Genomic DNA, 144179 nt, shown 5'->3' on the forward strand with positions numbered 1-144179 from the left:
AGAATGGTTCTGAAGAACCTAGGGGCAGGACAGGAATAAAGACACAGACGTAGAGAATGGACTTGAGGACACGGGGAGGGGGAAGGGTAAGCTGGGATGAAGTGAGAGAGTGCCATGGACATATATACACTACCAAATGTAAAATAGATAGCTAGTGGGAAGCAGCCACATAGCACAGGGAAATCAGCTTGGTGCTTTGTGAGCACCTAGAGGGGTGGGATAGGGAGGGTGGGAGGGAGACACAAGAGGGAGGAGATATGGGGATATATGTATACGTATAGCTGATTCACTTTGTTATAAAGCAGAAACTAACACAACATTATAAAGCAATTATACTCCAAAAAAGATGTTAAAAAAAAGAAAAAAAGTTATGGAACGAGGCAGGAGAGTGGGGGAGGGGGGAGTTGGATGAAGGTGATCAAAAGGTACAAACTTCCAGTTATAAGATAAATAAGTACTAGGGATGTAATGTACAGCACGACTAATATACTTAACACTGCTGTATGTTATATACAAAAGTTAAGAGAGTAAATCCTGAGTTCTCATCACAAGAAAAAATTTTTTTTAAATTTTGTATATATATGAAATGATGGATGTTCACTAAACTTATTGTGGTAACCATTTCATGATGTATGTCAGTCAAATCATTATGCTGTATACCTTAAACTAATACAGTGTTGTATGTTAATTATTATCTCAATAAAACTGGAAGATAAATAAATAAATAAATAAATGCATGCTTTGAGCCCAACATCTAGAAATCTTCTAACTACCTTCTGGACTCAAAACCTGAGGTTACAGTTTGTTCTAACCATTAGCCCTTTTCCCCCTTCATTTTCTATAGAAATATCCCTCATTAAGTGCCTGATTGCTCACACTATATAGAGGCTTAACTTAAGTGGGCACCCTGCTCCCACCTGCAGTACCATTTCCTGAAATGAAACACAACTGTTTCACCAGAGTGACTTACTCCCACGTCTAAGAGACTGATTCAGTAAGATATGGGGCAATATACTTAGATTTGCTCTTTTCCCCTTGTTCCATCTATGGTGCTTCCGCCTTTGTAGATCTCTTATTTCAATACTTCGAACCCAAATCTCTCTGCACAGCTGCCAATTCAACTTTTAATATATGAAACTTATTTATGTTTCAAATGGGAGAATGAGGGATTCAGAGTATCCCACCCCAAAATATGCAAGCCTGGTGTAAGGATCATTTTGAGCTGAAGGCAATTAAGAAGAAACGGACACAAGAAAAATTCTCTGTCCTCTCCCTCTCTACCGGGAAGGACAGTTTGATTCTTTAATCACCAGAGACAACTCTAGACTCTTAGCCCAGAGATGACAGCAGAGAAATCTATACAACACACCTTGCGAAAACCCGTATTTTCCATTAACTCCCCCCGTTTATTTACCTTTTCACAATTTGCCACTCACTCCTAGAAGCTCAAAGTACTTTTCCTTTGTCTTGTCACTTCTCTACAAATTTAATGCTCTTATGATGCAATATATGCATCCCCTTAAATCTGAGGCTCTGAGACTGACACACCCATAGGCTAGAATGGATGTGACACTGTGCCAGCTTCCAGGCCCAGGCCTTGAGGGACTAGCAGCTCTGACATCCTGATGCTGGGAACACTCGCCCTGGGAAGCGAGCCTCTGTGTTGTGAAGAAGCCCAGAAAGCCCTGTGGAGTGAGTGGTCCACGTGATGAGGAATCAATGCTCCCAGCTGGCAGCCAGCAATAACTTGCCAGCTGTGTGATGCACCATTTTGAAAGTGGATTCTAGTTGAGCTGCTCCAGAAAGGCCACACGGAGCAGAGATAAGCCATCCCTGCTGATCCCTGCTCAACGTGGGTTTGTGGCAAAATATGTGATTGTTCTTAAGTCACTAAGGTCTGCTGTGGTTACACAGCAGCGCCCGGTCTCCTCCGTGTACTTGGGTCTCCCCTCCAAGTGCATGGCAGGTGGTGGGGACCTGCTTGGAGCTTCCCTCTCCCACTGCCTTTCTGGTGGCTGGTGACCTGCACTGGGTGTAGAGCAGTCAGTGGCAAGGGTGGCCTCTGTGGGGGTCAGGTATTGGGAGGGTCACACAGAGGGGGCTCAGGTTGCCTCAACAAGAACAGAACAAACTCTGGCCTCTCAGTCACTCATCGGCAGCCCGGAGTCCAGCTTGCTGGACCATAAACACATAGAGAAGATGGAATCTGCTGAGCCCATGTTGAACCTGGGAAATGAGGGCCTCAGCTGAACCAGGGGACAGGTCGCCAAAGCATTTAAACAACCTGATGCCTTTTTTTCTGTATATTTGTTTATTTAAAAAAGTGTAGGAAATGAATAAAATGCTGCCTCAAAAGTATATACAACAAATAAATTATTTTGAGTTAAGCATTGCAGATCCACACAAATCAGTCCCAACCTTGACCCAGGTTATGTTCCACGGACTTATGCTTTTCCCCCTTGACTCTTCCTTGAGACATCGACCTCCCGTGCAAAATGACTGCAGCATTAACCAGTCCTGTCTGAGTCGGGCTTTGTCACAGGTACAGAGGATGGGCGTGAGGGCAGCCCGGCATCAGCAGACCCAGCGTGGAGGATACTGTGCTGGCACAAGCTAGGCTTCAACAAATGTGTTTGGTTTTCAGTGACCCTGAAATATTTTACAGAAGTGGGGCCTGGGCTTTAAAGGAAAGAGCCAGGGGTATGTCGGGCTGGCCCCTTCAAGGAGGCATGTCTTTGGAAAACATTAAATCCACCTGAGGTCTCAGGAAGACAGCAACTTGGCCTGGAGTTTTGAGCTCTCGGTTAAAAGAAAATGGCCACGTGGTGCCCTTGTGAGTAAAGGTGGCGTGTGATGACAGCCATGCTTTAAGGGTGGGATTCAGAGCACTGACTGAGTGACTGTCAGAAGCAGCCAGGAGGTCAGAGAAGGCAGAGAATGGAGGGCCAGGGCCCCAACGATGATTTTAAATATTGATACAATTTCAGCAGAGGGAAGGAAGGCAGAGCCCTCCTCTGGCCCTTCCTGGAGGGTGTTTGCCAGCATCTCAGGTCGACGCTGAGGGTCCCGGGGCAGAGCCAGCTTTTCAGAAGTAAAGGTGTCACTGTCAGCACTGAAGGCATAATTTAAAAAACCCCAACATACTCTTCCTCCTGGAAAGAGTTAAAAAAAACCCTGGAACACACCATTTAGGAGATTGCAAAACTCCTTTTCATGGAGGCAAAGTAGCAAGTGGACAAGCCTGGGCAGTGTATTTCCAAGGTGAAGTCACTGAACACGACGACCTGCATCTACTTTTCTTTTTTTTTTTAAAGTTAATTCATTTTATTTTTTTAAAATTTATTTATTTTTGGCTGCATTGGGTCTTTGTTGCTGCGCGCGGGCTTTCTCTAGTTACGGCGAGCGGGGGCTACTCTTTGTTATGGTGAGCGGGCGTCTCATTGCAGTGGCTTCTCTTGTTGCGGAGCACGGGCTCTAGGGCGCGTAGGCTTCAGTAGTTGTGGCATGTGGGTTCAGTAGTTGTGGCTCGTGGGCTCTAGAGTGCAGGCTCAGTAGTTGTGGCGCTCGGTCTTAGTTGCTCTGTGGCATGTGGGATCCTCCTGGACCAGGGTTTGAACCCATGTACCCTGCATTGGCAGGCAGATTCTTTAACCACTGCGCCACCAGGGAAGCCCTACATCTACTTTTTAAAGGAGGTTTTGCCACAGAAGTATCGACCTGGGACTGTACTGACAAGCCATAACACAATCCTTCTCCTCCCAGATGAGAACAGGGGCCACAAAGGCAAATGCCCACAGGAGCTGGGCTGGTAATTAGTATAAATGAAGGATGTGGGCTGTGTGTAAAAGAAACTTTCCTGAAGCACCCATCAGCCTTAAGAATTGTCTTCTTATTTCATATGAGATATGAGTCTTGAACTTTCCATTTCATTATGAGAAGCAACTCTGCAGGGTGTTGACCAATAGCAGCAGACCCTCAGCCTCAGTGTGTGAGGTGACAGGGTTGGTGGGCCCTGTGGTGAACTGGTGAACCAGATGCCACATCTAAAGATGAGCTGCGTTTCAACTCCAGCTGGTTGTTTCTCGGTGAGAATGTGAGCCGCAGCATGGCCAGACCTTCTGATCCAGAATTTTATGTAAACATTTTATAATTTTAAATGTTGGTGACTAACTCTTTAAAAAGATGCGCAGGCTAAACAAAACACACCTGTAGGCTGGATCATTCTCCAGTCTCTCCTGCAGGGGCAGGAAAGGTGTGGTAGGCAGAATAATGGTCCATGTCCTAATCCCCAGCACCTGTGGATATGTTACCTTACAGGGCAGAAGGGACTTTTCAGTGTAATTAAAGATCTTGAGATGGGGAGATAATTCTGGATTATCCGGCCGGGCTTTATAAGTGAAAGGTCCTTGTCAGTAAAAGAGGGAAGCAAGAGTGTCACACTGCCACCATCTGAGGCAAGGAATGTGAGCAGCCTCTACAAACTGGAAAAGGCAAGGAGATGGATTCTCCCCTAGAGACTCCAGAAGGAGCACAGCTCTGCTGACACATGGATTTTAGCTCAGTGAAACCCATTTTGTGCTTCTGATCTCCAGAGCCCTGAGATAGGAAATTTGCGTTCTTTTAAGCCACCATGCTTGTGGTAATTTGTTGCAGTAGCATTAGGAAACTAATACAGGTGGCCACCCTTTGGTGTATCCTTCAATGTTTTTAGAGGATGAAAATACTCTCTAAATTTCTATTTAGATGCTAAAGTATTGCTGCAGCTGGGAGAGCCACACATGGCAATTCCATGAAATTTCTCTTACTTCTAGGTCAAAGGACAATGGGACTCAAGATGGATTTCTGTGGTAGGATAACCACACGCAGAGCAAGAGAACCAGCAAGTCTCTTATCAAAGCAGATGTGCGTCAGTACCCTCAAACACGCACACCCTTTTCTGGCTGGACAGACTGCAAATTATTCCCACCTCCCAGGGGACAAGCACATGTTTATCTAGTGGTCAGCAGAAGTCAAAACCCAGCCATCTAACCAGTTAGCGTGAGCTGTCACTACGTCAGGTGAAAAGAGCTGCATGGCTATACATTTGACTTCTTAAATACACAGGACCACCAAATAAATATAATAAAGCATACTGACATTTCCACCCAGGGGACCCCAGTGAGAGCACGGGTCTCCGTGGGCTCCTAGGGGTTGGCACTCTCAACCTGAAGAAGTCTAAATCCAAATCCAAATCCAAATCCAAATCCAGGGCTCACTGCATCCCTGTCCTGCGTGATTCAGCCTCTCCCCTCTCATTATGGACTGGTTACAACCCAACCTGAGTTTAGAAGGACTTTCACTGTGATGATTGTATCCAGATCACAATTCATCATTTTCAATGTCTCAGCACTGGAATGAGTCCACTTGGAAATCAGAAGTTGGTGGCATCCAGAAAAACCTCCTGCTGTCCTTCCACAGAATTCCTCTTCTTCAGGATTTCTGGGTGGGAACCCTAAAGGGCATCTCAGTGCCCTGCTTTATGTCAAGTCTTAGGGGTGGGTCCAAGTTATTCCCCAGGCTCCATGGTCTCATAGGTTTCTAGCAAGGGAGGGTCTGTGTTCCCATTGCTTATATTCCTGTCGTTGGGGTAGGAGAAGGTGTACGGTTCGCTCTCAGACTCAGAAAGGAAGCCAGAGGATGGCTCATCTTTGGTCAACTTCGCAGTTGGAGCCCTGGAGCATATGCGGGGTGGGGAGGGAGGGCAGTCCCCTGTGGGGCCCTGGAAGGGCCGGTAGGTGTCCACCTTTGGCTGGAGGAAGGACCCTTTGGGATCCTGCAGCAGATGCCCATACACCATGGTGTCATCGATTTCGGCATACACGTGGGATTCGTTGTCCTTCCGTCTTTTCTGAAACGTTTTTGGCTGCATCGGCATCTGGGTATTGACGTTACCATTGTAGATACCTACAGCTGGGCCCTTGTTGATCTTCTTTTTCCTACTGAGGAAGGGAACAAGACAGGAGTCAGGAAGAAAACGATCTTAGAGGCTCACCAACTGTACATCCCTACTGGAATGAAGATCATTCAGGGTTCTGACTGGGTCTCCCCCAAGTCCCTCAAATAGCTTAGCGTTTGAAACTGAAACTGCTGTCCTCAGCGAACAGTTAGAAAGGGACCAGCTTCTGTCTCCAGTTTTTAAGGTGGAAACAGGAGCAGAGAGTGGTTTAGAGAGGGCACTGTTAACACCCTCTGTGCCTGAGTTTGCTTTGATACCTGCGTGGTATCCAAAGGTAGAGACATCTGACAACCTCTCTTTCCTAGCAGAGACAGGTGGTGTCCCAAACCAACCACATCAAGCACGGGTGTACCTAGGCCAACCTTCTATGACTCTCTGAGTTCTTTCCTGTAGCTAATGCTTCATCTCAGTTTTGCATGAGCACAAACTATGACCATCTAGTTTCTAAATGATAGCATACGACACTCAGGAAGGTTGTATCTTAGTTTTTAGCTGGAGTTGGGGACAGTAGGACTCAGCATCAGTAGAGGGATCCAGTCCCTTCAGCAGTAACCTCCAAAAGAGGAAAGAGCTACAAAGAAGACAGAAGTCAGGCTGGGGTGCCCGGGTTCCTCCCTAACACCATTAATGCTTGGTTTGTAATGTTCTTTGGTATTGGACATGGATGGGCATTTGCACTCCCTGCCTCGGAAAACAAAGCCTGGCCCTCCATCTCCACCAGTGAAAAGCAGGGGATGCTGACTTTTTAGCTGACCAGAGATTCAAATGGAGGACAGTAGCTCAATTAGCATAATGGACCACATAATGCATGGCTGGCGGTTCACTAATTGTGAACCTGTACTTTTCTGAGATAAAAATAAATCTAGTACATGTAGCTTGTAACACTGGGTTCCCTGGCCAGGATGACAGGCTGCAAGGCCTCCAGCCTGAAGTCTTGTAGCAATGCTCCGCCCATGTGCTCCTACAGCACCTTGCTTGTCCCCACCAAGCTCTTCTCACACTGTCCTGACACCGCCTCCTTATTTGCCTGCTTCTTTAGTCCCTCTGCCCCCATAGACGGCAGGAGAAAAGACTGTGTCTTGTGTATCCCCAGCACCTCTCCTGGTTCCTAGGGCCCAGGAGACCCTCAGGAAATACATGCTTAATGACCAAGTTCAACGGCACTGTCTGCCCTCCTTCTCATGGCAGGAACCCGTCCTCCCTCCCAACCCAACTTGGGGACAGACAAGCCTTATGCAAACCTGCCAGCCAGTGGCCTCCCCCACAGCAAGGCAGGGGCTGGTAATTCCCAGGCCGGGACTGGGGCACTTTAGGGATGGAGGCAAGTGCTGGCCCCTCCCCTCGTCCAATTCCCTCCTGATGAGGAACCTGGGGCCCAGTGTTAATGCCATGCTTTCCCATCTGGGTGGAACATACTGTGCACCCCAGACAGGAAAGTTTCCTGAGAGGAGTGATACAATGATGTTTCTTTAAAAGAAGTCCTTTTCCCTCATGCCAGATGTGTGCAGTGACATTTCACAGAGAAGACGCCTCCCCCTGAACCTGCCAACCCACCCTCATCAGTAGAGACATTTCTGATCAGCAATTTCAATTGTTTGCTCATGGCCCCAGTTAATAAAAAAAATTTTTTTTTGGTTTTTTGCTAAGGGAAATAGCTTCCCCCCGTCCCCATGGCTTTAGTTAGAAATAGGAGCAGAACTGATGAAATCTGGCAGCAGCACGTACTCTGTCTAAAAAGGTCAGCACTTTCCTCTCATAAAACAGAAGCTGTTATCCTGAGGGGGTGGAAGGTGAGACTGAGTCAGTTAACTGGGTCTTCCTTCCTCTTGCCCACAGGGCTGGCTTTTTGATGCTTGTCTGGAGGCCAATAAACAAGCATAAAACAGACAGTTTGTTTAGGAAACTGGAGGAGAACAAGCTGGGCAGCGTGAGTGTGTTTTCCTCAAGGTGACAGGGGGAGCGGGTTCACAGGCCTGGTCTGGCAGGGTCTACGGGAGCGTTTTCCTGCCAAGATCACCCCTGTGAGGACCACAGTCTAATGAGCAGACAGTAAATGATTCACAGGGGACTTATGCTGAGGCAGCTGCGTAAAACTGCAGGCTAAAATGTCACCGCATGTGTATTTTTTTTCCTACTAGGTAGGGGATTTTTTCCCCCTCCAAGCATAATTCACATCCAGCAATATTATTTATTTTCCACTTCTCCTTTTTTTGGCCACGCCAGGTGGCTTGCAGGATCTTAGTTCTCCAAACAGGGATCCAACCCGCACCCTCGGCAGTGAAAGGTTGGAGTCCTAATTGCTGGACTGCCAGGGAATTCACCCCCTGCAATATTTATTTTTTTGGCCGCACTGCATAGCACGTGGGACCTTAGTTCCCCGACCAGGGATTGAACCGGCGCCCCCTGCACTGGAAGCACGGAGTCTTAACCACTGGACCGCTAGGGAAGTACCCGCCCTGGCAATATTATTTAACATTGATCTTTGTGGGGGAAAATGGAAAGCAAGGAAAAAAGTCAATGATTAATGACAGCTCTGGTCTGTGTGATGTAAGGAGGTGTCAGCTCAGGTGAAGACAGTTCGAGAAATTCCACCTACTTCTTTTTCACAAAGCAAATGATGAGTCCGAGGGCAAACAGCAGTAAGGTGCCACCTCCCACCACCGCGAGGATGATGACAGTCAGGTCTGTGAACAGAGACACAAGGGAGGAGAATGGGGAGACACTTGGTGTCAGGCTGGTGATGAGCTCCAGTAGACAGTCTTCAAAGATGGCTACCATCCATTCCTTCCCTCCTCGTACGCACATGCTGCTCCTCACTTTAAGGGGAATCTGTTTCCTTTCCTCTTGAATATGGGCTGTGCTGGTGTGGACCTAACCTTTTAGAAACCTGGCAGCTTCCTGCGCTTCCTGAGGAAAAGCCAGCCACCATGTAAGAAGTCTGACTATGCTGAGACCATGCTGTGAGGAAGCCCAAGTAGCCATGTGGAGACTCCATGAGGAAGACAAACCAAGGCTCCCAGCCTTGAAAGTGAGCAAAGGTGAACCATCCCAGCCCCCCTCTAGCTATTCAAGGCATCTGGCTGAGGCCCCTCATATCTTAGAGCAGAGATGAGCCACCTGCTGTGCTTCATCCAAATTCCTGACCCATGGAATTGTGAGCAAAAAAAAAATGGTTATTGTCTAAGCCACTAAATCTTGGAATAGTTTGTTATGCAGTGAAAGATAACTAAAACAAACTGGGGGACCTACCAGATCTATTCCAAAGGCTACTCCTGGCCTATCCCAGCTGTGCTCCCCTGATCGCCACAGCCCATGTTGGAGGAGAGAAGAGCAGGGGGTGTAGAAGAAAGCAGGGAGTCAAAAGTCAGAGGTGAAGGAGTTAAGGAGAGGGTTGTTTCATGTGTGCTGTCCTTCTACAGTTGTACAAAGGAAAAAGAAAATATATCAGAGAGAGAGCCCTGCACCAAACCAGGATTTAGGATTTCTGGCTTGTTCAATAAGAAAACAAAAGGTGAGACTGTGAGAAAATAGGACTAGAAATAAATGACAGAAAATGAATGTAAGAGAGGAAGAAAACTCAGGAGCTAATCTGAGAGCGTGGGCGAGCTTTTCACTTGTGGCTTCTGGTCCCTGTCGGTTCTCTTGCTGCTAACCACCTGTGTGGCCTTGGGTGGACACACAGTCTATCTGACCACCCAGAAGGGAAGGGGCTGGGGAAAAAAACCTCCGTGGTTCCAACATTCTGTGGTGCTCTGTGACTATCTTGGAATCAAGGGCTAACACGGCCCCACCACAGGTTGCCTGAAACTCTTCAGTGGATACTACCACTTTGGGCATAAAGGCAAAATCCTCATCATGGCTCTGAGGCCCACGACTGAGGGCATTCAAGGATTCTAATGTTTCACTGGACTAAATAAAAAATGCCAGCATCATGTATCTGTGTCACACTTTCCAGGTCCTCACAGTTTAATCACCAACACTGAATCCCCAGTGATAATTTTATGGGGTAGTTACAATCATCTATCCTCTGCAGAGGACGATCAGAGGAGTAAAGAGACTTCCCCTATGTCAGAAAGAGGTTAATAGTAGATTGACTACCAAAATGCCCTAATTCTTCCCCTGCCCTGACCCATGTCCTTTATTTACTGTGTGATCCTGCAGCTCCTCCCATCAAGAGATGGAGTCTACCTGTCCACCCCTTGAATCTGGGCTGACCAAACCAATGCTGTCAAAGGGACAGGGTATGAATTCCTAACCTAAGCGTCAGGACACCTTGCATGCTTCCCGCAGCCTCTCTTGGATCTCTCTGCCTCTGCCATGAGAACAGGCCCCAGTTTGGAGGATAAGAGACCATGCTGAGGAGAGCCAAGGAATCCCAGTTATCACGGCTGATCTTGGCTGGGCCCCAGACATGTGAGAGTGCCCGGCCAAGACTGACAAAGTCCTCTAACCAACCTGCAGCTGCCCACAGTTGCTTGAGTGAATGAACCCTGACAAGCCCAGCTCAGAACTGCCCAGCCAACATGTGAGCAATAACAAATGGCTGTTTTTAAGCCACTGAGTTCTGGGGTGGTTTGTTATACAGTATTATTGACACAATAGCTGACTGATACATGGACAGCCAGGACTCAAATCCATGCTTTCTGACTTGCCTTCCAGTCTTGCTCCTGATCCCTCAGCTACCAACTGCTATCCACCACCACCCCCAAAAGACCTTACCCATGGTCCTTGGGGTAAGCGAGACCCAGAAAAGCAGGTCCAGCTGCTTCTTGCTCATGGGGCTGCAGTTGGAGATGTTGACCCAGAAGCTGTGAGAGCGGAAGCTTGGCTTGGGCAGCACCTCCTCCTCCAGGCTGAAGATCTCCTCGGTGTGGGCCCGCTGCTCCTGGATGATCATGAACGCACGCCCTGTCTGGCAGACCACGCCCGTCCGCTCTTTGAGGAAGGTCAGGCAGGCCACCTGGTCTTGGGGCACGCTGATGTTCCAGGACACGGAGGTGAGGGATGGTAGGCCCTTGTCCCAGTTAGGGGTCCTCAGGTAGACCTTGCTTTTCGTGTCCAGGGTCACTGTGAAAATACCTTCCTCTGCAGGAAAAGGAAGAGAATCCACTCAGATGTTGTTTCACTCAATCAGGATGGAGAGAATAGGAGGGTGGAGGAGATGATGCTATACTGTCCAGACTACAGAGCTTCCTGCCATGATGGAGAGGCTCTGGATCTGCACTGGCTAAGAGTAGCCACAGCAGCATGTGTCTGTTGAAGACTTGGAACGTGCTTGATGTGACTGAAGACCTGAATTTTTAATTTTGTTTACTATTAATTTAAATTTAAATTGCCACGTGTGGCCAGTGGCTACAATATTGGTCAGCAAAGGAATAGAGTCTCAGATTAGGTTCTCGGGCCTTTTGAAAAAACCAACCAAACAACCAACCAAACAAACAAACACAAAACAGGCCAGTTTGCCAAACTGGTGGTTGTCTCAGCTTCCTTTCAGAAATGCCCTCAATGGAGCTAACATCTGTCCAATGCCCTGCTCCATGGTGGGACTGGTGTACACTGATTTCTATTTTGGAGATTTAGAGAACTTCAGGTTCTGGGAAGAATTCTTTCTGGTTGCAAAGTTGAAAGGGTCTCTGACATGTCAACTAATCCACTCCTTATCTTCAGGTGAGATAAAACCCCAACACTCCACACTGAGGATGGTGTGTCTTATTTTCAAAGACTCCCCAGAAGGAGTTTCTCTGGTAACCTTGGAGATACCAGGAAACTTGGAATGACCTTAATCTTACGGCCAGATTCATTTCCCTCCCACTCATGCCTCTGAGAACAAAATTACAGGGTAAACCTTGAATTAAGGTCTTGGTCAATTTAAAAATGAACTTAGCAACTTGTAGTGGTGACTGTGAATGTTAATATCAACAATGTAGAGTTCACCGTTGTGACCAATTTAAACCTCACTTGCTGCCTGAGAAGATGATACATTAGCCTCCCGGGAGGGGTCTGCTCCCCCATGCAGGAGAACGCTCTAGAGATTCATCTCTCTCCCAGTATTCCTTCCTCTGTGCCCTCCGAACTGCGTTCTGAATTGTCAAAGCAGAATCATAAAAATACCTGCATAAGGATTTGTATGTTACCACTTCAAGAATCCAGGACTTGGGAATATTTGGTTAGTTCTCATTTATGCCCTGCCTGCTTCCAAAAAAGCCTCGAACCCGATTATTTGTTCTGCTGCCTACCAACCATCACCTCCCACTGTCAGACAGTCTTATTTCTAACTCCTGGAATTTTCCACACTAGGTTAATGGTAAAGTCGGGATTAGGACTCATCATCTTGTATAAGGAACAGCCCACTCAGCTATCCCTTCTCTTCAAATTGACAATTGAGACGATCAGAAAACCAAAATAAGATAAGTGTCCCCATAAGAAAGGCTAAGAGGGCATCGAGATGGGGAGAGAGTGAAAGACCACCTTACCTTTAAAGTGGGGGACAAAGGACACGGTCAGGCTCTGCCTGGAGGCCTCTTGCTGGAAGCTGGGGGCAAAGGTACGGAGGGTCACCGAGACGTTCTGCTTCACCTGAATCTGCTCGATGGAGCCTCCAGAGCAGAAGGAGCCGAAGTAAAGGTCCTGGCCGGGAACGGCACTGGCCACGAGGTAGCTGAAGCTGGTGTTGCAAACCCTCTCGTGAGTGTGCTGCTGCAGCTTCTGGGCAGGCACCAGTGCCAGGCTGATGCTGTCTTTGGGCACCAGCAGCTTCCAGGAGAAGTCGTGCAGCTGCACAGGCAGCTGGAGGATGTACCACGGCACCTGGAGCGAGTAGGACTTCCTGTGGCAGTACCGGTGGTCCAGGCAGCCTACGAAAGAGGGGTTCGTGGTACCCAGGCTGGGAGGAAACCGGAAGTGCATCCTCTCCAGCTCTCAAGTCAGCCCGAGGCTTTCTTGCTTTTCCCTTTGGTCTCTCCTCTCCTGCTCTGTCCTGCGCTCCTGCCTCCTTGACGCTCCTTTCCTAGCTTCCCTCCTGCTCTTGCATTCTTACTCTCCACTAAACTGGCAGAACAACTTCTGGGGAGTATTCAGGGTTGAAATTTTCTCTTCTTGTTTGCTCAAGTTCTCAACTAAGACAACCTGTGTCTTAGATGCTAAGTGCCACGTGGGCAGGGTACAGGTTTTTCCCTTCACCCAGCCCTGCTGCCCAGTGTCCCTGCCTGTGGGGAGGCAGTTCGCCTAATGGTTAGAGCTGGGAGCAGAGTTGGGGAGATCTCAGCTGGCGTTTCAGCTCTGCCGCTTCCTAATGGGGTGGCCTCGGGCTGGTTGCTTTGCCTCTTGCGGCTTTAGCTACTGCCTCAGTGGAGACCCTAAGAGCATCCACATCAGAGATGATGGTGGCCCAGCAAGGAGGTGACTATTGGTTTTGCTGCCCTCCACTGATTAAACATTTCTATGTGACTAGCCCATGTCGGGCATGGCTAGTAGCTAAAGGGATAAAAAATGGAAGAAGCCAAAGTTTTTGAGCTCAAGACTTGGTCTCATGCAACAGAAGACAAGTGAGCAGGGAGCGTGGAAGCAGGGGGCATGCGCATGGGGGAGGTTGGGGAAGGCTACGAGGATTTCACAGGAGGGAGACTGGAGGCTGGACAGAGGAGACGTGAGCATGGACACGGGGGATGCCACTTGCTTCTGAAAGATGCATGTTCCCACGGAGGCTGCTGGTCTCAAAGTGGGTGTGTCTCCACCTTGCTCTGTGCTTCTTGGTTGCCCTTGCTCACCCTCACTGCCAGGGGCATTTCTGATCATACTATTTACAAACCACCCAGTGGACCCCACTAAGACAGGGTGAGGGGGGAGAACTCCCACGGCGAGGGGGGAGAACTCCCACAGCCCGGGAGGAGCACACTGAAGGGGCAGGGGCGTACTTATGGTTTTCTCGGCGTTGATCCACAGGCGTGTCAGATCATCACAAAGGAAGGAGATCTTGTGTTTGGAGCCAGCTGTCAGGGTGAGGTTGGTGCTGCAGGTCCGAGAGTCCAGACACACGAAGCAGCCGGGGACAAATTTGCGGCTCAGTTTGCTGGGCCGTTGCTCGATGGTCAGCGACATGGCTTGCTCGTTACTCAAGTCAACCACGTAGGTTTTATCTGGAACCACAAGTAGAAAACAGGCATGAAGAATGGATCAGGATGAGCCCCGTGAGATGGCAAAAATGAGCACAAAATCTCTCATGGCTGGGGGACATTGGGAAATTTTTTTCTTATTAAGAAAACATTACGATAGCTTGAAACAAAATTTAAAAATAAAGTCAGTGGACTGCATTTTGTCCATCCTTATGTAACTGCTTTCATTTCTTCAAACTCATTTTAGTCCTTGTGCGTATGCATGCATATTTTCACCTATTTAACAGTATGGTGTATATAAAATTTTATACTCAGATTTTACTTCATTATTTTATGCAGATACACTTATTTTACCATATAGTTTTCATATTCACTAAGCTTTTAAAATATTCATTAATCTTAGTCATCTAAGGGAGATTTAGCATCACCTATTTAAATATTCTCCCTCTATGAAGAGTAATTAACAACAGCTGGTATTAGTGCAGGGATACAAGATTCACAGACAGGATGGAACCATAGCTATTATAATTTAATCTCTAATAAATGCTACATTTCAAATAAATGACAAAAAGATGAAGTATTCCATAGGCTGGGCCAGGAGAATGGTCTCTCCCATTAGTAAAAGAATAAAATTACACTAGTACTTCAAAACAGTCACCAAAATAAAAACAAAGAGAATATCTTTATAAATGTGGAATAAACACAAATTATAAAAGCAAAAAAAATAAATAAATAAAGATTAAAATATCTTTCTGACTTAGGTACCATAAATAATGTTTAAAGGACAAGGGACACACTGGGAGAAAATATTTTCTACAGAGAATGATGGAGAAGTTCACAGTAAAGGAAATATAAATGTCCAAGTAGCCAAAATATGAAGTGTTGTTAATTTCACTTGTAATACTACTTATAATCAGAGAAAAGCAAATTAAAAGAAAGTGTATGGTATAAAAATAAAAACCCTACACCCCTATAACCCAGCAGTGTGACATGCGTATATATGCCCTCATGTGTATGTCAGTGCTGTGACAGTGACCAGAGTAATACTGGAATAGTTAAACAGACCATGAAACTTTCACCAATGGAATATTACGCAGCAGTTAAAAAGAATGAGGGAGATCTAAATATACTGATATAAGAACCTCCAAGATATAGTATTAGGTAAAACAGCAAGTTGTAGAACCATATTTAGACTATGACACCATTTGATTATAAAGTCTCTATGTAAAATGAAATAGCGATTTCTACATGTACATACTTATGTATGTATGTACTTAATATTTAAGTGAAGAGAAAAAAGATTTGGAGAGAAATATAACAAACCCATAATTGTGGTTACCCTAGGAGGGGGGCCTGGAAGTAGGGACAATACAGATGGTCAGGGGGGATTTTAGCTTTGTCTGTGACGTTTGAATTTTTAGTTAGAAAGTATGTATGTATTTCTTATATAATTTGGAAAAACTGCCCAATTATTGTTTTTTTAGGTCACTTCTATGATTGTGCCACTAGAAGTAAAAGATTCTAATAAGCACACGTGCATGTTTAGTTTTTATCTGTTTCCTCAGGATAAAATCCCAGAACTGATTGTTAGGTGAGAGAATAGGAATATTTTTTCAACTATTTAGAATGGATTATCAGACTACTTTATAAAAGAGTCATTTCACTTTATAATGTCATCCCCAGAAGGCTCTACACTATGAACCCCTGGAAATCACTTTTTACTGAGTTGCTTTTTAATTTCATTCGTTCTGCTTTTACAGAAGCCATCAAGTTAGGAAGATGCCTATGCAAGGTGGTGCTGGCTTTGCAAGTCATGGGTGTTGCCGATGTGTCTATCAGGTATCTTAGCCTCTCTGCCTGCAGCTCCAGTGAATAAATAAGTCCCGTGCCAGTTGGGAAAGCTCTGTTTCCCAAGAGAGTCTGCTAGGCTTCCTCCTTCCTGGTAACAGAAACCATATACTTAATAGAATTGTTCCTTTTGAACTGGCTGCCAGGGATCTCAGTGTCAAATTAGGAGCAAAATTAGGGAAATGTCTTATGGTTGTCGTATCTGCTGACTCCTTTCTTTAGCTCTTATTGCTTATGTCTAGGTAAATTTTACTGTAAGTTCTAATAGTGCTTTAATCAGAGAGATGACATACCCAGAGCTGGAGTATATATGCTAATGTTGTTAACTTAAATATGATTTGATTTAGAAAATGGTTAGCTTTTCAATCTCCTAGCCCCACATTCAGCTCATATCTTACTGTCCTTTAAAATTTATCTTCGTTGGGCTTCCCTGGTGGCGCAGTGGTTGAGAGTCCGCCTGCCGATGCAGGGGACACGGGTTCGTGCCCTGGTCCGGGAAGATCCCACATGCCGCGGAGCGGCTGGGCCCATGAGCCGTGGCCGTTGAGCCTGCGCGTCTGGAGCCTGTGCTCCGCAACGGGAGAGGCCACAACAGTGAGAGGACCACATACCGCCAAAAAAAAAAAAAAAAATTATCTTCGTTGTTACCTCTGGGAAACCCTCCCTACCCCTACCCTGGCTGTGTTACGAGCCCTTTTGCTTCTGAAACCCCACTCACCCTTATCGAGGTCCAATCACAGGTTGCAGGAGGCTCCCTACCCCCTCCCTCTTTCCTAATTTGTACGGTATCAAAGTAGTGCACGCACAGAATTTAAAGCAGGGTTTCTCTGGCTTGGCACTATTGACATTTGGGGCAGGGTAATTCTTCGTTGTGGGGCTGTCCTGTGCACTGTAAGATGTTTAGCAGCATCCCTGGCCTCCACCCACTAGATGCCAGTAGCACCCCTATGGCCCTCCATTATAACAACCAGAAATGTCTTCAGACATTGTTCCATGTCCCTTGGGGGGCAAATTGCTCCTGGCTGAGAACCACTGGTTTAACAAGTCAAATAGTTTTCTAAGGTTTGTTATGAAAACAAAACTCCCTCCCCACTGTGACCACTCCCCAGAATAACAACTTTCAACTCTTTTAGCAGGTTCTCTTTACAATTACATCCACAGCACCCAACAACATGCTTCTATTGCTGCTTCTAGATATTTCTGTTTCAGGGTTTTTTTTAAAATTAATTAATTAATTTATTTATTTTTGGCTGCGTTGTGTCATCATTGCTGCGCACGGGCTTTCTCTAGTTGTGGTGAGCGGGGGCTACTCTTCGTTGCGGTGCGCAGGCTTCCCACCGCAGTGGCTTCTCTTGTTGTGGAGCTCGGGCTCTAGGCACGCAGGCTCAGTAGTTGTGGCTCGTGGGCTCTAGAGTGCAGGCTCAGTGGTTGTGGCGCACGGGCTCAGTTGCTCCACAGCATGTGGGATCTTCCTGCACCAGGGCTCGAACCTGTGTCCCCTGCATTGGCTTGATTTCTTAACCACTGCGCCACCAGGGGAGCCTGTTTCAGGTATTATTTGTTGGTTTCCCACAAAAGAAGATGAGGATTTCCTCTCCTTCACCCACACTCATGTCCCCCTGCCCACACCCCACACCTCATATACAACATACACACACCCACGGTACACATGCCCAGCAAACATCCAAACCATACACTTGCTATCCACCCATCTTCCCAATCTTTACCATCATATTTTTAATGTTAGATCATTATTCTGTGTTGACATTATCATGCCTATGTAAACAATAGTAACACAGTGTTTACACAGTTATGTTATTTCCATCTATTGATTCTCTTTCTTGCACAAGATTTTATTTCCCTAGAATTAGTTATTGCCATTTAAATCATTTCCTTAGTTTCTATGTACTTATCAGTAATTTGACACCCAAACTCTCCCCCGCTTGTATAAATCTCCTTTCAATACCTATGAGAACATTAGGTATATCATCAAGTTATCTTTCTGAAAAGTCTCTCCAGAGCCTTCTCAACTGCTCTCATCTAAAGGGGCCCAGGTATGGTCTTGGGTCCCCTTGTACCATCATCCTAAGTTTCCCTTTGCCTCTCTCTTGAAAGAAAAAAATTTTTGGCCGCACCTCAAGTCTTGCAGGATCTTACGTCCCCGACCAGGGACTGAACCCAGGCCAAGGGAGTGAACGCCAAATCCTAACCACTAGGGCACCAGGGAACTCCTGAGATTTCTTACTTATCCATGGGGATAAGTCAGAGGCCACAATGTGTCAACTCTTCCAGGACAAATTAAAGACTCACAGAGGGGCTTCCCTGGTGGCACAGTGGTTAAGAATCCTCCTGCCAATGCAGGGGACATGGGTTTGATCCCTGGTCTGGGAAAATCCCACATGCCGCAGAGCAACTACGCCCACGAGCCACAACTACTGAGCTCACGCACCACAACTACTGAAGCCCGCGCGCCCTAGGGCCCACGCTCCGCAACAGGAAAAGCCACTGCAGTGAGAAGCCCGTGCACTGCAATGAAGAGTAGCGCCCCTTGCCGCAACTAGAGAAAGCCTGCATGCAGCAATGAAGACCCAACACAGTCAAAAATAAGTAAATAAAGACTCACAGAGCAGGAGTTACCCAAGAAAAAACAAAAACAACGCCAACATTTAGTTAAGGGCTCCAGGTTGCTTCTGGGGGGTTATAAAAGCTGAAAAAGAAGCAATGCAACTATTTCCACAACCAGCATTTACCCAGATCAGTTACTGGAAGTATCTGCTATAACATTCTGGAAACATATCCATCTACCTTATTTGAATCATGTTAACCCAGAAACCTACAGGGATTGAAGATACAATCAGTCTGCTGATATTTTCAGAGCAAGTAAACGTGTCTTCAAGAAGCTAGAAGAGGATGCAAAAGGTAGTAGGCTAGCAGTCTGCTCCCACTACAGGGAGTAACATAGACAGGTAGACTACTATTAACTCATATGATCGTTATCAGCAGGGCCATTTGAACCTTTTAGAAATAATATCAGGAAATGAGAGACAGGCTGTGTGGGACAACAGAGAAGTTCTCTCTCTACGGTGACTATTAGATGAAACTCCAAGAGGACCAAAATTATTTTTTATATCTCCAGGTAATGGAGTGGTAATAATGCCAGGTATGGCATGGTAGTATTGTGCCATCAAAAAAGATAAGAGGGGCTTCCCTGGTGGCGCAGTGGTTGAGAGTCTGCCTGCCGATGCAGGGGACACGGGTTCGTGCCCCGGTCTGGGAGGATCCCACATGCCGTGGAGCGGCTGGGCCCGTGAGCCATGGCCGCTGAGCCTGCGCGTCCAGAGCCTGTGCTCCGCAACGGGAGAGGCCACAACAGTGAGAGGCCCGCGTACCGCAAAAAAAAAAAAAAAAAAAAAAAAAAGATGAGAGTGTGTTATGGAGCACTGAAAAACAAGATGTGTTGGGTGGAGACAAATGTAAATCAAGTTCTCTGACATTGCTGAACTGCATGTTTTGGGCAACGTAAGCCATCCATGCTCACACATCTGGTCACAGCTGGCCAGATCAGCCAGGGCAGCTTGTACATTACTCATCTTAAGACACAGGACACTTGTGCTCAAGCCATGGAAAGATATTCTCTGCAGGAGTCCTCTGGGTCTAGTTTTAGCTAAATTGATATTGTCATCAAAGTAGAGAGAGAGAGTAGAGACTAGGGTGGGGGGAGAGACAATCAGGTACAAGGTGACATCTGCCTGCTGCCCACATACAGAATTTGTTTTTTTTCAGTCTGGGCCCACTGTAGTCAGGTCCTACTGTGCATGCTGAGGGGTCAGGGTGCCTCTGACAGCTGCTTCCACCCTTGCTGAGGCTCTGACTTTGCATGGTTGCTGTGACAGCCACCCTCTTTGGCTTGAGGAACCCTCCCAGCTCTGCCTCCACTCTGTTTTTGATGTTCTTGTCCTTGTCTGCTTCCCCCAGCAGCCAGGCTCCTGGTGCTCCCACTGTGTCCCATCTACCTTGCCCCTTCTGAGGGGCTGTGCCTTTGCGCAGTACATCTGGCTCTCAAGCCACTTTGGACAAGAGGCTGCCTCCTGAGATTAGTGCGACAGTGTTTATGGAGGGCCTGGAATGCGCTGGAAACTGTGCTGAGTGCAGGAAAATAGAGGAATAAGACAAGATGCCTGATTGGGAGTTTAGTGGGACACAGACATTCAGATGGATAAACGAGACATGGTAGTGATGGGGAGGGAGACAACAGAATGAACCACTGAATGGGGGTGGCCGTGGGAAATTGTTTGGAGGAATCCCCTTTTCCCTGCCACGTGCACCACAGGGACTGAACGTGGGGAGACGAGGAGGGGTGGCAGGTCGGTTTGGGACACGTCTTTAGAGGGTGTTGAGGAAACACTCCCTTTCTCCAGCCACCATCTTGAGGCCTCCCAGCATGCCCCACCCTGGAAGTGTCAAGAATGGCACCTTCTCTAGTCTAAGCCTACCCTTAGACACCACTGGCTGGGGATAGTGTTTGCTGACCTAGCAAAACTGAAGGGTGTGGAGCCTCACTGTCCAGGGGTCATTGACATAGAAGAAGGGCAGTCTCCCTGGGTAGGCAATGGGAGGCTCTGCTATGACCAAGGGGACCTGCACACACATGTACAACGACTCACTCCCAGCACCAAAGAAAGGAATGAAAGAAGAGCCCCTGCCAACCCAAGTTCAGAGACAGTGGCAATGTCAGAATGCCTTCTTCATGCTCCGCTTTTTCCTAAAGACTCCCCCGCTAAGCCTCTGAACTTGTCCTTGCTGGGTACAAATCCCCTTCTCAATGCACACCCCTTCTCATGAAGCCCCCGTTCCCACTCAGTCACCATCCTCCTCCCCCAAACCAAAGCCACTCTGGGCTCACCCTGTTGCCTTTCCAGGTGCAAAAGAAAGCCATGAAGGTAAAAAGACCCTTTCAAGGGGGTTTGAGAAAACCTGAGAGTAAGACTCCAACAATATTAGTCTCTTGCCACAGTCTGAATAAGAAAATGAATCAAAATCAGCCAGAGCAGGACCAAGAGACCCAAGAAAAATCCACCACTCCAAGTAATGACTGGTACAGACAGTGACTGCAGAGCAAAGCCAGGGACTCCAGAACTATCTGCTGGTCTCCAATGGCCCAGCTAGCCAACCACAGAGACGGAATCTTTAACAGGGAGGGTTAAAACAAAAGTGACAGTTTGTGAAAGGCTCCTTCATCCAGGGGATGAGTGTGTGTCTCTGCAAGTTCTCTGCTGATGGGGAGGAAAGAAAGGAAGAGGCAGGTGTGTGACAAGGAATGGAGGTGGGGTCCTTCGAGGTGGAGGACCAGACTGGGTCCTTCAATGTCCAAAGTCAGCCAGACATAGGGAATAAGGACTGGGTGAGCAGTGAGCACCTGAGACAAATTCCCCCTTAACACTTTATCTCCTGTGCAAGGAGGAAAAAGGGCTCAGCACTACTGCTGGGGCTGGGGAGAGGGGGCCCAGAGGAGAGGCATGATGTGTATAGGGTGGCAGGGCACCCACCAAAAAGGCACACAAATGATTTGCTTCCAGCCATCTACCTCTTAGTGGTGTGTGTTGTAACCTACCTTATGATGTAAACAACTAAAGACCCTCCGAAGGGACAAAAACTCGCCGTACAGAAAAATCACCAACCCCAGCCTCCATAACAGTGTCTGGAGGCCACAAATCCCACATAGATTAGGACACCTTCTTGCTAAGTGACTTGGAGTCATGCAGTGGCCTATCCAGGTCAGGGCAGTGGGGATATTTCATTCCCTGTGAGGGAATAAAGGGGAACAGAGAATTTTAAAACAATAATAAATCTGAGTAAATCCAGGCTTGTTTTTATTGTCACTATGCTCCAGGATTTCTAAACAATGTCAGTAATAAACTACTCTCCCTCACCAAAAATTGTTCTTTTCTTTCCGACATTGTTTGTTTTCTTACAGAGAACATAATTTTTAAGCAGCTCTACTGAGCAATAATTGAATTACAGTAATCTGTACATATCTAAGGTGTATATTTGCCTAGTTTTGAACCTATATACACACCTGTATACACATCAACATAATCAAGATAGTGAATATATTCATCACCCACAGAAATTTCCTTGTGCATCCCCCTCCCTCCTCTCACCACACCCCAGGGTGTTAGGAGGGGTGTTTTGTGATGACTAAGCCATCCCAGGGCTACCATTGGCTGGAGCAGTGACCTGATGACCAAACAAAGCTGAAGAGTGTGGCTCCTCACTGCCTAGGAGAAGGTATATGTAGGGAGATCAGGAACCCTGGCGCAGACCACTGGGAGGCTTCGGCGTGGCTGAAGTTGCTGGCAAACCATAGGAGTTTAACACAGCTATGGACCAACCAACCATAAGTACAAAACAAACACAAGCGTGGAACCACCACCCCTAGCACAGAACAACCAACCACAGTTGGGGAACAACCAACTACAAGCACAGAACAACCAAGCACAAGCAGGGAATAGCCGACCACAAGCACTGAGGAAAGGACGGAGGGGACGACCCCTGCCAATACAAGTGCAGAGACAGTGCCAAGGTGTGGAAGAGAGCCAAGTGGGTAGAGATGCCCGCCAAAATTTCCTCTGAAACATCCATCATCTGTGCAAGAAAGTACAAGAGAGAAACCAGACCAACAGCATTTGTTACCACCAGCTGATGAAGACAGTGAATGAAAATGACAGAATCGGCCGACGCAGAACCGAGACCCCACCCTGGAGAACTCCGTCCATCCCAGTGATGCACAGCGTATAGAGTCCTGGGCACCTACCACTATCCGCTGCATCCCCAGAGGAGCCCGTGGAGAAATGGCCACCCACGCAGACACCAAATGTTACACCAGCAGGGTACCCAGATTGCAATTATTAAAATAAAATCAACAAGATATGAAAAGAAAATAAAAAGAAGAAACTCCTTCTGGGAAGTGACCTCCTGCATCCTATAAGTCTCATCTGTCTTCTGGATTACAGGCTAACGTCTAAGGACCAGTGCTGTGTCTTTTTCAACTTTGTATCCCTTCCTTGACCTAGAGCCTTGCAGGATAACATTTAAAGAGTGCTTACTGTCTGCCAGGCACTGCCACCTCATTGCTCCTCACAACACCCCTACGAGGACAGTCCTATTATCTCTACTTGAAGATAAACTGAGTCACACAGGAGTTAAGTGACTTGCCCAGGCTCACACAGTAAGTAGGGGAATCAGGATTTCGAATCCATGCAGGCCAATTCCAGAGTAAGTGCCTTTAACCACTGGGCCATGCTGCCTGCAAAACAAGCTGTCCACACATATTTACAGAACCAGACAAACGTGTGAGTGCACAGGGTTGGCAGCCTTGGGCAATCTCTTGAAACTTAGGGTCCACGTTGGGATTCAGAGGATCAAGATGGAGATGTCCAGAAATCAGAGCTCTCAGGGACTCCAGCATCGCCCAAGTAAAGATACTTCTGCTGGCCAAGTTAACTCACTTGCCTAGAAAAATGCAAACCATGCTTGATGTAAAGCCTTGACAGTGCTAAACACATCTAAAGTGCAGTTAACCACTATTTACCTCAAAACTGAAGCCATATCCTTCTTGATGCTGGTAATAGCATGCTTAACAATTTGATTATATTTAGAAATCAACCCAGCTGATGTTACAGGAAACAGAATTAATCAGTAGCACTTCACCGTGACTGAGATGATAAACAAATCCCTGCGTCTTCTAAAACTCAAAGCCACTCCATTTCTGAATCCCTTCATGGCTGTTTTCAACATTCTGATAAAATTGTGACATAGAGTCATCAAAATGTGTCAGTGGACACACATGCGCATACACACATGTATATATAAAGTTATGCCTTGTACACGGTTATTGTGAATTAGAAGGAATCTTGGGTCAAGATATGAAGGAACTGAGGCTTCCTGAGGAGCCGGGCTCCAGGTGGGTACCGAGTGGGCACTCCCAAGATGGTGTCAGATGGGCAACCCTGGGAGTGGATCCCTCATGGTCACTTTTCAGGTATTTATCAGCCATGCCATTTCACATTCTCAATTTCTCTGCCTGGTTCTATTTCCCGGAAGTAAATAATATTAAAAACAAGGATGAGAATCAACCCTGTGGGCAGAACCCATCGTCAGCACACATCACAGATGTCCTGGTTCAAGACCACCTGTCACAACTCACAGACTCCAGCTCATAGATGAGCCCCAGGAATAGCCACTCTGAACTCATCCTGTACCTTTTTCTCAGGATCCCTGCCACTCCTCTCTGTGAGGCAAGGGCACCCAGAGAGTAAGTTTTAAGGAGGTGCTCACTCTCGGGGACTGACCTTGAACTGACACAACCCTGAGGGTGAGAGCCTCTGTGAGAGGGAGCTCCTCAGAGCGGGTGCCTCCTTCAGTGTTGTGCCCTGGGCATATAGCCTCGCTGTAGTCACGGCATCTCAGTAAATGTGTGTGGAATGATACCCCTCATTTTCACAGAACCTGGGGTTCTGCGTGGTCCAGAAGCACAGGCTCTGGGTTCTGAGATTGCTCTGCTCCTGGCAAGCTGTGTGATACCGGGCTAGTTCCATAACCTTTCTGAAACTTCTGGTTTCTCATCAATAAATGAAGGTAATTCCTGTCTCCCCTGCAAGGCTGTAATAAGGATTAGCTGAGACCATGTGAGTGGTGTGCTTAGGGCAGGGCTTGGCACTCAGACAATAAAAGTGTTATCATCACTGCTCACGGTGCTGGCGACATCCTGATCCACACTGTAGGGTCAGGCAAGACATGAGCTCCAGAAGGTAACCTTCCAATGTCTTCATTAAAAACAACTTATCACCCTGAATGCAAGATCATCTTAGCTTCTTACTGTGCTGAAGTGGAACAGTATGCCCGGCATTCACCAGTGACCTGGTCTCACTGCCTAGCAACGCACTTCCTGAAAGTCTTACAGGGTCCAGAGTCCAAGTGTGCCAGAGCCACAGACAAGAAGTAGGAAGGGAACCTCAGCCCAAGCAGACTACCCAGGAAGGAAAGAAGGCACTGGAGGAGGGGGAGGGGAAGGAAAGTGGGGCTTACTTACTGCTTTCATTTTGTGGATGTTGGACCAATACTTGAAACTGCAGCCGGAGGATGCCTGGATTTTGGGCATCTTGGTCACAGCCCTGCAGAGAGAGGTTGAAGTTCCCGGCTATGTTCCCAGGCTGCTTGTCCTTCAGCTTGAACACCTCGGGGTTGGTGGTGGAGCCTGGGATGCAGTACTCGACCCGCTCCTCCTTCTTCACGCAGTTGGAGACACTGAAGTGGAGGAAGGAGACGCTCGCCCGCAGGTGCGCGGGGATGATGAACTGCCATGTCATGAGCTCGTCCTCGGGGAAGCCGTCCGGGTAGTTGGCAGACATCAGGGTGGAGGAGCCTTCACCTTCAAACACAGATTCGATGATGCACAGGCCTGTTGGGGGTGGAACCCAAACGAGAGAATAGGAGGTGATTAGACCCTGCCCTGGTCATCCATGGGTGGGGGGACAGGGGTTAGAGAAGAGGTGAAAGTGGGTCTTAGGTCCTGAGCACTGGGTCTGGATATGGCATGTTTATACTCAATTCAAGGTAGACAGTGAGAATGAGGATACATCAGTGGTGTGTGAGTATATGTTTAATAATCAACCCAGCAGGGGAAAAAAAATAAAGCCTTAATTTGTAGTGTCTGCCCACTTCCTTGGTGTAAAGACTCCCACCATAGCTGATTTCAGGCTACCAACAGGAGATGGATGAACGTGGAGTTGGAAGGAGATGGACAGCCCTCTCACCATCACATAGGATTTTCACCATACAGATCCAATGGGCATACCTAACTTCAAAGCATAAATAGTAAAATGCAGTGTATTAACTAGGAAGTAATGAGTTTTGAGTACTTATTACCTTTGTTCCTAAACTAATTTATTTAATTGTAAGTTTATATAATTTTATTTTTAGTAATGGCTCTGTTTAATACCAGCTCACAAAATTCCAGGACACTTAACAATTGGCACTCATGAGCTGCTGTGGGCCAGCTCTGGCATACAGATACAATTGTATCTGGCATACCGATACAATTCTAGAAACTGTGAAAGAGACAGAAGACGGGAAAAAGACATGAGAAACAGAGTCATTAAGGTCTGTAGAGCCAGTCCCATTTCATTTCTTGAAAACAAGCCTCACATACAAAGGACAAAAGAAAGAGTCACCACCTGGTTTGTTTAACAGAGGAGGGTGGGTTCACACCAGGACTGGCCCACATGCTTACAGAAGAGTGGGACTTCCTTTAAGGTATGCAGATGGAATCACACAATTGCCAACATCTGACCATTTCTGATGGAGAGCAAGCGTGATTTTGTAGGTTTCAACCTCAGCAAACAGAGGGGAGGGCATGGCGAGCTCACGTTTTATAGACAACTGGTTTGTGATGCTGAAGCCGGAGACTTTTCTGTTGTGGAACCACGGGAGGGCCAAGGCCATTTTCACTCCCTCTTGCATTTTGATCCGGGACACAGTGCCGTTGCTGCAGAAGGTTCCGATCCCGACCATCTTGGTGTCAACGCGGCTGCTGATGCTGTGAGTGACTCCGTCAGGGCAGCTCTCCCCCCGCCCGATCTGCCTCAGGCGAGGGAGGGAGAACTGCAGTTCTAGGCCGATGTTCTTGTTAGCTTTGACATCCCAGATGAAGGTTCTGTTGAGGGTGGGCAACACTGACATTGAGGGCTGAAGATGAACCTCTCCAAAAGGACATGGACCTGACATGCAGTCTGAAACACAGTCACAAAACAATCTGGTCACAAACGCTACTGGGCCACTCACTGCCCCTCCTCAGCCCCTGTAGTGAACTCTTTGGAGGGGGGGTTTTCTGGGGGGCCCACCCATCTCCTGGCTACATGAAAGTTGGCTGCCAATGGCTCACGGATGCATCCCTCTCTGGGGAAGTGCCTTGGCTGGAGGGAGCTGCCTTGGGGCAGAAAAGCCTGAGAGGTTTCCCTGCCCCTGACTCCCATCCCAGCAGGGAGTGTCAACCCACAGCCAATCACTGCCAACCCAGGAGTGAAAAGCCTGACATCCTTGATTCACATGACACAGCCTGGCAATTGTCACTCAAGCTCCAGATCAGCCTGCAGCTAAAACCACATCTTTGCTTGCTGTCCTCATTCTACCCTGCTTTCCTCACTTCTTCACAGGTTTCTCAGGGCACTCTCTTGATTCATGACTTAAAGACAAGAATCCTCATGTCAGGCTCTGCTTCTAGGGAACCAGACCCAAGTCACCTCCTAACTACAAGTTTCCCGTTTTTTTTTTTTTTTTTGCGGTACGCGGGCCTCTCACTGTTGTGGCCTCTCCCGTTGCGGAGCACAGGCTCCGGACACGCAGGCTCAGCGGCCATGGCTCAGGGGCCCAGCCGCTCCGCGTCATGTGGGATCCTCCAGACCGGGGCACGAACCCGCGTCCCCTGCATCAGCAGGTGGATTCTCAACCACTGCGCCACCAGGGAAGTCCTCCCCTGCTTTTTGAACGTTCGCTTTATTCCACTTTGCTTTTATGAAAGACTTGCATTGGTACTTGTTTCCGCTAACCAAAATAAATCCAAAAAGAATTTTTGCATTTATGAAAAAGGTGGAAAGCGAAAAGAGCATTCAGTGTTTGTTTTGCAGGGAGCCATTACAGAGGCAGCGGGTACCCCGCAAGTGGCACCGCCAAGCTCCTTCCCCAGGAACAACACAGCATCTCAGCATCACGCTGCTACAGCTCTGAACTCTGTACGTGAGCATTTGTGCTTTATTTCAAATTACTTTACACATCCGTTAGCAAGATGTGTCCTAAGGTAATTGCTTCTTTGACTTAACGCCATTTTGGCTTGTGAAAAATGTCATAGGAACACTCTATTTTTGGGATAGCACGGGTCGGGGAGGGGGGACCCGCACTGTTTTCCAGATTAAGCTAGTCCAGTTGGTGGATCTCTGCCCAGGCCCTACTGGAAGCCAGAGGGAGGCCCTTTGCAGTGGAGCCTGTGCTTTGGGATACATATCCTACTTCCTCTATACCGAAAGAGTCATGATTTCTCAATTTTTAGGGTGCTGCGACAAGCTCTACCTTTTAAAACTGGTTTTTCCATCAACACACTCATCAACAGACTGAGTACGCTCTGAACGTACAGCCCCTGAATGGCTGGAACCTGGAGGCGAGGTCATCTTCTTGCCTCCTGGCTTTCATGCTGGTGTTTCATTACCACTGCAGTAGAATTTTTTTTTCCCAAAGGCTAACACTTAATGACATCCTTTGACGTACTTTGTTTCCTAAGCCTTTTTAAAACAAAGGGAGAAACGTTGCTATCAGGGAGGCACTAAGAGAAAGCAGGCAGCCTAATAGTGAGGATTTTGTTGTCTCCAGCAGGGAATCTGAAAAGTGCAATGGACTTTGGCCACTGTAATAATAATCTGCAAGTCTTTACTGCTGCTCCAGTGGAGTATTTGAAACTACTGCCAACTCGAAATAGAATTATGGGAGAATTTCAGAGCTGTCTAGGACCTCTGAGGTCATCACGTCAAAACTCTAATTTTTGCAAAGCAGCCCTGGAGTCTGGGTGAGTCGTGTGGCGCTCGCAGTGCACACGCTCCTAGGACAAAAGCCCAGGCTGTGTTTGGTCGACTTCCGTTCTTGCCAATGCACTGCGTTGCTTAACCAATAAAACAAGGTTAGATAACAAGGTGACAAATGCAGCTAAAATTATATTTTGTGTGTAGGTAAGGATAGTGCCTATTTTTTGGAGCTCGTGGAAACTTCATTGTTTCTATCAAGCCATCTCTTTCATAACTTTTCAACTACACTTCCCATGTTCCCTACTGGGTTCTGTGTTCTTGTGGGATCACTTACCCCTACTAAGGCAGTGGTTCACAGCCCTGGTTCCACACTAGACTCACTTGGAGGATGTTTAAAAAATACACATGCCTGGGCCACCCAAGCGACTCTGATCTAATTCCGTACCAAGTACCGGGAGTCAAAAAGGCCCGTCTCTCAGCCATGGCTCTGCCACCAGCCATGAGACCCTGGCGGTGTCAGGTTGTGCAAGCACTTTTTAATTTGTTGCTAAGAGCTTTGTGTTCAGAATGGATACACAAGTAAGAGTAGTCAAAATGATGGGCATGCCTCCAAGTTTTCTGCTCCCCGTCCAGTGCAAAAATGTTAAATAACTAAAATGATTCCTACCCAGAGGACGGAGAAGTGTAATTTCTGAAGCGATTCACACCTCATTTTCCCCAGCACAGACTTCTACTTTCATTAGCTTTAACGGGGCCATTCAAGAAGGGATGACATTGTAAATCAGTTATACTCTAATATAAAATAAAATTTTAAAAAATAATAATTAAAAAAAAAGAAGGGATGACTGCAGAGGGGCTAAACTTTGACACTTTCAGAATGTTTATTCAGGAAAGGTTTTTAAAAACAAGAGGCAAGCAGAACACTGAACTTGATTCCAGTGTCTAGATTTATAATCTAAAATTTTTATTTTCAAAACATTTTCAAAAATTGTGAGCATGGGTTTTTATTATATGGTAAACTGTGTGTGGTCTGTGTGTGAGACTGGTCTTGTGAGGTAAGATTGTGGTACCCTTTTCCTTTTTTTAAAAAATAATGTTTATTTATTTATTTGGCTGCGCTGGGTCTTAGTTGCGGCACGTGGGATCTTTGTTGCGGCATGCGGGATCTTTTAGTTGCGGCATGCAAACTCTTAGTTGTGGCATGTGGGATCTAGTTCCCTGACCAGGGGTCAAATCCGGGCACCCTGCATTGGGAGGGTCGAGTCTTAACCACTGGACCACCAGGGAAGTCCCATTACCCTTCTCCTTTTTCAAGATGGCAGTCACTTTCTTGGCTTAATTGGTTGTAAAAGTAATGCATGCTTGTAAAAAAAATGACACTACAGAAGAACAGAAAAAAGACAATGAATGTCACCTGTTCCCCTCCCCTACTCACTATAGAAATAATATAAGGTTAGCATTTTGGTGTTTAACCCCCCAGACTTTGGGCTCCATATGATTATGTGTATTCAATAAAGTGGGATTAAACTATACAAACTATTCTACTAAAAGCTGCATTGTTTTCAATGGAACAAAATGACCTGGGGCATCTTTCCATGTCAAATACATAGATTTACTTCATTCTTTTAATAGCAACACAGTATTCCTTTGAATTCTTAAGTATATCAATAGTCTTCTCAACTCTGTAAAAGCTTCATTGAGATTTTAATTGTAATTGACTTAAACTCATAAATTAATCTGGGGGAGAAATGACACTTAAAAAATACTGAGATTTTCATCAAGTAACATGGTATATCTCTCCATTTATTTACATCTTCTCTTTGGTCTTTCAGTAAGATTGTACATTTTGCTTCATATATATTCTATGTATTTATTAAGATTAAATACTTAACTAGAACTTTTGAATAATGGTGACCAAAAGCATGCATGGTGAGAATCCTTATGTTGTTCCTTGATTTATTGGTAACACTTCTATGTCTGGCTGTTAAATATATTTGCTATCAGTTTTTTTTTCCTGGCCGCACCGCAAGGCATGCAGAACTTTCCCCACCAGGGATCGAACCCATGCCCCCTGCAGTGGAAGCATGGAGTCTTTTTTTTTTTTTTTAAATTTATTTAATTTATTTATTTTTGGCTGCGCTGGGTCTTCGTTGTGTGCGGGCTTTCTCTGGTTGTGGCGAGCAGGGGCTACTCTTTGTCGCGGTATGCAGGCTTCTCATTGCAGTGGCTTCTCTTGTTGCGGAGCATGGGCTCTAGGTGCACGGGCTTCAGTAGTTGCGGCTCACGGGCTTTAGAGCGCAGGCTCAGTAGCTCTGTGGCATATGGGATCTTCCCAGACCAGGGCTCGAACCCGTGTCCCTGCATTGGCAGGCGGATTCTTAACCACTGTGCCACCAGGGAAGTCCCTGTTATCAGTTTTTGATAGATACAATTTATTGGATTAAGAAAACATCCCTCTATTTCTGGTTTACTAAGAGCATTTTATTAAAAACATTTAAGACCATCTATTAAGATGATCAAATGCAGTTTCTTCCCTTTCACCTAATCACACAGAGCAGTACGTTAAACTTCCATCTTCCAATAAGCTCTCCTGCTCTTGTGTTCGTCTTTTAATGCAAGTTTTGGGGTTTGATGTATTTATATTTTACTTAGGATTTTTTTGGCATGTATGTATATTCATAAGAGATTGGTCTGTGGTCTTCTTTTTTATGTGGTGGAAGATTTTGACATCAGGGTGGTAAGAGCCTTATAAAATGAACTGTGAACCTTTACCTCTTTCAGTGCTCTAGACTAGGGTTTGGCAAATAGCCAAATCAAGCCAAACACCTGTTCTTGTAAATGAATGTGGGATATTCATTGCCCATTTGTTTACCTATTGTCTACGGTTGATTTTGTGCTGTAATGGCAGAGCTGAGGAGTTGTGACAGAGACCATCTGGCACATAATGCCTAAGATATTTACTCTCTGGTCTTTTACAGAAAAGGTTTGTCAACCTACCTCTCAAATGGTTTAAATATCATAGAAATTATCTGCTACTTGGAGTTTTATAGGACTACTCTATGAAACCATCTCTAACTAACCCAAACCCTGTTCTCCTTCACACTGGACAATTTTTCCAATCTCCTCCTTGGTTATTTACTTATTCAGGTTTCCTCCCTTTCTTTGAGTCAATCTGGCTCATTAAATTTTCCCTGGAAATCATCCTGTCATTCAGATTTTCACATTTATTATCATAGTCTCTTACAATTTTAGCAATCTGCTTTGTATATGTCATTAAACCCACATTTATACATTCAATGCTGTATATCTGTAATTTCTCTTTATTTTTTCCAGGAGACTAGTCAGAGTTTGTTTATTTAATTGGTCTTTACACAGAACCAGGTCTTGGTTTTAGTTATCAAACACAGTTTTTAAAACTGTTTTTGTTTTGTTTTGTTTTGTTTTGTTTTGTTTTTTGCGGTATATGCGGGCCTCTCACTGTTGTAGCCTCTCCCATTGTAGAGCACAGGCTCCGGAGGCGCAGGCTCAGCGGCCATGGCTCACGGGCCCAGCCGCTCCGCGGCATGTGGGATCTTCCCAGACCAGGGCACGAACCTGTGTCCCCTGCATCGGCAGGTGGACTCTCAACCACTGCGCCACCAGGGAAGCCCTAAAACTGGTTTTAAGTACTTTAATTTCTCCTTTTATTTTTATGAATTCCTTCTTCTTAAGGTTTATTTTATCCTTTTTCTTCTCCCATGATCTATTGCCAATTCATTTATTTTCAGTTAAAGGTGAAGAAGTTTTCTGAGCATGGCTTTGATTAGATCAAAATAGTGTCCTCACTGTTACTGATATATCTGTTAGTTCCTAGGTGGCATGCCACCTTAAAATGATTGGGAAAGTATACCTTTAATTCTTTCTGCCTGATTATTGTGTCTTATGTCAATCTTCTATCTCAAATTATGATTAACAATACCAGCTATCTGTAGTTTGTTGAATTCTGGTGTGTCATGCACTCTCAATCCATAATTTTATTTCTTCCTCAAAACACCCCTATCGGTTGGTACAATGATTCTTATATTACAGACCAGAAAACTAAATCACAGAGCAGTTAAGTAACTCATATGAAGCCATGCAATCAGGCCACATGATCAGTAGCCCTGGCACTTGAAGTCAAACCCAGCTCCCTCAGCCTGCAAAGCTGCTGTTTTTTCCCATTGTGCCTTGTGGACCCATTTCCCCACTCTTATCTTCTCAACCTTCCAATTCTTCTGTCCTCCAACTCCCTTGACTTTTGCTCCTGCTCAGCCAGATGTTTTTAGCACATCAGGCAGAGCATCACCTGAGAATCCGTAGCTCTGTTACAAAACAGTGTGGCATAGTGGTTACAGGCAAAGACTCTGGATCCAGAATACTTGGGCTCCCATCTTGCTGCTACACACCAGCTGTGCCATCTTAGGCAAGTTACTTTCTTTGAGAACTTCTCCTAGGGCTGCTCTGAGGATTAAAAAACTGAAACCATGTAAAGCACTTAGAACTGTGAATGGCCACATAAAAGCTAAAGAGAGTGCGGAGTTTCAGAACAGATCTCACCTCCCTAGCAGTAGAGGCTGGCTTAGCGTGTAAAAGAGAGGCAGGGAGGCCAAACAGTCCATGAGTGCATACTTACCAATATTCTTCTGGATCTCGATAACAAAGTGATTCTCTGGATCCTGGCAGCTAAAGGAAAAGACTGCTGTCTCTCCGGCTTTGATGGACAATGGGGTTACCTGTGTTTTAGAAATGATCTGACATAGGTTCGCTGGCAGAGTTGGGGCCCCAGGCTTTATGAGGACTGTAATGTTGCTTCCATGTGGCAGAGCAATCTTGTAAGTTTCTGAAGGAAGGAAGAAAAATGGAGTGAACAGGATGATTTAGGGTTGCCAACCTGCTGCCGTCCCCTCAGTTGGTCCAGGAGGATGACCTCCTTGACCCCTTTGTTCCTTCCCCCAGGTCTGAGAAGTGGGATGATGCAAAATGAAAGTATTATCCTCACCTGTGGGCAAGAACCCAGCCACTGAGGGCTGGGCATTGACACACATCTCTTATTTGGCTGATTAATTTTTCTAAAAATTAAAAACACTACACCACATCCTAGGTGTCTGGAGAGGTATGTTTTCAGATACCCATCTGTGCAATATTAAATAGAGAGAAACTGCCACATCTCTTCACAATATGACTGTAGGTGAAAGTCCACACACAGAAACCATCTTTCTGTAGAGAGACATGCTTATCTGTAAAGAGCTGCTGTCCCCTGCCCAGGCCACTTCATATGCCCTGTTCACACATACATGCAGTAGTGGAGGCCGGGAAAACTTGCAGAAATTAGATACAAACATATTGTGTCAATGAACGTGGAAAGTTAAAGCCAAACAATGCTAATACCTCAGACTGGGGCTCAGCAAAATTATTTGAACAAACATTATCAAGCAAGAGAGATGGAGGTTGGTTACTAAACAGAGGGGTGGGTGCACACCAGTCGGGATGGGGCCCTGATTCACAAACAAGCCCAATCTCCTTCCCATTCCTTTTGCTTTATGGATTTTTAGATCCTCTCAGACCAAAAGGAAGAGCTACTTTTCCTCTAAGTAGCCACTGTCCCTTCCCTGACTTGGGTTCTGATTGTGGTCTCTGGGTGGCTGATGGGCTGGGAGCAGAGGATGGGAGGCCAGTTGTCTGGCGGAGGGAACCATGGGGCTCACAGAGAGGGGCTGGCGTCGGTGCCTCTGTCCCACCGTGTTCTGCACCAACAGCTGGTCGGCACCTGTTATGGCGCCTTGTACATGGAGGTGCTTGGTAATTGTTTAGCCCGTAAATAGCAATTTAACCAAAAGCTTTACTTTTTCCCTTCCTTTAAAAAATTTTTAGAATCAAGTTTATTGATATAATTTACATACATTATAAAAGGACCTACTTAAGAGTTTTGACAAATGTGTGTGCACATGTACACCACCACAATCAAGATATAAAGATATCCATTACCCCCAAAAGTTCCCTCAGCGCCCTTTGCAGTCGAGCTCCACTCCTGGCCCCAGAAAACTATAAATTAGCTTTGCCTGACTTAGACCTTCCTGCAAAACGGTGTGCTTACTTACTCCCTCTCATACCTGGCTGCTTCTGCTCAGCGTGTTTGAGAGTCAACTGCATGGATCAGCAGTTTGCTCCCTTTTATTGCTGAGTAGTATTCCATTGTCTGGAAAGACTGCAATTTATTTATCCAGGCACCTGTTCAGTGACATTTGAGTTCTTTCCAGTTTTTGACCAACCTCGTGCTTTCATTTTACCAGAACTACTAGCCTGCTCGAGAGCTGTACTCACTTCTCCTCCCACTCAGTGCATGGGCGTGCCTGTGTTCCCACAGCCTAGCTGCTGTGTGCGATCAAACGTTTGGATTTTTGTCAACCTCCTCTTGTACCCCTCTTCCCCACCATTCACTCTGCACCAGAGCGGCCAGCCAGCAGCTCTTTATATAGGGTGGAAATTGATCTCTCAACCTGTGATAATGAAATGCAAAAATTTCCTCCGGGTCATGAGGGAAGAACTTTACCCTCTTTGGGCCTCTGTTCCCTCATTTGTAAAATGAGGGGATTGGGCTAGAAAAGCTCTACCTTCCCTGCCAACTCATCTATCATCAGTATCCGAGGAAATAAGAAGCGATTTTGCAAATGTAAGCATTCTCAACTACGGCCCAGCAGTGACACATCTCTCAGAGCACAGGGGCACCAGCACAGCTGGCTTCGTGACTTTGTTTTCAAGAGGGCTCAGGTTTGCATTTTTGGAGCAAGACTTCTTATTTCTCTAACCTCAGCTTGTACCCCTCTCCACCTTGGTCACTGTGCTCGGGCCATCTTTGCCTTCTTTCTTGAACATACCAACCTCAGGGCCTTTGCATGTACTGGTCCTGATTTCTAAAATGCTCTTTCTCTAGCAATAGCTGGCTCCTTTTTGTTATTTGGGTCTCAGCTCAAAGATCACCTCCTCAGAGCAGTCTTCCCCGACCAGCTACCCAAAATGCTCACCCCACCCCTACCCCAGCCATCCTGTACCTGCTTTCCCTTCATCCCTGCTCTCTTCTCTGAGAGGACCCGTGTTATTTGTTCCCACCTCCCAGTATCAGAATGCGAGTTGCTGCCTACAGGAAGGCAGCAGGAATTTGCCTGTCTTTTTCAGTGGTAGTCTCAGGACCCAAACAGTGCCTGGTGCCCACATGGAAGCAGAACTGATGACCCTCCCAAGAGCACCATACAAAATCTCCACATTCTTGTTTTTGCCGCATTAGTTTCTCATAGACTTACTACCATTCCTGTGTTTCAGTTTGGGCTATAAATCTTGGTGGGAACCAGGGACTCTGAGCTTTTTAATTAATAGCCTCAGAGAAAGAAAACATCCTCTGAGGCAGAAGTTTCTTTACTTGAATGCTTCATCTTCAAGCAGCATGGTCACTAAGAATCTTCTGAGAAAGATCGGAAGGCCCAGGGGTTCTTTTAAGATACCAGATTAAAAATGAGTCCAGATGCATGTTCAGAAACCCAGTTGTCAGATGTATATCTGAGCTGATTATGTCAACCCTTGCGTTCTCTTTCTGTAATCATAAAAAAGGTCTTACCATGTTATCTGTAAAAAATTATTGGGGTACCGGGTCTTTGAAGGCTCGGCACGCTCTCCCGTGGCCTCCAACCCTGGGTCTCCAGGGGGGCTAATTCACTGTCAAGTGAAGCTGTAATCCATCTTGGGGTTGCAGCCTGGCTGGCTAGGTTACCAATTTATTTGTCATTTCTCCTCTTTGGCAAAAATATTTTAAAGTTCCTGATTCTACAATTATGATTACTGTTACTTTATTTTTGGCTGCACCTCATGGCTTGCAGGATCTTCGTTCCCTGACCAGGGATTGAACCCGGGCCCCCTGCAGTGGAAGCGCAGGGTCCTAACCACTGGACCACCAGGGAAGTCCGGATTACTGTTATTTTTTTTTAACATCTTTATTGGAGTATAATTGCTTTACAATGGTATGTTAGTTTCTGCTTTATAACAAAATGAATCAGTTATACATATACATATGTTCCCATATCTCTTCCCTCTTGCGTCTCCCTCCCTCCCACCCTCCTTATCCCACCCCTCTAGGTGGTCACAAAGCACCGAGCTTATCTCCCTGTGCTATGCGGCTGCTTCCCACTAGCTATCTATTTTACGTTTGGTAGTGTTTATATTACTGTTATTTTAATTGAGCGTTAGACCCTAAACAGATCAGCGGTTCCCTAAGGATGGAGGTGGGGGGAGGGGATGGAATACAAAGGGGCAGAGGAGACTTTGTAGGATGAGAAAACCATTCTGTATCTTGACCATGGTGGTGATTATAGGTTGTACACAAATGCCACAATTCAGCAAAACTGCGCACTTAAAATTGGTGAAGTTTATTATGTTTAAGTTACACCTTAATAAATAAAAAAGAAGGGAAAAAAACTTGTGCTAGAAAGATTGTATTTCTACACAACGTGGCACTTAATAAATGAAAAAAGGAATAATCATGACCACAGTTAAAATATGGTTTAATAATATTTTGAGGTGGGCCTAGTTCCCAAGGTATGTGTAATAATTTCAAATAGCTGTAAATTAGATTTTGAGAAGAAAAGGCTGATCTTACTAAAATTTCTCCATTCAGTTCTTCTCTCCTGTTATCAGCCAGGTCAGTATCCCAAATAATTCTGCATATATGACAATCTATTCCATTATCAATGACAGCCAAAGAAAAATGTACAATCTTTTTTAAAAATTCATTTTTTTTCTTTTAGAATCTGAAATCTTCTATTCATTCAAACATTTTCCGGGTTCATATTATGTTCCAGGGATCATCCAGGGTGCAAAAGATTTAATGTCAAAAAAAGCCCTGGAGTTCCTGACCCCTGGGAGTTAGTAGTCCAGACTAGTGGTTTCTAAGTGGTCTGTGGAGGGCTTTAAAAATGATGAAGTTCTAAGTTACAGTAGGCCCAACATGGGACCTGGGAATCTGTATCGGAACCACTTTTTTTTTCCCCTCTATGGTGGGAGGTAGGGATTCCTTTTGTCTATTTTTTTCCAGATGGAAAACCAATCGTCCCAACTCTAATGATTGAATATGCCAATTCTTCCTTCATGAATTGTTAATGCTACTTCTGTTGTTTATATTTTTTATTTGGGGTCTAAATAACCCAGATTTTCATCCAAACTCCTTTTGGAAACAAAGCAGATGAAGCCTTGTAGGGTTAAATGACTCACGTGGGGGTGGACTTTTAACATTTTACCATGTTTCTTTGCTCTGACTTTGAGATGACCAACCCAGTATGTTCTACGATCAGGCCACAGTTCATATCTCTCCTTCAGTGCCTCATACCAGAGAATGCCCACCTGGTTCAGAGCCCAGGGAACACTAAAGGGCTTATCCACCTTTGCAGCAGGAGACCATTTATATTACATGCTGTTTCCTAGGGTCACAGCCAAGGCTACATCATCCATTGGACTTTCATTTTCAACTATCCCTCCTCATTCTCAATGATAAATACACCAGCTGGAGGGGGACAGCCAGAATGAGAAGATAATGATTCAACCACGTATACACTTGAAATCTGGACCCTCCTTACCGAGCCCCCACTAGAGGCACTTATTCTACTGTAATGAAAGTAGCAGAGAGACCCCCCCCACTGCTTGAGTAAAATCACTTATAACTTATTTATCACAAATGCTTAGAGTTTGAGAACGACATCTTGGTTGCACATTTTTCCCCTCTTCCCCACTCACCACCATTAATCATCCCTTGAAACTGAAAATTCCAACACTGTAGAATAAATCTTAGCCTCCTGCCACCCCACCCCTACCCCCCAGTCGGGCTGGCACATCTGAGTGCTTGATAAATGTACTGTAGTTTAAAGAAAATGGATGGGCGTTTTCTTCTTCAGCATCTCTTTCTTTTGTTTCCTTAGGAACTTGGTATTTCATTGGTCTGGTGTTTTGGAAGACCTATTACCCAAGTTCCCAGAAACCCAAAGCTCCAGATTCTGGCGTGATTTTGAGATCTCACAGGCTGAAAGAAATCCAAGGTGACCCTCACATTAGCAGCACATGGGCTGTCGGGCTGGAGGGCTTACAGGCACCACACGTGGGCACATGAGTCACAGCTCTCATCTTCAGCTCTCCTGCCTTCCGACCTCTCTTTATTAGGACGCCTCGGTTAGTTTCTGCTGGTGTTTCTGCCTCACCAGCGGCTTCTCGGGCGGGAATTTCCAATTGTTTTGATCACCATTCATTATTCGCATATCACAGGATATTGTACAAACGCCCTGTTATTCCTTTTCCCCACCATCCTATGTCTTTGTAAGGGAAGTAAATGCAAGGAAGGGGATTCACCAGGAAGTTATCTGTTCCCAGATGTGTCCAATACAGGTTAAAAGACTGACAAATGTAATTTACGGTTTCTTAGACGGGTCAGAACCTGCTGCCTCAAAGCTGGGTGTGGTTTCCTGGGACACTCTGCCCTCATCCACTCTCTCTGCCCAACGAAGATGAGCAGAATAGCTCCCAGCCAGGGACTGGACACAGCCTGGGCACCAGGAAATACATATGAAGACCCATGGGACGAATTCCCAGGATGTCGAGGACTCAGACTCAGCAACAAAGCAGTACGATTGTGAATCAGCGTGGCTGATCAGTCACAGTCTGCGTGGGAGTCAGATTCCAAAGCAAGCCCATAAGGAGATAATCACTTTCAGGGAAATAGCCCTGTCCTCTCTCAGGAAGACGTCACACTGCAGACCCACATCGCTCTCTCAAGGAGTCCATGGGGCTGTGGCTGGTGTCTGCTCCCCCACGGAGCAGATCCTTGCTTCTCAGACTGAGCACCAGATAAAGCACTGATTTGATTTTAGGGACCAGGTTTGCAAAATCCAATTTGTTAAATTGTGGATGCACATATCATGAGAGCTGGAGGAAGGGACACCAGCAGAAGGGCCGGCGATTCACCCTTCCACCCTGCATCCACCCCGTGGGGACACTCACACCATTTGCATGATTTCTCCCGCCTACTCCCTGCAGGAGGCAATTGCGGAATTCACAGAAGTTGAATGTACGTTTGCCTGTCTGTCTACTCCGTCAGACCCCATCAGTTAGTCAGCAATTTGAGGGCACCAAGAAAGGTCAAGGTACTCTGAAGATGCTGAGGTCAGCCATTAACTGTCTGGGGGTGGTCAAGGAAGATTTCACGGAGGAAACTTAAGATGGGTCTAGAAAAATGAATAAGGAGTTTGCCTATAGAGAAACAGGTGTCGGAAGGATAGGTAGAGAGAACGGCAGCGGCAAAGTCACAGGTGTGAAGACGACAGCTTCCTTATAGCCACTCCAGGGAGTTTGGTTTGGCCAGAGGGCAAGGAAATGTGGATAGAGGAGGCTGGAGACAGGGGAAGGGGCCAGGCCAGGAAGGGGCTTGGTTGCTGCCATGGAGTTTGGGCTTCACCCAGTGGGACCAGCATACCTTAGCAGCTTTGTGTAGTGGTGAAGAGCTTAGAGTCTAGAATCTGGCTGCCTGGGATCAATTCCTGGCTTGGTACCACTTACCAGCTGTGTCCTGTTGGGCATATTCCTTAGCTTCTCTGTGCCTTACTTTCCTTACCTGCAAACGGGGGTAATAATGGAATTCTCGTAAGGACTAAGTGAGTTAGTACCTATGAAGTGCTTAGAACGCTGCCAGGTAGTCAATCGATGTTAGCTGTTATTGTTGATATTAGTAATGATAGAGAGCACATTACAACTACTGCTACTGGGGCAGTACTGCTGGGGCGCTGTTGAAGGGTGTTAAGTCGGGAAACAACTGTAGCAGCAGCTAGGCTCTCAATCTAAAGCCCAGAGTCCTGGCTGGCTGGGCTGGACTCAGCGCGAGGCAGGTAAGGTGCCTAGGGGCAAACTTCATCACACTCAGGATTATGCAAGTGTGAGTGCTTCCTTAAATTTTCCACACCTCCCCTGCCCTGGCCTGGCCCTGCCCACCGACTGTTAAGGTCCTTCTACATGTGCTGACTCATGTGACTCCAGCATGCCTTTGAGGCTCAGAGAAGTGACCTCAAGTCCCTATTTGCTGAGCTCAGGAGGCAGCTGGGAGATTCTGGTTTGACCTCAGCACACTTGCCCTCCCCACCCCCCAGGGTACCACACTGAGCTGCCCTCCCGTAAGTTGCCAAAGCTGGTGGAATCAACCAGCAGAAGGGGAGGAAGTGCTGCCATTGTTATGAAGTACTTGGAGCTGTTGGCTGACACGGAGGGCCTGAGCATCAGCACCAACATAACCCATCTGAATGGGGCCTGCTGTGACGAGGGGGTGCCGGACTCTCACACTACCAAAGTCATAGTGTCATTAATCCAGTGGACCTGGGGCAGCAAGGCCTGCAGGCTGTGGAGGAATAAATGTGTAGACACGCTAAATCTCTTTGATCAGGTCTGTTTACAGACTGGTAAACTGAGGGGAAAGTCTCACCAATGGCAGGAAGACCAGCCTTCTGCCTGCCTGGAAATAGTTAATTTCCCACATTCACATTGAAAAGAACCACAAGGCAAGTTGCTGTTTCAGAAACCAATCTCCCTTTCTTGGATGAGAAGCCTTTGGAGTCTAGATACCAGGCCAGTCTTAATAATAACACTGAGTACTTAGTATGTGCAGGGTCCGTGCTTGCACTTGATAAGAATTTATAAATGCCCACAGCCACCCCACAGAGCAGGTTCTAATGTTAATCCACATTTTAAAGATGACGAAACCGAGGCTCAGAGAGGTCAAGTAACTTGCTCAGGCATGTATGATTAGTAAGAGGCAGGGCCAGATTTGTGCCCGAGCAGTCTGACACTGGAGACCAGCACATGAAAAATGGCTCGTCAGCAGAGCCGGCCCTGCCCAGGGAAGTCCACACATGGCCAGGAGCCTTGTGATGAGACTGGCCTATTATCATCAACAGTCACTCGAAAAGGAATAAAACATTTCCCAGCTGCTGGCTCTCTAGGGAATCTCCAGGATATCAAAAGGGAAAGGTATTTGTTTAAAATGCACTTTGTTTAAATAGGTGCTTCGTTTAAAAATAATTTGAAAATGTGGTTTGAATTTAAACTGAAGATTTAAAGTTCCCCGGAATTCAAAATGTTTGGGGCCTGGTTTTTCTTTTGTGTGATTTTTTTTGGCAGCATCTCTAGGCAAGGACCTGAGAAAGGGAACCTGGCGTGTTTGGCCGTCGATGGCTCTGTAGCTTTGTGAGCCTTGCCTGGGGACTGTGGGCATGGGAGGCAAGTGGCCAAGTTGGTGGCAGAAGGAAAGCAGCCATAATTCTGGAACAAAGCACTGGGTATAAAGGGCTAGTGCCAGGTCTTGGAAGGAAAGCATCCCCCAGAAGCCCCTGCCCGAGGGGCTCACTTCTCAAGGCCACTGTCAGTGAGATTCATGGGCGAAATCACACCTATGTTTAGGAGAATTCCCCAAACCCCATCTCCTGAATTTTCTTCCCCTTTACTTGGGCTGCAAGAATCCCAACCCAGACCTCTGGTTGGCTTGGCAGGAAATACCTCCTCCTGGAAAGAGACTCCCACCTGTCCTTCCAGGTATCTGAGCTGTAAAGCTGCTCGTTCATTGGTTTGGAGATCAGGCAGGACCTGATTGAGAAGGCACACCAATGCTCCCCCATAACCCTGTCCCCCTCCCCACTCCACCCACCTTACTCCCCTGGCTGGCTTGGGAAAAGCAGCCTCTTGTGGTAGCAGGGCAAATCTTTTTTCATTCTCTTTCTCAGAAGTAAAGGGAAGTGGGCTGATGGCTGCCCACACAGCATCCCCACAGAGAAGTTGAGTGTGGGGGCTAGGCCAAGCTGGGGGAATTCTTCAGGCTATTGCTGGAAGTATGGAGGAACAGGAGGTGACAGGACGGCGGATCATCCCATGCCCCAGCCCCAAACAGCATGTGCACCTCCCAAGTGAAGAACTAGCCTGCCATTCCAACACAAGAGCTTCATAGGCTCTTTAAAGGACAGGGCCACATTTTAAGCCCATACACTAAAAACACTGCAACAGTCAGTTAACACACCAGAAAGGATTGAACATCGACTACAGTTATAAATAAAGTGCCTGGGGGTGACCAAGTGCAACCTTGCATCAGGGTGAACTGGGACCCAGGCCTGCACTGGTGGGGCAGGGGTCAGGGCAGGGAAGAAGGCGCAGGAGGAGGACCAGGGCACGCACAACGGAAGCGGAAGGCCCGAAGACAACTTGGTGCTGCGATTGCAATGAAGGCTGACTTGGGCCACATGACTCAAGGTAATGGTGAGCTGCTCTCCAGGCCGGGTGCCAGCATACAGAGATGCACAAGGCTGGGCCCAGCTTCGGGGAGTCACACCCACGGACTTCAGAAGTCAAAGGACATCATGTTCTCACCCCTTCAGTGAGAGACCCATGGTTCCCTTTAAAATAGCTTACTATTTCCATAGCTCTGAGAACAATCATAGAGGACAATAAAGTTCAAAGAGCAATTTTAAATAAAAGGAACCATGGGCATTCTTAGTCAATCTGACTTGTTGGAATAGTTTATCAAAACAGGGACCGTTGTGTCCATCCATTCACTCCCTACTCTTAATTCCCAAACTCCCTAGGAAAGAAATTTATATGCAATGATGCAAGTTAATTTTCTAAAGTAACTGAATGATTCTCCAAAGTGGACACTAGCGATCAACTGTCTGCAGGGCTTGTGTTTTGAATTACTTTTTAAAGTGGTGATGGGTTTGCAGGGAGCCATCCAAACCTTCTGTTGTATCTTTCCCTTTTATGATCAAAGACACATGCCATATTGGAGATGTATGTTAGAGATGCATAACGAGGTCATGGGCCCTGTCTGGGCCACAATCTGGAGCAAATGAACACATCTATGTATAAACCCCTCTGGGACTGTGGCCATTTTAAGGCTTCTTGCCACGATAAGACCCGGACTTTAACATTTCACTCCACATGGAATGGAATTGTACTGGGTGGAGGGATGATTTCAAAGAGGCTCACAGAAGTAGAGAAATCTGCATAATAAGAGACTTTGCATGTGGGAATTGCAGAATTAAACAACAAATATAACTGAGTTTATGACCACTGCAAATAAGTCAGGATGATATGCTAAATTGCCACAGGGCCAGTGTAAATCACATTAACATTTTATGAAATGTTAAAAAGATTCATTTTGCCAGACCTTGAAGTGTGAGTCATGATGAACTTGAAAGTCACTGAGGATCACAAGGACAGATGGGGAAGAACCAAAGGAGCAAAGTTAAAAAACCCATCTGTATGTGTGCTCAGGGACACGAACAGAATGAGGGCTCTTCCCCTTCTCCGTCTGCCAGAAGTTCAGAAGTTACTGAAGTTCCCATTTCTTTAGTGTTCCCTGAGTCCTTTGCCAATGGTCTCTCCTTGCCATCAGAGATTAGCTGTTCAAGTTTCTCTGATAAAAAGCTAGCAGGGAGATGGTTAAATAAGAATCTATACTCATCCGGCCTAACTGCTTCTTCTTTTTTTTTTTTTTTATAGATTTATTTAATTTATTTATTTATTTTTGGCTGCGTTGGGTCTTCCGTTGCTGTGCGTGGGCTTTCTCTAGTTGCACGAGCAGGGGCTGCTCTTTGTTGCGGTGCGGAGGGCTTCTCATTGCGGTGGCTTCTTTTGTTGTGGAGCACAAGCTCTAGGCACACAGGCTTCAGTAGTTGTGGCACACGGGCTTCAGTAGTTGGGGCACACAGGCTTAGTTGCTCCGTGGCATGTGGGATCCTCCCGGACCAGGGCTCGAACCCATGTCCCCTGCATTGGCAGGTGGATTCTTAACCACTGCGCCACCAGGGAAGCCCTAGGTCTAACTGCTTCTTGACTGCAGAGACCCAACCTCCTGATCACTTAGGGGGACAGGACTGGGGAGTGTGGGCCAGCCCTATCCCAGGGGCCAGGGCTGCAGTCAACTGGGAATACATCCTTCTGTTTAAACCTCTTGTTTTAGGGAGTAGGGGTTAGTACCTTTTGTTGTTGTTATCTCCAGCAATCTTTTAATATTTTTATTTAAATTTTTTTCTTCCAGTTTTATTGAGATATAATTGACATACAGCATTGTAAGTTTAAGGTGTACAATGTAATGATTTGACTTACATGCGTCATGAAATGATCACCATGATAAGTCTAGTTACCATTGTTTCCAGCAACCTTAAAGACAGGGGTGGGGGTGGGGGTGATCCATCCACATAGCCTGACTTGGAGAGTAAGTCTTTGAATGAAGCTCTCTCAAACGACCATGGGCCAGTCAGTACAGTGATTCCTCCAGCAAACCACATAACCCCATGGTAAAACAGGTCAGCAAAGGAAGCCTGCACACTCTAGGAGATATCTGGGGCCAGAAAGACACATGCTTTCTTCATCCAGAGAGGTCAGGACAGCCCCCAGGAGGTGTCATGTCAATGAGGAGGGCCATTATGGAAGGTACTATGTCAACAAGGACAGTCGTTATGGAAGGTGTATGTCCACGAGGATTGCTGTTACAGCAGGTATTAACATGGGAGGCGTTAAATCAGTAAGAATGGACATTATAGGTGTTCAGCCATCACGGACGAAATTATATCAACAAGGATGATCATTATGGAGGGTGTTACATCAACTAAGATGGCCGCTATTGGCACCTGGACAGTGCCAGTGGTGGCACTAGCTAATGATCTTAAGATAATTATGCCATAAATTCAGGGAGGTTGAAAAACTGAGTTGAAGGACCGAGAATGCTGAGCTAGGGGTTTTGAGGAGGCACATTGTGTCTGCAGGTGGAAGAAAAAGTAGATGGTTACTCCTGAAAGGGAGAGAGGCTGTGGTTCAGAGCACTTTCCCTTTCATGACCCGTATTCCTTCCTCACAGCAGGAGTTGGTCCTGCTGCTAAGTGCTATTGCCAAGGAAGGAAGAGGAGGATGGGAACAAAGCTCAGTTAGAAAATCCCAGAGTAATGAGGCATTTAATCATCATTCAAACTACATTCTGCTTCGCGCCTATGGCTGGTCTCCAGTCATGAATCATAAATTGAAGGATTGCTCTTCATCACATTTTTCCAGATAGAGGATCACTTTGCAAGCTGTCTTTTCAGAGATGGTGGGAGAACACTTTTATTTTATTTATTTATTTATTTTACTGGGGTATAGTTGTTTCACAGTGTTGTGTTAGATTCTACTGTACAGCGAAGTGGAGTTCCCCGTGCTATACAGCAGGTTCTTATTAGTTATTTATTTTATACATATTAGTGTATATATGTCAGTCCCAATCCCCCAATTCATCCCAGCCCTTGGTGTCCGTACATTTGTTCTCTACATCTGTGTCTCTATTTCTGCATTGCAAACCAGTTCATTTCTATCATTTTTCTAGATTCTACATACATGCGTTAATATACAATATTTGCTTTTCTCTTTCTGGATTACTTCACTCTGTATGACAGTCTCTAGGTCCATCCACATCTCTACAAATGACCCAACACTTTTAAAATATCAAAACAACACCATGGGATTACTGGTGATGAATGACACAGCCGTACTTCTGTTCCAGGGCCTATCTTAGGGTTTTGCTATGATGTTCCACAGACCTCAGACACCAGAACACCTGTCCTCCTCCTTCTCTTTTCCTGCCTGTGGAAGGTATTCTCCATCCTCAACCTTTATTGCAGTTCTCATACATACATCTTTTGCTGTACTTACCACACTGCATATTGTCTCAAACTCAAATGCTTTCAGGGCCTAGGCAGGTAATATAAATGAGAAAAGCCAACATAGTGAGGAGGGTCTTTATTGAATCAGAGGGTACATGCTCTACTAAATATATTGTAATTCAGCTTTTTTCAAAACACATCAAACAGAACTGGGCCAAGGCCCTCAGGCCACCCATTTGTAGCTCCTGGTTTACATGTTTGAATCCCTTCTGGGTGGTGAGCCCCCACAGAGCAAGGGACTAGGGTTTTCTACCTCTCAATGTCCAGCATCCAGCACAAGGGGCCTCCAACATCTGGGGAATGAATGGAATCTGTTACCAAATAACCCAAGACTAGGCTAGATCTTTTCAAGACAGTCTAGGCAAAAATCAGATTCTCTAGGCCTGCTCAGTGCTAGGCCCTAACAGTGGATAGCGGGGGGTGGGAAATGCAGCAAATTGTTTTTCAAGAAAAGCTGCTCCAGGTGGAGAAGGCAGTTTTGGTCATTAGTTCCTTGATTCCCAGTGACTTAATATTTCTACTCCATCCCTTCTATACACCAAATTCTTGCAGGAAGCATCTGTAGACTTTTTTGAAGACAGAATCATTGCTATACCCATAGCTGGCTTTAAATTTTGTTTTTAAATTTAAAACTATTTTTAAGACAAAACTGTGGTGATAGAAGGCAATTCAATGGTTTCCAGGGGCCAAAGGGCAGGGCCTCTGCCTGCAAAGGGGTCTGGAGGAACTTTGCAGGGTGATTGAAACGTTGTACCACCTGACAGCACTCATCAAACAGTGCAGTTGAGTGGTGAATTTTATGGTATGTACATTATATTTCAATAAAGTTGAAAAATATATTTTACTTTTAGATAAAAAATACATGAAGCACAAAGTAAAATATGCAAGCATATCTCTATAAGGCACCCCTATGTTATTTCATTTCACTTTGCCAAAGGGTGGCATACCATCCTCACTGTTCTGAATCTTGTGTTTTCCCCTCAAGAATATATTTGGGGGGGTTATGCCATGTCTGTACACCGAGAGCCACCCCATTCTTTTAAATGGCTGTGTAGCATTCCACTGTTTGGATGTACCATCGTTAATTTAACCAGTCTTCTAATCATGGACATTTGGCTTGTTTCCAGTCTCCAGTTACCAGGGAAAGGAGAAGAAGATGCTTATCTGGAGTTTCAAGGTGCCAGTGGGACATACCTTCCTTGGTGTCCCACGGTTCCTGGCTGGAACTGGAATTGTATTCCCACAGAAGCAGAGACCAGGGAGGCTGGAAGATGTTATTTCAAGGGTTTGGCTGCATTGTGTTGGGATGGGCTTCTGCAAAATGACCCAAGCACTGTCTACAATTTGGAAAAAACGTCTTCTTTGTTGTGATAAGTTGAGAACTTGCTCCTGACAGCCCACGGCTGAAGTGCCTGATAAGACTGTCAGCAACTTCAGGGCAGTTGGGCAATCCTCTACCTCTCAGCAGGGATGAAAGCAGAGGCCCTGCCAGACTCCACAGAATATCCAGCTCTGGTTTCATGGCCTGGCACACTCCAACCCAGTCTCGGTTTATGACACCTGCTCACGGACAGCTGTAATCTTCGGAAGCCCACTAGGAAGTTCTTTTCACTTCTCATGTGTAATTGGGCCTGATGTTTAAGTTACATAAAACCGGTCTGGTCAGTTCCTTGGCTAAAAGGAAATGTGTGTGTTTGTGCGTGTGCGTGCATGCATGCACGCACGCACTGGCGCGCGCTGGTGCTCACCTGCAAACAATTTTTAAAAACATGTTCTAGTGTCATTGAGAACAATTTCTTGCAGTTTTTAATCCAGCAGTTTCGATTCTAGGAGCTTCCCCTTCCTCATAAGGGCCCAAAGCTGACCGCACTGGGATAGTGGCTGAAGCATAGTATGTAGTAGCAGAGGCTGAAACAACCAAAATGTCTCCCAAAAGCAACCTGGTTACACAGACAATGGCCTGGCAGTTTGGTCCATGTTGTCTGCTGTTGAAAATTTCAATGTTCTTCTTGGGCTCAACTCAAATGATCAAAGTAATAACAATTATTAAGTGAGGGATCTGTTTGAGGCTGGACACTGTGCTGAGTGATTTACAGACGTTATTTTCATTGGGTCTATGCCTCGAAGATACTCCAGGGCCCCACTCCAGTAAGACTTGTCAGCAGGGCGGTTGGTGGTAAAGACAGCCCATCACCACAGGCTAAGTCCTCCCGAGACAGTGTCCCCAGCTGCCTGGGGCCTCCAGCATAGCGTAGACTTCTAGCAGGAGGAGCAGCATTTGATAACTTCACCCTCTGTGCTGCTGGCTCTTGAACTCTCCTCCGTGGCTGGTGTGCCACTGTGCACCAGAGTTAGGCGTCTGTCTGGGTCCAGGAGATGCCCTTCACACTCAGGGGCTTCATCTCACCATCTCTGCATCCTCCACGATGTCCTGGGACCTCTCACCAAATGTTTGTGAGTTGTTCTCAGGTTAAAAAATGTTTCAGCCAAACATCCTTGTTTGAAATAGCTTGATGTCCCCACCACCAGCCCAATGATGGAAGATAAAGCATCTGCTTGAAGGAATTTGGCACGTGCCTGGACATACACCATCCTAGCCCAGCTCTCAGCTGGACCAAAAATTGTCAAGTGTTGAGAAGTCTCCTCATGGCTCCAAGCATTGTGTGACATTACTTGGAGATGGCCAAGTGGGCAGACCCCAAAACAAAAGCAACAGCCTGACTTGAACTCTGTGTAATTTTTGGATGCAGAAAGTTGATGAACTCAATTCTGGAGACTGTCTTATTGTCCCAGCCAAAGGCAGCACGTAGGCACCCATAAGTTTTTACAGAAGTGGCACATTTCCCCCAGAATGCTTTGGTTGTCTGCCATTGAGGGTAGGGAATATTTGCACTTCACTTAAAACAAAGAAAGTTATACCATTTGTGCTCATGGAACAGTTATAATTTGTTTTTTCAAAATATTTCCGAATTTAGTATTTAAAGATGTTCACAGTCTAGGGTGAGGTGGTTAATGGCCTCATAGTATACTGTTGAGCTGCATTTCCATCTGGCAGAATGGACGGCCCGTCCAAGAGCACAGCCTCTCCCCGGCAAAGTCAGACTAACAAGGCTCTCAGGGGTGCCCTTGGCTTGGGCTGTACTCAGGAGAGAATTGAAAAGTGCAGATTATTTTTTAAGTACAGTAACTGAAGAAAGAACTTTATATTTTATAAAAGTTTGTGAAGTATATGTCTGTAAAACAAATTCTGATTTTCTACTGTATTCTATCACAAATTCAGTATTACTGTTTAGAGAAATCCAAACCAAATGAACCAAGCTGGGATATTGTGAAGCAACGTGGTTCACATGGGAGAATGTGCAGGACAATACAAAGTCCTTGTCATGATCATCACGGCTACCAGCAAACCATCCTTCACACAGGAGGGCTCTGCTGGCTACATTGTAGGCCAGATACTTCTGGTGTAACTTCTTCCTTCCAGTCTTTTTTCCTATGACTGGAGTCACACTGTACATACACACACTACTTTACACCTTGCTTCTTTTGCTGTATCGCCATAATTTTCTAGTTTTTCCCTTGCAAGTATCCAGGAGTGGGGTTGCATTCCCGAAAACCCACCCACACCCCCATCCACTTCCTCCTGGAAGTGGACCAGCAGAGACTTATAAGCATGTTCTACAGAATGAAGATCCTGGGCCCTGGGGTGAGTAAGAGAACCCAGACCACCAAGGAGGTGTCTTCCACACCCTGAAGGGACACAGAAAGCTGTGGCTCCATCTGTCAATCCACACTTTCTTTTTTCTACTTTCTAGTTTTGCCAGTCCACACCCGCAGTCACTGGGACTGTGCGTCCCTCCTCCTCTTCTGTCTGATTTGCATCAGATTTGGAGCCAGAAGATCTGGGCTTTAGACCTTCTTGCTCTTGCCACCTTCTCACAGTGACTTGAAGGAGTCATCTAACGTCTATAAGCTCGTACCCCCTCCTAGAAGGAACTGGCCTTGACCTGGATTATCCATTTGTTTATTCCACAGATATTTATTAAGTGCCTGCTATGTGCCAAGCACCATTCCAGCCACTTTCCTAATGGGGATTGGATATGACCCTGCCTGAGCTCTTCCAATAGCTTGGGGGTCTCCAGAAGATCCACAAATCAGCTCTGATGTAAATCAGCTCGTAAGACATTAGGGCTGGTGGTTCCTCCGCACGGTCCAAGCCCCTACATGAAAGACTGGAAAACTGAGGCCTAAGGAGACAGGGCAACTTTTCCTAAGTCATAAGGCTAACTGTTGACAAGACCTGAAGTTAGAACCAGGTGTCCTGACCCTTAAGTCTGGTACTCCTACCACTCTGCCCGCGACAACGATGACTTCTTCCTGGGTTCCCATCTATACTACATTTCAGTCTCCCTTTCAGTTGGATAGAGCCATGCCACTGAGTTCTAGTCAACAGAGTGGCAGCAGAATTGATATGAAACAAATTCCATTCCTGGACCATAAAACCCTCCATGTAAGACCCCTCCTGCTCTTTTATCTTCTATCAGTTTGATATGGATGAACACAGAAGCCACACTTCTTGAAGATGGTGGAGTCAGAAAGTGGAAGGAGCCTGGGTCCCCATATCACTGCTTGGAGGAGATCCCCTGTTTAGGACCTTCTGTGAGTAAGAAATAAACATCTATTGCGTTTGAGCCATTAGACACGTCTGGGTCTGTGTTATAGCAGCTCAAAGGGTGTTACACCTTAACTATTAGACTTATCAACGTAAAAAGTCACAAAGAATTAATCAGTCCTCAATACAAACATGAGGAGCTATCAGAGTGCAAGCCCGTCTTCAGCCTTCTCAATACACAGTGCTCATGGCATTCTGATCACGGAACTGAAAGTAAATATTTGAAAAGAAATTCAAAATATTTCCCTTGCCTAAAGTTTATGATTAGTTTCAACTGGAAAGAATAAAGAAAGGAGTAAATTGCAGCCTGGGGTGGTTAAGAGCCTGTACTCTGAAACGAGACTGCCAGATTTACAGATGGCACTACCACCTATTAGCTGGGCTCTTGGGCAAGCTGCTTCCCCTATTACTCACTTTCTTCTATTTGACATTTTCTGTACAAATGCTTTGACCCAGTAACTCCTCATCCAGGAATTTCACTTACAGATAAACTTGTCCATATACCCAAAAAAGTCAGCTGTAAAGATGGTCAGTGAGGCTCTGTTCATAGCAACAGAAGATTGGAAACAATCCATTAACAAGTGGCTGGTTAAATATAACATGATGCTCCCACAACAAGGAATATTATGCAGCCGTCAAAAAGCATGGCAGCTCCGTATGTTCTGGTATGGAGTTAGAACCAAGATGGATTGCTACATGAAAAAAATCAAGATGCATATGGGACACATCCTATACTATATACTATATTTGTGCTCCTTTTTGTGTAAAGAAGGGAGGTATGTATATTTGTAAACTTGTACATGCTCAGGAACAATGCACAAGAAACCACAGCTGCCTCTGGGAGGAGGCCTGGGGTCAGAGGTAGAAGGGGACATACTCCCCTCTCCCCACCACAGATCATTTTGTACTATTTGAAACTTTGTTACCATGTACAGGTAATTCTTTTTCTAAGTACAGTTTTTATATTGTTTACATATTAAAAACATATACACATTACCATATGATCCAGCTATCCCACTTCTGGGTATTTATCCAAAGATACAAACACACTAATTCTAAAAGACACATGTACCCAGATATTCATAGCAGCATTATTTATAATAGTTAACATATGGAAACAACCTAAATGCCCACTGATGGAAGAATGGATAAAGAAGATGTGATATATATGTATAGATAGATAGATAGGTACACACACACAGACACAAACAATGAAATATTAGTCAGTCATAAAAAGATGAAATCTTGCCATTTGCGATAACATGGATGAACCTTGAGGGTATTATGCTATCAGATGGAGAAAGTCAAATACTGTATGATTTCACATATATGTGGAACATAAAAAACAAACAAACAAAAAACAAAATAAATGAACAAACCAAACAAAAAAAACCATGTACATTCAAAGAACAGAGTAGTGGTTACCAGAGGGGAAGGGACGGGGTCGGGGGTTGGGGGGCGCAAATGTGGAAAATGGGATCAACTGCACGGTGACAGACGGAAAATAAATTTTTGGTGATGAGCACGCCGTAGGGTATACATAAGTTGAAATACAATGCTGTACACATGAAACTTATACAATGTTATAAACCAATGTGAACTCAAAAAAAAACATTTTAAAAACAAAAAACACACATTCCTAGAACAAATATGAACACAGCCCTCAGTAACTGTTGGCTGATTTTTCAAAAAATGAAAGAAAATGTCTGGAGTGCAGACACTGTCTCTAAGATGACCAGCAAATGCTGTCTTTAGGAGTCCCACTGTGCACAGGGGGCATGGCACACTGGTGACAGAAGCTGAGTTCCGAAGTCAGGCTACCTGGGCTACCATCTCAGCATCACTACATACTTGCTGGGTAGCCCTGGGCAAGTTACTTCACCTTTCTGTGCCCCTCTATTAAGGGCTTATAGGAGTACTTGCTTGAGGCTGGAGAGCTAAATGACTAGCAGGTCTACTCAAGAATGCCTCCTGGATTTACATTTTCACAAGAGGAAACAGCTGAGTTTTTACTACTCAAACATTGTGTCATCTATCACAGTTATTTTTGGCCAATGTCTATTTAGGAAATATGTATATTTACATCTCCAAACACAATACAACATTTGAAAAAAAATGTATGTTGCAAACAAAATAGGCAGAATGCGAGGATCTGGTGGAGACGCCACGACTGCCAACAAAAGGGGTGCAGGAAGTTATTACACACAAAGCAACTGTCTGTGAAGAGCCACATACAGTAAACGGTCTGGCAATCCAGAAGGGATGTCATGCATTTTACATTTAATAGAATTGGTTGTTAATTATATATGGGTATCTTCTGGTGTTTCATTATGCTTTTGGAAACTGTTGGGCGTTGGGGTTTTGTGCAGTGGGTTTTTATAGTTTGTCCCACATGAAATAATGAGATGTAGGGCATCAGTTAGTGTTTTCATGCAGTATGTCTGGTTTTTAGGGATGAATTACTGATGTTAAGTGGGAGATGCTTACACGTAAAATACTCAGAAGAGTGGCTGGCACAGAGCAGAAGCTCAATATGTGTTAGGTATTACAAGTAGTAGTTAGTAATTAATAAAAAAAACAACAACAAAGAAACAAAAAACTTGTGTACTGAATACAAACCCAAGGCTACAAAGAGGTGAGGAAGGGGACTTGGCTCTCCTTGCTGGTTTCTCTAAAATGTTGCCAGCTGCCCAGGAGAAGGTGATGGGCTAATTACAAGGTTGTAGGAAGTGGTTTGAAATAATTTGATTGTGGAATAATTTTTATAATTTAGAATGATAATTAAGGGGTGTGAACTTTTCTTAATCACCCAGGTGGAGAGCCTTAGCTATGGCTCCCCCATATCACACCCCATTGTCCCACCCATCTTGACCTCAATCATGGATCCTTCTGACTGGCAAACTCCCCTTCTCCTCCATCCAAAGTCAGCACCACTGAGCAAAATCGAAGGTGAGGCTTGTGTTATAAGCCAAGGGACTCAGTTCTGGGTTTTTGTTTTTAGCAAAAAAAAAGTGCTGCTGTACTATTAGTACCACCTAGCTGGGGCACTCCTAAGATTCTTGAATACCCACCAACACCGTTCAGACCCTGCTTGCTGAGCTAGAGGGAGGAATGCTTCTCCCATAGTTGCTAGTGAAACAACAATGATGACAGCCCAGGGAGTGTGGGAAAAGGGCATTCATACTCTGTTGGCAGGAAGGTACACCAGAACAACAGGACAAGCTACCCACAGGGCAACATGGACATGTGTATCCAAAACCTTAACCTCTTCTCCACTCTTCATCCCAGCAATTCTATTTCCAGAATTTTAGTTGGAGCAAATAGTCAAGAATGTGCAGAATAGAGCCACAGGAACACATTCTCAGATATATCAAAATGGGATAATCCAGTTGACACTATTTTATAACCTTAGCAATGCAAAGATAATATCACTTCATGTCATTATAGAATCTGTGCTATATAATTTTTAACGTCTTTTCACTGAACAGACCCCTATTGTTGGACATGTTCTATTTTTTTAAAGCTTTTAAAAATATATATATATTTATTTTATTTATTTTTGGCTGCATTGGGTCTTCGTTGTTGCACGTGGGCTTCCTCTAGTTGCAGTGAGTGGGGACTACTCTTCATTGCGGTGCGTGGACTTCTCATTGCAGTGGTTTCTCTTGTTGTGGAGCAGGGGCTCTAGGCGCACGGGCTTCAGTAGTTGCAGCACGCAGGCTCAGTAGTTGTGGCTCACGGGCTCTAGAGCACAAGCTCGGTAGTTGTGGCACACGGGCTTAGTTGCTCCGCAGCAATGTGGGATTTTCCCGGACCAGGGATCGAACCCGTGTCCCCTGCATTGGCAGGCGGATTCTCAACCACTGCACCACAAGGGAAACTCTGGATATGTTCTATTTTTAGTAGGAAAAATTGAAAGCAATCTAAATGTCCACCAATAGGGGACTAGTTAAAGCTATACAAAGGGATGGTCCCATTTTTGGTTTTACACACACACACACACACACACACACACACTCAAATTGTGCACCAAAATGACCAAGGTGGTTTGCTCACAGATATTTTGTTATATTTGTTGCCAATTTTTCTACAATAATTATATATATATTACTTAAAACATTTAAATAATTTCAGCTTCCTTTTGCCGCATTGATAGCCTGGGAGAACCCCTAGAAGAATGTGAGGGGGCAGGGTACAGTCATCGCAGACAAAACGGTAACATATGAAGTGACCTCTGAGGCTGATGGGTCAGCACCCGGGCACATGTCTACAGCCAGCAGAGAAACAGTCTGTGTGGGTGTGGGGGTTAGAGTGGGGGGAGGACTCATCAGTTCTGCCAGTTACACATTTGCATCTGAAGAATGATGAACACACACACTCACCCAGGGTGAGTGAACATGTCATTTGATGCCTACTCATATTTTTGGCAAGAAACAATGGCGGCAAGAATGGGGTCACTGATCCAGACTCTGGTACCTGAGTGGTTCTTGGAAAGCCACTAAGTTGAGGTTTTTTTTCTTTCTTTCTTTTTCTTTTTTTTTAAATGCTATCCTACTTGAATCTCTTAGACTAAACTTTTTTTAAAAATAAATAAATTTATTTATTTTTGACTGTGTTGGGTCTTCGTTGCTGCGCACAGGCTTTCTCTAGTTGTGGTGAGCGGCAGCTGCTCTTCGTTGCAGTGGGTGGGCTTCTCATTGCAGTGGCTTCTCTTGTTGCAGAGCACGGGCCCTAGGCTCGTGGGCTTCAGTAGTTGTGGCACGTGGGCTGAGTAGTTGTGGAGCACGGGCTTAGTTGCTCCGTGGCATGTGGGATCTTCCAGAACCAGGGCTCAAATCTGTGTCGCCTGCATTGGCAGGCAGATTCTTAACCACTGCACCACCGGGGAAGTCCCTAAGTTGAGGTTTTTTTTTTTTTTTTTTTTTTTTTTTTAACAAGGCTATTTTAACTTAGCCAGTCTTTCATTCTTAGAAGTGGGAGAGCTGGTGGGAATACCAAACTCAAACAAACACACCCCACCAAGATGCAAACTTTCCTTTACTCTTCATCTCTGCAGTGACACCAACATCATTTTCACTCTGCAGAGTCTTAAGAGAGTTCAGGGATTTATAAAATAAATCCACTGTGCTAGGCTCTCTGGTTCTCTCCATCTTTTCAGGACAGACTCTACTAACTTCTCGAAGGCCTCCACCAGTTAGATCAACCCCAAGACTTTGGGCAAAGCAAATGTACTCTGTGACTGCTCCAACCACAAAGGGATAACCTTTAGTTCAGCCCAGAGATGTGGCCTCACAGGTCCATTTCCTAAGACCACAGGAAAGATTTAAGAAGGTAAAATGGGAAAGTTCCTGGGCTTCCCTGTATCTATACAATGAACCAAGAGACACGGCTCCAACAGTCAAGAACTTTCTGGAAAGAACAGACTCCACTGGACTCACTGGAGACCAAAATGGCAGCCTCTCCAGGCCACAGGGAGGAATCAGACATGTAACACAAACCAGTTCAGGATAAGCTGTCATAGCTGTCAGTAATGCACTGATGCCTTGATTTACACCATACTCTTACTAGAGGAGTTCTTAACTGTTATCACAGACAACCGGAAACATCTCAGACAATTCCCAGAGTTTCAAGACAGCTCTCAAGTGTGATGGGCACACTATTTTTCCTCACACATACATGTACACCTACTTTCATTGGCTAAATTACTCTTTATTCTTTTTTTTTTTTTTTTTTTTTGCGGTATGCGGGCCTCTCACTGTTGAGGCCTCTCCCGTTGCAGAGCGCAGGCTCAGCGGCCATGGCTCACGGGCCCAGCCGCTCCGCGGCATGTGGGATCCTCCCGGACCGGGGCACGAACCCATGTCCCCTGCATTGGCAGGCGGACTCTCAACCACTGCGCCACCAGGGAAGCCCCTACTCTTTATTATTAAACTGACTTTTTCTTCAAGGGAATCTTGAAAACTCAGTCCAAATTACAATAAACACAGTAAATATTTTCAACGTCCCATCTTCTGTGCAGCAATATGTCACCTCACTGCTGTTGGAGAAAAGAACCAGGAAGCTTTCCAGTCTCGGATTTGTCATGATGGCAATTGCCGGAACGCCCAAGTTCAACTTATCTGCTTAGATTGATTCTTTAACTTAATTTCCTCTAATATACCTGCCTGCCAAACACAAACGTCCCCTTAGATGCAGCAAAGGGTAATCAAAAACCCAAATCGCTTCCTGGATAGCTCTTTTAAAAACACAAAAGTTGTACTAGTCTCAGGAAAGGCCTCAAATCAAGTTCTTACATGAAGAGACCAGTACGGTTTTAATGCTTCCAGGGCCCACAGGGCACCTCCTCGTAGGCCCAGGTAGCTGGGATGTGGCGGTCCCTGCCCCCCACCGGAACTCGGAATTCCCACACAACTGTGGACCGCCCCCTCTGCCGACCCCCTTCCGCTGTCCAAGTCCACTACCCACAGGTGCGAGGGGCGGGGGCGTGTAGAGCCTCCGCGGCACAGAAGTGCTTTCATTTTTGGATTAATGTTCCTAAACTTCGGGAGAGCGAGAGAGGAGCGGACGGACAGGGGAAAAGGTGAGAAAAAAGGTGGGATGTTGTGGCGCCAAACCACCGTTTTCTCGCCCCGTCTCTCTGGCCCAGGCGCTGAGGTAGAGGGTGCGCCAGTGAGTGAAGTTCCCTCCTCACGCCCAGCCCGGCGCCATCAATAATCCAGGTAGAGCCCCCGAGCGCGCGGCGCGCCACCTCAGCGAGGTTTCCCAGGCCCGGCGTCCGCGCGCCCTTCTCTCCTTCTCTGACGGCGCCCGGCTTGTGGCCCCGACCACCGCGGTGCTCCCCGCTCCGGGACACCTCCACTTGCCGTGGTCTGAGCCCTGGGCGAGGTCGCGCGGAATGCAGGAGGGTACGGCCACCACTCCCGACGCGGCACGCCCCGGAGCCGGGCTTCCGTGGGGCCCCAGCCGTCTGTGCCCCCCGCCCGCGCCGCCCCCGCCCCACCGTGGCGGGCGGTGTAGACCCTCAAAGCCCAGTACCCCCTCAGCGCTCCGCGCACTGGCAGCGCCGCACTCACCCCATCCGCGGGCCAGGCGCGCAGCGCCCAAAAGCAGGACCCCCAGCAGTCCGACCGTGACCCTGCAGTTCAGGCCGGCCATGGTTCCGTGGCGCCTCGGTCTCGGCGGGGAAAGCGAATGTAGCCCGTGACTCGGAGCGGCGGGCGCGGGCCCGACCCTGGCACGGGCTTCTGTTAGTTCCGTCCCGTCTCGCTCACCTGAGCGCGGGCCGGACTGGCCCTGGCTCCGCCTAGCGCCGCGGGAGCCCTAGCTGGCTGGGTCAGTCCCCTCCTCCCTTTCCTCCTCCCCTTCCTGCCTCTACACCCGCCTCTCTCGTCCAGAGCAGTGGGACTTGTAGCCACCTTCTGAGGCCTAGCTGGCGCCTCTCTCAAGACTTTGTCTACAGGCGCGAAGGTCGCCCTTGGGGAACCCAGTCAGGCCTCCTTTTACTTTCCGGGCGACAAAGGAGGCCACTGTGCCGCGCAATTTTCCGGGGGATCATGTCTGTGGATCATCAAGTCCTGGCTTCTGCCTCTGCTTCCTCATTTGGGGTGGAGGCTTGCTGGACTTTAACGCCGGTGCTACAGCTATTCTTTGCAAAACTGTGAGCCTGAAGCCAGCTCCAGGCACTTCACAGACAGTATTTCTAGTGCTCACAGCAACCCTTCCATGTAACAGTTGAAACATTTACTGAGTCACTCAACCTGCCCAAGGTCACCAGGCCAGTTAGTAATTTATGGAGGCAGGATTTGATAGCCCCTGAAGGGGTTTCCACAAACGGGGTTGCTTTGTTACATTTTTGAAGAGTGAATGAATGAGTGAATAAATGCATGAGGCTGCAGAGGGCCAAGAGAAGAAACCTGAACAGGTCCACAGAGGCCCCTTCCTTGAGTTGTGAATAGTATGTATGGTACTAGCGTGAGGCATTTACTCCAGTCGTTGGGCTGTAAATCAATGGCGCTGGGTATCTTTTCCTCCTCCCAGCTGCTGGTGTGCCATATTTCTCTGGTTTCCGAGGTCCTATAGATTCTCCTTACACCCTGCAGACCACACACCATGTCCAGGGTCACAGGGCCACAAGGAGAGGCAGTGGATGGTTCAGGGACTCTCAGCTAGCAGACCAAGGTTCTGCCAAAATGACTCCAAGGGCCCCCCTGGGTCTGTCTGTGCCAGTGGGCAGCCAGAGGCTGGGCCAGGGTCACCCAGAACAACCTGGAAGAAGAACACATGAAAAAGCATTGGTCTACGTTCAGCTCCCACTTTTGTTTGATTCTTGGGGGAACTGAGCTTCTCCAGGCTGTCCCTACACTCATTGGGAGCAGGGCTGAGAAACCATCTCTTAGGAGCTTCATCCCCTCCTTATGTGTATCTTCAATGATGAGAATAAAGCAAACTCTGCCCACAGTCCACGAGGGAGGCAGGGATGTCCAGGCTGCGGACATGACTGCCCCCACCCTTCCATCTATGGCAGGGCCTGGACTGTGAGCTGGGGGGAACATCAGAGTTTACCTTCCAGTTCACTTTCTGCCTCAGGCAGACAGATGGGAAAACTGAGGCCTAGAGGGAAGGAAGAGGATGAGAAAAGTAGGAAAGCTTTTGGTGCTCCCTAAGGAATTGAGGGCAGCTTCATCAAGAGAAAGAAATTTTCAGAAAATCTAAACATCTTTCAAATATGTTTATGGTAACAGGAGAGTAAAGCAGATTTTGTCTGTTTTCCTAATTCTAAGCAGGCATATATACCCCAGCATCTTTTCCTAGCATCCATAACACCATTGTTTTCCACATGTGATGATGATGATGATGATAATGGCAACGTGTTGAATTGAAAATACTGGAAATATTCTGTGACAACTTTAAGCCTAAGGAACAAGTCATTTCTTTACTGTATAATTTTCTGAAGTTTGCTTAACTGGTCTCCCTGGGAGGGTGAAACTAACTTTCTGTAAATGACATGAGTCAATAATTCTCAGATGTGAAGGATTAGTGATGCTTCCAGATAATGGCAGCAAAGAGAAAGAGATGAGGAAAGTGGGGAGGCACTTCAGCATCCTTTGCATGACAACCCAGCTACATAGTTGAATTCAAGATGTCTTGAGGTAATAGCTTGGTTCTTGGAGTAGAGTGTAATCAAAGCATTGCCAAATTTTGGAAATGTCTTGTCTTTACAAACTTGGCTGAATGGAAGGAGTCAATTTTAAAAGGTTATCTCTGAACTGGCAGAAATCCAGGCAGCTGCGGTCTGTTGCCAGAGAAAAATGACATTGAAAGATGAGTTTTAAAACAGACTATTCTATCTAATTTTGACCCCTCTGGAAACCCTACAAAAACTACAAAACAGGAATTAAAAAAAAAAAAGACAGCGAGAACAGACAGAAGACAACAGCAGGATCCTCTTGGAAGCTGGAAAGCAGATGGACAAGTGGTAACTGTAAGCCAGTAATGGGGAAAATTAAGAAGTAGCATGATTTATATGATAGAATTCTCAAAAAGAAACAAAAACAAAACAAAACAAAGCAATAAACCAACCCTAAGGAACTGGCAGCACAAGGTATTCTGGAATGGGAGGGTGAAGGAGAGGCTAAAACAATGAAGCCCGGGAGAAAGCTGTTTGAAAAACACTATAGTTAGATCTCTGGAAACTGTACTCCATTCCTTCTGGCTGGGCAACTGTCCCTCAGCAGAAGTCTGAAGCATTGTTTTCTGAAGAGGTTAAAACTGAGGGAACTGGGCTGAGGAGTGCCAGGCATAGCTGAAGGCCTAGGAAACATTCTGAAAAATAGGTAGATAAAAGGAACATATGCATTCTCTATGCTGAGCTCCCTAGCCGCCAGACCCCAACTTGCCTCCCAGATTGCAGTAGTCTCAGTCCATTCTGGAGATAGAAAGAGTCTTCTTCTGGAGAATCTGACCAGCTCAAGGGGAAAGACCTAAAGATACAGATGTTTATCCCCATCAATAGGCTGACCATATTGCTACAATGATGTTTCCAGTTGGTAAGCCCCACCAATTCAGCTTTTTGATCTCTCACATTTAAATATGACCAGGCGGTAGGATTTCAAGACATCTGAGGAAAGCATCTAACATGATAGAGTCAAAATCAACCAACTAACTAAACAGAAAAAAGCAACTTGGAGAAGAGAGACTATATAAGGAGAATAAAACAAAACAAATCAAAGCAAAACAATTACTAACTTCTTTAGAAAGGTAGCAGATAACATTGTATCTATGCAGTAGGAACAGGATTTTATAAAAAATGAATATTCAGGGACTCACAGAAGAGTTCTTAGAAAAATTTTAAAACTATAGTAGACATTAAAAAATAAATAGAAAAGTTGGAAGATTTCCCAGAAAGTAAAGCAAAAAGATAAAGATAAAAAATAGGAGAGAAAAATTAAGGTAATTAGAGGTCCAGTTCTGGAGATCCAACATCTGAATAATGGGTTTCCTAGAAAGAGAGAGCAGATGAAATAGAGACGACATCATCAATAATATAATTCAAGAAATTTCCCAGGCCCGAATGACATGAGTTTTCAGATTTAAAGGCTCATGGAGCATCCAGCACAATGGATAAAATAGGCTCACATCAAGGTACATCACAGTGAAATTTCAGGAACCTATGAATGAAGAGAACATTTTATGATTTCCAGATAATTTCCAGGGTCTCATGAGAAGAAATGAAAATCAAAATGGCTTTGCATTTCCCAACAGCAACACTAGAAGCTGGAAGACAATGAAGCAATACCTTCAAAATTCTGAAGGTATAATAACTTCCAACTAAGAATTCTATACCCAGCCAAATTACCAGTTAAGTGGTAAGGTTCTGATGTAGACATTCAAAATCTAAAACAAAAACAAAACCAACAAAACCTCCAAACAACAAACTTCCACACACCTTTCTCAGGAAAATACTGGAGGATGTGTTCTATTAAAACAAGAAATGCATGAGACACAGAGAGGAGTGAATGCAGGTGTGTGGGGCTGAACTTAATGACCTTAAGAAAAAGAATACAGAATTACAAATAGAAAATCAAGTGGGGAAAATGATTATTTATTTAGAATAAGTAAAGAAATGACAACAAATCACAAACTTGAAAAAATTGAAAAATACCCCAAATGTCACACACACACAAAAAAAGTGATGTCTTCACAATTAACTCACTGGTACAGCTCTATTTCATTCATTCATTCATTTCTTCAGTTCATTTTGCTTCACTGATGTGTGTACTATCTGTTCTGGAACTTCCAGATTTCATCAAGATGCATCAGATAAGGTAAGATGCAATCTTTATTTGTTGGCACACCTTAGACATGTGAATTCACACAGAAATACTCAGTGTTTATAGAAACATTACAGTGTTGTGCCCTACAAATACAGGAATTCTTACAAATTGTATATGTGTGATTCTTATTAAAGACCAAAATAGTGTGGGACATTTATAATTTTATATGCTGCATTATCCATTTATTTCTGACAGAAAATAGAAACCTTCATTTTTGATAAGACATGATGAGAACTGCATGTTCTGCTTCAAATTTTAGTTTTGATAATTGGAAGAATTTTCCAGACTAGCTTCTTTGATTCCTCCTCCTCCACTATCCACATACTTCTGGTTGGGCACTGTAGGACACATTCATAATATAATACCATCTCTGACCTTGCTCCTTTTGGTCACCTCACCTGATGAGTCAGCCCAGTGGATGGGAGGAGTATTCCTGGAAGCCGCTACTACAGCATGAGGGCAAGCAACGACACGAAAGTGACCGTGCATTATGTAAAGATATCCTAGCAACCCCCAATTAAATGTATCTCCAATTCAACTTCTCCTTAGCCAGATCCCAAAATGCCCATAGCCACTCAATCCTGCATTGCATCAGGGGAGGTGGGATAGAGGGGAGGTGGGGGAAAACTCTTTTTGCAGTTGAAATACATGCCTTTGCAAATTTTACAAGAAACATGACCAGATGAGCACATGCCTTTGGAAGGGCTGCACAGTGATATTTGAGCTTTCTTATCTTTATGATGTATTTGCCTCTGGACACAAGAAGCACAAGATCCAGCTCAAGGGAGAGGTAAGGAATTTCCAGGTTGATGTGCACTAGGCTTAGAGAAACTGGAGACCAGATTGAGTCAAGTTGTAAAATGTATGGCCAAGGATTGTGGAAGTCCCTCCCGAGCGAACCATTGCACAGAATAAAATCAAATGGAGTCCTTACATTTGTTGATGAGATCCTCAAATAATAACAGTGTTTGGCCAAGATGTGCCTACTCCACACCTCAGCATACCCATGCTCTTCAGATGCACTCGGGCCACACGCGGCTGAGCAACCAGAGACAAGGAGCTGGCACCGTGGAGTGACACAGCGGCCCTGAGGAATAAACTTTTTTTTAAGCTTCTGTGATTTGGGGCTTCCAGTCCCCTGTAATGGAACCTCATCCTTAGGCAAGCACAGGATATTTTTCCGGTGCCGTGGAATGTTAAGGGAAAGCAGACCCAAGTGATTCACTGCAAAAAGGAATTTGACCTAAATGAGAGAGGTGGAATGGCTCAATGACTAACAATGCGATTCTGCAGTCAGATGTCCTGGATTCAAATACAGGCTCTGCAACCTACCAGCTTGTGCAACTCTATATATGCCTCAGTTTCCTCATCTGCAAATTGGGGCTATGAGAGGACGTCCTTCAGAAAGTGCTGTAGAGATTAATGAGATAATATATGTAACAGGTTTAGCACAGTGCTTGGCACACAGTAAATGCATAATAAAGGTGGCTGAGATTGCCTTTGCTATGGGGGTTGGTATGACAGGAGAGGGTATCAGCTTGGTGGGGGCGGAGGGGAGGACTCTGGAAAGAGAGGTCTGGAGACCAACTTCTTCATGATCTCATTCAAGCACGAAAGTGTCAGTTCCCCAGGACAGGAAGTTGTCTCGTCTTTACTCATCTGGATGTTCCCAGTGCTGAAAACAGTGCTTGGTATGTAGTCACTGCTCAGCAGATAGTTGGGGAATGAATGGATTCATCAAGCCAATGAATGCGTGGATGGCCCTGCTAACCCGGCCAGCTGAGCCTGGGGAGCTCCTTGTAACTTGGGACCCTGAAAAGATGAATGCCAAGTGTTCATTTTAAAAAGGGGTGGGCCCCTGGCTTCCAGAAAGAGGCCATTGTGGCCCATGCCAGGTGTCTGGCAGAGACCCTGGCCTTGTGGGACTGGCCAGTGTCTGGTGGGCCAGGACTTCATCTGGTTTGAACAGAGGGGTGGAAAGAACATCAGTCTGCATCAGGCAGCTTCTCTGAGACTTTGCTTTCCAGGGGATTAAGCAAGATAACAACGGGGAGATTCTTTCAGTGCACAAACAGCCCTTACTGTCACTGTAATGCCAACCACTGTTTCAAGGAGAAAACCTCCCAGTCACAGTTTGGGCAGAGGCCCCTTTGTGAGCCTTGAAACAGAGGAGTTGGCTGTGGTCTGGGGATGAGATAGGTGTTCCTAGTTTGCCAAGTAATTTTTTAAAATTAATTTATTTAATTTATTTATTTTTGGCTGCGGTGGATCTTTGTTGCTGTGCTCAGGCTTTCTCTAGTTGCGGCGAGTGGGGGCTACTCTTCGTTGCGGTGCGCACACTTCTCATTGCGGTGGCTTCTCATTGCAGAGCACAGGCTCCAGGCACGCGGGCTTCAGTAGTTGTGGCTCGCGGACTCTAGAGTGTAGGCTCAGTAGTTGTGGCGCATGGGCTTCATTGCTCCATGGCATGTGGGATCTTCCTAGACCAGGGCTCGAACCCGTGTCCCCTGCATTGGCAGGCGGATTCTTATCCACTGCACCACCAGGGAAGCCCAGTTTGCCAAGTAATTTGCCCAAGAGGGAACCATGTGGTACAATTTCAGTCCTGGGATGAGTAAGACAAGGAAAATCCTCAAGGAGCAACTAGTCATGCTGCGGACCAGGGCTGTGTGAACGTGCATCTGCGTGACTCAGGAACTCGCCAGCAGGCCGCCAAGCACCTTCTGTGCTCACCCCAAAGTTACCTGAAGCCAAGGAATCCGCACTTCATCACCTCCCCAAATCATGGCACCTAGGAGGTCACGGTAAAATGACAGGGGAGGAAAGAGGAAACGTGAAGCAGGAGACAGAGCTCTCCTCTCCTCCCTTTTTAAGCCTGTGCAGCCAGCTCCCTGTAAGTCTCTTGCCCGCAGGGTGAAGAAAGCCAGACCCTGCCCTCCCTGGAGAGCACCGCCCTCGGATATGACCCATACCCATGTCAGGCCTGTGCTTGCCAGCCTTGTTTCTTTCTTTCCTATATTTTCACTTGGACTGTGGGAGGAAAACGGTCTTTAGAATGCCTTCAGAGATGTTCTTCCCCTGGGAGAGGGAACTGAGTCATAACCACTGAGATGGAGCCTTGGAGCTCATCTGGTTGCCACCTCCTGTTGGATGGAGTCACAGAGACGGGATGTGACACCGTCAAGGCACACAGCAAGTGACCTTCAGAGCGGAAGCCAGGTGTCCAGCCAGGAGTCTGTGAGCTCTCCTTCCTAAGAAAACTGGTCCAGGGCTTCCCTGGTGGCGCAGTGGTTGAGAGTCCGCCTGCCAATGCAGGGTACACGGGTTCATGCCCCGGTCTGGGAAGATCCCGCATGCCTGCATGCCATGGAGCGGCTGGGCCCGTGAGCCATGGCCACTGAGCCTGCACATCTGGAGCCTGTGCTCCACAATGGGAGAGGCCACAACAGTGGGAGGCCCACGTACCGCAAAAAAAAAAAAAAAAAAAAACCTGGTCCAACTCTGCCGGCATCCTCATGCCCACCACCCACTCACCACACTACCACCCGCCTCTGACCTTGGCAGCTTGGCTTCCACGCCCACTGCTCTGCTGAAATGTTTCTCCTCAGGATGGCCAATGCCCCTCCCCATGGTCACACCAGGCCTGGTGACAGGAAGATGGTTTCAGAAGGAGAAGAGGATGGGGAAGGGGTGTGGGCTGAGGTTCTGAGACTTCCCTAGTCCAGAACTGGCTTGGGAGCTGGACGGGCAAAGACAGGGCTAACCCAACAACACCAAAGCCATTGGTCACTGCCTTTGCCTGCAGTGCCCTCCCACCCCACTTAATGGGGCTGAGAATCCAATCCATATCCTCAGGTGGCTCAGGTTGTACTTGTTGTGTAACCATCACCATCCACCTCCGGAACTTCCTGATCTTCCCAAACTGAAACTCTGTATTCATTAAACAACCTCTCTCCATTCTCCCTTCACCACCACCACACCCCGTCCCCTGAGAAACCATTATTCTACTTTCTGTCTCTATGACTTTATTATTTTAGGTATCTCATATAAATGAAAACATACAATATTTGTCTTTTTGTGTCTGGCTTATTTCACTTAGCATAATGTCTCCAAGGTTTATCCATTTTGTAGCATGTGTCAGAATTTCCTTCCTTTTTAAGGCTGAATAATATTCCATTGTATGGATATACCACATTTTGTTTATCTGTTCATCCATCAATGGACATTTGGATTGTTTTCACCTTTTAGTTATAGTGAATAATGCTGCTATGAACATGGGTGTACAAGCATCTATCTGAATCCCTCCTTTCAGTCCTTTTATTTATGTACCCAGAGCAAAATTGCTTGATCATATGGTAACAACAAAACCATCACCACACCTACAAGTAAATGGATGATGATGCCATAATAGCATCAAATATCTAGTCAGTGTTCAAATTTACAGTTGTCTCATTAAAATCATTTTTAATAGTTTAGTTGTTTGAATCAAAATCAAAACATCCTTCCTGTATTGCAATTGATTGGTATGCCTTTTTTTTTTTCTTTTTTTTTGCGGTACGCGGGCCTCTCACTGTTGTGGCCTCTCCCATTGCGGAGCACAGGCTCTGGAAGCACAGGCTCAGCAGCTATGGCTCACGGGCCCAGCCGCTCTGTGACATGTGGGATCCTCCCGGACCGGGGCACGAACCCGTGTCCCCTGCATCGGCAGGCAGACTCTCAACCACTGCGCCACCAAGGAAGCCCTGGTATGCCTTTTTTTAAAATAAAATAACCTGTTTAGTTTGGAATAATTTTATATTTAAGTGGCAAAGTCAGGACAGAGACATCCCATGTACTCTTCACCCAGGTACCTCTAATGTTAATATCTTCCATAACATGAGAGATTGGTCAAAACTAAGAAATTGACACTGGTACTTTACTATTAACTAAACTCTAGACTTTACTTGGATTTCACCAGTTTCCGCACTAATATCCTTTTTCTGTTACAAGATTCCATCTTGGATACCACATTGCATTTAGTCATCATGTCTTCTTAGACTCCTCTGCTCTGTGACGTTTTCTCAGTTTTTCATTTTTCATGACCTTGACAGTCTTCAGGAGTGCTGGCCGGGTATCCTCTAGAGGGTTCCCCAGTCTGGGTTTGTCTGATGTTTGTCTCATGATTAGACTGGGGATATGGATTTTGGTAAGGACAGCACAGAGGCAGAGCACTTCATCGCATCCCATCAGGGGTGGGTGACATCCACAGGACACCACTGGTGATGCTCACCTTCATTTCTGGGATAAGTGGTGTCTCTTGGCTTCTCCGTCCTAAAGTTACTATCTCCCCCTTTCCCTGCTCTGTTCCTTGGAAGTGAACCATTAAGTTCATGGTATGTCTTTCAAATTCATTTTAATCAGTAGATTCCCCCGTCTCTTAATTTTTTCTCAAGATTTATTTGTTGAAGAAACTGGGCCATTTATCCTATTCCTTTGCCCTCTGCGGTTCCTTTAAACTGGATCTCGAGGCCTGATCTGCCTCATGCTTGATTTTTTCAGCAGGGCCACTGCACGGGTGGGGCTATGGGCTTCTGTCAGGAGGCACCAATTGTCTCCTTTTTGTAACATTAGCAACTACTGATGCCCACTGTGTTACCTCAGTTCTGATACCTTTAGATTCCTCAGGACTAACCTTATCATGCAGGTAACCTTTCCTACATGAAGACAGTTCCTTTTCTTCCTTCAATACAGATAATAGATTTCAGCAAATCAAAGATAGCACCCATGGTAAGAAACATTATTGTTTCTGTGCAACCAAGAAAGAAAAAATTCTGAGAATTCACCTATGGCACATTGCCAGCCATAGAATACCAAGGTAGTGTTTTCCTTTTCCACTAACCTCATAGTTTTATTCTTTCCTCGGCTGAATTGTAGAAGTTCAGTCAAAGTCAGCGGTTGCTGGCGGATGGATGTTTGGGCAGCCCTTGTTGCAGGGGCATCGCTCACACCGGCTTTTGTGGTTCAGGTGTCACATTGCCTTCATCAATCCCTGGGACTCAGTTTCCTCTACACTCCCTTGCGTTGTTGCTTGCTGTGTGGTCTGCCATCCTTTTGCACACTTCTCAGTGACAAAACAGCTTAATGGAATTCTGTTTCTTCTACGTCCTTTCTTAAGTCCTGTAAGCACTTGGTTATAGCTTTGCAAGAAAATACGGAATTGTAGTCATTCCTCTAAAGGCAGATAATTGCTACTGGGCTGTTACATTTGTGTCCCACTGCCCTGTTTCCATGCCTTCCTGTGCCCATGCCAACTGTTTGTTTCCACAGTGAATTATATTGTCATCTTTTTGACGATATTTTAAATGATAGTTAGACCCCGTATGCGTAGAACCAACCATGCATATAATGCAATGGAAGGTGATGCATTATGAACAGTGATGGTCAAGTGTGAGTGTGTCCAGTCATGATGGCCGCGCTGCCACTGGTGGGCAACGACTATGAGACGTGCCCCAGTTACAGAGATGTTAAAAGTTTTTAAGACATGTGCCTTGCAGTTGATGAAACACAGAGTTTCTGGTTAAGTGGCTGGCAAGAACCCCATTTTATTTATCTGGGTGATCTCCCCAGACCTTAGCTCAGTGTTTACAACTATTTCAAAAATATTTGTGGAGGAATGAAACCAACAGTAAGCAATATATATTTATTGAGCATTTACCAGGAACAAGGTCTAGTTGGGTTAAATACTTGAGAACCCAAACCAATTCCCTTTCTTAAATGTTAATTTGCTTTTCCCCATTCTCATCACATTTCTGCAGCTGTTCTCGGCCAGGTTGAAGTCTTCCACTACTATATTGGTAGGCTTTCTGTTTCTTTTCCACTTGAGTAATAAATACACCCAACTGTCTATCTTAGATTTTCTACAAGAGTCCTGATTCCCATCTTCAGGTCACCTGAATGGATTTGGGGATCAGAAAACATGGTCATGTTCATGACCACCCTCTAGTTCATTTTCCTCCATGGACTCCCGACAAATCAGCTGGAAGATTTGCCTGAACCACAAAATGTCCGTGTCAGGATGGGTGATTTCCAGTTAAATTCAAGCAACATTACCTTTTCTTTTTTTCCCCACAGGACAGATAATTGTCTCTTTGGATTCTTTCCTTCTTTCTTTTCTTTTATTAATAGGCTTTATTTTTTAGAACAGTTTTAGATTCGCAGAAAAATTGAGCAGATAGTACGGCGAATTCCCATGTACCCCCCCCACGACAGTTTCCCCTATTAATATCTTATATTAGTGTGGTACGTGTGTTACAATTAATGGAGCAATACCAACACATTATTATTAACTAAAGTCCATATTCAGACATCCCTAGTTTTTACTAAGGATCCAGGATCCCGCATTACAATTAGTTATCATGTCTCTTAGGCTCCTCTTGGCTGATACAGTCTCTCTCCCTTTCCTTGTTTTTGATGATCTTGACAGTGTTGAGGAGTCTAGTCAGGTATATAGTAAGATGCCCCTCTATTGGGATTTGTCTGATGTTTTTCTCGTGATTAGACTGGGATTATGAGTTTGGGGGAGGAAGACCACAAGGTAATGACATTTTCACCACATCTCATCAAGAGTGCAAACTATCAACATGACTTATCACTGTTGATATTAATCTTGATCACGTGGCTGGGGTGGTGCTCATCAGGTTTCTCTCCCTGCCCCCACTTTTCCATACAGGACTCTCTGGAAGGGGGTCACTAGGCTCAGTCCCACATTAGGTGATGGAAAGTTACAATTCCTCTCATTTAGGGTGGAGCTTGGATTTCTTTTTCAGAGTCAACCTCCTATGTTTCTCTTATCTCTTCTTCCCTTGCCCTCACCTCAGTTCCCTCCCGAAGTCTTCTTCCGAGGTTTTTCTTCCAATGTCTGTTTGATGTTTTTCTCTTCAGATTTAAATACTCCTGGGTTTGGGCCTCAGTTCCCACATGCTCCTCTCTTCCTTAAAGTAGGTTTTTCTGAGTTGGTGCTACAGATCGCCCTTTCTCTGGGACACTCTGGTAGAAAAGGTTCTTTGGACCAATGCATGCGGAAAACGCTCATTCCTTACCCCTTCTTAGAGACTCAGAGCTCACATGAGCATAATAAAAGGTCTGACAAGAGTGGCAATAAAGAGGCCTGATTAACTCAAAGGTTTCTCAAGCCTATTTCACCTTGAAACTTTTACCTTATTTCATTGACTCAGAGACACTCATTTTTTTTTCTCACATATTAACATTTTTGAAGTTGGGTTGCATCTTATAGATCATTAGATAAGAAAATAGTATGTTTCTTCTTAGAGGTACCTGCAATAATGGTGTCAGATACACTGATGGTATTTGAGATTTGAGGACATACAGTATTCATGGCACATCTATAGATATTCTTCAGAACCAGTGAAAAGTGGAAACTGAATTAAGAAACTCAGCCTGCCAGGTCCTCAAACCCCACCTCTTCCTACTTGGATGACCTGCCTCCTTGATTTTAGGTATTCTTCAGTTTGGGGTACAGATTTCCTCTGTGAGATGTGCCCCAGGGCCCACTCCCCACCTGCTTCTGGCACAGCCAGCCATGACTGATTGGCTAGGCCAGTTTAACTTAAGAGTGAGGTATTAAGGAGTCCCTTGGCCACAGATCTAAGCTGTGTACTCTGATCAGCTTTATCATTAATGAGGTGCACTATTGTCCTTAAGGAAACACATTCCTAGACTGCCTGGCTTGAAATCTAGCCTGCTGTGTGACTTGGGCAAGTCAGTTAACCTCTCTGTGTCCATTTCCTCACCAGTAAACTGGGGATAAATAATTGCATCTACTTGATAGGGTTGTTGTGAGGACCAGATGGGATATTACACGTAAAGCACTGAACCCAGGGCCTGGCACCTGGTAAGCTACTCTAAAACATCGGCTATTACTAGAAAGACAACATTTTTATCTTTGGTTCCTGGGTCATTTTTCAGGAATAAAAAAGGCTTGGAGACACTGACTAGCTTGGGTACTAATGGTGGCAGGAGGCAGTTGGTAGGAGGGCAGAAGAGAAATTTTCTGTAATAAATCACGGCCTGTGGTCAAGCTGGCCTTGGCCTGCTGCTCGGAGTTACTGACCCCAGCCAGAAGGTGGAGAGGAGAGAGCAAGAAAGTGATTCTCTTCCAACCAGCCCAGCCTCTAAACAGAGGAACCTGGCAAAATAACAGCCTGAAGATTCAAAAGCAGTGAGTGGCATTCAGGCCCCAGGCGACTGGTTGTCTTCCAGGGTCCCCGCTGCCTGCTGCCATGTGCGTCACCTTGGGCAGGACTCTGTCCACTCTATGCAATCTCCGCAGTTTCCTCCTCCTCCCCTTATTATTCAGGACGTCTTGCTTCATATTCATTCCCCCACGGGTTCCATCCAATTTAATTGCTCTGTCACCAAAGATTAATCCCGACAGATAAGAAAAAAGACATCTGGAAATATTGACTCTGCTCCTTCTTATCGTCCCTCCCAGGGCCTTCACACTTTCAGCGGCTTCGCTTCAATGCCTTGTCAGGTTGTTGGAGTGGCTCATTTCAGGGGGTGAGCTCTCGGGGGTTCTGGTGCCCAGCGCTCCTGGAGGCTGGTGGCTGTCAGGGTCTGGCCACCTGTTGCTGTGCTGGAAGGACAGAGCTGGGACTGGAGGCAGGGCCATCTGGGACCTCAGGTCCCATCCCAGGCAGGACAGTCCTTTGCCTTTCTGAGTTGCTAAGAGACAGAAAGACATCCGAGAGGCAGGCTACTTTAAAGAATATCATTTTTTAAAGGCTCATTCTAAATGGAACATCATCAGAACTTTGCCAAGATCTTCCTGGTTGTTCAGAAGATGGCCACTCTTTCTTTTTCTCACTCCCTTCCCTCTGTATCCCTGTCCCTTCACTCTCCTTCCATCTCTCTTTTTAGCTTCTGAGGGCTCTGTCCTTGCTGGTCTGTTGATGGGGCTGACCAGGGGTCAGGGGTGATGGGGTGGCGGGTGAGGTCTCAGCCACAGGTCAGCCTGGGGGCCCAGGAAGTGTTTGGGGAAACTGGCTTCACTTCATCCAACCATGTCTGTGTCATTCACCAGGTGGCCTCTTCAGTGAGCAAACTCTTACCCATGTGTAAAATAAAGTGATTATCTGGGGAACAAGCATCCACACTTTTCGTGATTGCCACTGGTCATTGTGTAGCCCTTTGCTGCTCTCTGGGTCCCGAGCTCCATATATACTTTTCATATGTGTATCTGGCCCTATATTTTATTTTTATACAAATAATAGCATATTATCACCTTGTTCTAGCCCTTGGGATTTTTTTTCTTTCATCCTAACAAGAGTCTTGATTATCTTAGTGTGTCTGTACATAGGAAGCAACATCAATCGTTTCGTTTTGTTTTAAACCACTTCACTAGATTATTCTTTTCAAAAAAAATTTTTTTAAATATTTATTTATGTATTTGGCTGTGCCGGGTCTTAGTTGCAGCATGCAGGATCTTTTAGTTGTGGCACGTGGGATCTTTAGTCGCATCATGCGGGATCTAGTTCCCTGACCAGGGATTGAACCCGGGAGCATCTGGAGCGCAGAGTCTTAACCACTGGACCACCGGGGAAGTCCCCAGTCATTTTCAATGCTTAATCAAACACTTCTGCTCTAGGGCACTGCTGCCAGCCCACCCTGAGGCCTGCAGACTATACAATGCATGTCCCCAGGCTGCTCTGTTACTCAGGGGGCAGGAAACAGGTGGCAACTCAAACCTGGTGAGCAAGGAAGGCGCTGTTTACAAAGGTGTGGGTGCAGGACAGAGAACCAGCCCGGGTTGAGGGCACCAGGGCCAGCACCATCTAGTTTGCTCATTTTATCCAGTCCCGAGGGGCTGTGTGACTTGCCCAAGGTCACACAGCAAGAGGCAAAGCCATCAGAAAACCAGGTGTCCGGACTCCCAATCACTGTTCTTTCCTCTGGGTTTGCTTTGATTGTCAAAAATGAAACAAAACAAAAACACCCCTGGTTATTTAAATTCCAGTCATGAGTCTAGGAAAGTTTTTTTTTTTTTAACATCTTTATTGGAGTATAATTGCTTTACAATGGTGTGTTAGTTTCTGCTTTATAACAAAGTAAATCAGTTACACATATACATATATCCCCATATGTCCTCCCTCTTGCGTCTCCCTCCCACCCTCCCTATCCCACCCACCCCTCTAGGTGGTGACAAATCACCAAGCTGATCTCCCTGTGCTATGCACTTGCTTCCCACTAGCTATCTATTTTACATTTGGTAGTATATATAAGTCCATGCCACTCTTTCAGTTCATCCCAGCTTACCCTTCCCACTTCCTGTGTCCTCAAGTCCATTTTCTACGTCTGTGTCTTTATTCCTGTCCTGCCCCTAGGTTCTTCAGAACCATTTTTTTTTTTTTAGATAGGAAAGTTTTTAAATTAATCTTTTCCACAATCAAGACCAATTAGTCAACTCTTCTGTCATGAGTTTCCATAATTTTTTGATATCCCTAACTTACAAATTGCTTTTTAAATCATAATTTGCAAATTTATTCATGACAAATGTTTTTAAAAGCCAAAATTTGGTATCAGCTTAAGTGTCCCCAAATAGGATAATGGGCAAGTAAATGAGGATACATCTATCCAGTGGGAAATTATGTATTTCTTAAACTTGATATTTATGAAGAGTGTGCAATAAACTGGAAAATGCTTAGCTGTAATGCTCAAGTAAAATTGTAATCTCCAGTTTATTTCGAGTATCATCAGAATTATGTTAATTCACACATGCCAAAAAAACCCTAAAGTTACATAAAGAAAAACAAATATAGTAAAGGAATATACCAATATGTTACTGATAATGATTATCTTTAGCTGGGTGAAATATGGGTGATTTTGATTTGCTTCTTTCAACATTTCCAGATTTTCTACATTGATCTACTAATATGTTCATAATAACAACAACATCAACTATAATAATCACAATTCAAGATTTTTAAAAGTCACTGTGATAATTTGACGAGGGATGCATATCCAAAACCATACAATTCCACACCTCTGACCCAGTCATTTCTCTTCCAGGAATCTGTCCTGGAAACTAATTCTGCTTTGGGGCAAATCTCTAGGCAGGAAGAAGTTTACTGCAGGGAAAAGCTGGAAACCACCTAAATGCCAAACAGTGGAGTAATGTGGTTCAGCTGCTCAATGCTGCTACGTGTTCATTAGGAAAGAAACTTATGACAAAATTATGTGCTACAACATTAAATGGAAAACTCAGGATTCATAATTAAATGTAAAATATGACTCTAACAGGTTTAAAAAAAAAGGTGTAGGTTTGGGGGGAAAATACACAAAGATGAGCTTGATGAGCTGGCAGGGCGGGGTGGTGGAATCATGAATAATTTTTCTTCTTGATTTTCTAACATTTTCTGCAACGTAGTTACCTTGCCTTTGTAACTTAAAAAACACGATAAATAGCTGTTCATCTGGGAAGTTGGTTCTCAAGTTGTACCTGCTAAGCCACAATCTCACAGGGAAGGCAGGTGGAGACCCAGCCCCGATGTTGGCAGGAGGACAAGAGGAAAGTGTTCATCAATGAGGGCCTGATGAAGTCTGAGTTATTTACTCCAGGGCTGATGAAGCACTGAGTAGGTAATAGAAATTGCTGGGCCCTGCAGGGGTCAAGGTGGGGAATGAGATAAGTATAAGAGATAAGGGGGCTTCCCCGGTGGCACAGTGGTTGGGAGTCCACCTGCCGATGCAGGGGACATGGTTCGTGCTCCGGTCTGGGAAGCTCCCACATGCCACGGAGCAGCTGGACCTGTGAGCCTGCGCATCCGGAGCCTGTGCTCCACAGCAGTGAGAGGCCCGCGTACCGCAAAAAAAAAAAAAAAAAAAAAAAAAAGAGATAAGGAGTGCAGAGCACACAGTTAAAACAATCAGTTCACTGACCAGGTCCAGCTAACAAACAAAGCCCTCACACCTGTCAGGGAGAGAACTGTGGTCATGGATGCCCAGGCTGAAACAGCATGCAGGCAGCCTGCAGAGGGGAGGCACCCAGAATAGGGCCCTGGAGACGTGGGTTCTGGGGTCCTCACCACCAGTCCTGAACCAAGGATCCCGGGATTGACTGGGGGCTCCAAGGCCCCTTCCAGCTCCCAGTGTCTGTGATCTGTACTGCCCTTTGCTCCTGAAATTCTCTTCCTCATACTCCAAGGTGTGGCACTAATGCCTTCACCCCTGCAGGACCTTCCTTCCCTGCCCCTGCCTGGACTGCACATCCATCAGTCTGTGTGTCCACAGTGTTTGAAACCCAGTTCAGAACTGACTTGTTCCATCTGAAAACAAACAGAATAAACATCTGGCAGCTAAGGGAGCATTTAGGATGTGCCAGATATTGTACTTGGCTGCGTGTTGTCCTGAGATGGGCTTGTCTGTCCCCCGAGGACTGGGTCTGCGTATTTGTGCCCACTTACCTGTTACTGCACGGCAAACCATCCCGAAACTTATGTTTTGCTCACCTTTATGGTGATAGCTGGGGCAGGGCAAGAATTGTCTGAAGGACTCTCAGTCACACTCTGGTGGTTGATACTGGCTTTGGGTGGGACCACAGCTGGGGCTGTTGACCCACAGTTGGCCTCCTTCTGTATGGCCTGGGCCTCCTCACAGCAGGGTGGTAGAGAGATAGAGAGAGAGAGAGAGCCAGACAGGAGGAAGTTGTATTCCTTTTATGACCTGGCCTCAGAAGTCACACAGTGTCACCCCCACAGTATTTTACTGAATAGAATCGCGTAACTAAAGGTGACCCAAATACAAGGGAAGGGGAGTTGGAATTCGCCGTTTGATGTGAGGAATGTTCAAGAGCTTGCACATATGTTTTCTAACCACCACTGTTGGCCTTCCTTGTACCCCGCTCTTCCTTGTGCCTGACACAGAGCCTTGAACTAAACATTAGCCAGAATTGCTGGTAGAGCTGAATTGCCTTTCGGGTTGGTGCAGACCTGGGTGCAGAGGATAGTTTGGTGTGAACCCACTTGCTTCCCGTTTATGTTGTTCAGAAACACAAAACACTTGGAGAAGCCATGAATTTTTTGTCTCTGGCTGCCCACAGGCTTGAGATCTGGGTGGGTCAAGGTTGCTGTCTGTCATCTGCCCCTATTTTCCCATCCAGCCTTTCCCCCACTGCTCCATAAACTCAATCCCATGCTTTAATCAGACAGGTCCCCTCACTCTGTCCCAGTGGGGACAGCCTTTGCCCAGGTGGGTTCATCTGCTGGGATGCCCTCTCTCCTTTCTATCAATACTTTCCAACTGCTACCCAGCCTTCATGACCCAGCTCAAGGAACTTTCTCTCTTGGCATTTCCCTCTCACCGCCACCAACCTCTTCCCCACCATTTCCTCGGCAAGAGAAGTGAAAAGCAGGCTTAATTCCCAAAGCTGCCGTCCTGAGTCGTTAAGGAAGCCCAGGGGCAGCAAAGACAAAAGCCCTGGCACCAGGCAGGTGAGGAAGCTGAGAGAAGCAGGCTGGAGGCCAGCTAGACCACAGGAAGGACCACAGCCAACTGGTCTACCAAAGGGGGCAGCTCCTTCTTGCTTCAGCAAGTTGTTACCAGGGGAACTGAAGGACAGATCATCTAATCTTTCCTGAGAAGCAGAAAAATATGGATTTTTATGTGGGATTTCTTAATTTGTAACTATTGCTGATTAAGTTAAAATTTTAGAATTCAAGCTAATTCCATGGGCCACATTTGCCCCACCTCGGTTCACAACTTTTTTTTTTTGGTTCACAACTTTTGACTGAAAAGATTTGGGGCAGAGAGAAGGGTTTGGGAGGGAGGGAGGGAGGAGGCTGGAGAGGACTCCCCAGGCGGGGGCAGAGTTGAGGGGGCTGTTGAGGATGGAACTTCTGGAGGGTTCTCAAGGGGCCTCAGTCCAATGTTACCTTCTGAACTTGGACTTCACACCAGGGGAAGCATACAGAACCTCAGCAGAATGAGGCTTCTGTGGAAGTTGGGTTCAGTTATAGAAAAATAAAATCCTATTTCTTGCTCCCCTGAGTTTGGGGTGAGATTCATACTCCAAAGCCTTCAGCGGAGGCTCACTGAACAAGGGTCCTTGTCTCAAGTCAGCTCCCCAGGGAAACAGATTTGGCATAGTTTCATCTGCAAAATCCAGGCTTGTGGGAGAGAGCTCTTGGGATCAAGACCTCTAGGAGATAAAGAGAGCAGACCTGGCCAGAGGGCAAGGTTGAACATGATTCAGTCTTGACAAAGACCTCAGTCCAGCCTATGGAGAGCTCTGGGTTCCTCCGAGGTCTTCCAAGTTGACCTGGATGGGGAAGAGGTTGCTGGGCCACAGTGACCAGGTACTGAATGCAGGCTGCCCTTGTGAACAGAGCTCGGCCTTGGGCAAGGGGGTTCTCTGCAGCAGAAGGCAAGTCCCAGAGAGACTCAGAGGGAGCCATCAGCAGGCAGAGGAGTGAGATTCCAGTCCTTGAGGGAGGAGGTATCTGGGTGGTTCACACAGTGTCCACTGCCCCTCGCACTACTCAGATTCACTAGTTTCATATGATAAGTTTTGAGAAGCAGCTCCTCCGGATTCCACTGGACCTCTTTTCCAGGGGACTCTTACAGGGGGAAGCTTAGAGGGATGGAATTCAGCTCCTTCCTCCCTGCAGCTGGTCTTGAGGGTGTAACTGATACCCATCATCCTCTCCTCTACCACCATCCTCGTATCCCCATACCCTGAGCTAGCACCTCCACTGGTTAGGTGGCTTGGATGGGGTAACTGAGACCCTCATCCTTGAGAGGTCTGCTCCCCTCATCACCAGGTCCTTCTTGGTCCATGCATTTGTTTATTTCCTGTTGAAATTGGGTACAGGAGAACCAAGAGCCATCCCAGTGAACCACTTGGGTGCCAAACATATTCTTTCCTGCCCGCCTTGTGTATCAGCAACTTGACTGTCTCCTGACGACCAGGGTCCATTACCCATGCCAGGAAGGTGACTCCTCTCCTTTCCTGCTGGTCTCTTGGCAAGAGGAGCCCAAAGTGACTGGGAAGCTTGGGGTTTGATGGAATTCTCACTCTGTCACCAGTGGAAGCATTTCCTCCTCTAGAAACCAGGATTTCTAAACTCACAGTTTGGGGATGGGGCTTGAAATTCTCCATCTGGGTTCCCAGAAGTGACAGTAATTGGGGCCACTCTGGCTCTTCCACTTGGTTTTCAGACTGTGTATCTCCCCCTGATGGGGACACAACCCCATACAATGCCCACTGACTTAGGATGGCAGGGTATACAGTGCCTCCTGGAGGATGGCACCCCATCCTCTCAGGGCACCCTCTCCATTAATTCTCCAATGTGTTCTTGATGTCGGAGGGCATGTTCCGTCATGCCCCCACACCACCGGACCCCTAAATACTTGCACAGTCTGGTGGGTGCCTGAGTCCTCCTAGGATTTATCTCCCACCCACTGGAGTGCATGTGTCTTGTTAATGTGTCTAACATACCTGTCACTTCTCAATCCTCTGTTCTCTCTTTTTTTTTTTTGCGGTACACAGGCCTCTCACTGTTGTGGCCTCTCCCGTTGCGGAGCACAGGCTCCGGACGCACAGGCTCAGTGGCCATGGCTCACGGGCCCAGCTGCTCCGCAGCATGTGGGATCTTCCCGGACCGGGGCATGAACCCGTCTCCCCTGCATCGGCAGGCAGACTGTCAACCACTGCACCACCAGGGAAGCCCTCAACCCTCTGTTCTGATGACATGATCTCCTCAATGCAGTGGACCAAGGATGCTCTGGAGGATATACAGGTGAGACAGATCCCTTTGGACTATGCTATGACAGAGGGCAGGAGAGGTAACATAGCCCTTGGCAGGTCCATCAGTGTGTACTGCTGTCCATCCCAAGCGAAAGTGAATTTTTTCTGATCCCCTTTTCTGATAAAGGACGGAAGAAATATAAAATGGATTTGCTAGATTAATAGCTACACACCATGTGTACAAAGTCTTGTTCATCTGCTGTAGCAAAGATACCACATTTGCTAACAGCAGTTGGGGCTACTAGCTAATTAAGTTTGAGATAGTTCACTGCCATCTTCCAGGACCCTCTGACTTAGACAGGGAACTACGATCCTTATATCTCTTAGGATACTAAGAGAGCACTAGTCTCCACCATTCTCCTAGGGATGTGACGTGGGTAGGGGCAGTTTCAGAAGCTTCCATATGGCCTTTTCCACCATGGTAGCTCCCATCCCACAGGCCAAGGAATCAAGGAGGGATTTTACTCCCAAGTACATCCACTCACATTACACATTGGAGGACTAGAGAAATGACCACCAGTTGGCTCCAGGGATGCACCACTATGAGCTGGACCTGGGCCAGGGATTTATTTATCTCAGAGGTTGATGTTAAGGTCAAATAAGATAATATAGGAGAGGAAGATTGTAACATGCAATAGGTGACAGTTATTTTCACTTTGAAACCAGGTACTCTGGGTTGCAATCCTGGCACCACCGTTAATAGACTGTGTACCTTTGGGCAGGTTGCCACACCTCTGAGCTTCAGTTTCCTCATCTATAAAATGGGTATAATGACATCTGCCTTGCAAAGTTGTCGTAAGTGTAAATGAGCCACTACAAAACATGTAAGTGTCTGGCATAGTTCCACACTCAGCTTTTCCTGAATGAAAGCTTTATTTTATCCAGAACTCTTCATTCTGAATGCCCAACTTCTACAGGGTTCTTTGCCTTTAGGACTGACGGCGCTTTGTCTGAGCCCAGAATCAGCTTTATGTGAGACTGCCCAAGCTGGATCCCCCAGAACTTGCAGGTCGCCTGCTTCTAAAGGCAGCTCCTCTTCTAGGCTGCATGTGCTTGAGACTTCACCATTAGAAAGCCATACTTTTGCCTGTTTTTCATCTCCAGGAAGCACCGGTTTGGCACTAACATCTCCCATTTGTATGGCACTTGCATTTTGCTGTCCAAAGCACTTACCTGTCGTCCCAACCACCCTAGGAAGTAAGTCAGAGACGCCCAAAGTCACTTAGCTGGAAAGGGAGGAGCTGGGGTTTGAACCCAACACTGTCCGTGAAGAGGCTGTCAGCTGGAGGCAGTCTGAGCGGTTAACGCCAACACCGTCTAGTCTTTGTCTCCCAAAGCACATTCTGCCACTCTAGGTGAGGTACAGTGAGTCAGGCCGTATCAACTACGATTAAACATTAGGAGTCTACTCTGTGTCTCGAGGGCCCTGTCTACATCGCATCTACCCAGGACTTTATGACGAGAGCTGTAGAGAGGCTGAATAACTCGCCCACATTCACACATTTTTCAGCAGCACAGCCTGGAACAGAGCCCAGGCCACAGGATCTCAGAACCTGATCCCAAGCCCCTAACCACTATGACACACTGCCACCCATATAATAGATGGTTTAAGATTCGTTTACAGAGAGAAGCATGGCGAGGGCTCTGCAGGCAAGGGGAACAGCCCTAGCCAAGGCCCAGAGGGGTGGAGCAGCTCTGTGTGTTCAGGGTCACTGGAGCACAAAGTGGGAGAGAGGTCATGGAGATGAGAACGGGATGGACCAGGATGGCCTGGGGAGACCCGGTGACAGAAGTCTTAGCTCGTCCCCCAAGTCATCTCCAGTGCCTCCAGCTGAGAACATTTCCTTTGGGAGTCTGAAACTGGGACTTCTGGCTTCCTTTGAAAGTGCATGTCTCTGCCTTGCCAGGACCTGTGGGGCAGTGTTCAACCATCCACCGTCACCCCCAGCCACATTTTTACACCAGGCTCCATTGCAGCGTTGCCTCCAGAACTCTGCCTGGGATGGAACCAACCACTCTGGGTTGGAATCCTGGCACTGCCATTGATGGGTGAGCTTTGAGGGCTGCCTCTTCTTTGGAACATGTGTGGTCTTAGTGGTAATTGGGTAAGTGGGTCTGTGTTTCTGGGTTAAAAAGACAAACAAGTAGGGCTTCCCTGGTGGTGCAGTGGTTGAGAGTCCGCCTGCCGATGCAGGGGATGCGGGTTCGTGCCCCGGTCCGGGAAGATCCCACGTGCCACGGAGCAGCTGGGCCCGTGAGCCATGGCCGCTGAGCCTGCGTGTCTGGAGCCTGTGCTCCGCAACGGGAGAGGCCACAACAGTGAGAGGCCTGCGTACCGCAAAAAAAAAAAAAAAAAAAAAAAAAGACAAGTAGAAGCACCTCCTAACCAGCCTAGATCGCGGTGGCAGAGAGGTACAGCCAGGAGTGTGGCCTTGGAGGAACAGATCTGAGACTGAGTCCCAGCACTTTTCTTTGCCATGAGGCTTGGGCCAGTCTCTTAATCTCCTGAATTCCCAATTTCTCCAGATGTGACTTGGCACCCAAAATACTCCTGTTGACATCTGGCTCTGAAGATGGAGGGCACAGCCCAACTCATAAGTGTGTGTCCAGTGATGGTAACTCTTGCATGACTCTTGGAAGGTCCTGTGTTTTCACAGTCTCAGGTCAGATTCTTCTAGAACCTGGCCAAGGACTTGATGCCAGCAGTTTCTGAAGGCAGTGTTCTCAGGAGAACCTGGTCAGGCAGTGGGGAAAGCAGGAGAGGGAGGTGAAAGAGACACTCCCCCAACCCCACCCTCCCTCTGCCCAAGGGGGAGAGTTCAGGTGAAGCACAGCCTCAGCCTGATCCTGGGCATCAGGGAGCCCTGGGAGCCGGAGGCAAAGGAGCTGGTATTTGTCCTCTCATGTAGAGAGTTCTTGGTCACAGGCTGCTGGGGAGTGGGGGGATGCAGAGCTCCCAGGCCCTTCCAGCTCTCTGTAAGGGTGAGGCAGCTCCAGTGCAATCTCCTGAGAGTCTCAGGGACCAGCCCCAAGGGGCAGAGCCTGCAGAAGCTGGGGGAAGGATTGGAGGAGATTTGTGCAATCTTGAATTTCCACGCTTGTGCTCTAAGTGCTTTCTGAAGCCCAGGCTGCTGGGACCAGGACCCATTCCCTTGCCAAAGAACAAAGTTAACAAAATCTTGACTTTTAAGTCTGGAAGCCTTTGTCAGGTGTAAGACAGAAGATGTTTGGAAGGAAATGTGATTGAGTTCCTTTCCCCAAGAGAACTGGCCAGCCTCTGGGAAGGCCACCTGCCTGCCCTTAGGCACCTGGCCAGATCTGACTCCAGGTTGGCGCTCTCTCTGGGATGTGGGGATCAGGCAGAGGCTTTACTCTGCTGTTTGGGGGCAGCCAGAGGGAACTGAGGGCTTAGATACCTTGTCCAAGGACACAGAACTGTTAAGTGGAGCTGGGATTTGAACTTGCGACTGCAGTGCTTATATTTACTACCTAATGCTGCATAACAAATCACTCCAAAACTTAGTGGCTTAGAACAACAAACATTTATTATCTCACCATTTCTGTGGGCCTGGAATCTGGCAGCAGCTTAGCTGGGTGGTTCTGACTCAGGGTCTGTCGTGGGGTTGTACTCAATCTGTTGGCTGGGGCTGCAGTCATCTGAAGGCTCAACTAGGGCTGGAGGATCCAATACCAAGCAGACTCACTCACACTGCTGATGACTGGAGGCCTCAGTTCCTTACCACTGGGCTTTTCATAGGGCTGTTAGAGTATACCCCGAAATGGCAGCTGGCTTCCCCCAGAGCAGGCAGTCCAAGAGAGAGCAAGGAGGAAGCCACGATGTCTTTTATTTCCCCGTCTTACACACCATCACGCACCGTCACTTCTGCCACATCTTATTTGTTAGGAGCAAATCACTAAGTATAGCCATGCTCAATGGAAGGGGAAGTGCCTTTTAGAGGGAGAAATATCAAAGAATTTAGGGACATGTTTTACAACCACTGCATTGTTATACAGCTGCTCCCCACCTTGCAGGTGTGCTTGGAGACTGCTGTCCTCAATCCCTGGGTGGTGAAGGCCCCTGTGTCATTCTGCCCCTGGGGCTGGGGGGGCTCTCTCCCACCTGTTGCTGCACCCACCCTTCCCCAGACCTGTAATACTCATGGTTCTTCACTCCAAATCTCTTCTCTTCTTCTCTAGGCATCTCCGTTCTGCTTTCCCAGAGACGGATGTGAGTTGCTCTAAGACCTGTGATTTGACCTTTGTGGGAAAGGGGTGTTCAGTGTGGTCACATCTGCCAAGGATGCTAGGGAGGAGTCTCTGTGGGGCTGAGGCAGAGTGTCCCAGTCCCCATGAGAGATCTGAGCCTGTATGAAGCCTGATCCACTCAGCACACACCCACCCTTTGATCTGAGGATGAAGAAGTACTTGACCACATCATCCATTTCTCTTTCCAGTGCACCTGCGAGGCGGGGCGGGGAGGGAGGGGGAGGGAACTGGGGCAGAGATGTTTTTTTGTGACCTCATTTCAAAGAAGTTGAGCCGGGGCTGGAAGACAGGTGTCCAGTGGCAGCTGCTGCTGACCCCTCTGCCACTCTGGGCTTTGTATTGGGGTGTGGCAGCTGTGAGCATGTGCCTCGAAGACCTCCAACAAAGGGGAGCTTAACCAACCCAGGGCCACAGATCCTGGATCCTGAATCCGCCCCCTCATTTGTGCTGAGGCCATGGCACTTCCCATGACCCATCGATACTGAGTGCAAAAGGGATACTAAGGCCAGCCCGTTTTGGGGAGACTCTTCGGATGTCCCCTAACTTTAGCTCAAGGACTCCCCAGTAGCTTTGCTGAACCTCCTTAGACAGCACAGCAATCTAGGACATTCCCACTCAACCTACCTTTCTCCTTTGCTCAGAGTTAGGACTGCCAGATAAAATACAGGACACCCAGGTGAATGTGAATTTCAGACAAACAACAAACAATTCTTGTATAAGTATGTCCCCAGTACTGCATGAGATATGCTGATACTAAAAAATTTTTGTTGTTTATCTGAAATTCATATTTACCTGGGCATACTGGCTATTTATTTGCTAAATCTGGTAACCCTACTTGGGGTCAGGCTCACCTTGTAGCCTCCTCTGTTCCCTCTCTATTTCTTGTCACACATGCATTTCCTCTGATAAAATCCTTGCATGTTTAATCCCTCTTGGCATCTATATCTCAGAGGACCTGGACTAATACAGCAGGGCAGGGCTGGGAGTGGGGAGCTCAAGTAGGCAGCCTTGGCTTACAGACGTCTCGTTTCATTATAGCCGGCATGGTCCTGGCAGTGGGGCCATGTTTTGCTGCTCGAAGCTGTAGTAGTAGGGGAAGAGGAATTACTCTTTGGTCCAAATTGGAATGCACTTTCCAAGTGTAAGGAAGCTCTAAATCATTTATCCAATTTCAGGGTGCTCAAGAACTGCATGGGGAATACAAGGGAAGTGCAGATTCTTGGGTCCCTCCCTTCAGAAATTCCAGTTCTATAGGTCTACAGTTGGGGTCAGAAACTTGCATTTTTTGCAGGCTTCATAACTGATTTTAAAACTGCACAGGGAAGGTAACTTGGCATATTTTGTAAAACTTTCCATGAATGCTACTGCCCATGCTTATTCAGTGCTCTTTCCAGGTGATAATTTGTTAGCATTTAGTAGTCAAGGTGTCAAAGCTGGGAGTAAGTTTGCTTTCCTTTCTTTCCCTTCATGCTTACTTTTCTGAAGGCTCTCTCTGGGTTAGAAAAATTTGCCAAGAGTCTGGGTCCCTGAGAAGATATGGTAGACTTTCTTTTGTTTGATAATGAGAGTGATAGTAAAAGTGATCATAAATCACTTTTCCCCTTGCCTGCTAGGAGGCTCTGAGCAAGATTTCTGTGTAAGTGGCAGTACTCCTCCTAAATCAGGATTTCTGATACAAGAAATTCCTGCCCCCTGCCAAGTAAACACACAGGGACTTCATTACACTGTTACTGTGGTTTCATTCCTGGCAATAATAGTGGACTTGTCTGTTTTTCATTTTAAACAGCAGCCCCCAGTCCTTTCAGAATTATGCAAAGTACAAACCAGTCCTCACTTACCTGACTCCTGAGAACTGGAGGTGCTTCCCAGGGGCCAGGATCATCTCTTTCTGTGTTTCTGTGGGAGTTTTAAAGTAGAGGGTAAAGCTGCAGAGAGGGTGTGGGCCTCCAAGGAACAGCAAGCCGGGTGCCACCCTTAAAGGCAGAGCTGGGTGTGTATCAACATGAGGGTGGTGGCTGGCCGGTGTAACCAGTGTGTTTGGAATGGGTGTTGGCTGATTTGGATCCCATGCAGCAGGGCGAGTTGGCAGGGAAGGAATGTCCTGACTCATCCCTCTCTTGGTTTCTCTTAGGGTGGAGGGCTGCCCCCAGGGGCTGAGGAATCTGGAAAGGAAAAGAGGGACAAGGGGGCTTAATATGAAGTCTGTGGGAACAGGAGCCCTGGCCACAAGGGTTCAAGGCCTCTTTCATTCCGCTAACCACTTATTGAAGACCTACAAAGGGTAGCTCTGTACTAGGAGCTGGATTTAGGGCCCCAGGATATCTCCCACCCCAGAGACTCAGGCCACCAAGTGCTTGTTTTAGGATCTTGTTTAGGATTCAGGCATCCTTCCTCCCATTTCCCTGCTCTTTAGCCTCAGCTGGGTGACATGGGGCAGGTTACTTGAGCTCCATCTGTTGAATGGGTGCATGGGGTTGGCGGGGAGGGCAGGGGGCTCTGAGTCCCAGTGTCTTCCCTCTCGTATGCTGGCATCACTTCCTCCTCCCCTGGCAGTGTGATGGCTGGACATGCTGATAGAATTCTGCCTGGTGGGAATAGACCCTGTCCAGGCATCTCTCCATGTGCCCAGCCCTGGGCTGCTGGCTCAGAGCCACCCCCAGAAGGGGTTAACTGGCCAGAGTGACCCCACCTGCTTAGGAGCCAGGAGCATCTGTGTTGCATCCGATCTCCTGCCTTTCACTGTGGAAGTCCCAAGGCCAGCGTTCTCATCAGCCCTAGGGACATGCACTTCTTTTAAACAGAACTCCAAATCTAAGGGTCTGGGGCTGGGGAAGTAGAGGTTCAGTTCTGAGCAGGTTCATTTGGTCCATTTTCGAGAGGGGCTTCAAATGGGGATTCACCTACTGAAAGAAAGAGAAGCAACCCCTAAACCCTAGGCTTCTAAATGTGAGACACAGGAGTGATGACACTATAAATGGGTTTCTACGCCCAAACCAAAGGTGGCCGGAGGACACTGCTAGCAGAACCAGGCCGTGGCCAGTGGCTCTGCAGTTGGGGGATTTGGCAAAATCTGGCCCACAGGAGCCGATGACCCTGGGCGAGTCGCTACCCATCTTGGAACTTCAAGTCCTCCCAGTAACACAGGGAAAATCTGTCTTCTGTGGAGTTGTCCCAAGGCCGGGGTGATGCGTGTGTGAGTATACCAGGTACCAGGTACTGGGGCTGTCACTACAATTAGCTCCCCTCTGCCTTCCAGGAAAATGAAGATCAGGATCTTGGGACTCCACTCTGCAGGGGGAATACAGAGCCATTTGAGGCCCTGCTAGGCGCATTTCAGGAAATTAAGTCACAGTCACACAAACACTCCTCAAAAGGTACCATTTCAGAATATGGTAAAATGAAAGGACCCCTGATTCCACCATGTTGGTATTTTCCCAGACACTGCTCCACCCCTGGAGAGCAGACAATTTCCTGTCCTTTTAAAAAGTGAGCTGGGGGACTTCCCTGGTGACACACTGCTTAAGAATCCACCTGCCAAATGTAGGGGACACAGGTTCGAGCCCTGGTCCAGGAAGATTCCACATGCTGCGGAGCAACTAAGCCCGTGCGTCACAACTACTGAGCCTGTGCCCTAGAGCCCGCAAGCCAAAACGACTGAGCCTGCGTGCCACAACTACTGAAGCCCGCACGCCTAGAGCCCATGCTCCTCAACGAGAAGCCACAGCAATGAGAAGCCCGCGCACTGCAACGAAGAGTAGTCCCTGCTCGATGCAGCTAAAGAAAGCCCCGCGTGCAATAACGAAGACCCAATGCAGCGAAAAAAAAAAAAAAAAAAGAATCCGCCTGCCAATGCAGGGGACACGGGTTTGAGCCCTGGTCCAGGAAAATTCCACATGCTGTGGAGCAACTAAGCCCATGCGCCACAACTACTGAGCCTGTGCTCTAGAGCCCACGTGCCACAATTACTGAAACCTGCGCACCTAGAGCTGGTGCTCTGCAACAAGAGAAGCCACTGCAATGAGAAGCCCACGCACTGCAACAAAGAGTAGCCCCCACTCACTGCAACTAGAGAAAGCCCATGCGCAGCAACGAAGACCCAACACAGCCAAAAATGAATACATAAATAAATAAATTTATTTATTTAAAAACAAAGTGAGCTGCACTGAGCAGGCCTCTGTAGAAATAACTTGCAGTTTGTAATTACCACTGAGTGTAGAATCTCTGGCTGGTGAAGACAATCATTAGCTAATAATGCCGGAGGCCATGGGAACTGCTAAGTATAACCCTCATTGTACAAGGGAGGGAATAGACAGAAGTGTGATGGGGCTTGTCGTGGTGGGGTCTCAGTGGTGTCTGTTGCTGGCGGGTAGGAACAGTAGCGGTGATAAGAGCTAGGCGAGCCTGTTAAGTGGACGCCCATGCTAGTGGCCCACCTGCAGACTCCACCTCCACCACATGGCTATTCCGTTCATGAGCTCACGGTGCAAACACTGGATGGTCAGGGGCAGAGACTGACTCATCTACTTGCCAAGTCATCCTGTTCACTTAATAATTTAGTGCCTCTTCTGGAGCAGATCTTTATGATGGTCACTAACAGGTGGCACAGAAATCCTCACAATTTGTGCCTTCACAAATTGTCTCCACCATATGCCTTTCCTGGGACTTCTTTGTTCCTGATCTTCCAGTCTTGCTCCTCCCAGGCCTCTGATCAACTGGCCAAGTCTTTCTTCACCTCTCATGCATCTGTGTACATTCGTACCTCAAGCAAGGTGGATGGATGACCAGGTGCCCTTTGCCCAAGGCCCTGCCCATCAGGGACACTCCCTTTCTCTCCTGTCTTTTCTTTCCTTGTGTTAGCACGACAGCAGTACCTTCCGTATGGTACCCACACACTGAGTTCATCACCCAGCAGCCAAGCTCAGGCCTTTTCCTGTCTCTCAGCTGGCCATAGCGACCCCTCATGGGGCCAAAGGGGTGAGCTGAGGGAGAGACATCTGTGCAACAGTGATGGGTGCCCTGAAAGTCCGTGCCACCTGGTCACGCAGCTTAGTTTTCCCCTCCAACCCAGTTTATGCCTGATCCTGAATGTCACACTTCCATCGTATGAAGGATTGTTCCTAGGCCTGCCCATTTAATGAATTGGTGGGTCTGACACTACCCAGCTCATGATGGCCAGTCCTGCCACATGGCCATTTGGTCAGTCCCTACCTGGGTGCAGTAATATGATTGGTGCTTCTTTTTGAGTGGCATGTAGTTCTTTCCTGCAATTGTATGACCTTGATCCGGAACCGCATGGGTCTGTGCTGTGCATCTCTTATTGAGGCAGACAGAGGCTCTGCATAACATCTTTTTCTACCTCAGATACCTCTAGCAGCATGGGATTTTATGGGTCACATGGCCCGTGAAGCAGGGCTGCAAGTATATATTATAGCCAGGACCTACTGCAGGGCCCTTTCTTGCTCTGCGCCCCACTCATAACCGTCAGTTTTCATCTTTCACCCCAAAGATGGATCATAGCATTTTTCTCAAAATGCTACCTCCAAAACTGAGAGGCATATGCAGTATTGTGCTACTTTCACACAGGTAGAAGATCAAAGGACAAAATTTTATCTTTTACTTTGAACAGAATGTCTCCCTGTGTCCCAGAACCATTGCACCCTCGAGTCTTTGTATGACCCATTCTTTGTAGTGACTGTGCATCCAAGGTACTTGCCATTAATCTTGCACATCTGGTCCAATTTATATAATGTCATCTATAGAGTAGATCAATATGATGTTCTCAGGAATATCTAGCTAGTCTAGGTCCCTTTAGGCTCTATTGTGGCAGAGGTGAATTAACATAGCCCTAGGGCAAAACCTTGAGTCTACACTGTTGTCTGTCCCAAGTGAATGTAAACTGATCTGTATGGAACACAATGCATTTGCCACACCCCTTACCAGAGGCTATGTTAATCTGCTCAAATAAAGGTACCATATCAGGTTTAGCAGCAGCAATATGACTATTGTTTAGTAATTTTGTGGTAGACTACTGCCATCAGACTGTGGTCAGAGGCCAGGCTGGCTTTTGCAGAGGCCAGGCTGTCAAATTAAATGGGGATAGATTGGGGATGACCTTCGTCTTTGTGGGTGGCCTGATCTCTGTCATCCCCCTGAAGCATGATATCGTTTGTGACTTACTGCCTTGTCAGGAGAGGATATGGTTTTAGGAGCTTTCACTTAGTCTTTGCTACGAAACATAGCTCTTATTGCTCTTATTCTACTGATCAAGGAATCAATGAGAGGATTTATTTTCAAGTAAATCCATTGCAATTAAACAATTAGGAGCTGGAGAAATGACCACTGGATAAGTCCAAGGACCCACTGGACCCACTGTGAGATGAACCTGGGCTGGAGCTCCATTTATTAACTGACCCCTACAAGCCTCAGTCTCATAGGGGGAGCATGATGGCTCTTTGGTGCCAAAAGATCTGGGCATTTCCCTTTTCCCATTGTGTATTACCTGAGTAAATATCCATGGGTTCCTTTGGGGAAGGATTCGGGGGTTCACTCCTGTATTCAGTTGGCATAATCTTGCAGGGTTCTCCCTCACAGAGACCTGGCATCTCCTTCAAATGATGGGTTCTGAGTCTAAGAGCTGGCTCAAGTCTGGAAATTGAGCAAAGGATTGTGACTGTATATTGACGTAGCTAAACTTGGCCTTCTGTTCATCCTGATCACTCTTGATTTTGTGTATGAATCAATACCCTTGTTAGATGCCCATCTATTTTGCCACTAGGAGCATCATCTCATATTATCCATATCCATAGATCTGTGCAGGTTGGGCACCCCTGGCTGCTATTCCAAAATTGTCATCCATTATGGTAATTACTCCCACCTTGACTCTGATGGTTATGTGTTGTCACTGACCTCAGCTATCCCTAGATCCCTGCATCCTCATAGTTACTAATAGGAGCCCAGTTCTGTAATAGTTCCTCTTACATTTATCCCCTGCCTGTGGCAGACAACCAGCTCTGAGATTTTCAACAATTCTGGTGCCCCCTTACCAGAGCACTGCTTTGGTAAATGGAGTGACCTCCAGGCCCTCCCAAGGAACACAATTAGCTAGGGGGTCTTTCAGTCTTATACATTAGTCCCATTCTAGCTGCCCACTTTTTGAATCTTTTGATCCATTTCCCTAGAGTCTTCCCTGGTAGTTTTGGCATTCCAACCTAATTTAATGTATTAGGTATTGCTTTTTCCAAGCTTCCAAGGGTCATCTTGTTACCAACCAGGGTCCTTGGCCTCCTTAATAAATAGAAGTTGATAAGAGGCCAGACAAAAAATTCAGGCAAGACTTTATTGGGGCCCCTGCTGCAGCAGGGGGGAGTGAAAACAGGTAACAGGTTCCCTTGCTTGCTCCCCAAGGGGGGAGCGAGCTGGTTCCTTATATGTGGTATGTCCAGGGATCAGGCAGGAGGGGTGACTTAAGTGGTTTGCTCACCCTTTTGGTGGTGTTGAGTGCAGGATAATACCCTGCTTTTGCTCCCTATACCCTGTTTATGCTCCCGGCTCTTCAGAAGCGGCAGTTGGGTTTTTGGTCTTTTTGTATCTTGTTTTTCATAATTTGCCCCAACTGGGCATGCACGCAGTTATTTTTAGTCCCTCTTAGTTTTTTTATATTCTGTTGCTTGAGGAGACATTTGTCCAGGTGCAAGCACTGCAGCAAAGTGTCCCAGATCCCAGGTCCCAGGTCCCAGCCTGTCTTAATCTCAGCAGAGTATCAGGACAAGCTCCTAGGACCTTCTCTGGGTGTTAAATCCTGTGTCATGGGAGAGTGTGCTCATATCAACAAACTCTTCCTTATTTAGTTTAGATTCTGGCCCCCTTGATCCAGCACCAAGAGGATCTCCTTCCAGGCATATTCTCCCAGATCCTGCTCGTACATATTAGGTGAGAACTTCAGCTCCTTCAGCACAATCTGTCTCCTTCCTTAGCGTGGCCAGAACTTCCCCATCCGAACAAACTAGCTATGCTAAGATTCAAGCAAGGCTAAAAGTTAACCCTAGTTGTACGTCTGGTGGCCAGGAGGGGAGGTGGGGCAGATTCTGAGGAGGGCAGACATTGTCTTGTGTGGCCTCTGTCTCATCTGAAGCTTCTGCACAGTCACCGAGCAAGGGGAGGTACTTCTATCAAGGGGCAGTGAGCCACCCCTGCAGGCACAGAGGCTTCAGGAGAATCAGAGGTCAAGTTTTCCAAGTACCTCTACCTAGATATTCCCATCCCGGGTCTCAGAGTCCCACTCCTTCCCTACCAGAGCTTTGACTAGGTGGAGAAATCAACTTCTCTGAAGTTCTGCTATTCTTATAGTTAGAGCCTAAGGCTGCTCCTCAGCTTGGTCTGCCCTTTGGTTACAGGAGATGAGGATTGCCTTAACCACTGCCAACGAGGCCCTCTGGCTTTCACATTTTGAACTTAATACTTGCCCTCAGTCTATTATTTTTTCTCTCTAAAGCATGAATGGTGTTCAGCAACAGTCTTACAGTTATCCTCTCTCTCCCCATATTTTTCACATGCCTGAGACATAATATGAGCCAGTGCACCCCTTCCACCCGTATCCCATCCCAATGAACCACATGAAAATCTTAGCATTTGTGCAGTTATAGCCCACCAGGCAGAGAGAAGGAGGAAGTGACTTGCCCGGTTCAGCCAGTGAGTGGATAACCAAGCCAGGACCAGTGTCCTTCTTCTGGTTCGACTGCCTCACAGGGTAGGGGGAGAGGTGGGGCTTTCTGGATTCTAAGAAAAGCAAACTCCCTCCAATGACATCAACTAAGGGAAAGTATAGTTACTGCAAGGATTCATGAGCTCAGAAAGCCAGGGAAGCCCAAGATCCAGTCCTGGGAAAACCATGGAACTGGGTCTACTGAGGCCAGAATCCTTATAAGTACCTCTGGGACCACAGCAGGAGGAGCTGTGAATCTCCACCTGGGATCTGGGTACTTGCATGGGGCCTGCCCTCCTCTCTCCTCTCCATTCACTGGCCTTTTCTGTTCATACTTGGCAGCTAGGGAAATCTGACTGGCACAACTAATAACTGTTACACTGCTGGGAAGCCATTTGCTATCAGACCACATCCTGGGCTATTGACCAGACTGGGTATCAGCTGCCATTGGGCCAACCAGGAGGCAGCAGAGTACAGCGGGTGTGAGCAGAATCTGGGGCTGGCCTGCCTGGTTTCCAGTCCTGGCTCCACCACCCATGGGCTGTGTGTCCTTGGCCAAGTCATTGAACCTTTCTGTGCCCCATTTCTCATTTGTACAGGAGAGATGAAAATAGAGCCTGCCTCTGAGGGTTGCTAGGAGGGTTCCATGAGTGAATATTGTTTAAAGCCCTTAGAACAGTGCCTGGCACCCAGTCCATGCTCTGTGTCTGTTAAAGAAAAAAATGTGACAGAGTGGAGTCAGAAGGCTTAGAGGGGAAAACAGAAAATCTGCAAAGGAAGAAATTTGTTGAGAAAAGGACAGGTCCCTAGAATTGTTTCAGTTACCAAGTCTCCCATTTTCAGTTTAGTCCATGTACTTCCTGTAGGAGAACTCTTTTCATGAAGTAGTCTGAGTTGGGTTTTTCCCTTGCTACCAAAAAAGTCGGTCTAGAACAACCCCCTTTTCCCACTTCCATGCATTGAAGCCCTGCCCTCTCTTTCAAGTCTACATGAGCCTTTCTTTCTGTGAAGTCTGCCAGGGTTTCTCGTCAGACATCTCTACCTCTAAGCACCCAGAGCAGGGTCTGAATCTCCCTTAGGCCTCTTCCCACTGTCCACCTCACACTTTGGGTGCTTGTGCGCAAGCCTCCCCTCCCCAGATAAACGGCATGATGTCCATAGAGTCAGGAAGCCCAGCGAAGAGCTACAGCACCAAGAGCTCTTCAATGTGTAAAATAATGAGATATGATCTACACCTCCGACTTCCTGGCTGCACCATAGATGCTTCTAGGGTACAGGAACCTGCCTTATTCCATCTTGAATGCACCCTCGCAGGACTCTATGCCTGTCACAGGGAGAGGGGGGTCTTCCTAGGCTGTCTCCCCATCTAGCTCCTCCCAAGTGAGGAAGTATTGGCAGAATGGTTGGTCAGAGCCTGAGACATCCATTGGGCCAAGTTTTACTGGTGGGCAGGCTCACTGGGTGTTAGAAGTGTGGGCACATTAATGAACTTCCTCTTGCCCTTTCCGTCTCCGGGTGATGAGTATGACAAAGAAAAACCTGTTTTCTCAGGGCAGGCCCAGCTGTCCTCTTTCACTTTCTGTTCCATGCAGACCTCACACCTGGCAAGGTCTGCCTCCCTTTCTGGTCCACTTTCTCCACTTGAGGCTGGAAGCTGCAGATGCAGGTACCTGAGATTCAGGGCTTGGGAGGTGAGTGAGAATCAGGGACCACTTAGTGACCACTAACCTGAACTGCTTTCTCCAAACCAGCTTGTCCCTGAGGCTGTCGTTTGGGACACCATATAATCCATCATCCAAGTCAGGCATTTTGAGAGTGAAAGGGGAGGTTATTAATATTGACCTTGGGAAAAGAGTCACAAACAGGGCACGTTCCAGGCCAACCAGGGCCCCTGGGCCCCCTCGTTGTCAGGCTCTTGCTCTGTATTCATGCAGTAGTACTTTATTTCCCATTCGGTTCTCATTCCTGGGGAGTACAGCTCCTTTGGCGAGAAATCAGAGAGGGAGAGGAGAGGAAAATCAGGATCTGAAAACCAAAACCCAACGTTGAATACCTTACATATGTAATAGACTCTCTTTTTGTTTTGGCCGTGCCTCGCGGCATGCGAGATCTTAGTTCCCCAAACGGGGATCAAACCTAGGTCCTTGGCAGTGAGACCACAGAATCCTAACCACTGGACCGCCAGGGAATTCCCTAGACTCTTGATTAATATGGGTGAAAGTATAATGAATGTAGCTGAATTATTGCCAGTGATAATAAAAGTAGCAGACGATATTGTGGCAATACCAGTAGTTTAAAAAATAACATGGAAGACATGTTTCTTTACTTTGATGGATCTGAGTTAGAATGGGCTTGGGATCCCAGCTCATCTCTTACTAACTGTGTCATTCTGGGCATGATGCTTAACTCAAGACTGTGCGTGATCTGAATGTCCCATGGGGCCTTCCTGCCCCTTGGAGATTTGGCACATTTGACTTAAACATCCTGTGTAGTGGATTAGGTAATTCAGAGTTTTCCTCATCGTTTCTGCAAATTCTGATCCCTAATGTTTTTTTTTAAAAACATTTTCCTTGATGCTGCTCTCTTTCCCCACATTCCATGTCTGTGTGTTGCCTCACATCAAACCCCGATGTGAACTTTAGCCCCATCACTCGTTTTCCACAGGAAACCCAATCTTTCTCAACATCTCCTGAGTTTGGAAACTTCATGGATTTGAGGGGTTATATGGAGGAGTTCATCACACACCACGACCATCTGCCGTCTGGGTGGCTCCAGACCTTCTTCCCCTTTCCACTTGGTTGTCGTTCAAAAGGGAGCAGCATCTCCTCCTGTGTGTCTCTTTTCCTCAAAGAAATAGTTCCCAAAAGCCACCCCCATAAACTCTCACTAATATCTCATTAGAATTGTTTTATCATATGTTCCTGTCTAAACTAAGCACAGGCAAGGTAATGGTACAACCAACTTGGGCTTAGACTAATTAGGACTCACTTCTGGGGGTAAGGCTGGACTCAAACCCCACAAATCTTCTGACTACCACAGTGGAGGGTGGATACCAGAGTAAAACTGGGTTTGTTGGACAAGTGACTGGTTTTGTAGCCATGTGTCTGCCACTGTGAGACAATTGAGATTAATTGAGCTTTGAGTCGTGGAAGACAGAGGGAAAGGAGGGCACAGCCAAAGAAGGGTGTCATTTCCCTGGCGGGGAGGCACGAGATGGTGGGTCAGACAGATCTCTCTTCTGGGGTGATGTACTGCTGTCAGTTGGGACATTTTGGTGATTCCCTAAAAAAACCTCAAGGCAAATGGGGCTGGGGAAAGTATTATCTGAGTGGCCATGAGTATAAGCTCTGTTGAATACTCTGCTTCTTGGGAGAATCTCTGATAAGATCTCATTTGCATGCTGGGATGGCAGTTGTTTCTGCTTCAACGTTTCCGTTTCAATTCCTTTCCATTGACTTGCTTTAACACGGAGCATGTCTTTCCTTGTCTCAGAATCTTTAAAGCTATATCTTTTCGGTTCTTTTTCTTTTTTTTTTTTTTTACCAAGTCTTTAATTTTCATAAGTTCTCAAGAAGTAGTTTCCTCATCATTAATGTTTTCTCTGGACACTCTAAGTAGGGAAACAGCTGCAGATTTCAGCTCAGATTCTGTTCTGCATAGTTATAAAAATGTTCAGTCCTTTCAGACCGCCCCCAGTGCCCAGGTGGAAATACCTTTCTACTAATGGTTTCAACTAATCATGTAGACCTTGTCTCAGATAACCAGCTCTTAGCCGATTTCCAGTCTATGGTATAAAGTCATCTCCGTCTGCATGGCATAATTTGAGTGCATTTTTATTTATTTTTAAAATTAATTAATTTATTTTTGGCTGCATTGGGTCTTTGTTGCTGTGTGCAGGCTTTCTCTAGTTGCGGCAAGCAGGGGCTACTCTTCGTTGTGGTGCGCGGCCTTCTCATTGTGGTGGCTTCTCTTGTTTCTGAGCACTGGCTCTGGGTGCATGGGCTCAGTAGTTGTGGCTCGCCGGCTCTAGAGCACAGGCTTAGTAGTTGTGGTGCACGGGCTTAGTTGCTCCGCGGCATGTGGGATCCTCCCAGACCAGGGCTCCAATCCGTTTCCCCTGCATTGGCAGACGGATTCTTAACCACAGCGCCACCAGGGAAGTCCTAAGTGCATTTGTTTTTTTAATTTCATTTATTTATTTTTATTTTTGGCTGCGTTGGGTCTTCGTTGCTGTGTGCAGGCTTTCTCTAGTTGCGGCAAGCGGGGGCTACTCTTCGTTGAGGCGCACGGGCTTCTCATTGCAGTGGCTTCTCTTGTTGCGGAGTACGGGCTCTAGGCACGTGGGCTTCAGTAGTTGTGGCACACGGGCTCAGTAGTTGTGGCTCACGGTCTCTAGAGCAGAGGCTCAGTAGTTGTGGCACACGGGCTTAGTTGCTCCGTGGCTTGTGGGATCTTCCCGGACCAGGGCTCAAACCCTTGTCCCCTCCATTAGCAGGCAGATTCTTAACCACTGTGCCACCAGGGAAGCCCCCTAAGTGCATTTTTAAGTCAAAGTGTTTTGCAAATAACTCTGCTGTTATATGTTCCCATAATGGCACTGGTGTCTGCTCAAGTCCAGAATGAAACTTGCAATAATGCTCCCACAACATCTGCTAGGAAAGATTCCTGTAACTGAAAGAGTTTTACTGCTAGCAGCTTTTGTGTCTCCATTCCTTCACCCCTGTTTCACTGAAATGCAATTTAAATAGTCCTTTTCTTAATTTCTGGCTCATCAAAGGTCTGATGTACACTGTGGAGATGAGGGCATTGGTTGAGATGATTCCAGTTAAGAGAGCAGTTTTGGTGGGCTGCTCAGGGCTTCAATGTCTAAAAAAGCACTCTGCTCCCACCCAGCATCTCTTTGGATACATAAGAGCTTTTGATCTGTAATGAGGGGAGGAGGGATGAGTTTTATTTGGGGGATGGGCTGAAGGAAACAGAAGGACTACAGGAGGAATGTTATGGCACCTGTTCTTTGAACCATGATAGAGAAAGGGATTCAAGACTGTAGCTGCTCAAGTGAGAGCTTTTAAGACCCTGGATCCAAGCACAACTGCCTTAGGGTCCAGGGAGTACAGCAGGGAGCTGGCTGTGGGGCGGACTTGTCACCTTGCCTCTGCCCCAAAACCACTGAGGGTATGCCCTTGGCCTGCACCTTGGTGTTTGATATTGATGGTTATCAGATGGCCTTGTGGGCAGTGATTCCTGACCAGGAAGAGTGGGGGCTGGGGCAGGAAGTGGGGCAGCGGAGGGTAGGAACTGCAGCATTGTTAGCAAGACCAAGAGGACACCCCTCTGGGATGCCTAGAAGTAGCAGGTTGAACCACAGGTTGCTGATAGCCAGTGATCAAGCTGCTGGAGCTTGGTCCGTCACCATCTGGCTGCGATAAGGAAGGTTAGCATCATTTTGAAGTCATAGGCTGCTGAGGATTCTATCAATTTATTTTAAGGAAAGGTCCAGGAAAGGCAGGCAAACGTTTCTTTCCTGAAATGATTTGCAATGACTTCACCTCCCCAGTTCATTTCCTGTCTAATCCAAACTTGGCCCGAACCACTGTTCCAGCTATCAAATGCTTTGTAACAAATCACCCCACTATTTAGCGCCTTAAGACAATAATCATTTTGTAACCTGCCGTGATCTCTGTAGGTGAGGAGCTTGGGAAAAGTTCATCTGGGCGTTTCTGGCTTGAGTCTCTTATGTGGTTACGGTCAGACAGTGGCCGGAGCTCAGAGAGCCTGGGCTGAAGCAGCAGGCAGCTGGCCAGGCACCTCTGTCTCTTCACGTGCTGTCAGGGCCTCTGTATGGCCTCTCCATGTGGCCTAGTTTAGGCTTTCTCACAGCATGGAGGCCTTAGGGCAGTCAAAATATTCCAGAGGGCTGAAGACTTCACGCGTGAGGACCACGGGTGGAATATGGATGTCTTTTATGGCCAAGCCTCTGAAGTCTCACGTAGCATCACTTCAAGGGTGAGCTGCTAATTCAAAGTCACAAAAGCTCACTTAATGTCAAGGGCAAGGGAATTAGGCCCCACTTCTTGATGAGGGAGTGGCAAGGTTCTAGAAGAGTGTGGGGGTTGAGGAGAGGTGGAAGACTTTGCTGCACCCATCTTTGGAAAATATACCCACAACCACCTTCTCCACGCAGGGTGAAATCATTCTTCCGAGTCTGTCTCCCTCCAAGGCTGGCTTCCTTTAAGACAGCCTTGATCTGGATTTTCCTCCCTTATCAGCTTTCTGCCACCTTTTCTACGTGCTTGAATCTCTGCTCCTTCCCCTCTTCTCCCAGCTCCTCAATCATGTTGGCTCATCTCCCAAGCCCTATTTAATATGCAGGGCCTCGGATGGAAACCTCTCCAGGTCTCCCGCTTTCCTGCTGAGGGATCTTTTCCTAAAAAGGCACTGAACTGGCAGTTCTCATGAGCAAAGGGAGTGCAGAAATCCATCAGAGCACTGACTAAGATGCAGGGCAGCTGTGGGATGCTGGCTGATTGAAACATCCCTGAGTTCTTTGATCTGAGCAAGACACACACCAGGGAGGACAGAGGGAGTAAAGGGCTGGGGGAGAACGCTAGGATAATAAATGGACTTGGAAACCAGGAAAGGCTCTCAGGGAGTATTTTCCAAGCTTGCAGGCATGTAAGGACACTCCCTAATTGCCAATAAGTGAATCATCACCAATTATCATGCAGCCCAGTTAAGGATAATTGTATGCTATAGGCCTAGAATCAAAGCCTTAAGAATAATATTATTAATAATATCATTATTATTAATAATATTATTTTTAAATCAACAGAAAAGAGAATCTGTTTAGAAGCCTGGAGGATGATCTAAAAGGAGAGGTCAAGATGGGAACACTTGGAGGCAGGACAGCAGAAAGACAGGGTATTCCTATGTGACCATGAGGAAGGGCAGGCTCATGGAGAAGCATGGAGCTTCTGGCCAGAAGAGACCTGTTCATAGAACCAGCTATAGGTCCCCTGAAGTCACACTAAGCTGTCACCCTCTCCTCCCTGGGGTGTTTGTCCTTTTTTATGTGGCTGTGAAATAACCAGGCCTCACACGCATCATGCATTTCCGTTTCTTTGCAGTAATTCTAGCCAGAGAAGGTGGCACTCAAACCCAAGTGTGAATTCTGGCTCTGTCACTATTAATCTGTGCAACTTCAGGTAAGGTACTTAACCTCTCTGAATCTCTGTTTGCTCACGGAAACTGTAAAATGGGGAATATTATACCTTACCGTTGTGTTGTGATAAAATGAGATCATATGAATCAAGTGTTTAGAATAGCCTTGGACCCAATTAGTGCTTAATCAAGTCTGTTCTCTTCTGTTCCCTCTTAATTATCCAAATAGCATCTTTTTTCATTTTGTAACCAGTCTCAAACTTGTTTCTTTTGATAGGTGTGCATTATTGCAAGAAAGCAAGACATTTAAAATCAAAGCATGGTTATACTAAATGGCAGGCCATAATCATTTTGGGGGATTCAGCAAATGAAGAATCCTTTTTCCTGGTTTCCTTTTCATGTGTGGGCCTTCCGAGATGCTACCAAGTTGGGAATGCAGCCCGCCCAGCATCCTGGCCTTTGTCCTTGGATCTAGGATTCCAGATTTCCCAGCCCTTCACCTGCCATCACAGGTTTAGGAAGGGCTGTCTGGGGGTTTTGCTATGAGTCTGGGTCTGTGAGGCACACAGAGGCGTTGTAAAGGCAGATGCACATGCCCCATTCAAGTCCAGCCCCTTATGAACACACACCACAGATGATCTATTCCCTCTCCCTGGGGTAAAACATCCTCCATTTCCCCTGAGAACTCCCCTCTCAAGCAGTGACTTTCTCCTTTGGGGCCTCATAGTGCCCGTGACTCGCCTCCATCACAGCAGCTCTCCCTCGGCATCCACATCCTGATGATTTGGGTGCACACTGCCCTCCCTGCCAGGCTCCTCTCACACTACTGATTTCCAGCAGAGAGCTTGGCACAGAGAGGTGCTCAGTAGGTATTTGTTGACCTGAATCAAACTGATGAAAGGCAAGACTTATAAGACTTTCCCAACCCTAATATTCCATGATTTTAAAAAGTGCCTCCGGGCTTCCTTGGTGGCGCAGTGGTTAAGAATCCGCCTGCCAATGGAGGGGACAGGGGTTTGAGCCCTGGTCCGGGAAGATCCCACATGCCGCGGAGAAACTAAGCCCGTGCAGCACAACTACTGAGCCTGCGCTCTAGAGCCCGCGAGCCACAACTACTGAGCCCATGCGCCTAGAGCCGTGCTCTGCAACAAGAGAAGCCACAGCAATGAGAAGCCTGCGCACTGCAACGAAGAGTAGCCCCTGCTCGCTGCAACTAGAGAAAGCCTGCACACAGCAACAAAGACCCAATGCAGCCAAAAATAAATAAATAAATAAATAAATTTATAGAAAAGAATCACTTCAGAAATGAAAAAAAAGAGACTAAATCAAATTTGCCCACCTTTTCATCCACTTCCCCTCTGATCATCAAGGTGGTCAAAAAGCTGGGCTCAAGACTTAGCGTGAGCACCATCCTCCACAAAGATTAGGGCCCGAAACTCAGCTGGTGCTCAACGAATGGTGTTTGCTCAATAAACAGATCAAATGAATGTGGCATGGTAACACCAGGAAGTATACTCACTGACCCAGGATGTATCATCTGAGGTGCTGATTTATCTTAGCGGGTTGATGAAGCATTTCTGGGAAACTCACAGGGCGACAAAAATGCAGGCATTGTCAGGAAAGTGGATTAAGCTGTTTTGATTGCTGGGCAGACCTAGTCTTCAACATTTCCCCGTGGTTACAGCTCTGGATTTTGATGACCTGTCTGAGTGTTTATAGAAGCACAGCCTTTCCAGCAGCAGCTGAAAGGGTCTTTTTGGGAAGCCTATGTGAAGAACCCACTGTGACATGGATGTCACCACAGGCTGTGATGTGTCTGATGGAAAGATGCGGCAGACCTGGGTGAAGGAAGTGAAGTCTCTTTAATGATGAAGGTTATAGAAGTACGTGGAAATGGTTACAGAAAGTAGGAGGCAAGCCAGCCTGCTTCAAGGGAGAGGTGAAGCTTCCCATGTCCCCAAAGTCCCCACAAGGACAGCCCCCCACAAGTGATGCGAGCTTCAGAGTGAGGCTCTGCGAGGGCACCACGAGGTGCCCTCTGCCATCCTCATGGGAGGAGTGAGTGGGTTTTTCTCCTGTTACTTCCTCTGCAACCCCAGATGTTTTGGAGACTCTGGCCACTTACCTGCCTACTCACCAGGTACGAGGGATGGGACAGAATAGCTCTAGCACCTTCCTGAGTGTTCACCCTGAAAGTAATAGATGAAGTAAAAGCCTATTTCTCAGGAGGATCCATTCCTGCCAAGGGCAGTTGCCAACCCCTACTGGAAATATGTATCACCCCTATTGTGATACATATTTCCAAATTACATTCCAAATTGCTTTCACAAATTTATACTCTCATCAGTGCCTTCATGAAGACATCCTTGCCAGCATTACATATTAAGATTAAAAAAAAACTCCCAAGGCTGGAGTTTTCACACATCAAGAAATCGAAGCTGAGAGAAGCTGAGTGATCATTCAGTGAATCATAGAGGATGGGAGAATACAGATATGACAAAAGAGAAGTTTCTATTCCACAGGAAGTACAGCTATTTTGGGACTTGGGGAAAGAATCAAGAAATAGGGCAAGAAAAGGCAGGCAGGGTCAGGCTGTGAGTGTGCTGATGCTTTCCAACCCACCCATCAGAATCAAACCCCAGGGGTAAGGGAAGATAGAAACACCCGGTAGTTTTAAGGGCTCCAAGAACACCAGGCTGGTGTCCGCACTTCCCTGGGTGTCCCCTGAGAAGGCTTCACACATTTCACTGGACCCTTGGGTCAGCCTGACGCTGCTTCCAACATGGCGCCCAAGCCATGGAGTAGAAATGACTGAGGGGGGTGCTTCGGTGGGTTGGGCCTGAGACGGCAGCCCTGGTTCGAAACGTCTGGTCCAGTATGAGATGTGGAGGAGGTCTAGAAGTTGCTTTGTGCCACAGGGGGACCCAAATAGTAGCTGAGGTACTGGCTGGTGAGTTCTCTAGGGTGTCACCCATGGCAAAAAAGCAAAGTGACCTTTTAACAGAGAGTTACAGGGAATTCCCTGGCCATCTAGTGGTAAGGACTGCATGCTTCCACTGCAGGGGGCACGGGTTCGATCCCTGGTCTAGGAACTAAGATCCGGCAAGCTGTCTGGTGCGGCCAAAAAACCCCCACAAAAAAACAAAAAACAATGGGAGCTACAGGATGGACTTCTCAAACCAGGGATCAAGTGGCTTTCCCATGCAGGCCTCGGGGCATCAGTAGCCTCAGTGAGAGCCAGGTGAGACCTAGGTGGCAAGGCAGCACCTCCAACCTCGAAGGCAGCATACAATTGTGCCACAAGACATGAAGACTTGTAAGCTTCCCCTGCAACGAGCTGTTATCTTGGAATGAAGAGGAGGAAGGAGAACCCTTGTAGTGATGGAGAGACTAAAGACGAAGTAATTACCCAAAAGGAGATGACTTTAAACCAGAAAAGTATGAGATACCATGATGGCACAAACAAGAGGTTTTTGCCTACAGTGGAAAAAGGGGGCTTGTGAGCTGCTGGGGATCTTATTGACAGTCGTGTTTTGCACATCTCAGCACACTCCACCTTCATGACTCCTATAATAACATACTTAATTTTTCTGATTATAATGGCAATATGATTTCATTCTGAACTTGGAGAACAATAGTATAAAGAAGAAAATAAAAATCATCCTATGATCTCACCAACCACAGATAACCACTGTGCTATCTTGGTGTATTTCCTTCCAGTCTTTTTTCTACGTATACGTGTTTGTGTGTGTGTGTGTGTGTGTGTGTGTGTGTGTGTGTGTGTTACTGTGATTGTATGCTGGTGCTTCTTGTTTGTTGACAACAGTCTTTAATGTCTGAGGCACTTTTGTTTGTGGAAAAGAATACCCACCACTTTGTGTACTTTGTTTATTATCTGTAAATAATTAACAATTCTTAATGTTCACAGCACTCATGACCACCAAACTGAAAATGTAAGAAGTCATCAAATCCAGTTTCCCCAGATGCTTAAACATTGATGGAAGTATGATCAATTAAACTTCCGTAAACATTTGATTACAAATCTCCAATATTATCAGATTCTCTCATGTGCTGTAAATGCCTTAAAATGCAGACAGAACAGGCCCACAATGACAATGATTTCTACACTGAGCAGCAGTTACAAAAGTGCTCATTTTATCTCATCGTCTCATTCTTACTCCTGTGTTTATTTCTTGCCAGAGGCTCGGCTTCCTTTCCTTAGCCCAGAGATCTGGCTGCCTCTTCGCTGGCTGAAATGGGAGAAAGGGTTATGGGTCGGGACTGCTCAGATTATCAGACTTCTAAGATATGATATGATTTTTTTGTAGTCCTATCAGATGGGGAGACTGACCTGATTTAGATAAAAACTTGTCACACTGAAAGTACAGCTTCTCTTTCTCATTGATTATTTTGACCTATAATGTTGACACTATTCTTCCTCTTCATTTCATGTGCATTTCATGGGTGATTAAGTTTTCTTCAAAAAAAAATTTTTAATGGCTGCCTGACATTTACTGGAATGGATGGACCATCATTTATTTAACCTGGTTACTTAATTGTTGGGCATTTAGATGATGTTCAGTTTGTTTTCAGTTAAGCTCATCTCCATTTGAACAATGTACGCTTATGAATCTCAGTGTGCCTTTCTAGTTTCTTGGGTTAAACTCATAGAAGGGAACCTCCTGGGTCAATGGTTATGAAGATATTTAAGGCTTTTGATACATAATGCCAAATTGCCTTCCAGAATGGCTCTGTAGGCCTCATTGTTCTGGTGTGGTCCCACATAGGATAGGAGAAGGCACTGCTGTCTTCCTTTAAAGGAGGAGAAATCAAGACATGGCAGAGCGGGACTTCCCTGGTGGTCCAGTGGTAAAGAATCAGCCTTCCAATGCAGGGGGCGCAGGTTCAATCCCTGGTTAGGGAACTAAGATCTCACGTGTCACGGGGCAGCTAAGCCTGCACACCACAACGACAGAGCCCACGCACTCTGGAGGCTGTGGGCCACAACTAGAGAGAGAAAACCCCCACACACCACAACTAGAGAGAAGCCTGCGCGCCGCAATGAGGAGCCCGCACGCTGCAACTAAGACCCGACGCAGCCAAAAAAAAAAAAAAGAGAGAAGACATGGCAGAGCAAATTGTCAGAGGAGAGGGTCATCACTACTGGAGGTTCTGGTGAAGGAAGATCCATGCCAGATTTCCAAACACTGCCCGGTTACTCACATATGGTAACTGTGCTATTCAAACTAACAATTCAGACTCAGCCTGACAAGTCCAGGCATACTTAATGGACAGTGAAAAAGAATCTTTGGAATTAGGACTGTTCCAGAGAAGCTGGAACGTATTATAATTAGCTATTCATCCCTGCATTGTCCAATATGGCAGACATCAGCCACGTGCAGATGTTGAGCTAATGTGACTAAGGAGTGGAATTTTAAATTTAATTTAATTAATTTAAATTTAAAAGCTGATATTTGATGCAGTTATTGGAAAACTTTTAAGGGTGTTTGGAACAACTTGAACATGTGAATTTATTTTTTGACTCTAAGTTTTATGAAACCTAACTAAATATGGTCAATATTTCCAGAGAAAATTTAGCATCCAAGTTAAGATGTGCTATAAGTGTAAAATGCACAGTGGATTTCAAAGACTTAGTATGAAAAAAGAACGTAAGCTGTCCCATTAGTAAATGTTTTATATTGATCACAGGTTGTAATGATAATATTTTGGATATATAAGGTTAAATAAAATGTCATTAAAATTAATTTCACCTTGTTCTCCTTTTTTAAAATAAACTTTTAATTTTAGAATACTTTCAGATTTACAGAAAAATTGCAAAGATAAAATGGAGAAGTCTCATATGCCCCACACCCAATTTCCCAATTATCAACATCTTAATATTACTAGGATATAATAACCAACAAGGACCTACTGTATAGCACAGGGAACTATACTCAATATTTTGTAATAACCTATAAGGAAAAAGAATCTAAAAAAGAATATATATATATATATATATATATATATATATAACTGAATTGCTGTGCTGTACACCTGAAACTAACATGATACTGTAAATCAACTGTACTTCAATTAAAAAAAGTTTTTCAAAATTAAAAATATATATATTAGTAGGATATATTTGTCACAGTTAATGAGCCAGTATTGATACATTATTATTGACTGAACTTTATTCAAATTTCCTTAGTTTTTACCTAATGCCTTTTTTCTGTTCCAGGATCCCAACCCAGATACCGCATTATATCACATCTCCTTAGGCTCCTCTTGGCTGTGACCATGTCTCACATTTTCCTTGGTTTTGATGATCTTGACAGTTTTTTGAGGAGTACTGGCCAGGTGTTTTGTAGAATGAGCCTCAATTGGAATTTGTCTGATATTTTCTCATGGTTAGACTGGGGTTATGGGTTTTGGGGAGAAAGACCATAAAGGTAAGATGTCCATCTCATCATATCATATCAAGGGTATATACTGTCAACATGGCCATCATTGTCAATGCAAACCTTGGTCACCTGACCAAGGTGGCCTCTGTCAGGTTCTCCACTGTAAAGTGACTCTTTCTCTGCCCACACTTACAAGTGAGGAGATGTGCTTCACCCCCTTGGGAGTGGAGATCTGCATAGATTATTTGGAATGCTTCTGGAAGGAAGAGTTGTCTCTTCTCCTCATATATTTATTTATTCAATCATTTATTTATGTCAGTATGGACTCATGGATATTTATTTTTATTCTTTGGGTTATGATCCAATACAACTTTATATTTACGTTCTTACTCTAATTGTTCTATAGCTTTGGCCATTGATTGGGAGCTCTCTCAGTTTGTCCTATGTCCCTCTGACATACCCCATTGTTGTGAGGTTTTCTGAGTGGGCTTCTTTTTTTTAATGTAGCTACTAGAACATTAAAAATCACATTTATGCATGCATTGTATTTCTATTGGACAGCTCTGATCTAGACTGTCTTGTATGCAAGCACTATGTACTTAGAAAATTCTTAACCTTGGGACCAGCAAGAGTGTCTAAACTGTGTGGGCATCCTAAATCTTGCATTCAGTTAATTTCTTCTCTTTGCTTTGGCTCCTGGGAAACTCAGTGCTGTTATTGTGATCCTTGTCTAGAAATATCCTAGCATACTAAGTTTCCTTCTGGATATATTTCCTTTTTATCTCTGTTTCCCCATGGCCTCAACTCCAACAATTAATCATTTAATTTTTTTTTGTATTGTACCTAATTTTGTTAAGCCATCCTGAACCCTCTATGGAATAAGGCATGTTTATAGGACAATGTTAATGCTCTGCTCAGATCCCTCAGATCCCTTTTACTGTTTTATGTGTGTGTGTGTGTGTGTGTGTGTCCCTGCTGCCACACTTCCAATAGCTGGCCCCTGTCTACTCTCTGGAGATCTAGTCTTAGGCTATTTGGGGAGGCATTGCCTGAGAATTTACATCCCTCTGGGGCAGCCCTTAACCATTGACTGGTGGGGTGTAAGAAGTGGAAGCTTTGTTTAGGTGCCCTGAGGGCGGGAACCGGGGGGATTCTGAGGTGTTGCTTACACTGCAGAACCCTCTATGGATTCAGGCTACAGCCACCCTCCATGGGACTTTGCCTGAGATGGCACCTTATCGTGGCTTCCCTGAGATAGCATCCTTCATAAGTCACTTGCATACGAAGCTCATCTCAATGTCTGCTTGGGGAGCATGACCTAAGACAGCCAGTGATACTTTTTTTTTTGAATTTTTTAATTTTTGAAATTTATTTTTTTATACAGCAAGTTCTTATTAGTTATCTATTTTACACATATTAGTGTATATATGTCAATCCCAATCTCCCAATTCATCACAGCACCACCACCACTCCCACCACTTTCCCCACTTGGTGTCCATTCTTTTGTTCTCTACATCTGTTTTTCTATTTCTGCCCTGCAAACAAGTTCATCTGTACCATTTTTCTAGGTTTCACATATATGCATTAATATATATTTGTTTTTCTCTTTCTGACTTACTTCACTCTGTATGACAGTCTCTAGATTGATCCACATCCTACAAATGACCCAATTTTGTTCCTTTTTATGGCTGAGTAATATTCCATTGTATTTATGTACCACATCTTCTTTATCCATTTGTCTGTCGATGGGCATTTAGGTTGCTTCCATGACCTGGCTATTGTAAATAGTGCTGCAATGAACATTGGGGTGCATGTGTCTTTTTCAGTTATGGTTTTCTCTGGGTATATGCCCAGTAGTGGGATTGCTGGGTCATATGGTAATTCTATTTTTAGTTTTTTAAGGAACCTCCATACTGTTCTCCATAGTGGCTGTATCAATTTACATTCCCACCAACAGTGCAAGAGGGTTCCCTTTTCTCCACACCCTCTCCAGCATTTGTTGTTTGTAGATTTTTCTGATGATGCCCATTCTAACCAGTGTGAGGTGATACCTCATTATAGTTTTGATTTGCATTTCTCTAATAATTAGTGATGTTGAGCAGCTTTTCATGTGCTTCTTGGCCATCTGTATGTCTTCTTTGGAGAAATGTCTGTTTAGGTCTTCTGCCCATTTTTGGATTGGGTTTTTGTTTTTTTTAATATTGAGCTGCATGAGTTGTTGAATATTTTGGAGATTAATCCTCTGTCTGTTGATTCGTTTGCAAATATTTTCTCCCATTCTGAAGGTTGTCTTTTCATCTTGTTTGTAGTTTCCTTTGCTATGCAATAACTTTTAAGTTTCATTAGGTTCCATTTGTTTATTTTTATTTCCATTACTCTAGGAGGTGGATCAAAAAAGATCTTGCTGTGACTTATGTCAAAGAATGTTCTTCCTATGTTTTCCTCTAAGAGTTTTATAGTGTCCGGTCTTACATTTAGGTCTCGAATGAATTTTGAGTTTATTTTTGTGTATGGTGTTCAGGAGTGTTCTAATTTCATTCTTTTACATGTAGCTGTCCAGTTTTCCCAGCACCACTTATTGAAGAGACTGTCTTTTCTCCATTGTATATCCTTGCCTCCTTTGTCATAAATTAGTTGACCATAGGTGCGTGGGTTTATCTCTGGGCTTTCTATCCTGTTCCATTGATGTATATTTCTGTTTTTGTGCTAGTACCATATTGTCTTGATTACTGTAGCTTTGTAGTATAGTCTGAAGTCAGGGAGTCTGATTCCTCTAGCTCCGTTTTTTTCCCTCAAGACCGCTTTGGCTATTCGGGGTATTTTGTGTCTCCATACAAATTTTAAGATTTTTTGTTCTAGTTCTGTAAGAAATGCCACTGATAATTTGATAGGGATTGCATTGAATCTGTAGATTGCTTTGGGTAGTATAGTTATTTTCACAATATTGATTCTTCCAATCCAAGAACATGGTATATCTCTCCATCTGTTTGTGTAGTGATACATTTTAAAGTAAAATAAATTTGAAAGAAAAGAGCAGTTTCTGTAGGTATACTCAGAAATTTGAGTTAGTCTGCTGTATAGCTTATTAAGTAAAAAATGAAGCCAGACTCACTTCCCTTGACATATCAGTCTGGAGTCACAACTGTAGCAGCAGGGAAATAGGAGGGGGATCCCTGTGCATTATGGGTGCTCATTTTGTGTCCTTTGGACACTGATGCCAGATCCTAAAGACCTTCTATGGGGGCTGGGATCACCTCAGAGAATGGGGAGCAGGCTTCCCTCCCTGCTGCCCTCCCAAGTGCGTAGGTGAGGCCAGAGGCCAGAACAGGGGCAGTTCAACCAAAATAACTGTCCTGCTGCACCTGACTCGTGGGCCCCACACCCCAGGTCCACCCACAGGCCACAGGGAAGGAAGAGGCAGAGTACAGAGGGCTGAGTGGAGATGGAGTTTCATTTGCCACCCTGAGTGACCACAGAGAGGGTTTCTAGAACTCTCCACCCTCCTGGCAGCTTTGGAGAGAGGAGCGCTCTGTCCTCCCATTGCTAACAGCTGGGGAAGTATGACTGTGGGTTATTCTACACAGCTCAGAGGTCCTGGGAGTTGTGAGAAGCCTCCTAGTTCAGGTTCTGCCTTTTGTGGGAAGGCAGAAGGTGGACACCTTGGTTCTTCGAACTAGCTGGGTCACAACTAATGACCACTTTCTCATAGCGTCTAGAGTCTGCAGTGCGAGCCTCGGCTTCCTGGGAATGGCGCCACCTGGTGGTGGGCACTCTAGGGATGGGAGTGCATTCTCTCTCTTGCTCATCTGGGGCACTTGGAGATGGAGACTAAGTGGAGGTGAAAGGGTGGAGATTTGCCTCCTGCAGCCTCAGACTTCCCTGGCAAGTCACTGCCTGGGGCACAATTGCTGACTAGCTGTGATTGAGGGCTACCTGGGGCAGTGGAGCCAGATGCTGGAATTCAAGCCCCATCTTCACCACTGTGGGAACTTAGACAAGCTACTAGAACTCTCCAAGCCTCAGTTTCTTATCCGTAAAAGGGAGATCAAAGGACTTGTCTCCCTTGATTCTTTGTAAAGAATGAATGAGATTAGGTATTATCTGAGTCTGGGTTCCCCAAAAGCAGATCCTGAGATTCAGATGTAAGTACTTTATTTTGGAGGTGATCTCAGGAAATACCACTTGGGGAGGATATGAGACAGGTGAGGGGAAGAAAAGAGCAAGAGTGATTTATCCAGCAGGCGTTCTGCCACTGGGGCACCGGGTGGTGCTTAGTCCCTCTCAGCATTACCTGGCCTGAGGGGCATAGAGCTGGGGTATTTCCACTGATTCCCATCAGTCTCTGAATACGGGGGAGGTCCTGCTGGGGTGCTTTAATTCCCTAGCACTTCTGGCCTATTCAGTGCATGCACATAGCAGGCTCCAGCAGCCAGTGTCCTAAGAGTCAGAAATGATGATATTTGGAAGTTGGGCCAATATGTATGGAAATGTTCAGTGTGTGTGGGAGGGGTGAATCGCAAAATCTTCTATATGCATATTTAAAAGTTCTCAGAACAGACTGGGACACTAGTGACATCTCAATAAACAGTAGTTCTCAATAATAGTACACATCAGTGACCCAATGTAGCCCACCCCTTGTCCACCAGAGTGGGGTGTGGCTGACAAACTAGAAGGGGGACAGATAGACTGTGCCATGGGGAGCACAGGTGCCAACAGCCCTACCAGCAGGGGTTTGATGTTCCCCATTTTGTAGATAAGGAAGCTGAGGCTCACAGAGTATGAGAGCCTCGCCCTGGTCCTGGGTCAGATGACATCAGTGTTGGTCTCCCGTGGGCAGGTACCGCTGCTCCCACCAGTGCCAGGATTGTAAAGAATTCATTCTGTGCCTGAAAAAAAATGCTCTCTGTCTCTGAGCCCAGCCATGACTGTGCAGAAATGTGTTTCCTTCTGTAAAATGTCAAGGCTGAATCTTTTATGTTCTCCCCTCGGTCTGCGCCCAATAATGAACTCCACCGAAGCCCCACGGCTGCCTCCAACCCCTGAGACTCATTGGGAGCCTTGGAATAATAACAAAAGGACTAATTCTCAATGGTTGGAGAGAGCGAGGGAATGGCCTTATCATTCTTTTCATGCACCACTTAGACCTGAGAGAGAAGAAGAGGGAATTGGTGGAAACAGGAAAAGGTTGGGGGCCTGCTCTCTCCCTCATTTCCAGTTGTGACCACATGGAATATAGGAGCTTGCCTGCCCATGGGGCCTGCTTACTGTCCACCAGGAGCCAGAGACCCAGGGTCTCATTGCCAGCATCATAGCCTGGAATAGAGGGTCTGCTCAGCTCTCCTTCCTAAGTGCTGCGGCCACATCTGTCAGTGCTGGTGACGAGGTTCATGCGGTACTAGCAGGAGAGCAGCCTGGGTGTGGGCTGGGCAGGGCTGCCATGAAGAGCATCATGGTTTGGGGGCAAGGAGCTGTTTCCAGGTGACTCCACTGGGCAGAGGACAAAACCCATCTTTAATGGTCAGTTCTTGGATGGAGTAAGGTAAGCCTTTTTCTTATTATGATTATTAAAAATTTTTTTATTGTGGTAAAATATGTAACATAAAACTTTCCATTTTAACTATTTTGAAATGTATAATTCAGTGACATTAATTACATTCACAATGTTTTGCAACTATCCTCATGCTGTTTCCAAAACTTTTTTATCACCCCAAACAGAAACCCTGTCCCCATTAAGCAACAACTCACCATTCTCTCCTACTCCCAGTCCCACAACCACAATTCTACTTTCTGTCTCTGTGATTTTGACTACTGTAAGTACCTCATAATACTAGTGGGTATGTGTCCTGTTTTTTCTAATTTATTTATTTTTGGCTGCGTTGGGTCTTCGTTGCTGCACGCGGGCTTTTTCTAGTTGCAGCAAGTGGGGGCTGCTCTTTGTTGTGGTGCGCAGGCTTCTCTTATTGCAGAGCACAGTCTCTAGGTACGCGGGCTCAGTAGTTGTGGCACAGTTGTGGCTTAGTTGCTCCTTGGCATGTGGGATCCTCCTCCTGGACCAGGGATTGAACCCGTGTCCTCTGCGTTGGCCGGCGGATTCTTAACCACTGTGCCACCAGGGAAGTCCCAGTATTTGTTCTTTCTTGACTAGCTTATTTTACTCGGTATCATGTTTTCAAGTTTCATTCATGTTGTGGCATGTGCCAGAATCTCCCTCCTTTTTAAGTGAGATTATCCCTTCATCTGTTGATGGAGGCAAGTCTTTCCCTTACATTTCTATCCACTGTGCACTTAAAAAAAAAAAAAAAAAAAGAATAACACTTTTGAAAGAAACAAAGAGGGCACCCAGCCCATATGACCCTCTCACAGCACTGGTCTGGCTTGCCCGGCCACCAAAGATACCACTGGTCACCGACACTCTTCGGTAACGCTTCTGAGAAAAGCAGCTAACAGTAAGAATAACATACACGTTTCAGTCAATTACACATAAGCATGGATTTAATATTTTGGTCCTTGGAAGTGATCAGACTGGGCTGTATGTTCCATGAGGGCAAGGTCCACGATCGTTTGATCTCCATTCTGTACCCAGGGCTCACTCTGACCTGCCTAGCATGTAGTACAGTAATACTAAATGAGTATTTGCTGAATATGGAATGAGACAGCTGGTCCACAGGGCTGGAGTGGATTGCTGCCCTGGAGTAATAATACTGCTAGTACTGTTTGTTGAGCACCGACATGTACCTGGTGCTTAACGCTCACTCTTCCTCCCAACAGCCCTGCAAAGGTAAGCATCATCATGCCCGTTTTACAGACAAGGAAGTTGAGGTTAAGTATTTAACCCAAGGGAGTACAGGGCAGAGCCAGGTCCCAGTTGGAATCTGTGTTCCTGGAAGGGTGTGAAGAGGAAGTAAACAGTTCACTAGGTCATCTTTTAAAATCTTTACAACAATACCTATGGAGAGAGGTACTGATACTATTGCCATTTTACAGACAAAAAACTGAGGCCTGAAAAGCAGCTAGCAAGTGCCAGGGCCAATATTAGAACCTGATCAGTCTGGCCTTACTGCCCACTGCCTCTGCCCCACTGGACTGGCCCTGTTTCTCACTCCGTTCTGCTGGAGTCACTCAACGAGCTGAAATATCAAGCATTGCTGGGGCTTCGGCTTCCCTCCGAAAGCAACTGGAAGGCTGAAGTGAGTCTGTGGGAATTTTGCCATCTCATCTGGCTAATTAAGTGTGATTTGCAGGCTCCTGAATGATGTGGATGTGAATCATAATAAACACGGGCTCATTCAAACTTAGTAACCCCACTAGTCATGTATCTATGTTTAGAAGGGATTTGGGAGCTGCATGAGTTGGGGCTGGGGCATTCCTGGAGGACCCCGTGTCTGTTTTTTGCTGCCTTCCTCATAGGACAAGCACTTATCAACCAGAAGAGAACAATTTGTGGATCAGTTTAAATAAATAAATTTTATAATAACAAACAAACCATTGTGTACAAGATAAATTTTGCATGAATTTTAAAAAGAAAACATAATATTTTAAAAAATTGCCCCTTGCAAGAGGCAGCATTAGGTAACAACCTCAGCATGCCCAAGGTGGAGGGGTATTCTGTGGCCAGGAGACTTTTGCAGAAGGGTTTGAGAATTAATTCGCTGCATCATTATACCACCATGCCAGTGCGTCTGGCCGCCAGCTCCTGCCTCTCCTCTGTTGGCCTGCTCTGCTCACTGAGCAAGCAGGCTCTAGTCTGATGCTCAGGGTCAGGCACGCCTGGTACCTGCCCTTGGGGTAGAGGTGGTGTGTGTGGTTATCTGCTGTGTTCCCTGTTGTAATCTACCAGGTAGACAGAAAAGGACATGGAACTTCTAAACGTGGTGCATGAGGCACCATCACACTTTATGTTGTAGGGTCTATCAACTCAGAGAATCAGAACTCTGATTCTTTCCATGTCCATGAGATGAACATTTCAGGGAAGATCAGAAAGAGTTTCCCCATGGCCTTTATTGCTCATCAAATGCTGTGTGCAAACACTCCTTTCCACACTGCTTCCATCTCTCTGCCTGATGATGGGACTCCTCAGTCATCTTAACCTGGGAGATGGATGGTGTAGAGCAGGCATCTGCAAACTATGGCAAAGGACCGTGGGCCTGTTTTTGTATGACCTGTGAGCTAAGAATAATTTTTACGTTTTTAGTGGTTGAAAAAAATCAAAAGAATAATTCATTTCGTATGGAATTTAAGCAAAATTCAAATTTTGTATAAATGTATACAAAATTCAAATTTCTGTGTCCATATATAAACTTATAAATACGTAACTTTATATAACATATATAACTGTAAAATAAATAAAGAAATAAATAGCCACACCTATTCATTTACATATTTCTTATGGCTGTCTTTGAGCTACACCAGCAGAGCTGCATGGCCCACAAAGCTGAAAATAGTTACTACTTGGCCCTTTACAGGAAAACGTTGCCAACTTCTGGGTGTCTTTTTTTTTTTTGGCTGCATTGGGTCTTGGCTGCTGCACACGGGGAGTGGGGGCGCTGCTCTTCATTGCGGTGCACGGGCTTCTCATTGCAGTGGCTTCTCTTGTTGTGGAGCACGGGCTTCAGTAGTTGTGGCTCATGGGCTTAGTCGCTCCGCAGCATCTGGGATCTTCTCCGACCAGGGATCGAACCCTCCCCTGCATTGGCAGGCAGATTCTTAACCACTGCGCCACCAAGGGAGTCCCCTTCTGGGTGTTTTGCTCAGAGCCCACAGGGATCCTGTAGGGGGATAGTCACAATGACCCAGGAGCAATGTCTAGGGCAAGCTGTCTCTCCTCCCTCAGCAGAGTGTGCGTGCTGCTCCCAAATTCAGCTTCCCATGACATTGGTGGCTTCTCCCCCAGTGGGGAAGGCCGAACATGACCTCACCTTTCCCAAGTCTACAGGTTCTAGGTAGCTAGCTCTCCCGGGACTCTCCTGGATATCTTGCACCCAAACTCAGAGTCTTATATGGTGCATGGAAGAATGGTTTTGTTCCCCATGCGACACATATTTTTTAGTCTGGCACCAAAGATTCTGATTTTAAAAAATAAGACAATTTCCCTAACTGACCACTTAATTTTTAATTTGGAAAAACATGCTAAAAATATACTTCTGGTTATCCTAAGTGAAAATATGCCTGGTTAGATGTAAATCTTCTAAATATGATTTACATGGGGAAAAAAAAGAAAAGAAAGAAAAAAAGGATGCAGGTGTTGAATGAATTCACAATTGTTTGTTTGTTTGTTTTAAAATAACTTCCAGCAGAGAGTTACTGAACCGAGTAAACCTTAGCGAAGGGGGTGTGGATTCGAAGGAGGGGTGTGGGCTTTGTGACATTCTCCTGTGTCTGAGCCGTGAAAGTTATTCAGCCTCCCAGAGCCTGAGTCTGTCCATAAATATTTAAAATAGTGAAAACATAGCCTCCCTTGTAAGATTGCTGTGAGGATTTGGAAGGTCAAGTTCCTGGCATGTAGTAGGTACACAACCCATGTTAATTTCTCCTGTTCCTTGCCTTGTGCAGACCACCTTAGAGTATGATACCAAGTGTTAACTCACAAAGTCAAAGAAGTCATTTTTTTTAATGTGAAAAATTTCTCATTTTTTGTTTGCTTCATTGTCTTGAAAAACCTTTATTCCATGGCTGTGGCCATTTGACTACAGGAAAATAAAAATCATAATTTTATAGATTATTAGACCCACATAAGAAGCCAGTATAGACAGTCTGGTGGTAAAAACCACTCATATCTTAAAACCCCTCTTCTCTAATTTGTACTATACTTTTCCCCTGCAAGTCACCCAGAAAAATGAGTGGGCACAATGGTACAATGGTACAATGAAGAAATGCTTGAGGGGTGTGTCTTTGTAGCTGGTATGGTCTGACTAGCCTGGAAGATGGGGAGGGGAAGCCAGAACACGAAACTGCAGGCCTGGAAGAACCAAGGCCTTGTCTTGTCCAACAACCTTGTTCTGTAGGTGAGGAAACCGAGACCAAACAGCTTATTAATGGCAAGGCCAGAACCCTAAGCAGGTGGCCCAGTGCCCTGTCTTATGTTACTACCAGTCTCCTGGCAGTCTTGGGGATGCTAATACTGTATCTAATGCTGATACTAATACTGTGGGACCTCCCTTATAATGCAAGTACCTGGGATCCAGGGCTTTGAACACACAGGCAAATGGCAGGGACTTCAGACTTCATCAGGAAGGGCCAGCACGCTAGAGCTGGCTGCACCTCAGTTGGCACAAGTGCAGGACACCCAGAGGCAAGGCCAGCTAGCCAGACATCATCTGAGACAGGCCAAAGTCCTGGAGGTCAGCTGGCGAGTGGGACGGGGAGTTTAAAGTTCACCTGGTGCCTTTCAGCTTCACTCCCCACCTGCCACTACTGGGAACAGGACTCAAGAGCAAGGTGAGGTCTGCAGTGAATCCTGTGGGTGTCCCACCCCAGGCCCCCATTACAGGCCTGCGCACCCATCCCCCAGCTGCTGAGGGTGTGGTTGCTAATATCTCCCAGTTGCCTCTTTCTATGGAGAACTGGGCCAAGCTAAATGGGAGCTGCCACGGAGGTGTTGCAGCCCGTACCCCCAGACTTTGGCCAACGACTAAAATGGGAGGACAAAAGACCAGCCCTTTGCATCAAGTGGAGAGAGGGTACAACTCTGTGGTGCAATTCCTGCATGAGAGCCCCATGGGATCAGGCTGAAGCTGACTCCAGCTGAGACTCCAGCTGAGACTCCAGCTTTGCTCCTTCCCTGCCCCAACCCGATTCCTCCACTCCCTTCCTCCTGAGTGCACCCTTCAATCAATCCCTTGTGTGAATCTTCACATCTCAAGCTCCGCTTCCAGGGACCCCAGTCCTAGACAAGATCCCTCCTAGAAGGCCTTAATATGGTCCATTTATTGTGAGTGGTGCTGAATACATTTTGACCCAGTAATGGTTCTTGTCCTTGGCCGATTCCCCCACCTCTGGCCCCAGCTCTCTCCTTTCTCTGGGTAGGTTCTGTCTTCAGTCCCTGCTCCCGACAGCAGAGGCATCTGAATGCAGCTGTTACTTGGCCATGTGGAGTTGTGACAGCTTTGGGGGCAGCATTATACAGGAGCAATATCCTTCTTGCTTATTGAATCTCAGAATTCATTTCACACCAAAGGCAACAAACAAACCCAGACAATACAAGGCAGCTCCATGGTTATGATTGGAGGAGATGAATTGCATTGTTCATCCTCTAAAGTTGTGTTCTGTTCCTTATCAGCCTCATCTGAAACCTCAGGCTCAGAGTAGAGATGTTTCTCCGGCCGGAGTGGAAAGTTTGGTCTGCTTTGTTATGTGTCGGAGATGATAGACTCGGGATGGGAAAGATAGAAGACCTCCCCAGCCCGCTCCCTGCCAACAATCTCCATCAAGCCTTTGGCCCTCAGATAGGTTTCAATATCCTGTGCAGCTGACTTCTGACCCACATCAGGAATCCAGCCTTTATATAACCACTGCCCAGAGAAGCCCTCTATCACCTTCTGCAGAGGGAGGGACCCCCAAAGAGCCCCTGAGTAGAGAAAGCAGAATGGCCTCTAAGAAGCAGGTGCCTGCTGTGGTTAAAATATGTAGAATATATGCATGAACATTTGTCGATAAATATTAGCCACGGTCACTGGGGATGCTGGGGTTGTCGCTGCCATTGATTTCTTTATCTTATGGAGGGTGTTTTCTCAGTTTTCTATGATGTAGCACTTGTATAATAAAGAAAAGTTTTCAAAACAGGTACAGAACAATTCCATTTTTAATATAAATAACTACTCACAGACACATATACATGTGTAAAAATAGACTGGAAGTATATTCACCAAAATGCTGGCAGGGCTTATTTTTGGGTAGTAGAAAGATGAGTTCTCTTTTCCTTCTTTTTTGTGTGTCCTCATTTCTAATACTTCTACAATGGATAGATAGTATCCATGTTCAAGCAAGAATATAAGGATGATGCTGTGCAGCAAATTGTCCTTTCTGAGCAGTGTTAACCCCCACGGGGTCATGGTGACAACCTGGAGCTGGCACTGTGGGATGTGCCTCTCAGGCTGGGTGAGACACAATTTGGAACTCAGTGATTCAAGCCCCTTCCAGGGCCAAAAGAGAAGAGTGTTTCAGGGCAGAGGAGAGAGTTGATTGGGCTGTCCACTCAGGGGTAGCTCTTTATTTTATTTTATTTTTTGGCTGCGCTGCACAGCTTGTGGGATCTTAGTTCCCTGACCAGGGATTGAACCTGCATCCTTGGCAGTGAAAGTGCAGAGTCCTAACCACTGATTCGCCAGCGAAGTCCCCCAGGGGTTAGCTCTTATAAGAGGGAGACCAGCAGAATCTGTTCCCAACTGTTGTCCCCATGTGCTCCCGCCAGTGCCCATCCCGTTGTAGGTCCCCCAGATGGCCTTCCTATGGCCCATTCTTCACCTGCTTCAGGCTATGGCTCCAGGTCAACCACTCCATTTTAATGTCCTTTGTGCCTTTATGTGGGGTCTTTTATTGTGTGTGAGGGAAAGGGGAGGACAGGATGAGGTGGGAGATAATCTTTATGTTCTTAAAGCTGTTTTATTTTTTTAATCTTTTATTAAAGTATAGTTGATTTACAATGTTGTGTTAATTTCTGCTGTACAGCAAAGTGATTCAGTTATACATATATCTACATTCTTTTTTATATTCATTTCCATTATGGTTTGTCACAGGATACTGAATATAGTTTCCTGTGCTATACAGTAGGACCTTGTTGTTTATCCATTCTATATATACTAATTTGCATCTGCTAACTCCAAACTCCCACTCCATCCCTCCCCCACCCCTTTACCCCTTGGCAACCACAAGTCTGTTCTCTACATCTGTGAGTCTGTTTCTGTTTCGTAGATAAGTTTACTTGTGTCATATTTTAGATTCTACATATAAGTGATATCATATGGTATTTGTCTTTCTCTTTCTGACATTTATTTTTGATGATTTTAAAAAATTTTTATTTTATTTATTTTTTTATACAGCAGGTTCTTATTAGTTATCCATTTAATACATATTAGAGTATATATGTCAATCCCAATCTCCCAATTCATCAGACCACCACCACCACCCCCAACGCTTTCCCCCTTGGTGTCCATACGATTGTTCTCTGCACCTGTGTCTCAATTTCTGCCCTGCAAACCGGTTCAACTGTACCATTTTTCTAGGTTCCACATATATGCGTTAATATACGATATTTGTTTTTCTCTTTCTGACTTACTTCACTCTGTATAACAGTCTCTAGATTCATCCACATCTCTACAAATGACCCAATTTCGTTCCTTTTTACGGCTGAGTGATATTCCATTGTGTATATGTACCACATCTTCTTTATCCATTCATCTGTAGATGGGCATTTAGGTTGCTTCCATAACCTGGCTATTGTAAATATTGCCGCAATGAATGTTGGGGTGCATGTGTCTTTTTGAATTACGGTTTTCTCTGGGATTGCTGGCTCATATGGTAATTCTATTTTTAGGTTTTTAAGGAAACTCCATACTGTTCTCCATAGTGGCTGTATCAATTTACATTCCCACCAGCAGTGCAAAAGGGTTCCCTTTTCTCCACACCCTCTCCTGCATTTGTTGTTTGTAGATTTTCTGATGATGCCCATTCTAACTGGTGTGAGGTGATACCTCATTGTAGTTTTGATTTGCATTTCCCTAATAATTAATGATGTTGAGCAGCTTTTCATGTGCTTCCTGGCCATCTGTATGTCTTCTTTGGAGATTTGTCTATTTAGGTCTTCTACCCATTTTTGGATTGGGTTGTTTGTTTTTTTAATATTGAGCTGCAGGAGCCGTTTATATATTTTTGAGGTTAATCCTTTGTCCGTTGATTCATTTTCAAATATTTTCTCCCATTCTGAGGGTTGTCTTTTCGTCTTGTTTGTAGTTTTCTTTGCTGTGCAAAAACTTTTAAGTTTCATGAGATCTCATTTGTTTATTTTTGTTTTTATTTCCATTACTCTAGGCGGTTGATCAAAAAAGATCTTGCTGTGATTTATGTCAAAGAGTGTTCTTCCTATGTTTTACTCTAAGAGTTTTATAGTGTCCGGTCTTACATTTAGGTCTCGAATGAATTTTGAGTTTATTTTTGTGTATTGTGTTCAGGAGTGTTCTAATTTCATTCTTTTACATGTAGCTGTCCAGTTTTCCCAGCACCACTTATTGAAGAGACTGTCTTTTCTCCATTGTATATCCTTGCCTCCTTTGTCATAGATTAGTTGACCATAGGTGTGTGGGTTTATCTCTGGGCTTTCTATCCTGTTCCATTGATGTATATTTCTGTTTTTGTGTCAGTACCATATTGTCTTGATTACTGTAGCTTTGTAGTATAGTCTGAAGTCTGGGAGCCTGATTCCTCCAGCTCCGTTTTTTTCCCTCAAGACCACTTTGCTATTCGGGGTCTTTTGTGTCTCCATACAAATTTTAAGATTTTTTGTTCTAGTTCTATAAAAAATGCCTTTGGTGATTTGATAGGGATTGCATTGAATCTGTACATTGCTTTGGGTGGTATAGTCATTTTCACAATATTGATTCTTCCAATCCAAGGACATGGTATATCTCTCCATCTGTTGGTATCATCTTTAATTTCTTTCATCAGTGTCTTATAGTCTTCTGCATACAGGTCTTTTGTCTCCTTAGGTAGGTTTATTCCTAGGTATTTTATTTTTTTTGTTGCAATGGTAAATGGGAGTGTTTCCATAATTTCTCTTTCAGAGTTTTCATCATTAGTGTATAGGAATGCAAGAGATTTCTGTGCATTAGTATTGTATCCTGCAACTTTACCAAATTCATTGATTAGCTCTAGTAGTTCTCTGGTGGCATCTTTACGATTCTCTATGTATAGTATCATGTCATCTGCAAACAGTGACAGTTTTACTTCTTCTTTTCCAGTTTGTATTCCTTTTATTTCTTTTTCTTCTCTGACTGCCATGGCTAGGACTTCCAAAACTATGTTGAATAATAGTGGTGAGAGTGGACAATCCTTGTCTTGTTCCTGATCTTAGAGGAAATGTTTTCAGTTTTTCACCATTGAGAATAATGTTTGCTGTGGGTTTGTCATATATGGCCTTTATTATGTTGAGGTAGGTTCCTGCTATGCTGACTTTATGGAGAGTTTTTATCATAAATGGGTGTTGAATTTTGTCAAAAGCTTTTTCTGCATCTATTGAGATGATCATATGGTTTTTCTTCTTCAGTTTGTTAATATGGTGTATCACATTGATTGATTTGCGTATATTGAAGAATCCTTGCATCCCTGGGATAAATCCCACTTGATCATGGTGTATGATACTTTTAATGTGTTGTTTGATTCTGTTTGCTAGCATTTTGTTGAGAATTTTTGCATCTATATTCATCAGTGACATTGGTCTGTAATTTTCTTTTTTTGTGGTATCTTTGTCTGGTTTTGGTATCAGGGTGATGGTGGCCTCATAGAATCAGTTTGGGAGTGATCCTTCCTGTGCAATTTTTTGGAAGAGTTTGAGAGGATGGGTGTTAGCTCTTCTCTAAATGTTTGATAGAATTCACCTGTGAAGCCATCTAGTCCTGGACTTTTGTTTGTTGGAAGATTTTTAATCACAGTTTCAATTTCATTACTTGTGATTGGTCTGTTAATATATTCTGTTTCTTCCTGGTTCAGTCTTGGGAGGTTATACCTTTCTAAGAATCTGGCCATTTCTTCCAGGTTGTCCATTTTATTGGCATAGAGCTGCTTGTAGTAATCTCTTAGGATGCTTTGTATTTCTGTGGTGTCTGTTGTAACTTCTCCTTTTCCATTTCTAATGTTAATGATTTGAGTCCTCTTCCTCTTTTTCTTGATGAGTCGGCTAATGGTTTATCAATTTTGTTTATTTTTTCAAAGAACCAGCTTTTAGTTTTATTGATCCTTGCTATTGTTTTCTTTGTTTCTATTTCATTTATTTCTGCTCTGATCTGTATGTTTTCTTTCCTTCTACTAATTTTGGGTTTTGTTTGTTCTTTCTCTAGTTCCTTTAGGTGTAAGTTTAGATTGTTTATTTGAGAAGTTTGTTGTTTCTTGAGGCAGGATTTTATTGCTATAAACTTCCCTCTTAGAACTGCTTTTGCTGCATCCCATAGGTTTTGGGTTGACGTGTTTTCATTGTCATTTGTTTCTAGGTATTTTTTGATTTCCTCTTTGATTTCCTCAGTGATCTCTTGGTTATTTAGCAATGTATTGTTTAGCCTCCATGTGTTTGTGTTTTTTACGTTTTTTTCTCTGTAATTCATTTCTAATCTCAGAGCCTTGTGGTCAGAAAAGATGCCTGATATGATTTCAATTTTCTTAAACTTACTGAGGCTTGACTTGTGACCCAAGATGTGATCAATCCTGGAGAATGTTCCATGTGCACTTGAGAAGAAAGTGTAATCCGCTGTTTTTGGATGGAATGTCCTATAAATATCAATTAAATCTATCTGGTCTATTGTGTCATTTAAAGCTTGTGTTTCCTTATTAATTTTCTGTTTGGATGATCTGTCCATTGGTTTAAGTGAGGTGTTAAAGTCCCCCACTATTATTGTGTTACTGTCGATTTCCTCTTTTATAGCTGTTAGCAGTTGCCTTATGTATTGAGGTGCTCCTATGTTGGGTGCATATATATTTATAATTGTTATATCTTCTTCTTGGATTGATCCCTTGATCATTCTGTAGTGTCCTTCCTTGTCTCTTGTAACATTCTTTATTTGAAAGTCTATTTTATCTGATATGAGTATTGCTACTCCAGCTTTCTTTTGATTTCCATTTGCATGGAATATCTTTTTCCATCCCCTCACTTTCAGTATGTATGTGTCCCTAGGTCTGAAGTGGGTCTCTTGTAGACAGCATATATATGGGTCTTGTTTTTGTATCCATTCAGCGAGCCTGTGTGTTTCGGTTGGAGCGTTTAATCCATTGGTGTTTAAGGTAATTATCGATATGTATGTTTTCTTAATTGTTTTGGGTTTGTTTTTATAGGTCCTTTTCTTCTCTTGTGTTTCCCACTTAGAGAAGTTCCTTTAGCATTTGTTGTAGAGCTGGTTTGGTGGGGCTGAATTCTCTCAGGTTTTACTTGTCTGTAAAGCTTTTGATTTCTCCATTTAATCTGAATGAGATCCTTGCCAGGTAGAGTAATCTTGGTTGTAGGTTCTTCCCTTTCATGACTTTAAATATGTCATGCCGCTCCCTTCTGGCTTGTAGAGTTTCTGCTGAGAAATCAGCTGTTAACCTTATGGGAGTTCCCTTGTATGTTATTTGTCAGTTTTACCTTGCTGCTTTAAATAATTTTTCTTTGTCTTTGATTATTGCCAATTTGATTACTATGTGTCTTGGCATGTTTCTCCTTGGGTTTATCCTGTATGGGACTCTCTACACTTCCTGGACTTGGGTGGCTATTTCCTTTCCCATGTTAGGGAAGTTTTCGACTATAATCTCTTCAATATTTTCTCGGGTCCTTTCTCTCTATATTCTCCTTCTGGGACCCCTATAATGTGAATGTTGTTGCATTTAATGTTGTCCCAGAGGTCTCTTAGGCTGTCTTCATTTCTTTTCGTTCTTTGTTCTTTACTCTGTTCCGCAGCAGCGAATTCTACCATCCTGTCTTCCAGGTCACTTATCCGTTTCTCTGCCTCAGTTATTCTGCTATGGATTCCTTCTAGTGTAGTTTTCATTTCAGTTATTGTATTGTTCATCTCTGTTTGTTTGTTCTTTAATTCTTCTAGATCTTTGTTAAACATTTCTTGAATCTTCTCCATCTTTGCCTCCATTCTTTTTCTGAGGTCCTGGATCATCTTCACTACCATTATTCTGAATTCTTTTTCTGGAAGATTGCCTATCTCCACTTCATTTAGTTTTTTTCTGGGGTTTTATCTTGTTCCTTCATCTGGTACATAGCCCTCTGCCTTTTCATCTTGTCTATCTTTCTGTGAATGTGGTTTTTATTCCACAGGCTGCAGGATTGTAGTTCTTCTTGCTTCTGCTCTCTGCCCTCTGGTGGATTAGGCTATCTCCTGACTTATTGCACTTAGTATGATAATCTCTAGGTCCATACAGATGGCATTATTTCATTCTTTTTTATGACTGAGTAGTATTCCATTGTATAAATGTACCACATCTTCTTTATCCATTCCTCTGTTGATGGACATTTAGGTTGTTTCCATGTCTTGGCTAGTGTGAATAGTGCTCCTATGAACATTGGGGAGCATGTATCTTTTCAAATTAGAATTTTCTCTGGATATACGCCCAGGAATGGGATTACTGGATTATATGGCAACTCTATTTTTAGTTTTTTGAGGCACCTCCATACCATTTTCCCTAGTGGCTGTACCAACTTACATTCCCACCAACAGTGTAAGAGTGCTCCCTCTTCTCCATCCCCTTTCCAGCATTTGTTATTTGTAGACTTTTTAATGATGGCCATTCTGGCCAGTGTGAGGTGGTACCTCACTGTGGTTTTGATTTGCACTTCTTTAATAATTAGCCATGTTGAGCATCTTTTCATGTGCCTGTTGGCCATCTGTATGTCTTCTTTGGAGAAATTTCTATTTAGATATTCTGCCCATTTTTCAATTGGGTTATTTGTGGGGTTTTTATTTGTTGAGTTGTGTGAGTTGTTTGCATATTTTGGAAATTAAGTCCTGTCGGTCACATTGTTTGCAAATATTTTCTCCCATTCTGTAGGTTGTCTTTTCATTTTGTTTATGGTTTCGTTTGCTGTGCAAAATTAAAGCTGGTGTTTTAAATTCACATCTCCTCTCCTGTTATTGTTTTCCCTTCTACTTCTCCCTCTCTAATTCAAAAGAACAATTAATAACAATAGTATTTTTGATGATGATAATTATTATTATTTCCAGTGTAGTCCTCCTCTAGAGGTTGCAGAATTATCTAGGAACACAGGAGGTGATTTAGGGTATAATGTTAAGAAACTCAGCATCTTTCGTACTAGGAGAACCAAAGAATATGGCATTTAACTCAAGACAGGGTACTCCTATGATCATAAAATATTCTGAAATAAGATTCCAAATTATTACAATGATAAAAATCACAATTCTAGATCATTACACAGTGTGAATCATGATTTAAGTCTAGAGTGGCTAAGTGTACAAGGCCAAGAGCTAGGCTGCAATTCACAAGTATATCCTCTGGGATAGAACAACACGGAGGCTTGGACTGCTGGGAAAACAGCAGGGACTCAGAGACACTGTAGCACAGCCACTGGGAGGGGTCGGGGAGCTCTTCTAGGTTCCAAACAAGGTTCACACCTGCAGTCCAGGGTCAGACCGGGGTGGGGTATACAGCTATGCAGTCAGCAATCTTTCCCCACCCCCTCCCTGCCTGCTGACCCTCAGGAAGTCTGATAAAACTTCCCAGGAGCCCAGGAAGGATTCTGGTCACAGAGTAAAGTGGGGCCTGCTGGGTACCCCCAAGGTAAGTTATTTTCTCAAGTGCCAAAAAAGCTTTCTAGGAGACAATTTGTATGAAGAGTCAAAATGAGGCCTTAGGATGTTATCAAGATGCCAATTATTTTGACTTTCATCACTGCCCCTGTGAAAGCACAAAAAATAATGGGTCCTCAGAGGCACACTAACTCACCCCGGTACTTTAAGGAGACAGTTCTGGGAGTACTCAGGCAGTAAGAACACCAGGAAAATGCTCAGGGTGAGGGGAGGAGAGAGGCCTTTAATTGTCCTGGGTGAGCAGCAGCCATGCTACCAGCCCTCAGAGAACCACAGTAAATCCCCATCATCCTCAAAATATGCTTGGACCCTGGCCTTTCCCAGGGCATGGCAGAAATTACCACGCCTCAGCTCCTGTGTGGGGGATGCCAAGGCTGGGCTGCAGACTGTGCGATCCTGGTAGCTGGAGGTGAGGAGGGAGAGATGGCAGCTTCTCAGGAAGAAGGTAGAGGAGAAGCAGAGGGCTGTGAATGGTAAGGGGCCTGCTGGTAGCAGAGACCCTGGCTTTGGAGAGAACAGCAGGAGCTGACCAGTGATGGAGCTGCCAGGTGGGGCGTTAGGAAAAATCGCGTAAATTTAAGAAATTACTCAGAGCTGATGGGAGGTTGCAGGCCCAGAGAAGAGGGAGGTTCTTGAAGATTTCTGAGAGCTGGAGACTGCTAGGAATGCTTGTCCTTAGGGTAAGACCCAGGGAAGGTGAAGATCTAGAGAACAAGAACCCCAGAGAACCGAGAGTTGGCAAGGAGGAGCTGGGGGACCTCGGGGTCTACTGATGCCTAGTGTGAGCACACTGCACGGCACAGTTTTGCACTAAAACCAAAAACCCAGAAGGGAAGAGCCAGAGAGAGTGGTAGGTGGTATCTGGTAAATACCTGAGTTCCGGTTTCCGGTTTGTTCCCAGGTGGTCCCCACGTGCTTAAGTGGTTTGGCACTCCCAGCCCAGAAGGAGCCAAGTGTTGCACTGGGAGAGATGTCCCAGGAGATGCAAAGCAAAGGCATTGTCTGAAGGAGAGACTGCCCTGGTTTGGGGGCTGGGGGCAACAGAAGGTCTACAGCAGGAGACCAGACAGGAGACGGGACGCTGATGACCCGAAGAGGCGCTGTGGAGCACCCAGGATGAGGTGAGAGGTGTACGGCATAGCAGCCAGACCACAGCGACCTGGGTGGGTCTGGGCCATTGCCCTCTGTCATCCTCATCCTCTCTTAGTGACTTTTTCTCCCAGTGTTCCCAGGGAAAGGCTCAGCCATGCACTCAGTGTCTTTATATTGCTCTTGACTCTCCCAATCCTTGTAGCTTTAAACCTTTTAACCTAGCTGAGAAATGGATGATTCTTCCCCAGTGAAAGGAGAGAATTGGAACAGTGAAGACCAGCCCTCTTCTCGCCCCTGTTGTCAATGAACGAGTCATTTCTGTGCGGTGGGGGAGGGGCTAGGCCAGGTGAGAGGGGACGCCTGCTCTGACCTTCTCTCCATTACTTTCCTTTTTTTTTTTTTTTTGGCACGTGGGCCTCTCACTGTTGTGGCCTCTCCCGTTGCGGAGCACAGGCTCCGGACACGCAGGCTCAGCGGCCGTGGCTCACAGGCCCAGCCGCTCCGCGGCATGTGGGATCTTCCCAGACCGGTGCATGAACCCGTGTCCCCTGCATCAGCAGGCGGACTCTCAATCACTGCGCCACCAGGGAAACCCCCTTTCTTTCATTTTAACTCCTTCCATCCTTCTCCCTTGATGACTCCTAGGTCATGGAGATCCAGAGTGTATTTTTGTCTAAATCTCCCCAGTTGAGTTCTTTTGGGAGCCACTGTACCCAAACATTGGAATGGCCACCAGGCTGATGACCTCCATCACTCAGGAGACTTAAAGAATGAACTGTAATCTGGGAATTGCACACGTAGGCGCACACAGGCTACAGTGGCACACTTCCTGTCCCGTCAAAGAAGTACTGGTTTAGTACGGTAAACTGCATTTTGGAAGTGTTTCACTACTGAGATGATGCAAATCAAACTGACTAGGAGCACAGACCCTGAAGCTGAGCCTGCCAGCGTCTTACTTCCTTTACCCAGTGGATGGTCCCACTTAAAGAGACCAACAAGACACAGGCTCCATCCTCACTTTGCAGTCTCCTGCTTAGAGCTCTGGCTCTTAGAAAGCAGCCAAAGTCAGCATAGTGAACTAACCGGTCATCCAACGTGTGTGTGTGTGTGTGTGTGTGTGTGTAGCACGATTGATCGATAGATCTAAATACGTTTTAGGTGTGTGTGTGTGTGTGTAAAAATACATAGATAGAAAGTTTTATCAAGTGCCTGAGTGTCTCATTTAAAAAATTGATGCTCTCTGGCTCCTTTGCATTTGTGACTACACAGAATCTGACAGTGACAGGGGTGGGTCAACAGAGGATCAGACTCTTGAGTGGCTAGCTCCTAATTCACCTAGAAAGGGCAGTTTCTGGTGATGAAAAAATAAGAGTCAGGGAGGCAGAAGACCCAGGTTTGGTTTCAGCTCTGCTTTTTTGTGTAGCTGTGTGATTGTAGGCAAAATGCTGAACCTGAGCCTCAATTTTCATCTTGGAAAAATCAGGGTGACTGTGTGTGTGTGTGTTGTCCTAGGAATTCTTAATATGCCTTCCAGAATTACAAATGCTATGACTATATTAAAATTGACCAAGTTTAGGAAAGTTATTGATTTTCCCCTGCTAGTTACCACAGGGTTAGAGAAGAGAGCAGTTCACAACCTACCTTGCTTTGGGGTATAAGAACGTTTACAGTGACGCGTGAGGCTAGCGGATTTGCATTATACTGAACTTCTCCAATGCCTGGATCAGGAGATAGAGGATGACTGCCACCCTCACGCTTTCCTCTCTAAGAGGCTGGCATCTGCTAGAGATATCCTGGACCCCTAAGAGACAGGAACAACTGAAGCTACAGGGCAATGACCCAGACTCTCCTCCAGACAGATTCCTGTGAAAAAAGGGTCCCATTTCTTTGATATAATAGAGACATCTTGAGATAAAAGGAGGCTACATACTTTGAAGGTTCTCTTCCACTAGTACACAGTGGTTCTCAAATTTGAATCCCATCAGAATTTGTCACAGGGCTTGTTAAAGCAGATTGCTGGGCCCCACCCCAGAGTTTCTGCATCTGTAGGTCCTGGGCAGGGCCCCAGTTCTGCATCTGTAACAAGTTCCCGGGTGTTACCGATGTTGCTGTTCCAGGGACACCACTTTGAGAACTATCAAGAACGATGCCTAGTATTCACTAGAACAGTATGCTCTAGAACAGTTATCAAGTATTCACTCAAAAGTGGAGAGGAGATGGAACAAGAGAAAGTAGCTTAAATTTTTTTTAAGGTGTTAATTAGTCTGTAAGAGTTTACCTTGAAAAAATCTTAATGCCGAAATAGCTCAGGCTTTAAAACCAGCTTTTGAAATGTGTTCGTATACTAAAGGTTACACATATGAAAAGGAAATCTACATGCCTTTTAAAATGAGTCATTTTCATGAAAGACACCTGGCTCAGAGGAACTACCGATTTCACCATTTTGGCACTTAACTTGGTGTTTTGCAGGGCCTGAGGGAAATGCGTAAAAAGATAAATCACATAAAACCCTGTATGCCGCCCTGACAGGTGTCAGTGAGGCTGAGGGGTGGGGGTGGCCGCGTGGTGAGAGGCAAAAACACTGCCATTAGGGTCAGTAGTATGGTTTCCATCTCCCGCCTCTCCCAGACAGGTAAGGGAGACAGAGTTAGCCCTTCTCTCACTTTCTGAAGATTCCCTTCCTCACGTTTCAAGGGATCATCTTGTAATTCTTGGATTCCTTTTCCGAATCAAATAAAGACACATACGCATCTCTGGAGGAAAATGTCTGTATTAAAAGCCAAAAAAACACATAAGTACAAGAAGAAACGCCCATCTGGCCACGTCACTGGATAGATCGACTTGGAAAAAGGTTAATAAAGTTCATTTTCAGCGGTAACAATATATCAGTGTTAAATCATTCCCATGCCTCCTCCCCCTTTTAAATAAATTAAAAAACAACAAACTTCAAATACTATGTTCAGATACAAAGAGCTTCCCTTACTACAGCAATAGCAATTTGATTTTTTTTACTAAAACTTTCATTTAAAACAGTTATTAAATATATAAAACAAATACACAGGATTTGGTCATTTTCTGCCATGAATATAGGGCACGTGGGTGCGGGGAGGAAGGAGGGCAGGGGGACGCAAAGAGGGGAAAGGGCCCCATTTCCCTCCTCTCCGTCTTCCAAGCTGCGGATCTCACCCTGCAGGGCAAGGGCTTGCATCTGCTTTTCGGAGCCAGAAGCGCGGCACAAACCTGGCTTTTCCCACACGCTGGGGCCTCTTCTGCGGACCCCTCCCCGGAAGAACTAACGGTCACTACTGCACGAAGCACACCGGCCGAGTCTCCCGGCGGGAAAGGCACCGAGAGCGCGGACATAGGGAGGACAAGGGGAGGAGTGGGGCGGGTCACTTGGTCGCCGCTCCCGAGGTGACGGCCGCGGCTGCGGCTGCGGCGGCGGCGGCGGCGGCGGCGGCGGTGGTGGTCCCAGCGGGTACGGCGGCGGGGGCGGCGGCGGCGGCGGTCCGGCGCTGCTCCATGCCGTTGGGCAGGAAGCCGGCGATGATGGGCACCGGCCAGATGAGGGCGGCCACGCTCCACACGACGATGACCAGGGTCATGAAGCAGGCCACCAGCGTGGACTCGATGGGCTTGCGGTTCAGCCGCCAGCCCGGCTCGCCCTGCAGCTCCTCCAGGCTGAAGTCCAGGCAGCAGAAATGCAGCGGCTCTCCCTGCAGCCACAGCGGCCCGGGGGGCTCGGCTGCGGGGTAGGCGGGCAGCGCGGTGGGCGTCCCGGCGGTGGCGCCGGCGGGCCGGAGGCGGCCGGGGCGGCGGCCGCGCACCCAGCCGCAGCCCACGCAGAGGCGCAGGTCCTGCTGCGCGCCGCCCGCCGCCAGCCCTAGGTGCTCGATAAGTAGCGGCGGCCCGACTCGGTGGAAGGCGGCGGCGAAGAAGGCGCGGCCATGCGCGTTGGTGGAGAAGAGGAGCAGGTCGCACTGGAAGCCCCGCGGGCGGCCCCAACGCACGAGCAGCGAGCTCAGCATCTGTCGCTGCACGCTGATGTTGCACGGCGCCGCCGCCTCCTCCTCCGGGCCGGGGCGCTCAGGGGCCCCGGGCGCAGCCGAGGCCAGCAGCCGCGGGGCGGCAGGCTCGTCCGCAGACGACGCGTTGACCGAGGCGTTGAGGGGCGCCCCGAGGAGGCCTGGCGCGTCCGCGGCCCCGCCGCGGGCGGGCGGCAGCGGGCAGGCGGCGGCCAGCAGCGCGGCGAGCAGGGGCAGCATGGCCTGTGGCGGGCGCCTACGCGCGCAGGGCAGGCGGTGGCTGCATGGCGCGCGGGAGACGAGCCGGCGAGCGGACGGCGGGACCGCGGGGACTGGCGGCGGGCGGAGTGAAGACGCTTCGGGCCCCCCTCAGCCCACGGGGGCGGCGCGGAGGCGGTGGCGGCGGCTCGCTTGGCGCGTTTCCCTCCCGACCCGTTGGTGTCTGGGGTTCCCCGCCGCCCCCGACGCGGGAGCCCTCGGACGGCCAGGCGGCTCTGCTGGGCCCTGCGCTCGCCGGGAGCAGGATTCCCCGACTCGGCTCCGCCTCTCGCGCGCCTCGCCCCATCCCGCCCCGCCCTCCGCCCGCTAGGCTCGGAGACTCCGGGGAGGGCGGGGTTGCACGCGCCACGGCGGGAGCGGGGGCGTGGTCGGGCGGGCCGGGAGGGGTGTAGGCTGCGTGCGGGGGTGGGACCCCGAGGCCTGCGCGTGGGCCTGGAGGGTCGCTTCTGTGGCTGTTTTCCGATAGTTTGGGGTGGGGTGGCTTGGCCCGGCTCGCGAAGCTTGCGGACGCGCCCTGGCGGCCCCGCCACACCGCCGGAGTCCAACTCCAAGCGGCGAAGGCACTTTGAGGGAATGGCGTCCTCGGAGGGAGGCTTTTGTCACGCCTGAGGCGGGCCTGAGATGTCTCACCTTAGTGCTCACCTGGACCTCGCTCCTTTTACAGAAGGTAAAACTGAGGCGGAGATAGGGGGAAAGACTTCCCCAGGCCACCCCAAGAGCCAGAACCAGAACTCCTGGCCACGAGTGACTCTTAGGTCCGGAGAGTTTGGCGGGTTTTTAATGTACCTCCAACACAATAGATCCACTTGGTATTCTCACAGCAAGCAAACCCCCAAATTCCAAGAACTCTATGGAGTTGGGGTTGAGAGGGTCGGGTGGGAATGTGTGCCCCATAACCTTGCAGCTCTGGGGTTTCCTGATAGGGACTTTCACTCCCAGGAAACAGCTCCTCATGTGCAAGGCCCTGTCTGGCAAGTCCAATGAGCACGTATTTATGAAAGATTTGTATGTAGAGTCTGTTCAAGGGAAGATTCATCTCCGTTAGGATATTAAGTGGAGGAAGGCCTGTCAAGAATAACGTGCCAAGATCAGATTTATATTTTAAAAAACACTTTCCTAGCAGTTTGGCCTTTTACACTTGGTAAGAAAAATTCACTGATGCTGCTCCAAGAGAATACCCCTGTGGTTTGAAGCCAGTGTGCTCCGTGAGCACCAGCTATTCCTGAGTCTGAGAGGGAAGGGGTGGAGAGAGCAGAAACAGGCCATCGCCAAAATGGCACTCCGTCTAAACCAGCTCCGTTTCCTGAACAGAACTACATTGCTAGGCTTCGTGGCTGATTACATTTCTGGCAGAGTTATCCACTGTTTCTAACAATAAGTCAAACCAGGTTGAGGGAGATGTAAAAACAGCTCCAAAATATAGGTCGCAAACCTACCTGCCTTCTTTCCACTTGGGCAAGTTATTATTCTGACTTGGCCTTGGCTTCCCAGTCTGAACGGTGGGGTCAGTGGTACCTGCCTTGCGGGGTTGCTGTGATCAGTGCACTCAACCCAGTGTCTGTCCATCTGTTCACAGAGGTGCTCACGCGTTGGCTGATGAGATGTAGTTCCTATCAGTCTAGCCCGAGCTGGCTGTCTGGAATGACCCTTGGTTTCTACAGAAATGATGAATTTCCTTGAGGGGATGGGACTCCCTTTTGTTTAAGCCTTCGTCACTTTTCTGCTGGGAAGCAAACTACCAGAGAGAACAATGTGAATTTTCGTGCTTTTATTAAAAGTTAGTTTTCCCTTGAGACTTGCATGTCAGGAACAGAATTTATTGTCTGATATGGCAGAGCTGTTTTAATCTGAGCCATGTGGCTGGTGAACAGCCCAAGAACAGGGGCCTCAGGTAATCTTCAGGGCTGAGAGAGGCCCAGTCTTCAAGGGGTGGGTTTTGAGTCCACTGTCTTTGACAGTAAGTGATGCTCTCTAGGGTTTCAGCCAGAGGTGGGAGCTTCCTGGCTTTGTCTGAGCAGCAGGGAGGCAGCAGCAAAGGAAGAAGACACAGAGCCACTTGGGGAGCCAAATAGTTCGCTGCAAAGCTGTGCCACCGTTGCCCTGCGTCCTAGGAACCTGAATTCTGCCCACTTTTCCAGCACGTGTAGGACTCCAAAACCTTACCCTCGTTCAGAGGGACAACCACACAGTTCTAGATTGATTTGCTGTCTTTAGGGGCAATTGGAATTTGGGAAGATAAGATAAAATTACGTTGTTTTCGGTCTTGTTTACTTCTGTGTTTACCAGCAATGGCAGAAGCACTTGAGCACAGGGTCTCGAGAGGCTGTGTTTGTTGATTGGACAAATTTGCCTGTTTGCTAATAGCCACCATTTATTTAGTACTTTCCACATGCCAGGTGTTTTACACACATCATCTCTACTCTTTAAAACAATCCTATGGATGTGATACCTATTTTACAGTGAAAAAACTGAGGCTCAAAGAGCGTGAGTAACCCACCTGAGGCCCCACAGCAACTGGTGGCAAAACCGGAATATCAGTTCAGTGTCCACTGACTCGAAAGTTTGTGCTTTTCAAAGAACTAGTTGTGTCTTGTCTTACTGAGGTTGGGTTCCAAAGTCTGTGCGTAAGTTAAAAGAATATATGGTGTAATTCTAATTTCATTTTGATAAAAACTTTTGGTCGAGTTTCTTTTTAAAGATATATATATAACCAGCATATTATAACAGCATTAGACAAAGATTGGAAAACAGTGGAGGAAACCATTAGAATCCCGGCTACCTGATTCTTTACTTCTCTGCCTCTGCATCATTATTCTTTTCTGCAATCTTTGTATTCTCTAAATATGCAACTAATACTTAAAAAAAAAAAAAAAGGGAAATTGAAGTCCCACTACCTTTTACAGCCATTATCACTTTGTGTTCTTCCCTTCAGCCCAGAGGGGATCTGGGGTCCAGCCAGGAGCATAGGGCACTCAACATGCAGTTGCTGACTGAGTGAGTTGGCCTGCTGGTTAAGAATTCTGCCCAAGCTACAGGCGGAGACCTGGTTAAGTTGTCTGGCTCCTGGTCCCTTCTCTGATCCATCTCCTACCACTTTCCCTTTCCCTCACCGGCTCTGTTCCAGGCATACTGCCTTCCTTGCTATTCCTGGAACACAGCAAGCAAATCCAGACGCAGAGCCTTTGCCCATGCTGTTTCCTCTGCCTAGGATGCCATTCTTTCTGATAGCTATCTTGCTTGCTCCCTCCCTTCCCACAGATCTCTGTTAAGATGTCAGCTTCCCCAGAGAGGCCTTTCCGGACCATTCCTGTAAAACAGCACCCATTCCCAGCATCCCCATCCCTCTCCATCCTCTTGTGCATGGTTCCGTGTCTTCCTGGTACTTATCGTCAGCCGTCACACTGTAGGTTTTTCTTCTTTGTTTAATGTCTATCCCTTCTTTGGAATGCTTGCTGCCTCAAAGCAGGGCTTTATCTGTTTTGTTCAATGGAACAGTGCGTGGCATATAGTAGGGGTTCAATAACTAGCTGATGAATGAGTGAGTGAATTTAATAGACTGGGCCAACGCAGCAGGCAGGATGTCGGGGAGCGGTCAGGGAATTGAGATGGACAGAGCCATGCCAGTTCCACAGCAACAAGACTCACGTAGCCCCTACCAGCCTGCAGGCCAGGAGCCGCCCACCTGGCCCTGCCCTGCCCGGGACTGGTGGAGGAGCCAGGTCCCATGGGGAACCACCTGGTGCGGCAGAGTTTGGCCTGGAAGACTGAATTGATCTCGTAAACCCTGACACTCAGCAGCACTGAGGGACATGAGTCAGGGCAAGCTGAATGACTAGGAAGAACATCCCAGATGAGCCCAGACTTCCCTTCTATCTAAGGAAGAAAGGCAAACGAGACTCCTTCCATCTCCTCAAGTCCTATCATTTTTATCAAACGAATGGAAGACTTTGATAAATCTCTGTTTTGTCTATAAAATACAAATAGCAAGTTCTTCTACATGGACTGTATTGTTAGAAAACAATCATGAGGACTTCAAAGAAAATAATTAGTAATGATGCCCAGTTGTTTCATTCTTTTCATTTCCTGTGTCCTTCCCCGGTGTTAGCTAATTTTTCCTTATGCTGCCTACTGAAGTTATAATTAACAAAAAGATCTCCCTGGGTTATTTGAATTCCTTTCATCTAACGACCTCAGAGTGCCACAGGTACAGTAATTTGTTAGATATGATTACCACACGCTGTAGACTGAGAAGTAAGCAAGAACCACAAAAGAATCGTAAAAATAGGACAGGAAAGAGGGGCTTAGAAACCAGTGGTTCAGCTATACCAGAGTCACTGGTGAAGGCTGTGGTAGTTGGGTTGGCATGTGTTTTGGTGGGGGGGGCACTAGGAAATAGGGGAAGAATTCTTTTCATTCCAGTCCCCCTGAGAAATCCCATTTCTCAGATGGGAAACTTGACTGCAGGAGCAGCTGAAGAGCTGGGCCTTTGTACCAGGCACTGGGGGAGGGCTGGGGGCCCCCAGTGTTCAGGTGATTAGAGCCTGACCAGTCCTGTGCCCTCTGCTTCCAGGCTGCTTCGTGACCTCACCGGGTGGCTCATCCAGATCTCCAGGGTGTGGATGTTTATTCTTCCTGATCACTGTGGTCAGAAGGGAGATTTCCCTCCGCATACTTCTGGCAACAATTATAGCCCACACAATTCATTTGGCAATTAATCGTGGGCTGCCTTGGGACAAGGCTGCTGTGGCCAGCTCAAGCTGTTACTAAGACAATTCAGCCTGGTGCATTCATTGTTTGCTTGTGGATATCCTCTGTGCATGGTGGGCAGGGCCACTGCTGGTATTTCTTTTCTGTCCAGAGACCCAGACGTCATGCTGGGCTTCTGGTAAGATTTCAGCGAAGACTTTTTGAGGCAATAAGAAGCTTGTGCTGTTATAGGAAGATGGAGAGTATCTAAGAGAGAACTGTGAGGAAGAAAATGGTGCCCAGGTGATAACATATGTGAAATAATTTGAAGGGGAGAGAAATCCTGCCAAGTGAGACCCTCTTTTGGGTTTGGCCTAGCATTGGTACCTTCACCAGATGATAACTGTCCCTTGACAGACACTTACTGTGCTCCAGGCACTGTGTCAACCACTTGAAATGCATCCCTGCCGTAGTCTCCTGAGAAAGAGATTACTGTGACCATTTTACAGATGAGGTAAACGGAGCCTCGAGGGATTAAGTCACTTATGCAGAATCACAGTCTTGGAACCAAAATCCAAACCTCATCTGACAACGGTGTTCTTAATCACAGCCCTGCTAAATGGTCTCTGCCATCACCGACAGCCTTGTGAGTTGGAGGTTATTGTCCTGTTTTAATGATGAGGAAGCAGGTGCAGGATGTCTGGGCAGTTGGCAAAGGATGGGTCATCTGCATCTCTTCAGCATTCCAATTATATCTAGCCTACACTCAGTCCCAGTTCATAAATTCCACCAATACTGAAATTCTGGAGGATGTTTTCCCAATCTGGTGCATCCTTATGGATGGAGCCCTGGATTCCCCATGCCTGTTGCTCTGCCTCCAGGGCCATCAGGGCTCCTGGTACTCAGTAAGTGCTGGTCAGGAACCTGGGATTCAGCAGGGACTGCTCAGCTGCGCAGACATCCAGCCTGGAGCTCCTGAGATACCTGAGAGCTTTCAGGTATGACGTTGATGGATTCTAAGATAATGTATTCACAAGTTACTTGGTGAAATATTCAAGAGGTATTGACTAAACCCCATTGATGGGGATAGCAGAATAGTTTCTGTGAAAAAACCGCCATTAAACACTTATTTCCAGGGTGAGCATCTGTCAGGCAAACTGACTGAAACTATCTTTTAAAAACTTTTTTTTTTTTTTGGTAATATGGTGATGTGCATTTCTAAAACTTTGGTGCTGCTTAAAGTAATTTCTTTTGGAAAGACAACCCTTAAAGCAAATGATATTTTGTTGTTCTTTTTTTTTTTTTTTTTGCGGTACGCGGACCTCTCACTGTTGTGGCCTCTCCCGTTGAGGAGCACAGGCTCCGGACGCGCGACGCGCAGGCTCAGCGGCCATGGCTCACGGGCCCAGCTGCTCCGCAGCATGTGGGATCTTCCCGAATCGGGGCACGAACCCGTGTGCCCTGCATCGGCAGGCAGACTCTCAACCACTGCGCCACCAGGGAAGCCCTATTTTGTTGTTCTTGTATCCACCTTATAAAAAATTAAAATGTCATTTAACATTTATAAATGTAAATTCTGAGAATTTCAGTATGGCAAATATGGGAGACAGAGCTGGGTCATCAGAGCCAAGGCAGCTGAAATGTTCCCCATCAAGCAGTAACCAGCATCATAAAAATTTACTTCATGCTGCTTCAAAACAGCACCAAACACTCCCTTCAAGTGAAATCGTTGGTGTTCCGTTTCCAGAGGTAGGGAGGAGACGGAGGAAGCAAGAGCCCATTTGGAGAGAGCCAGGAACATTGGAACACATTTGTCAAAATCTTTCATGCCTTCTCACTGCGCCCCCTTCCTGCTGGATCTACTGGCCCCACATGCAGGGGGACATCTGCCACTTGCCTGGGCATGTCCTGTCACTCAGGGGTCCTGCCTGGCATTGCTTTCGTGTTGAGTTGGCCTCTTGGTCTACCCATTCTTTCTCTATGAAGGTCCCCAGATTTGGGGATTTGAGAGAGTTGTGACTATGAACATGGCCTTCGGAGCTGGGCATACCTAGACTGGATGCACTACTTTACTGTGTCTCGGTTTTCTTGTCTGTGAAATGGGCCTAAGAGCTGCTCTCTTCTAAGGGTTAAATGGGATTCTTATTGCAAAACAGCATTCAGTGAGAGTGGCTAGCACTTTGGGTTCCAGAAACATGGGCACGCAGCTCTTCCTCTCTCCTTACACTGCTGTGGAAATGGATGTATTTGCACCTGCAGGGGTTCATCATTGTATGTGGAAAATAAAGAAAGAGGGATGGCTCCTGGCTTAAAAGAAGCTAGTGTACATTCCTGTCTACCCGGAGCCATCCCTAGTAATCAAGCACACTTGGATTCCTGTGGCCATGAGAGTTGGAAGGGATCGCAGAGGCCACCTAGTCCAAGCTCCTCGTTTTATAAATGGGGAAACCAAGGCCCAGAGATGGCTGCTGGCCTCACCAAAGATCACAGTCTGGTTGGCAGCAAAACCAGGGCTGGAAGCCAAAACCCATGGCCAACTGGCCATCAAACATGGCACCTCTCTAAGTACAGTCTGTTGCAGTGCTTTTACAGCTGCACTTTAAAAATGAGGTCCAGTTGCAAAGTGAGAGCAAAGAGCCTTTCTAATTTACTTAGAGAAGAAGAGGAAAATAATGGGCTTTATAATTGCCAGAATCACACTCCTAACTCTATTTACACGATGGAGGATTGATTGTGTGGGCTGAAAGTGTCAGCACACTTGGCAAGCTTCCATTCTGATGCAATTAAGCCTTTCTCCTTCCAGCTCTGCTGAGAACCTGGGTCAGGCCCCAGGAGACCCCGATGTGAGTGGAAGCCCAGGCTGAACCAACCCCACCCTTAAGTCCTGAAGGAGTCCATGGGAATAGGCAGGAACTTGGAGCCCACTGTCCAAGTGAGGCCACTGGGGCCATCAGGTCATGCTTCTTCCTGGTACCCGGGCTGTTGGCCAAACTCCTGCAGTCCTTTGCATGGTATGAGAATCCCCAGGTGACTGCCTGCTTGAAGCTATGTACCAGGGTCACCCAGAGCTGGCTGTGCCCTGTCCTCACCATCCAGGCTGTCCCCTTCAATGGCAGTCTTCATTTTGATGGTGCCTCAGTTTGCTTTGCCCTGTGCACTTTGGAGATGTGAGCTGTGAGCCCCTCCATGGAAGAACCCAGTGCTACCCTGGAACTGGGCCTGTGGTTCCAGCCCTGTCCACCCTAGCCCAGCATGTATCGCCCTCTCTGGCTGGCTGCTGACTAAGCAATGGAGCACACAGGTGGGAGGGATCAGATTTCTCTTAAAGCCAAACTCCTGTGGAAATCTAATGAGTGAAGCTCAGAGATTTCCTGCGCTGCCCACTTGCGACTCGCTTTTCAGTGACAGTAATGGAAAGGAAACACATTTGGCTTCCCATAGGCAGACAGTCTCACAATGTCCCATGCTCCACCAGGGCCCAACCATCTCACTGTCACAGAGACTGATACCTGCAGTCACCTACAGTCCCCTGAGCAGGCATCTCCCAGAGGGGACCCATTAGGGTTCTGAACTGACCCCTGTGGCTTACACCTTTCTTAAATCCAGTTCCCTTTAGTCTCTTGTTCATCAGTGATCTGGCATCTTGTTTTAAGCCTCAAAATGGCAGATCACTTTTATCTTGTAGGCTAGCTTGGATTGGCTGGAAGTCATTACCTGAGTGCTGTGTTCAGAAGGATTCTGAGGCTGAATCTTGGCTCAAGGGGGAAATATTGTGATGGACTAACAGTAGCTGCCGGGGTATGAAGGAATACAGATAGTGAATATCTGGTTTTGTCTGCCTGTTTCTTCAGGAAAGGACCTTCCTTTCTCTTGGGTATCTGCTGCTCCCTAAATCCATATGGTTTTGGTGGTGCTACCAGTTAGAGTACCTGGACCCTGGTTTCAGTGATGAACATGTGACCCAGGCCTAGCCAATCATAGTGCCCCAGCCACCTAACCCTAATGATTTGCCCAGGGAGCATGTGACCCAAGCCAGCCAATCAGAGACCGTCCTTGGGATTTGATACATGAAGCTGGAGGAGAGAAGACATCTCTTTCCTCTGGCATGTCTGGCTGGGATGAAGGAATACTGGAGTTGTCTGCAGCTCTGCCCACTCCTTCCTCCACCCCCTGCCCATTTCTCCTCTCCCTGCACACAGAAAGCCTGTTTACAGTAGGAAGGAATAACCAATAGCAGTTTCTGAGAGATGCCTTAAGGCTTGTTGTTATCGTTTGTGACCCTTGATCTAGCAGGACTTGAAGCCTGCACTGCCCCTGTTCTGACCAGATTGTGAGCTTAAAAGCACAGTTGTGAAACTGGAAGCAGGCTAGAGTTGCGTGTCTGACACATGCAACCAAATACATGCAGCAGCTATCTGTCAGCCCTCTTGTTATCACTCAAAACACCCTCAGCTTTAGCACTGCTTTAATCTTACTGGGAAGCCCCTCTACTCCCTTTTCTCACAGCCCCCAGAATGCCAGCTCTACTCTTTGAACCCCTCTAATTCTCTCAAAGAAAGAAGACACTTCTTTCTCTCCTTAATCATATTCATAAATGAGCACCACTCCCTCCCCTGCTCAATCTCAGGGGAAATTTCTGTTCTCTATATAATTAGCATTTGAACTGAATCGCTCAACATTTGTGAATCTGTGTTCCAAGGTCATAATCGTGAATAAAGAGAAAGTTTGTAGCTCCAAGACATTTATCATGTTGTTTACGATGGTGAAAAATTGGAAACCAACAAAATGCCCCCCAGTAAGGGGATGGCTAGGAAATAGAGAAATGTTCTCCTTATGAAAGAGTACTCAGCCATGACAATTCTCTTTACAGAGAGTTTTCTGCTGAGTGTGGCATTGAGACCATCATGCAGACTTTAGCTCCTCTCATGGTGTCCAGAGTGTAGAACCCCCAGAACTTTGGTTATTTGCATAACCTTCACCGATGCTTTGTGCAGTTTAGGGGGAGGGCACATTGCATAAGACTTGTGATCCCACCGACAATGTCTTGAGATACTCCCTGTTATGGGGGTCTCACTGTCTCTTCCTTTTTCCCACATAGCAGCCAGCCTCACTGTCTTCACTCTCCTCTCCCCTAGATTTCCTCAGGGGACCTCAGAAGTCCTCCCCTTCTATCGTAAAAAGCAATCCAGTTCTTCCCTGGATCCTACCTCCCAATCTATCCTGGGACTCCCCTGACCTGAGCCATGCAGGGAACCAGACCCTTCCTTCTTACAGGGCCATTGAGCCCTGGATTTTGCCACTGGAGCATGTTCTGGAGCTTCCCGATTTCCACCAAAATGGGCTTTCCAGACCTTAACTGCTCCTGAATCCCCTGGAGGGCCCACCCTAGTGGTTCTGATGCAGCAATGCAGGGTGGGGCCTGAGAATCTGCATCTCTAACAAGACCCCTGATGATTTCCAGGTGATGCTGAGGCTGCTGGTCTGGGGACACACTTTGAGAACCACTGACTTGGAGCATTTCTTTTGAACACATAGAATACTCTCCCTAAGAGGAATTTTGTGAACAGTGTTCGCTCCATCTTGTCACATATTATTATAGTACTATTCCTGGAGATAGAAAACGTTACATAAAAATGTTTATGCCAGGGGCATCTGCTTCCCAGTTTTCTCCAGAGAAGCATAGAAGGGGATCCCAGACTGCCCATCATCTGGATTTGCTTAACTAAAGAGATCCAGATCTTTCCATGGTTTGGAAAGATGATTTCCAGCAACTAACCAGGGCAGCTTCCATGGTATCCAGGCCAGAGAAGGTGCCAGGATGGGGAGCAGTGTTGGGAGCAGGGCTGGGCCAGCAGAGGTTGGAGTCCGGCCCCAGAAGCCAGGTCAGGGACCAGTCAACTCACTGGCAGCTCTACTCAATCACCACTGTACCAAGCACATGTCAGAGATGACCAGGGACACAGCTCTCTGCTGGTGGAGGAAGGGGAGCCAGGCCAAGTCAGCACGTGAAAATATGAAGTCACCCCAGACTCATGGTGGGCACTGACGGAAAAGCCACGGGAGGTGGGGAAGCCCCAGGGCACCTGGTTCTAGTCCTGCCCTGGTGTTGGCTGGTGAGCCTTCCATCTTGAGCACATCGCGTCACCTTCTTCAGTTCCAGTGTCTCATTGGTAAAACGAGGGGCCTGCACCAGATGATGTCCTGGCCTCCTTAAGATTCCACAGTCAAATGTGTCCTCAGGGCTGGCACTTCTCCTCTTCATTGGGACTGTCTTCCTTTTGTGGGGTAAGGGGGATAAAGGGCCAGCTCGGATGTTGCGAGAACTTGGGCCAGTTAGGACGCCTTGATGCGTGTGGCAGCCTCTTTGGTTATGAGGGGTCGTCAGGCTGTGAGAGATCCAACACGCTGTCTCAGTCCCTGGGGTGCTCCTTTTACTCTGACAAGTGGAAGCAGGATGTTGGGGAGCACAGGTGTGGAGATGGGCCGCATACTGGGCTTCCAGATGTGGGGAGTGCTCAGCACAGCTGGACTACATTTGGTCCCCACTGGCTGCTGGGATCTGAAGGACAGGAGGAAAAGCATCGATAGCTCTTGCAGGGCCTCTCTGGACAGCAGCCCTGATGGCTTAAAATGGATGTGGATTGTGAAGGGAAGGGAGGCACTCCACTGGGGCAGGGGCACCGAGGACGGTATTGTCGTCTGAGTGCAGGAGTGTGGCTCCTCCCTGCAGCCAGCCGTGGGACGTGGCATTGCCCACTAGGGTACTGCTGGGGATTTGCGGGGCATTTATATAGTTTCCCCAGGTTCTATAGTCAGACTGTTCCCAGGACTCGGAGAGCTCTCATCTGCCAACAGGAGCTCCTGGTGGCCTTGCCAGCCTCAGGCAGGGCCCTTCTCTGGCCCGATGGGGCTGCCCCTGTAACTTTGGGACAGACCTAGGCTCAGGGTGTTTCCCCTGCTCTCTCCCTTCCCGTGTCCCTCTTTCCAGGTGCTTGGGGATTCTCTTAGCTGACAGCCAGCTGAGCACTTCACACTTCATTGAAAAGTCACCACAATAATTACCAGATCATTAACAAGAGATTTTGAAAAGGCACTTCAAAGCGTCTCTCCCAGAATTGCAAAGACAGGTGTAACAGTCTATCTGGGCAGAGAAGAATGGTTTAAAGGGATGTTGGGGACTGAGGGTAAAAATAATTAAAGTGGGCTGAGCAGCGGCAGGAGTGGGTAACCTTCTTATCTGAGCATGGTAACAACCCAGGCAGCAGTGAGGAGGCCTCACAGTTTTAGACAAAACACAAAACGTACAGACTTTGTTTCTCCTCTTACACTTTAATAAGGAATTTGACATAAATCCTAGGTCTTCCTTAGAACGCCTGGTACCTGTTTCGACAAGGTTCGTGTACAAGAAACATAAATTTTCCTGCACCACGGGCTTCATTATTAATTTTACTCATTACAGTTAATGAAAACTCAAATGTCCAAATGGCTGGGGACGAGGTGGGCAGATAAGCTCTCCTTATATCAAAAGTCCCACAGGAAGGAAGATAAATGGTTATGTCTCAAATAGGTGGACGATTAGGTATGCCTGCTTAAGCTACCCCCTTTACTGAAACTTTAGATCAAGTTGTTGCCTCCTGACAAATCTGCATACTGTTTGGATGGAGATACAACCCTTCCCTACCTGGGAACCTTGTTTCCAGAGATCCTTGCCCAATTGCAAGTGATACCCGGGTGGCAACAGACTCAAGTACAGATCATCACCTTTCTTTGATGGTCCAAGTCAGTGGGTTTCAGCCCTGGCTGCATATCAAAATCCTAGTAACACAGGTGTTGGGACTCACACAAGACATGTGGAATCAAAATCCCTGGGGCTGAAAACCTGGCATCCATATTTTTAAACACCTCTCAAGGTGATTCTTGTGTAATTTTTAGAGTACTGGTATTTGGGAACTAACCACAGGAGCTGAAAATACTTTTTGTGAGGTTTTTTTTCTCCTTTTCATATTCAAAGCTACTTTAGAGCACAACTGCTTTAAAATGTCACCTGAGGGTCTTCAGCCTCCTTGAGAGGGCTGATTTGCATGAAGTATTTTCTAGATGCCAGGCAGAAAATGTAAGCTAAGCATAGGAGTGTTTGGGCTCGTGGTGACCATCTTTAGCATCAGGGAAGCATCTGTCTGGCACCTTGCAGGCTGGCGAGGCAAAGTGTGAAGTTCATGGTATTTCTTATTCGGAGAATAGCAAACTCTACCTAGGACATCATGCTATCTGGGTATGACTTGCTAAAATGCAACTGTGTCCGTCTGTGCATGAGATCATGCGTGCAGTGTGGGCCTAAATGTGCAGGTCCAAACTCCATGCCCTGTCCCAGATTCTCTGCCTGACTCTTGGACAGTGATCATGAAGCCTGAGACAACCGTGGTGGGAAAGGGAGGTCCTGGGTGGTCCCAGAGGGAATGAGGGTGATGGAAGATGCTGGGTAGACCTGGGGGGACAAGTAGATGGGAGGGGCTGGCTGTCTCCAGAGGGGATGGATGAGAGTGATGGGTGGGATGCCGTGCTTAGGAGGAAGGTGTCACCAGCTAGATCGGAATCCACAGTTTGGGAGACCCGCTGTAACTAACAGATCAGTCTGCCCCTCCCCAAATCCTTAAATGTGCAGGCATCAACTTGTCATTTTGGATTTTATTAAGTTTTATTAAAATCACCTTGGAAATCTGCCCTATTTATCATAGACACCCTGATGTCTCTGAAACTCCTCTGGGCATTGGGGCATTCACGTTTCTCCTTCTCACCTCTGGCCCCGATTCCTGTTGGATTCCCAGTCTCTATTATGTGCTCTTGTTTTCCCCGTAGGGTATCACCCCACCTCCCTCAGCCCTGATCTCTTCTTACCCTCAAAGTCCCACCAGCTCAAAGCTTTGGGAGGACCGACTTCCAGGCCCAGATCAGCAGAGTCCAGCCACATC

General features: G+C 46.3%; 2 protein-coding genes across 3 annotated transcripts; both read right to left on the reverse strand.

Annotated features, from left to right (window-relative positions):
* Positions 1–234: 234 nt before the first annotated feature.
* Positions 235–58278, reverse strand: CDCP1 (CUB domain containing protein 1). 2 transcript variants are annotated; one of them, XM_089919179.1, is made up of 9 exons: positions 58034–58278; positions 33175–33381; positions 26382–26744; positions 25046–25414; positions 13909–14130; positions 12469–12849; positions 10715–11080; positions 8592–8679; positions 235–5975 (listed from the first exon to the last, which is right to left on the reverse strand). In XM_089919179.1, exons 1-9 carry the CDS (start codon positions 58113–58115, stop codon positions 5546–5548), a joined length of 2508 nt encoding a protein of 835 aa, XP_089775305.1. In that variant the 5' UTR covers positions 58116–58278; the 3' UTR covers positions 235–5545. The 2 variants fall into 2 exon arrangements, with proteins under 2 accessions (XP_089775305.1, XP_030618298.1); XM_030762438.2 differs by having other exon boundaries at positions 235–5978.
* Positions 58279–129508: 71230 nt separating this feature from the next.
* TMEM158 (transmembrane protein 158) lies at positions 129509–130789 on the reverse strand. The gene has a single exon (XM_022573408.3). The coding sequence runs from the start codon at positions 130483–130485 to the stop codon at positions 129613–129615; it is 873 nt and encodes a 290-aa protein (XP_022429116.1). The 5' UTR covers positions 130486–130789; the 3' UTR covers positions 129509–129612.
* Between the last annotated feature and the right edge of the window lie 13390 nt (positions 130790–144179).

Source organism: Delphinapterus leucas, chromosome 10 (genome assembly GCF_059928025.1).
Source record: "Delphinapterus leucas isolate spDelLeu-1000000601 "Yukka" chromosome 10, BTC_Dleu_Yukka2, whole genome shotgun sequence".
Lineage (NCBI taxonomy): Eukaryota > Metazoa > Chordata > Mammalia > Artiodactyla > Monodontidae > Delphinapterus > Delphinapterus leucas.

What these genes read in the sequence shown, in the direction of transcription:
- CDCP1 (XM_030762438.2), bottom strand. Translation starts at nt 58,115, where the DNA reads ATGGCCGGCCTGAACTGCAGGGTCACGGTCGGACTGCTGGGGGTCCTG. An exon ending in CTTTGTCCCCCACTTTAAAG is followed by an intron (nt 11,081 to 12,468) that starts GTAAGGTGGTCT and finishes CTTTTCCTGCAG; the next exon opens with AGGAAGGTATTTTCACAGTG. An exon ending in ATTTGCTTTGTGAAAAAGAA is followed by an intron (nt 5,979 to 8,591) that starts GTAGGTGGAATT and finishes TCCCTTCCTCAG; the next exon opens with TAGGAAAAAGAAGATCAACA.
- TMEM158 (XM_022573408.3), bottom strand. Translation starts at nt 130,485, where the DNA reads ATGCTGCCCCTGCTCGCCGCGCTGCTGGCCGCCGCCTGCCCGCTGCCG.